Source organism: Onychostruthus taczanowskii, unplaced genomic scaffold (genome assembly GCF_017590055.1).
Source record: "Onychostruthus taczanowskii isolate IOZ18803 unplaced genomic scaffold, ASM1759005v1 scaffold110, whole genome shotgun sequence".
In the NCBI taxonomy this organism is placed as follows: domain Eukaryota; kingdom Metazoa; phylum Chordata; class Aves; order Passeriformes; family Passeridae; genus Onychostruthus; species Onychostruthus taczanowskii.
This window is the reverse complement of record NW_024497630.1, coordinates 1656568-1799684: the sequence shown is the minus strand read 5'-3', so window position 1 is coordinate 1799684 and position 143117 is coordinate 1656568. Positions and strand designations below refer to the sequence as shown.

The following is a 143117-nucleotide window of genomic DNA, read 5'->3' as shown; positions in this document are numbered from 1 at the left end:
GAGAAGGTAATTTTGGTGAGTCCCAATGGAAGATCCCTCATCTGCTTCACAACCACCATCAAGGATGGAGATTTAAGCCCCCCACCAAGGACTGAGACTGAGACCCTTAAAATTCTAACAGAGGGGTGCTGGCCTGACTGGAGGGGGATATCTGCCAAGTGTTGCCTGCAGATGTGTTCAATGGACCAAGACTAGTTTCCCATGGGAACCAGTCCTGAAACAATGGGTCCTGCTCACTGCTGGGACTGGTTTGTCCTGTTCGAAACTGGACTGTCTGTACTTGTTCTCAACGGACTTATTCTCCACTGCCCTGTACCTGTTCCCTGGATGTACCATCCTGTTCCCACCTCCCGGCAGAAGACCATAAAAGACCTCTGAGTTAACCAAAGACTTTGCGATTCTCCCCGGCACAAGACGGATCTATTGGCCGGAGGATGAGGATTTCGTTTCTCTGTTGGTAGCTATTTCCCCCCCCCCGCCTCCTTTTTTTCTCTCTATCTTTCTATCACATTTGCTGTGGGCACTCAATAAAAAGTGCATTTGATTTGATAAAAACTGAAAGTCCCATGCTGTGTGTCTTTTGCACTCTGAGATCAGTAAAACGAACCATCACAACCCCCGCTTTACTAGCAGATTGTGACAGTGGCAAACTGACCAAAAACCCCTACACCCTGTCTCCCTCTGCTGTTGGTGGGAAGGAGGGAGGGGCTGGGGGGGGGGGAAGGGGTTTTAATGGCTTATTTTACTTCTCATTATCCTCCTCTGAGTCTGCTAATGATAAATTTTTACCTTTAAATCTGAACTTGTTTTTCCCTTAAAGTGTTTTTTTCCTCTAAGTCCTTATCTCAAATCATGAGCCTGTTCATTTTTTTCCCTCTCCTTTGCCCAGCTGTAGCTGGAGAGGGAAAGCGAATGACTCTTGCGGGTGCCTGGCATTTGGCCAGTGTCAAACCATGACATATGGCAACTTAACTTTCAATACTACCAGCATGTGCAATGTTATCTGCACTCAGTTGTTGGACATAACATGTGCTATGTATATCATGCTTTGCAGATCCTGTCATATGTGTCGATAGCATTGCACAATTCTGTGGAGACAGCAACATTATTACATATGTACACATATAGCACACCAGGGCTCAGCACTGCTCAGACCAAATATACACAATACCACACCATGTATGGTGTTTGCCCCCTCCATACCCACATATTCCCCTCCTCTTTAGTACTGGAGGGACATCAGCCAGTAGGAGACACTGCTGCAGAGGAACAATGCACAAGCACTCACCGCCCAGGGAGATGCTAAGGGCACAAAGCACCTCAGCCTGGGCAGAAGGCTTCAGGGATTTACAGTCCACCAGGATTGTGTGGGGCTTCAGCCAGGCTCTTTTTTTCTGGTAGCGGCAGGAGGAGACACCATGGATCACAGTGGAGAGGAGATACCCAGAAATGCCCCTCCAGCCTACTGCTGGCCTAGCAGCAGCTCCATCTGAAATGGTCACTAGAAGACACTCACAGCCCATACTGCATTTGTTAAACATGCCCAAGAGAAATCCATTCATTGCATCTGACATTCAAGCAGCTTCAACATGGACCTGACTACAGCCTTACATTACTCTCTTGCAGAAGAGGATAAGGAGCCACCAACTGTTGGAATGTTGGGGGACACAAGACAGATGATGCACTTTGGACCTGGTTAGCATAAGAGATTTGATAGACAAAATGCCTTGGCAAAAGCAAACAGAACTTTGAAAATTAGATCTAGCTAGCGAGAAGACTTAATCAGACAGGTTTACCAGAAAAAGAAAATCCTATTAAACTCTGCAAGCAAGAAAGGTTGTTATATGCATAGGTTTGTATATGTGATTTTAACCTAATCATTGTGTAGTACACATTTCTAGTCTCCCTGAAATAGTATATGAGTGTTTGTATTCCACAATAAAATCGGATTCTGATCACCGAGTCAGCCTCCCCGTCTCTCTCCATCGCCGACAGCCACCAACTGCTGTGGAGCCAGTGTTTGTACCTCCAGACCCCACTGGAGAACATACTCTGCACTTGCTTTTTGCAGTGACACCACTGCTTCAGCAGTGGGAAAACAGATGTGAGCCAGGCAATATATAAAACAGAAAAAACAGGGGCAAGCCAGTCTTACTTATCAGCATGTGTCTGCTGTCTTTCTGTTACTAAATGCCCCAACATTGTCAGGATAAATAAAACCCTCTAACACTTGTCTTTTCAGTGTTAACAAGTAAGGTATTACTTGATCCTTGGTCCAGAGGTGTGTGTATGGCTAACAAAATCCCAGCCTCCATACAGACATCGATGCAAAACTTTTTCACTTCTTTATACATTGTTAGCAAACAAAGAAATTAATGATAATTGGTTCTAAATTGCATAACTCTCATAATTAGTATTCTATCTTCTATTTGCTGTTGAATTCTTGCTTCTTATGCTAATTAGTCCTTATTTTTAGTCTTTTTTGTATCTTTTTCCTCCCATAGGGACTTTCCAATGCATATACTGAGTCTTTGTTAGCCCTTTATCTTCTGGTTTCTGAGAAAAGGTCCTTATAGTCCATAACTTCTGCATTCTAGATGTCAAGCTTCAACAATATATCTCCCTCTCCCCAGTCTTGTTCATTGAAGTATATATGAGTTAGTTTAGCAAAATGCAAAGTTTCAGTAATTTTCCAAAGCTGTGTTCCCATAAAAGGAGCATATGGCATCTTTACTAGATGCTGGCTAAAAGTGATTTAAGACTAACACACTACCTGTAACTTACACACTGGTTATGATTAATTTTTAAAAATAATTAGAAGATAATTAAAACCATTAATTTAAAAATTAGAGAAGTTATATAATTTCCAACATTTGGGTCGAGGAAAGTGAGCAGCAAAAGCACACAGGTGTATCTGACTGTAAAAATGAAAAGTAAAAAGAAGGAAAAAAGGCTGGGGAATAGAGGTTCTAGTTAAAATGACACCTTCTGTCTCAATCCTCAAAGACCCTGTCCATGTTTTCTTTGTTTGGACAAGGGAGAATAAAGAAAGAAATAAGAGAATTTAAAAAAAAAAAAAAAAAAAAAACTAAAAAGAAAATTAAAAGAGGGCAAGAATATTATTAAGAACAACATATTCTGAGCATAGGTAACTTGTGTTGTAGGCAGACAGAGATGCCATTGCAATTACTGTTGTAAATGTAGGTATCATTTCAGACTCCATTTCTTCTGCAGATACCATTATAGATTAAGATTCCATGGCAGAGGGAAATGCATCTGCAGATGAGTATCACAATGCAGTTACCATCACACATACCATTCATAACTTGCATCTAAGCTCTGTCTTCCAGCAACCAGGCATGTTGTCTGACCACCTGCACAGGTTGAAGACATTCCTCCTACCTAACTCCCAAAGCAGAATGGTGGACACTCCTTTGAGAGCAAAGGCTACAACTCCAACAGAGAGGTCTGCACCATCTACCCTGGCTGCTGCCAGCTCCTCCATCCAGATAGAGCTGACAAATGGAGAGGCTGCAATGCAGATCTCTCATTGCAGGAAGTGAATAGATCTTTCTCTAAGGCAGGAACAGGCAGCAAACCTAGCTGCAAAAGGTGTGTCCAGGTGGAGGACCACCTGTTAAGAAAGGCAAGAGGCAGTGACAGGGCTGTATAGTATCAGGAAGGCTGAGAAGGAGTTCTTTCCCAGGAAGGAGAGAGTCTGCTGATTCCAAGCACAGTTTGCAGTAGACCCACAGCCCAAAGCCTAACAGCAAGGGACTCCCCCAGAGACACACATAGAAGGGAAGAGGACCAAGAGAACACACAGAAGGGAAGAGGGCTGGTATGGAAGAATGGAAACTTAGAAAAGCAAGGACCTGCAGTAAGAACAGTCTTCCCCCAAACCAACAGGTGCTCTTGTAGAACCTTTCCAGAAGACAGAGGTGCCCTTGCAGAACCTTTCACTGATTTATAGAAAAGACTCAGCAGGAGAGGCACTGAAGATGAGTAAGACAGCCTCATCTACTCCCCATGTAACAACCAGTAAGGCAGCATAATTTGTTCCCCATATAACAATAAGCACAGAAGAAGAGGGTAACAGTAGGAAGAGATTATCTTCTGAGAAGCACAAAGGCACTATTTACTGGCCTGCTGCACTCTCCAGATTATGCTGCCTACCATGGACTCGTAAGAGAGATGTCACTGAGAGACTAGTATGCCTCTCACAGTCCACCATTATCTACTGCAGCTGTTTCATGTGGGTGCCAGTGAGCAGCGCCAAGAAGGATTACAGATCCCTGGGAGTAGCAGTAGCTGCTGATTCTGGAGCACAGGTAGTTTTTTCATCAACTTTCCCAGTCAAAGCAAAGGTGTTTGAAACAGCCAGTCTAATCTGGGGAATCAACAAATGGTTACAGGACTGGTGCCACAGCCAGAGGTTTGGCTGCTTAGACCACCAGACTTGCTTTGAACAATCTGGTCTACTGAGGGCAGATGCAGTCCATCTGTCAGAAAAGGCAAAGAACATCTTCACTCACAGCCTTGCCAGGGTGGAGAAGAGGGCTTTAAACTACAGCTACTGAGGGAGGAGAGCTTCAGTCCATCCCACTACTATCACAGACAGCAAGAAATGTCCTGAGCCTCAAGGCATCCTGGTCCAGATGGGCCTGCCTGCATCCAGATGCAAGGGCTCCTCCAGCATCATAGGCATGGAGTAATTTGTTATCACCTCAGCCCCTTCTCAGAAGGGGCCAATGTTGCTGCCCTTTCCTCTCCAGAAGCCAATGGAATTATTTTCTGCAAGCACTCCTGCAAATCATAAGGGAAAAACTGGCTTGAGCAGCAGAACAAGCATGATCCAGTGCAGACTGCAGTGGGCCACGACCCTTTGCTGCTGGGGCAATGCCTGCTGATCCTCGACATTTTACAAAGAGAAATGGTGATGTGGCAGTGCAGCCAAAGTAAGGGCTGTGTGAAAGGACAGGAGATGGGTTTGGCTGCTCAGGAAACCACAGCTCCCTTCCCACAACTGCGGGTGCTGATAGAGGGCTGGGCAGCTCCCCACTAGCACTGTCCCAGAGCACTGCCTGGTCTGTGGGCAGGAGGAAGCAGAGCAGCAGCAGAGCAAACACTGGAAGATCTGCAGGTGAGTCAGAGTGTTCACAGGGGCCTGGTTGCTCATGGAAGACACATCTGTACACAGGAAGCTCCTTTCTCCTGTTTCATGCTCCTACCCTCCAAATCTAACAGAGGGCTTAGCTAGTGTTGGGTAAGAGCATATTCAAGGAGATTCTTCCAGCACATGATTTGTCTGGGTTGAGCTGGGTGTGGGTGTGCTGGGACACAAACACTGCAGAGGCATGGCTTTTACAGTGGTGAGGGCAGCAATGCTGCCCCAGTGGAGAAGGCATTGCTGTGAAGAGGCCCATCAGTCAGATTCTCCCCACTATGGAAGAGAATGGAGAGACCAAAAGGGCCAAAATGTCATCTGCTGGCCTCCGAGCACAAGATGGTAGTAGGTGTGGGGTTCATTTCTCCCTTCCACCATCCCAGGGAGGAGCTGCAGAGCTCAGAGGGTGATGGAGAGTCTGGCAGGGGATACTAGTTTTGCTGCAAATGGTGCTTGTGTGGGAAGAAAAGCAATGTGCAGATGCATGCCTGCTTGCACCCACATCCCTTGGTTCTCCCCCTCCAGGTCATGGAGGTCCTTGCCCTGACCCTGGTTACTCTTCTGGCTCTGCTGCCCCCAGCCGAGCCCTGCTCCTCAGAGATGAACAAAGTCAAGGACCTCCTGGAGGTGAACTGCACGGGGCAGGCTCTCATCGCAGTGCCCCCAGACCTCCCTGCAGACACAGGCATCCTGCTGTTGAGTGACAATCGCCTGGAGTCCCTCTCCACCACTGCCTTTCTGTCCCTCACCCAGCTTCAGGACATTGACCTGACCAACAATGGGCTGGTGGCTCTGCACACGGGGGCCCTGCTGCTGTCCCTGAAGGAGCTGACCCTCTCCCACAATGCATTGGCAGCCCTACCTGTCCTGGAGGGCCTGCCTGCACTCACCCACCTGGCTGTGGCTCACAACAGCCTGGAGACATTGGCCCCAGGGGCTTTCCGCACAGTGCCACAGCTGCAGAACCTGGACTTGCGAGGGAACAAGATGCAGCAGCTGCCCCAGGAGGCCTTTGCAGGGCTGAGGGCACTCAAGGAATTGGACCTCTCAGACAACCTCCTGAAGGAGCTACCCAAGGAGTTGCTGCAGGACCTGCAGAAGTTGGAGACCCTCTGGCTCTCAGGGAACAAGCTGCAGACCCTGCCAACTGACTTTTTCCCAAAGGGGCGCCTCTTCATGTATGTTTTCCTCACTGAGAACCCCTGGCATTGCAACTGTGACCTGCACTACCTCCAGACCTGGATCCAGAAGAATGCTGACATTGTTTATCAGCCAGAGCGGGGTCTGGAGGAAACAAAGGTGGAGGTCGCACCTGAGAAGGTACTGTGCCACAGCCCTGCTGAGCATAGGCAGAAGCCCATCATTCACTTCAAGCTTAACTGCAGCATTGTGGAGGATGAGGATGAGGAAGGAGGGGATGAATATAATTATGGGGAAGAAACAATAGAGAAAGCTACCATGACCACCTTCCCCCTACATCCATTCATCTCCAAAGAGCACACTACCATGCCCTGTGCTATTACCTCATCTTGCCTTTCTACCCTTCCTACCACAAGATCTCCCCTCACCAGACCTTCCCTCAGCACCCCTTGTACCACCACCTTTTCCCCAAACACTTTGCTTGTGGTGCTGACAAGCATCAGAGCTCCCAGCACCACCATTCCTGTACCAGCCAGTCTCACCGTGACACCCACACAGACCCCCAGCACTGCCACCATTCTTACGGCTGCTACCACCATCACCCTGCACAGACCTGCCACCTTTGACAATGTCACCTCACTGCCAACAACTATGAGCAGCAGCCCTTCTAGCACCAGTGGCCATCCCCCAACCACCCTTGCTACCAGCAGTATCTATGGCAGCCTCATGGGGTCCACTGGCACATTTCCCACCACTTCCACAGCAATGCCTTCCACTGCCATGCTAGAGGCCTCTTCCATTGTCAGATCTCCATGTTCTCCTCTGATGTCAGCCAACACCATGCTTTTCACTCATGCACCAACACTACCACCTCTCCTGGACACCACACACTTCACGCAACCTGCATGTTCCCCCCTACCTGCTCCTCCTCCCCTCTGCCCATGCTCCATCCCAGGACGGGCTGTACCTGTGCTGCATTTGCAGGCAGGCGGGGAGGCTCTGCAGTGGGGGCAGTGGGTTCTGAGGCACTGCTGCCTGTTGCACTGGGTGCTCTACCTGGCTTCCTTGGCTCTGCTAGTCCTGACTATGCTGGCTCTAGCAGGTTGGCTGGCATGGATGTGTCTGGTGGGACAACCCTCCTGGCACCAGGCCCTGCAGACCCTAGAGGTGCGGTATCCACTGCTGGAATGGAGGGACTCAACAGGAAACCCTATGATGCATCTCAGCAGCTTCAAAATCCCCCTCCAGAAACCTACATTCTGTACAATCAAGGAAGTGGACTTGTGCCCTGAGGTTACCTACTGCACAATTAAGGATCTGGGGATACAGTGCAGTCCTCCTGCAAGTTACTCCTTCTGCAGCACAAAGGAGTTGTGGGTTCACCACAGTCCTCTGCATACATCAGTCAAGCCTTTCTCCAGCAAGATGATGGTCACAGACCTTAGCTTCCTGAGGACCCCATCTGCTTACAGCCTAGATAGGGGTGTTGAGGCCATCGGTGATGTCAGAGTGAGATATGCAGGTAACACCATGTAAATGTGTCACACACACGTGTACACTCAGAGAAAGAGATTGAGAGTCATGGCTCTGCTTTATATGCTTTGTTTTAAAAAGGAAAGTTCTACTTGCCTAGGAGGAAGCCATCCAGCTCCTTCCTCTAGTATTCTCAAACAGCCTGAGGTTTACAGAGCTCAGGTATTTGGCAGAGGAAGATAATGTCCTAAACTGGTCAGTGATAGTCTGGGGCTGCCGCTGCCTGGTTTTGGGGTGAGTGAGGGCAAGCAGAACATATGTTGTGCTCTGTCGCAACTGCTTCTACTCAAATTATGCACACAAAAATGCAATACACTTTCCACTCAGTGCCAGGTTCTTAATCACATAATAAATATTCTGTGCTTGAATTTAAAAGGGGTGCTGGTTTGATTTCATTGGACCTGCCACAAGTCCTGGTAGGACAGTGAATGAGAAATTTGTCTTCAGTATTTGGAATAATGAAGGCAGGGAAGAAAAGTCCAAGGAATCCCAGAATCCTAGAATATCTTGAGTTGGCAGGGGACCCCTGAGGATCAAGTCCAATTCCTGGCCCTGCACAGACACAACAATCCCACTCTGTGCCTGAGAGCATTGTCTAAATGCTTCTGGAGCTCTGGCAGCCTTGGAGCTGTGACCATTCCCTGGGGAGACTGTTCAGTGCCTGACCACCCTCTGGGGGAAGGACTTTTTCCTAATACTGATCCATCCATTAGGATGCCTCCATGAGGGGGGCACATGAGGGTCCTGCCCCAGGTCCTAGAGAGCAGAGATCAAAGCTGGCCTCTGCCTCCCCTCAGGGGAGGTCTCCACGATGAGGTCTCCCCTCGATGTCCTCCAGACTGAGTATGTCAAGTGCCCTCAACTGCTATTCATACTCTTCCCCTCTAGACCCTTCCCTGTTTCTGTGGCCTCCTTTGGATACCCTTTAACAGCTTAAGATGCTTTGTGTATTCTGGCATTCAAAACTGCACACTTAGACTCTTGCCTTTGGCCCCAAACGTGTGATTCTCCCTGTGGTACTGAATCACAGAGGAAAAAGCATTGCACTGACAGGAAATAAGGAAAGTGCAAGTGTTGATGCTTCTGCATGACCCCTTATGGGATGGCCAGATGTGGAGGAGTAGGGTGGGAGGCTTTGAAGGGGAACAAATATGACGTGTAAGGGATTATACTAGGACAAAGCACTCCAGAGCTGGCCAAACTTTGTGACCACCTGTCTAGATGTCACTCAAATATTTTGGGAGGTGTGAGAACGAGGCAATAGTCACCATTGGTGGGGGTCGAATGGCTTGCTCCGGAAGTCATGCATAAATGCAGCAGCTGGATCCTATGAATCATTTTTCCAGCTTGAAATGCAGTTCCAGTTCTAATTGTCCAAATGTATTGCCAAACTGCTGTGAGTCAGTGTGGCCTTCTGCTGGATTAACTACTGGAGTGTCCACAGGTGGGAACATTGGCCAGCATGAGTATGTCTGCTGGTGAAGGTCTGGTGTGCAAGTGTATCCGTGGACATACACATACTACATTTGTAAGGAGGCACTTGTCTAACTGTTGGTGCTGTCCTCTAACCACACCATCCTCTCTATCCCTGTTTCCTGAGAAAACAATGAGGTGAGCAGCTCCAGTGCTGGCACAGTCTGAAGGCCCCAACAGTGGGGCACAGACATCTGGGGAGCAGAGCTGTGGAAAAATATCTGTGTATCTTGGTGGACAGAAAGGTGAACAAGGTGAACAGGTGCACCTGGCAGCAAAGGGAGGGCAACAAAACTTGAACTAGGTTAACAGAGACAGGGCCAGCAGGCCAAGGGAAGTGATTATCCCCTTCTCCTCAGAACTCTTTAGACTACAATTTTTTGTCTTTTACACATCTGAAGCCACCCAGTTCTCTCCCCACAGGCACTACTGGTAACCCAGTATTTCTCAGAATCCCATTACCTTTGCCTCTCCTTGCAACTCCTCCCTGGAATTCTTCCACCTCCTTACACAACAAGCATTCCAGGTCACTCCAGGAATCCAAGACCTCTCAAAACTACCTAGGAACCCCAAAGCCTCCAGGACCCCTATTCTACCCCACCATCGACCCCCACAAATCCTGACACCCCCAGGACTTTATTCCCTCAGGATCCCCTATACACCCCAAGACCCCTCTCAGTCCTGAGACACACACATATGCACCCTCGTGTCCAGTGAACACAGGCACACAGAGTCCCAGTGGCCAGAATCACCCACCCAGGACACTCAGGTCACTGGTCTCCTGCTCTCCTCCTGTTCCTTGTGAGAAGCACCTGGATGTCTGGGTTCCCCACCAGAAACAAGACCCAGACAGACAGTTCAGTAAGCACTTTTATTCAACCCAAGTGTGGGGGGAAATTGGGGGATTCCTAGCTCCCAGTGAAGGGCTCAGACAAGGGGATTGAGTATTCCTGGAGGCAGAGGGCTACATGTGGGGAAGCTTTATATTCCACAGGTTCACAACAGTTTAGGTCATGTACCCTGAGGGTGAAGGGTTGCTGGAAACCACAGAAGGAACCCACCCACTCTGGGAGAGAGATCTGGACACTTTTGTCCCTTAGAGGTACCCATGGATGTTACCTGCATATCCCATGGGATGCAGAGAGTACATCCTAAGCACTATTGGGAGTTTCAGTTGATCTCAAGGGGTCCTTAAGGCAGCTGGGGGCACGCAAGGCAGGGGGTACAGTGAGAACACAGGCTTGTAGGTCAGTATAGGCATGGGGCAAAGTGCCTCGGGTGACCCAGCGCCGGTTACCTGGCTGGTAGGCGTGGATCAAGTGTGTGTCCTGGTAGGTCTCATGACTGTATCCTCCCAGTACAAGCAGCTCCCCTCCCAGCACAGCTGCACCCCCAACTACATGTGCACGGGGAAGAGGGCTAAGGAGGACCCAGATGTTCTGCTTGGGGCTGTAGACCTCAAAGGTCAGCTGGTCCCTGTAGCCAGTCTGCCCAGCCCGCTGACACAGGCCCCCGGCCACATAGAGCTGCCCACCTGCCTCCTCCATGACATGGCCAGCTCGGTGGCCATTCATGGGGGCCAGGAGTGTGACAGGTGCACCGGGGACATAGCGGAGCAAGGATGCCTGACACTGGTATGCTTCATCACACCCACCCGACACGTAGAGCTCACCATCCAGGGCACACGCCGCATGCCCACACAGAGCCATTGGCAGGGGCTGGCACCTCCTGGGCAGGGAGAGAGGGAGAGGTGAAGGACAGGTTAAGCAGGGCTGTCCTGCAGTGACTGATTACCTAGGGGTTCCCTGGTGAGCCATGGCTTCATTGACCACTCAGCAGGCAACACTTGCGAACACCCAATGAACCCCAGTGGACAACATCAGCTAACACAGAATGGATGCCCCACAGATGGAGCCATCACTGTTTAACACTGTAGTCGCCACACCATTGGTCAACCACAGTGGGCTCCATTAATGGACAACATTGGCCATCAGACCATGAACATTATGCCTATGAGAGGAATCAAATTACTTTTCTCATTGGTAGACGGCCAACAAGACCTGCAATGAACACACTGCTGGCCAAAAACTCATTTGCCACCCACTAGGCAACACTGGCCAACACCCGGTCCCCAAGGGACATGGTTGTTCAACACCCAGAAGACCTCTCTCAAATACCACTGCAGGTCCATTCTCCACTGGAGGCTTAGTGACTCAGTGGGCACCATGGCCAAGACAGGGGGCTCTGAGAGAAAAGGAAAACTAGGCGTCAGCTGGAGCAGCCTCACCTCCAGGTGTCATTGGCCAGGTCGTAGCACTCCACAGTATCTGTGCAGTAGAGTTCCCCTGAGCTGCCCCCCAGGGCATAGATGAAATTACCAAGTGCCACAGCAGCAAAGTAGCTCCGTCCACACGTCATACTGGCCAGACGCTCCCAGGAATCATCCATAGGCTGGTACCTGGGTTTGAAAGGCAAAGGGGCAAGAGACTACCCATTACCTACAACGCCATGAGCTGATGTTGGCACCGCTGAGGGCAACAACCCACCTACAACGTGCCAGTCCCATAATGCCTTGGGGTCACATGGTCACCTTGCATGGAAATATCCCCTCCTTCTGGAGAATATCAAACCCATAATGTCCTGGGGCATCGCCAGATAGAAGCCTCCCACTCCTACTCTCAAAAAGCGTGTAACACCCCAGAGTATGAGGGCAACTCTGAGTCCTACACCCAACCCTTCCCAGAATGTCTTGGGGCCACTTGACCAGCTGAAATGCCACAATTGGATCTTGAGGCATCTCTAGCTCTAGCAATACCTCCCACAATGTCCAAGTGCCACGTGCCAACTCCAGTCCTCTGTAGCTCTCACCTGTAGACACTGGCTAAGGTGTCATGGACCCCATAGTAGTGCTTTCCACCCAGGACGTAGAGGTTGTTGCCCACCACAGTTACAGCATGACGGAAGCGTGGGCCATCAGGAAAGTGTCCCAGTGCCCGCCACTCAACCTGCTTCACCAGCCCCACAGCACTGAGATAGCGGTCTGCAAACCAGAGGTGTCTGCTGGGCTCCCGGGCAGCCAGGTTGTCCTTTACTTTGTCTCCACCACAAACCACCAACACCTCTTGCAAGGAACGTATCCGGCACGGCAGCTGGGCCATGGGAGTGAAACTTGCTACCATGAGCTCACGAAGGACCTTTGGGTCAGCTATCCCTGCAGTCACAGATGGGACCTTCTTCAGCTCCAGGCTGGACATGAGGGCAAAGCGAACAGATGACAGGATCTCTTTGGCTAGATCCTCCTGGCCATCTCCATTGGCCATAAGCCACCGAGATGCTGCTTCCAAGGCTTCCAGTTCATGGAGGACATTGAGACCATCAGAGCGGAGGAGGCGGATGAGAAGGTGTGCAGGAAGATCCAGGAAGGCCGGTGTAACCACCACACAGGGAAAGGTGGCCAAGATGTAGTTCTCTGCTACATGGACCACCTCATCCAACCCATAGGCCACAGCAAAGGCCAGCACATCAGGGACAGTTTCTGGGGTCAGGCCATGGGTGAAAACATCCAGGCAGAGAGTGAGGAGCCCCCAGGCCTGGTAGCGCAGGGAGGTCTCAGCTGCCTCCAAGACCATGGGCCATGGCCCTGCTACAGCTCCAGTGTAGGCAAAGGAGAGGAGGAGATGCAGCTCAGCTGGCGACAGCCCCGTGACCAGAGGGTCGGCAGGGTCATGGGTGGCTTCTCGCATGGGGCAGGTGAAAAGGGCCCGGAAGAAGTCACAGGAGCAGCTCAGGGCCAGTCGCTGAACTAGGAGGAAGGAGGAATAATGGTGGGAAGCAGCAGGGGACCCTCTGCAGTGTGCACCCCCTGGAACTCAGGTGTCCTGGTCCCATGCCCATTAAAGTCCCAGCTCTGCCAAAGGGAGCAGCCCGGCAGGCACCTCTAGAGCCCAATCCCCACCTGGACCTGCAGTCTTATCATCCCCACCAGAGGACTTGGCTGTCTCAGAGCACCCTCTCCTACTCCTCAACCCCTCATAGGGACCCCCGCCTCCTGCCCACCTGGGATGACCTCGTTCCCTGCCTGGAGCTGGAGGTCACAGCCCACACCATTGGCATGGAGCTGCTCCATAGCTCTTAGTGTCTCCCACTGCTCCTCCAGGGGCTTAGGACCTTCTTCCTGGTGGTCAATCTCCAGACGCAGGGCACAGGCAGCCACCAGCCGGGGGGCACCCAGGGCCCGGGCAGCCTCCTCCACCTCTTTCACCTGGCCATGGGGTACAATTCCCCCATAGGCAAAGGTGAGCACAGCCCGCCAGCCCCACAGTGTGGCCCCAGGTGGCAGGGGAACATGGGGTAGAGAATCTTGGCAGAGTTGTCTGGTCCTGCCCTCCAGGAAGTGCTGGAAGAAGGAGCTGACGGAGGCCAGGACCACAGCATGGGCCATGTCACCCTCTGGGCCCACAGCCACATCCACCAGCTGTCCTGTAGTGCGGAGATGGTCAGCCACAGCCAGGAAGTGTCCCGCATGAGCCCCATCCTGCAGGCTCCACTGCTCTGGGGCCGGCCCCTCTGCAACCCACATCTTGCCTGTGGAAATACATGGAGCAGGGTATCAGGGAGCTGTCTCCACAGCTGGAGCCTCTGGCCCATGGCAGGAGTACTGGCTGGGGACATAGGGTCTTGCTACTGGCACTGCCACATAGCAAAGCCACTGGATCCATCACCAAAGCCTCTACCCCACAGCCAGGGCCATCATGCTCTGCTACTGCTCCATTACTGAATTTGATGCTTCTTGACAAAACTGCAGCTCCATAGGTGAGAACAACAGCCCATTTCACTGCCCCATAGCTGAGCCTGATCTCACCTGCCTCATCTCTGAACCCTTGGCATGAAGCTACTGACCCACAGCCAACACTACTGCCCCACATAGCTCAGGCCACTGTCACCACTCAGACCTTCAGTCCTATAGCACACACAACCACACCCTCCTCAGCCATTGCCCCATAGCTGAAGCTACTGATGGTCCCACAAGCAACCAAGCCAGTGGCCCCCAGTGAAGCGCCTGCCACACCTGCTCGGTGCATGGCAATGCCTGCTGTGCACTGCCTGTCGTGTGTCACACTGCCTGTCACACATTGTAACGCGTTATCCTGCTAGCTGTCTGCAATGTTACATGTCATGCTTCCCTGCACTGCATACTGTCAAGGTGTGCTATCATATTACTGCCACCCCTTGCCCCCACCGTGTTGTTTGTCCTTGCTCAGGCCATGCACTGCAGCCCAGTGAAGCGCTTGATGTATGCTGTGCCCCTGCATTACTGTGTGGCCTGTTATGCTGTGCCGTGCACTTGCCCCCCTTACCGCCTGCTGCTGCTCTGCAGAACTTCTGTGACCCCCTAGGAATGTGCCCGGGTAATTATAGACTAGACAGAACACGTGGCCCCAGCCAGGAGCTGGGAGAGGCTCAGGCAGAGGGAGGTCCAAGGCCCCAGAGTCCCCAGGCTGGGACAGTGGTCACTGAATTCTCTGAGGATAGGCAGCACAGCCAGCTGAAGCTGACAGGAACTCTGTAAGCCCCATGCTACCCTGGGCAGGTACTGCTGGGGGTCCCTGGCCCCTCAGGCTCCTCTCTAAACCTTGATCTTCTCCAGAGCACAGGGTGAAGCAGAGCTCCCCCCATCCCAAGCCCTCGGGTAGGAAACAGACAATTGCCTACCCCCCCACCCCCATTATGGGGCAGATAGGTCCACCACCACCTGCTGTGCTCCTGAGAGCTATGCTGTGCTACTGACTCCCAAAGAGCTGAGGGTCTCAGGTCCAGGAGGATACCAGCCCCTTGGCTCAGCCTCAAGTGCCCCCAGGAGCACCCCACTAACACCCAGGACCCTAGCAGCACACACAGAGCACATACCAGAGAAACACAGCCTGCCATGGCTGTGACTGTGTCCCGATATCACCGTCCCTCCCTCTGCTGTCCTCTGGTGTCCCAACCTCATCTTGTCCCCTCCCCTTGGACCCCATGTTCCCCTCTCCCATGCACCTGCATCCCCCATGCCCACATTCCCTGTCTCTAACTAATGCACCCATCCCCTAATGTCCCATCTCTGTACGACACGGTTCCCACATGTCCAGTTGAATTATGTGTCCCCAAAAGTGTTCTCACATCCTCTACAAGTCCATTTTTCAGTACTTACCTATCCTGCTTGTGAAATTTTTTTCTATCTAGTTAAAATTTCCCTATCTTGTTATTTCCCATCCTTCACTGCACACCTGAGCCTCCACTTTCTGTAGCCACCAAGTAGTGAAAAAGTGCTATCACATCAAATCTTGACCTTTTCTCCAGGCAAAATGACCCAGTTCTCACCTCTTTGTGCATCCTCTGCCTCCACGCTCTCCATCTCTGTAGTGGGTTTGCAGGACACACTTGTTTGTTCAAAGTCTTGAACAAAAAGTTTGCTATAACTTGTTGTTATAGCAAAGTCAACCAGACACAGCTATAAGCAACCTGCTCCAGTACTCAGCTGGCATTCAGGGGTCCTTTCCAGCCTCAGATATTCCTCACTTTCAACCCTGAAGCACTCAGCTCTAGACCGCCTGAAATGCTTTTCAGAGAAAGACCCCAGGCTCCCAAATACGTTGTGAGCAAACCACAACTTCTTCCCTACCCCACCTTTCCTATCTTCAGCTCAGAGCCAAGCACTTCTTCAGAAGCTTTGGCTCCAGCCCCTCACTGATAGGCTCAGTGCAGTGTAATCCCACACACTGTCAAGAAGCCCCACAGGGCCCACTCAACTACAAGAACCCCACTGAAGCTACAGTGTAGTGCTCACACTTGAGCACACAATACTGAGACATGGAGGCAAAGTAACTTGTGCACAGAAATCGCAGCCAGACCAGAACATGCTGCTTCCTCTTCAGCAGCTCCAGCTTTCTGCACCTCAGCACACATGCCAGGAAACAGCCACATGACACCACCATGTTGTGACAACTGCTGATTGGACCAAATCTTTATTATGTGACGTCCTAAGTACATACAGCATTTGGAAGCCAGCTCACAGAGCGAAAGGTGACATTTACAGCTTGGGAGGTCCAGTCAGCCTCCAGCCCTCCTTGTTACCGATCTTCATGAGAGCTGCAGTGATTCCGAACCCCAGACATGCTGTGGTGCCAGTGAGGTAACTGTGAGCTGAAGAAAACACATCAAACCAGAAAAGATCCATTAAGGCGCAAGTCCTTTGCAATAGATCTTGATAGACTGGCATTTTTCATAAGTCCTTTGACCATCAGCAACATTGTCTGGCCAGAGGAATTGGAAAAGTGACCTTTTTATAAAATTGAATTCTCATGCTTATGGCTTGCAATTTGAAATATCAATTTCAGTAATCCACTGCCCCATCCCCTTAGGTGGGTAATCTTAAATGGCTCATTTGAGTGACAAAAATAACAACCGGTGCTTTGAAATCTCATCAGCTCAGCAACTAGGACAAGTAAAGATAAATTATATTTCACCACAATTACAATTTTTAAAAAAATCCCTCACTTCTTTACGTTCGAGGATGAATGTCTACAGAAAACAGATTGTGTCAGTATCTGCAGGAGCTGCTTAAGCCTTACAAAGGGCTATAGGAGCAACAGCAGCAAGACACAGCTTGTCCCTCAGACTGTGCAATGAATTCACAAGGCAGATACCTAGATTGTACTTGCTGTCTAAAATAAATCACACTTGTTGCCAAGAAAACATGGATTTCCACAACTATATTTTTCCTATCCTGCAATTTTAAGGTATAATTGGTAGCTCTGAGTGAGCTCTTTTTTCATTCTGTATATCACTTCATGTCCCATTTGGTATCCTCCCCTCCTGCAGCCGTATTAATTTTAGCAGGCCCACACAATGCAAATGAAACTTGCATGAATAGAGGCTGAGAGGAATCATTACCAAAGAAGCCTAACATCAACATTCTTTAACATTTTTCTCCAATTGAAAAGTTTCTAAAACCAGCAAGGGCACATTTCAATGCAGGCATTGTCCACAGTTACCTCTCACTCCCAAGACAGCTCCTGCTGCACAGCCGCCTATGAAATAGTTCAAAGGATCCTCTGGTTCCTCCCGGACTTGGGCACTGAGACAGGTACTTAAGCCAAACACAGCTCCCAGTGTAGCTGTAAAGAAAACCAAAATCCTCAAAGACCAGAGAATTCACACTGAGCACAACTTCAATATTCACAGTGACTACAATGGCAAATGAAGATCTGTTTCCCATTTCTTAGGGACATCCTATCCCAGCTGCTACAGCGAGACTCAGCATTCACTCAGTCCCACCCAGCTTCCCTGGGTTTCTCCCCCTGCACCGCTGTGAGCTGGAGCCTCAGAGCACCCCACAGCCACTGCCACCAAACAGCACCGCATGCTGACAGGGTACCACCTAACAGCCCTTCCTGACAAGGCATGGGGCACCCCTGACAGCTGGGGGTACTGGAGGGGAGCAGTGCTGTCTGTGCAGCCACCTCCCCAGCTTTGCCTGGATTCTGCACTGTAACTCAGCCCTCAAGTCCCTGTGAAGCCACCTCACAGCACCAGGCAGAGCAACCCCAAGGGCTCTGCTCTCCCTATACACTGCTAGTCCTGGCACTTTCCTCCTCTACCTGCCCAGGGCTCACAATGATTACTGGATAGTAGGAAAATGAATTGAGTTTGTAAACTGTTCTTGTTTGTAAACTGACTTTGAAATTAAAAATTTTGAACTGAACTAAGAAACTGCAAAGTAGAAGCACCCTGTTCACTGAATTACACACTTCGCCCCATCAGACCCCACACTGATATAATTGCAAGCTTTGGCAAAAAGCTGTGTCAAGAAAAGCTGGCTTTGTATCTAATACAAACACTTGATCATGAAACGTGAACCTGTCTACCAGGCAGCATCTGCAGATTTCAATTCATCTTCCCTGGGAACAACAAGAATGTCCAGGTTAAAAATTTTCAATCCCTATATAAAACCAGCAGCTCCTATTACAACCTATGCAGAAAATTAATTAAGCTGATGCCAAAATCAACTGAAAAGAGCACTGCAGAAACAAAACCCCCAGACCTAGGACTGCATTTCAACTTTCCTGCTCTCCCTGCTTTGGACCAAGGCATCTGTAGACAAAATGCATAGCTTGAGGCCATGAGGTGTGGGCCCTGAATGACAGACAGGACAAACCCTTCCTCAGGTATGAAACTGGTAAGAGGACCCAATATGCCTGTTTAGGATTAAGGGATTTATTGAAATCACAGTAGATTACATGATCCAGTGCCTTCGTAATGACCTCAGCTCTTTAGAGGAGATGCCAGATCCTGGTTTAGAGTCAAACTACTCACAAACGCAAACCTGGACTGACTGCCCCATCTCAGACCACCAGCACTTGGGGAGAGGCAGAGGTGGCACAAATCATTGAAAAGCAAAAGACTGCTAAGAGAAAAACTGCACTTGACAAGCGACAGAGTGAGCTTCAACCATGCAGCCCCTTCAGCTCCCTGGTGAGCTCTTCAGCATCCACTTTCAAAGACAATTCAAGACAACTGCATAGTTTCTCCTTGTCTAGGGGAAAACCCTGTGTTAATTTTTCTTTTGCCACCAAAAATACTGCATTGTACTTCAGCAAATGCACTTTATTAAATACAATGCCTAAATATATTAAGCAAAAACCTAAATTTGCTTATACTGTGTTGTTGCCCACAAACTTAGTGTTCTAGAAATACAAAAAACCACAATGTACCTTTTACTCTATATTGCAAAAAATGTATTACCTCACCTGCAAATCAAGGATATGTCTTTCCATTTCACGGTTCTGTCTCTCGCCTAAACAACGACCCAAGACCGGTGGAAGAGAGAACCACCGAAACCGTGCGGGGGCAGAGGCAAGGGCAAAAGTGAGGGCGCAGCCACACCGGGCACAGGCGAGGCTGGCGTCCCTGCGGAGCTCCATCCTACAGTTACACTGCCGAGGGGTCCGGCCCTTACCCATCGTGACACTGTCCGCCGCCGCCGTCTGCAGTGCGGCCAGAGCCGAGCCGGGCCGCAGCAGGATGATGCGATACGCCGCCCCGACCAGGCCTGCAACACAGCACTAGGCGTCACGGCCCGGGCCCGGGCCCGGGCCCCGCTCGGCCGCCCCCCGTGTGCCTCCCTCCCCCCCGGTGCCCACCCGCGGCCGCGCCCACGCGCGTGGCGAGCCAGGTGCGCTGCGGGCACTGCTCGCCCTCGGGCCCGTCCCAATAGCCCGCCATGGCGACAAGGGCACGACCGAGGTATCGCGAGAGGACGGCGCGGCCCCGCCCCGCAAGGGGGCGAGGCCAGGGATCGTCCCGCGGGCACGCGCGTGGCGAGCGCGGCCCCGCCGCCCGGGCCGGGAGCGAGCGCTGCGCGCCCCACGCTGCCCGAGCACCGGCCTGAGCGATTTGTGCCTCGCGTTCCCAGGTGTCCCACCCGCGCCTCCCAGGCTGTTTGCCTAACCCCGGGGCTGTGACCCTACCGCTTGTCTTTGCTGGCTGCTTGCGGGATGGGGAGATCAGTGTGGTTTTGTTTTGTTTTGTTGTGGGTGTTCTGCATTTTTGTGGGACAAGGGTTGGGGTTTTTTTGTGGTTCGTTTTTGGTTTTGTTTTTGGTAGGGTCTACAACTCTTACTTCTTGGCGCTTGAAATATTTTTAATGAATTTTCAAAGATTCTGATTTAATTCTCTGTGTCTATACTGCTGTATGGTTCCTATTTCCTTCTGAAATAATAAAGATGCTTTGACAGGTTATAGAGATGCTGTATACATTGATTTTTCTAGTTGTTCATAGTACACCAATAACAAGACAACTCTCTACTGTGCCTTCTTGGTGATGTATGGAAAATCACGCAATGAAAAGCCAATGTCTATAAAGGAGACTGAGGAATCCTGCAGTTTTATTTGAATAAAGGGAGAGAGTCCACTGGGACACGTTTTTTCTCTCGAGGTTTCGGGGGACACAGCTTCTTTTTATCCCAAATTCCCGGCCGCACGTTCCCCTCTTCCTTTTCCCATTGGCTGCGGTACTAGGAAGGTAGAGCCTTCCCAAACTGCCTTACCACATATTCCCCCTTGAACCTGTCATTTTACCCCAAAGTTCAGAAGTTCAGGCTTGTTCCCCACTTGTCTGTTTCAGGAGCTGGGCTGCCTGGGCTCAGTAACAAGCCTACTTGAAGTCAGTAGAGACTTTTAAGACCCATTTCAAAGATGTTAACACCCATACTCTCACCCATCGAATGGGTTTGTAAAGACATTAGCATGCATCTCCCCTATCAGTGACATCCCTTCAAGCAAAGCTGTTCCAGTTGTTTTCCCGACTCTTGAAATAACTCCAAGATTTGAGTAAAGTCTACAACCGTATCCTTGTTAGCTCAAGCTTTCTCACCTCTCTGCCTCTTTTCCGTGTATGTGAAAAGCACATTAAATACTTGATTTCTGCATTTTCCAGTATGCTGAGTCCGCCACAGTATCTCTTTCTGATAGGAGCTCAGAACAGCTGGAGTTGGATGCTACTGCTCCATTATCCAAAGGAATTTTCTGTAGAGCTGTATCCTGCCAGCAGTAAAGCTGGAGCTGCATGAGCCCGGCAGGAGGAAAGGAGAAGGGGCATGGCCAGGGTTCAGTAGCTGCGCTGTGCTGTATCACACCGGAGATGTGCTGGGGCCGCTCACAATGCGGCAGGCAAACCACCTCCGTTCCGGAGCTGTCTCAGTGCCAGGAGGAGCGGGTGTGCAGTGCATTCACAACACAGCGCCTTCCGCTGACCTTCGGCTTGGGCACTGCTTCCTCTGCGTGCCGGAGAGCTGGCTGTGCTTACACACAGAACCAATGCCATTATTACTATTAAACTTTTAAAATTTTAAAACAAGTGATTGGCGTTTTTCACGCTATGGTAGTACCTGACCTCCAGTCAAGATGTAATAAATTTATCTCCCCCACTGGACAGTGAAGGAGGAGTCAATTGACAAAATGCTGGGAGCAGCTAAAGGGTTAAATGATGGAACATCCATTGTGTGGATGAGCAGATGGTGATAGAAACCTTTGCTCCTGGCACGCTGTATTATTTTCTTTATTAAATCTTCTGCTGTATTTTTTAATAAGGTTTTAATAAACCTCCTAAATTTTTTGAAAGTGAGTATCACTTCTCACAAATGGGGACTGGTCTGGGATATACGCCTTGCGCCAGTGGCCCTAGGACTTTTGAAAAGAGGCATACCCTCCCACAAGTTTGGCAGATTCTATCAGACTTTCCCAGGACTACTGGTGGTTGCAGGTTGGAACCCTGAAGACACCAGGAGACTGAATAAAGAAAAAAGGGGAAGGGGAGGTGAGTACCATCCTCATAACTATTTTTGCCCAGATTGTAATTCTGTAATTCTGATGTATAAAAGTCAGCTTCAAACAAGTAATACACAGGACCTCTCCTGGTCTGTTGAACCTTCAGGATATTGGACAGTCAGAAGGAAAAAACAGTGGTCCACGTGGGGGAAGAAAAAAACAGCAGGACACTGGGGGAAGCCCATGGAGAAGGACCCTGAGGCTGGTGGGACACATGAGATTGAAGGATTTTGGAGACTTGGGAGCGGCAGGGGTTGCCCATCAGGGAAGACTGTGCTCATGTCGGGACGGGGCTGCAGCTGAGCGGGGCCACACGGGGCAGGGCTGCAGCCAAAGTCGGATCAGGCCGGGGCTGGGGCTGCAGCCGAGCCGAGCCCGAACAGGGAGCAGAGTGCGACTGTGGGACCAGAGCATCGAACCGAGCAGGAGAGGAACGGCAGGGACCAATCTGGTGATACAGAAGTCCCTGGATCGTAGGTGTTTATTTTACTTTTTGGAAGAGAAGTTAAGCTTTTTCTCTCTCTTCCCTTTCCTTCTCTTTCCTCCTTTCCTTGTTTCCTTTTTTTTTTTTTCCTCCTCCTTTCCTTTTCCTTTCTTAGGAAGGTGAGCCTTGCTGGGAGGGCCTGTGGTTACCTGTTGAGATGGGACTGGGAACAAGCAGGGAATTCCCCAAGGAGGAAGGAAGAAGTGAGGGAGTACCAATAGGAACACTCCCAGATAGCCCACTGGGAAGGAAACTAGCCCGGTGGAAATATGACCCAAATACCAGAGATAAGGACAAGGTCAAAATGATTCAGTACTGCATGGTAGAATGGACTGAAAGGGAAATTAGGAGCAGTCATGCACACTGGCCAAGGTATGGATCAGATGAAGGAAGGATATTGTTGTAGTGTGTTTTTTATTAGTATGCTTACTGTTTGATTTGTAAATCTGTAATTTCCTTATGCTGTCTTTTTGTCTCTGCCCTTTCCCCAGAACTTTAGTTACTCTTCCTTTCATTAAATGCCAGTTTGTCCCCGAACCTGCCTTCCCTCGAGAAACTTCCCTGTCCGTTTTGTATTTCTCCAAACTCTATTAGTTCACTGAAACTGTTCTTCTCCCTTGAAATTCTTTATTGGTTTATACATTATATTCCCTGCCTTGTTTTTCACTCCCAATTCTCCTGATTTGTTAAAGATTGTATCTTCCCCTGAGACCTGCCCCCATATATAAGTCACTGTCTGCCCCCAGTTCGGGGTCCTGGGACACTGAAGAGGGGAAGTTTTACCATCGAATAAAGTTACCCCAGGACCCGTGGTGCTGCTCTTTGTCTCCATGCTGTGCTGTCACTGGTAGCTGGGATTCAGCAGGGCTCAGAGGGGGGATCTGTCACCCTCCCTGTCACCATCCAGCCAGGACAAACGACAGGATATGTCAGGCATAAAACATCTATGTAAGAGCTAAGAAACCATTCAGTCAGGAAGAGAGTGACTACGCTGCCTGCTGGGAGGGGGAGACTTCAACCTCAAAGGTGAGCGTGTTTAAGGTATCAGAAAATAAAGAATGGGACCCTTTAGAAAACTTGCCCTCTCCACCTCCAGTACCCTCAACTACACTCCCTTGCCCCCTGATGGGTCTAGCCAAAACACTAGGAACCAAGTGGCACAATGAGAGGAAAGCAGATCAGGGGATGGGAACCAAACAGAAGTATTATATCCTTTGAGAAAAGTACCACTGGGTGGGGTGCAGGGAGGAATTGGATTTGTAACCGTACCTCTCAATTTCTCTGACGTGAGAATGTTCAAGAAATAATTAAAAGGATTACTAGAGGACCCCACTGGATTAGTGGAACAGTTAGGCCAGTTTCTGGGGCCCAATATTTATACATGGGAAGAGATGCTATCAATAATAACCATGTTATTCACACCAGAGGAAAGACAGATGATCCAGGCAGCTGGGATACTGATATGGGAAAGGGAGCATGTGCAAGGACCTCCTGGGGACCTTAAAATGCCTGTAGTGTGCCCCAACTGGGACCACAGCAGCACTGGGGGAATACAGAACATTAATTATAAGAGGTATGAAAGAAGTAGCTCCATGAAATCAAAATGCTTGTAAAGCTTTTGATGAGCAGCAAAAGAGGGAAGAAACCCCAACAGAGTAGCTAGAAAGATTGAGGAAAAATATGAGGCAATATTCAGCAGTTGACCTGTGGGAATCCTTAAAATCAGAGGGTTTTGGGAAAGCTGCAAAAGGCAGGCCTCAGAGATAACAGAACTGCAATTAGAGCTAAGCAGTAGCCATAAGATTTGTCAGCAGAAAAATTATGTAAGAAGTAGAAAAGTAAGGACAAATAGAACAATGGTCTGTGTATTAACGCTTGGCTAGAATAACTCCCTAAGCTACAGAAAAGTATAATCTAGTGAGATATTAGGAAGTTCTGAGCTTAATAATGGAGCTCTGTGCATTGTGTTTGAAGGCTTACAAGCAGGCATTGTATTTGAAATAAGCAAGAACTGTTTTAACAAAAGGTACGCGTGCTTATAGTGTCAATATGCTTTATGCATTGTGTGATTGGCCAAAAAACTTTTGAAGTAAGTTGTAACATTAAGTGCTTTGTCTGCTGCCAGGGATGTGAGCTGCTGGCATCTTCCCATTGTCATAATCATGTAATGAGAGTGATGCTAGAAAATAAACAACTTGAGACATGTTCCTCAGCAGTTCCATCCTGTTCATCATTTGTACACAGACCCCTGGCCAGCAATATGACCCTGATACAATGGCCAGACAGATCTTACTGAAGATAAATTTTGTCACTCACACTTGGCCAGATATACAGAGGAAGTTAGGAAAGTTAGATGGTTGGCAAGAAAGGAGATTAGATGATCTTTTAAGAGGGACACGGAAGGTGTATGTAAAGAGAGACGAAGAGAAGGCCAAGACGAAAACCAAGGTAATGGTAACCACCATTAGGGAAGGACACCAGCATGTAAAGAACAACCCAGGTAAGGGAGGTGGACCCCAAATGTGAGAAGACAGATGGAGGGAGATGTAGCTTCTTGGGACTGGACACAAAAAAGTTTGGGAGATGGGGGAACCTAGGACCAGTTTGCTTTTACTGTAAAGAGAATGGGCGTATCAGAAAGAATTGCCCCCAAAGGGAAAAGGACCTGAGGGTCTATGAGACTGAGCAAAAAGAAGAAGCAGAAGACTAGGGGTGTCAGGGGCTCTACCTCCTGGGGACAGGATACCATCAGCAGCCCTTGATAACTTTAAAAATAGGTCCCCAGGAGGAAGAATTGGAATTCTTAGTAGACACAGGGGCTGAAAGAACTTGAGTTTGTAGAATTCCAAAGGGGTGCAAAAAGGGTCAAGATACCATGCAAGTAGTAGGTGCAAAAGGGGAAGGGTTCAAAGTCTCATTTATAAAGCAAGTAAAGTTTGAAGGGACAAATAAAATAGGGATTGGGAATGTCCTATTACTTCCAGAAGCTGGGTGCAATTTATTAGGACAGGATTTACAGGTGCAATTGGGCATTGGAGTACTTCCAGAGGAAGCAAAAATGGTAGTTAAGCTTGTCCAATTAAGGGAAGAAGATAAGAAAAAAATTCATAAAATGGTATGGGCAAAACTGAAAAATCGAGGTAAATTAAACATTAAACCTATGGTAATAAAAATAGTTAATGAAAACCATCCAGTTCAGGTATGACAATATCCACTCTCCCTGACAGGGAGACGAGGACTAAGGCCGGTGATTCGGGGCCTACTTGAGGAGGGTACCTTAGAACTATGTATGTCCCCCCATAATACACCCATATTACCAGTAAAGAAGTCAGATGGGACTTACAGGCTTGTCCAAGATTTAAGAGAAGTGAATAAAAGAGCAGTGAATCGATACCCAGTAGTGTCTAATCCCTATACACTACTGATATCACACCAGTGGTTTAGTGTGCTGGACCTAACAGATGCTTATTGGGCTTGCCCACTGGCAGGATAAAGTAGAGACATATTTGCCTTTGAATGGAAGGACCCTGATTCAGGGAGGAAGCAACAGCTTTGGTGGACTAGGTTACCCCAAGGGTTTTCCAAATCCTCAAACCTATTCAGTGGTCAAGCACTAGGAGAAGTACTACAACATTTCTCCATCAAACCTAAGATAAAACTGATCCAATATGTAGACTATTTGTTTCTCTCAGGACAGGAAGAAAAAGAAGTTTGGGCATCCACCATGGCATTAAATTTTCTGGGGGACCAAGGACTTCTGGTATCAAAAGGGAAACTCCAATTTGTAGAATGTGAAGTAAAATACCTAGGACATGTGATTTGTCAAGGGAGCCAGCAAATGAACGCTGAGAGAATTATGGGCATAGTCTCACTCCCACAGCCAAAAACTAAGACGGAAGTTAGAAGGTTTCTAGGCTTGTTGGGATATTGTAGGCTATGGATTGAAAGATACTCGCAGGCCGTCAAGTTCTTGTATGAAAAGTTAATAAAAGAAATGTTGCAGTGTGATGTCATTACTTGCCTCAGTTTCCCTCGGTTTCTCCCTGAAGTTTCCTTCCCAGGGGGGGTGTCAATCACCTCTCCTTTTCCCCACCCTTGACCCCTGCTGGGCAATGTCTATCAACCCAGAAATTGCAAGGGGAGCACAAGGCATTAAAAAGGAGAAAGATCTCCTGCCCTATTTATTTCAGCAAGCACCCACACAGTTGGGGTTCTGTTGGAGAGTTTGGTTGGAGAGTTCACTGGAGTTGTTTCAAGATTCAGTGGCTGTGCCACCAAAATAAAAACTCTGGATTAAAACTCTCCATCAGGACCCACTCCTTTCTTCACCTCATCTTAAAGGTTTCTCCAGCTCAGGAAGGCCAGAGTGACACCCTCAAAACAAGATCCAGCCCGCAAGCACTGGAGCTCGGGGCATGCCTGGACTTGGCCCCACGTGCTCAGCTGCAAGCACAGGCACTGAACAGTATCTCTGGGGAGGAAGGACACAGGTTCCGCTGTTCGGTCAGCAACCAAGGCCAGACAGACCAAGGCAGTCCCGTCAGTAATATGTGTACACTCCAATAAAGAAGAGATTAGGTGGGAAAAAGAAGATGAGCAAAAGTTTGAAGCTTTAATGCAAAACTTAGTGCACCAGCACTGAGTCTTCCTGCCTTAGACAAACCCTTCTATCTGTATATATAGAGAAAAGGTAGCTCATGAAGTACTAGCCCAAGACTGGGGAGGATCCAGGAGACCAGAGGCCTATTTATCAAAATTACTAGACCCTGTCAGCTGGGGGTGGCCAACCGCCATTCAGGCAGCAGCGACTGCCCTACTTGTAGAAGAAAGCAAAAAATTAACCTTTGGGAGAAAATTGAAGACATATACCCCACACTGAGTTAGGAGTATCCTGAGCCAAAAGGCTGAGAAATGGCTCACCGACTCCCAAGTGTTAAAGTATGAAGCCATCTTAATAGATAATGATTTAGAGCTAATCGTCAGTAACCAAATCAACCCTGCCCACTTTTTGTATGGAGAACCAGGTGAGGAACTAATACATAATTGCCTAGAAGTTATAAACTATCAAACTAAAGTAAGAGAGGACCTAACACATCAACCACTCCAAGGAGGGAAATGATTGTACATCAATGGATCTTCAAGGGTAATCCAGGGACACCGGGTATTGGGGAACGCTATAGTAGATGAAGGGTTGGTAGCCATAGAAAAGGGAAAGTTACGTTCCAACTAGTCAGCCCAAGCATGTGAGTTATATGTCCTAAAATGAGCTCTGGAAATATTAAGACAGAAAAGAGGAACATATACAGACTCAAAATACGCTTTTGGTGTAGTGCATCCGTTTGGAAAAGTTTGGGAAGAGAGTGGGCTATTAAATTCAAAGGGAAAGGGACTGATTCACAAGAAACTCATTTAAGAAGCATTAGAAACCTTACAATTACCAGAGGAAGTGGCAGTAGTATATGTTAAAAGACATCAAAAAGGGGTGGCTCGAGGTGCAAGGGAACAATTTAGCAGATTTAGAAGCTAAAAATACAGCCAAATCAGGGACAGGAAAACTAATGATGGTATTAGCCCCCATGAGAGAAATGCAAGAAGTCCCCGTATTCAGTGAGACATAAGAGGAGGAACCCCTTAAATTAGGAGCCAAGAAAGTTAATGAAGAGAAGTGGAGATTAGGAGATGGGAGGCAAATGTTGAATAAACCCCTGGCCAAGAAAATGCTAGAAGGCATGCATGGTACAACACACTGGGGTACTCAAGTGCTAAGTGATCAATTTCTCAGGGACTGGGGCTGCATGGGAATTTTGTGAATAGCTAAGCAAGTAACTGAACAGTCTGTGATATGTCAACAAGTGAATAAGAAAGTCATGAGGAAAACACCCAGAGGGCAAGAACTAGCCTTATGGCCCTTTCAAAACATCCAAGTAGACTTTATTGAGCTTCCCCAGGTACACTGGTGGAAGTTTTTGCTAGTGATAGTAGGTTACTTAAGTCATTGGGTACAGATGGTACCGACTGTTAAAGCCAATACCAGTGTTGTGAGTAAAACACTTCTAGAATCAATCATCCCCTGATATGGGATGCTAAACAGGGTTGATTCAGACCAAGGAACTCATTTCACATCTAAAATATTGCAGAAAGTTGCTCAAACCCTGGGAGTAAAATAGGAATTACACACTCCATGGCATCCAAGGATGTGTTGAGAGGATGAATCAAACCCTTAAAAGAACTCTAGTTAAGCTGATGATTGAAACACAGATGCCATGGATAAAATGTCTCCCTTTAGTCTTGTTAAGAATTAGAACCCAGCCCTGATCAGATCTGGGGGGTCTCAGCTGATGAAATAATGTGTGGGTTACCCTTTTTGACATTGCCCCACAAGGTTGCCACCTATGAGGAAGGGGAAGCCAATGAAGAGATATGTCTATAGCACAAATGTTAGAAGGGCTAAGACATAAAGGGGCAATTCCTCAAATACCACCCTGGATTTCAGAATCCTTAATATTAATCCTGGAGATTGGGTAATGACCAGTCATGGAGAGATCAGCGCCTAACTCCCCAGTGTATCGGCCGTGCAAATTGTGGAGCGGGGATGGATTCATGCCAACAGAGTTAAAGGCCCAGTAGAAGAACCCAAAGAATGGACTATAACATCCAGACTGGGTGAAGTGAGATTGACTCTCAAGCAGAGACCGAGAGATAACCAGAAAAACAACAAGATGCCCAAAAAGTAGAGTCAAGTTTCCACCAGCCAGCTTGAGAACTGTTTTCCTGTTTTAATGGGTGAGAATTACAAGCATCTGTTGAGGGGAAGTACACAAGGGACCGTAAGAGGTAATGGGGCAGCTTCCTTAAGAACCACAAGTAAAGTAAGACCAGGAATGGAGGGCAAGACCAGGCTGGTCCCTTTGTTCACTACCAAAAAGATTCCATAGCCCTGCTGCCCCCTTTTTTGCCCTTACCATAGGCATGGTAAGGTAAGGGCAAAAAAGGCCATACTGGACCTCTATTATTCCTCAATTGTCTTTTCATTCAAAAGGGATTAGAGGGCAAGACTGAGGAAGGGCTAAGACATAAAGGGGCAATTCCTCAAATACCACCCTGGATTTCAGAATCCTTAATATTAATCCTGGAGATTGGGTAATGACCAGTCATGGAGAGATCAGCGCCTAACTCCCCAGTGTATCGGCCGTGCAAATTGTGGAGCGGGGATGGATTCATGCCAACAGAGTTAAAGGCCCAGTAGAAGAACCCAAAGAATGGACTATAACATCCAGACTGGGTGAAGTGAGATTGACTCTCAAGCAGAGACCGAGAGATAACCAGAAAAACAACAAGATGCCCAAAAAGTAGAGTCAAGTTTCCACCAGCCAGCTTGAGAACTGTTTTCCTGTTTTAATGGGTGAGAATTACAAGCATCTGTTGAGGGGAAGTACACAAGGGACCGTAAGAGGTAATGGGGCAGCTTCCTTAAGAACCACAAGTAAAGTAAGACCAGGAATGGAGGGCAAGACCAGGCTGGTCCCTTTGTTCACTACCAAAAAGATTCCATAGCCCTGCTGCAGGTAGCAACCCCATAGGCATGGTAAGGTAAGGGCAAAAAAGGCCATACTGGACCTCTATTATTCCTCAATTGTCTTTTCATTCAAAAGGGATTAGAGGGCAAGACTGAGTTAGGCTCTGTAGTCACCACTAAGATTCACCCACTATGGGTAGTAACTCCATAGGCAAGGTAGACAGGACTCAAAGCCATACCAGACCTCCGTGATCTCCTTTTGTCCCTTCCAAATAAGCGTGTCTAGCGAAAACCTGAGATTTTTTTGTCCGGTTCCCACTGTCCTTGCCCAGATCAACAGATGTTAGTATGACTCATTCAAGAGACAAAGATTTTTTTTTAGTTAATTGTTCGAGCCAAATGACTTATAAAAAGGAAAAGACGGGGTTATTATAGATGAGTAATGCAATGGTTGACTCTCACAATTAAAGAGCGAATATTAAGTATATGTTAAGAGAAGTTTTGTAGATGTATAGTTATGTTTCTCTCCCCTTGCATCATTATCACAGGATGGCCTGGGTAGTCTGGACACTTGGGAGGATTGGCTTGCTACTATGGCAACACCTGACCTCCAGTCAAGATGTAAGAAAATTATCTCCACCACTGGACAGTGAAGGAGGAGTCAACTGACAAAACGTTGGGTGTGGCTAAAGGGTTAAAAGACAGAACATCCATTGTGTGGATGAGCAGATGGTGATAGAATCCTTTGCTCCTGGCGTGCTGTATTGTTTTCTCTATTCCATCTTCTGTTGTACTTTTTGATAGGGTTTTAATAAACCTTCTAAATTTTTAAGTGAGTGTCATTCCTCACAATTGGGGTTCCTTCCGTCTCAAACACCTTTTCAAAAATGGCAGAACCATCCATCAGCAAACTGCGTTCAAAACATTACCCCATCCTTCCCTCTCAGCTTTTTGTAGGGCCTTGTCCAATAGATCTTCTGGCTGCAGCAGAATTTGTGCTCTGAATTCTCCGGAACAGGAATTTATCTTGTCTGCTAAATGGACTACAGAGAGAAAGCTGCTTTTCAGAGAACAGTTTACAGTCAGCACACGGATGCTCAGTTACCAGCAGCAGGCACCCTGCAGTGGGGGCCTCAATGATACTTCCTGGTCTCCAGAACAGGAGAAGGAAATCAAACATAACATCACCACTTGGCTTTTCCAGTTCCATTAGAAGCTGGAGGTAAGCTACCAGAATTTGATCAGGAGTGGTTCATTTAAAATAACCCCACATTTAATTCACCGATAACCCTGGAAAAAAGACATTCACTGCGCACCCATGCAACAAAATTACCAGTGTTCTCAGTGACAAATTCAGCTTTTGTATGTTTACAAAAGGAAAGTTTTGGAAAGGAGTTGTTGAAAGGAGGTAACCAAAAGGGAGCTCTGAATACTACCTTCAAGACTTTTATTTACAGAAATTATCTGCAAGCATTTCTTAATGAGATACCGTACTTTCACCTAGCAGAAAAGAATCAAGGCTGTCTGATTTAGCAATTCTCTCTTGCACCTGTGTTGGTCTGTGATGATTTCACATGAGGGATAAAAAAGAAACTCTTTAAAAAGAATTAAACCATCTTTGTAACATCCTGTCTGAAAACCTGCTACCCACAGAATGGACTAGCCGGTCAGTGGACAGAAAGACCAAGTAACACCGGGAGAAAAAGCACACAGTGAAAAGTCAGTTTAATAAAATCTTATATGACAAATTATAGCAATTATAACTGGAATTCCTAAAACTAGAGAAGATTATGGGAAACATGGTAAATTTTGAAATAGGTAACATGTTTCTAGAAAGTAAATTAACCATTTTCTACACTCACTGGTAGAGCAGGATACCAGCTGAACTGTAGAATGGGATGTGTTAGGAGCAGTCATTTAATGGCAGTAACACCCAAGCAATGGCATCAATTGATACTTCAGGGAACAGAGAGGACCCACTACAAAGTTGGACGGTTTTTATTCCTGCAGGCTTCTAACAACAATCTGGTCACCTCCCACCTAGTTCTAGTGCGGGATGGCTGAGGACTCATTTATTTAGATCATTTCCTGCCCTGTCTTTTCTAAAGCAATGAACCAGGAACTGGACTACAGAAAGACGTTGTAATGACAACATTCTCTTACCTTAATGTTTGTGTTTCCTGTGGATGTCTTTTTTTTTTTTTTTCATTTTTTGCCATTTTATGGATAAGAGGCTTAGTTCTGGTTTCAGTGACATCACCATTCTAACATTTTCATGGAATCATAGAGCATGATGAGTTGGAAGGGACCTATCAGGATCATCAAATTCAGCTCCTGGCCCTGCACAGGGCACCACCCCACCCTATGACAGAGAGCACTGTCCAAATGCTTCTTGAATTCAGGCTTGGTGCTGTGACCACTGTCCTGAGGAGCCCATTCCAGTTCTAAAATCATCCTCTGGGTGAAAAACTTCCTGATATCCAAGCTAAACCTCCCCTGACTCAGCTCCATGCTGTTTCCTCATGCTCTCTCACTGGTCATCAGTGTACAGACTGGTACCTTCCCCATACCTCCCATCATAAGGAGGCTGAAGACTGCATTGAGGTCTCCCCTTAGTCTCCCCTTCTCCAGGCTGAACAAACAAAGTGCCTTCAGCAGCTCCTCAAACAGCTTCCCCTCTAGACCCTTCCCCATCCTTGTGGCCCTTCTTTGGACACTTCTCTATTAGCTTAATGTCTTTTATACTGAGGTGCCCAAAACTGCCCCCAGAACTCAAGGTGAGGCTGCTTCAGTGCAGAGCAGAGAGACACAATCCCTTCCCTCACCCAGCTGGCCTGATGCCCCTAAGGACATGGTTGGCCCTCCTGGTTGCCAGAGTACACTGCTCAGTCATCAGCAAGCATGTTCAACTTTACTACACTCGTCAGTATTTTTTTTCCCCCTTGGAAACCTGAAAGGCTGTACCTGTGTGGGTCAGCAGCCAACAGGCTATACAGGAATTGTCAACACCACACAAAAGTTAACAAGAGGCCTAAGGGGAAAGATGGAGCACAAGCACAATCAAGGGGAAGATTGCTATACAGCAACAGAGCTGGTCACCATTACCCTCCCCTCAAACAGCCGCTGCTTGGTACAGGAAACACAATGCAGGGCTCAGGGTGTTTTGTTTGCTTGCTTGCTGACACAGGTTTTAATGCAATTCCCATGTACATTTTGATATGACAGTCTTACATAGATCTTTTGAGACACATGGGCATTATCCAGTTTTGCCTGTCACTGGCTTACTAAGGCTTAAAGCAGAGAGCTAAGTCAGGGTTTTGCTTTGGCTAACTGTATCTTGCTGGGCAGGGCCTGAACTCAACCCACTGCCAATTCTGTTGGGATTCACAGCAACACAATTTTGTCAGGATGCACAGCAACATTTCTGCCTTCACTATAAACATTTATGCAAAGCTTCTAGCTAAAAATAAAATCTGCATCAGTAAATAGTTGCCAAAATTTTTGGAAAGCTGTAGGTGATTGTGTACCATCAAACCCCAAAGCAAGCATGCTTATTCAATACTTCTGAATCTTCATGCACCATCAATTGCATTTTAGGTAAAACACTTCAAAGTGAGACCTAGCATGGACGCCATAGAGCCTGGGACCAGGAAATAATGCCTGCTTTCACAGAAGTAGGCCGTGCAGGCCAAGACACCTTATTAATTTTCCTTATGAACAAGCTGCTGACAAGAAACAGCTTTACAGTGCAAGGGTTTTTGAAAAGAGTAGTTTAAATCTGAGTATCTCAACAATGTAACAAGATCCCAGATCCAAAATGCAGATCACTTACTCTAAAGTCCCCAGACCTTGTGATGCAGAAACAATTGTGTGGTGGGCACTAAGGAATCTGCCATGTTCCTGTTGAAGCATGCCAAGAGTAGGGGATGCAGCAACAGGTCTGTTCATTGGTAAAAACCCCCATTAACCCTAAGGAGGAAAAAAGAAAACCAAAATGCAAGAAGGCATGAGCAGACAATCCAGAGAGATCAAGACACAGTGGCACAGCTTATCATTAGCCCTTTTCAATTGCCAGAAAAGTAATCACAGATGTTCCTTCAACTGGCTATCAGGAAAAGAGAAAGCACCCTCTGCCCCAACAGCATCAGTCTTCAGTGATGATTAACAACAGAAAACAGGAGAAGACTTGTTCTTGACTGCCAGTGGAAAGTGTGTTTCATTAAAATAGAGGCAATATGGACTGTTTTGCTATTTGAATACTAAATTCTGAAGTTGATTTTGTGCTATAACCTGGGTTTCTGTTTTCAATTCATGATACATCAAATGCTTCTTCCCTTTTCATTTGCTTTTAGGTGATGCATTTTAGATCATTAACCTACAAAAGAGTAAGTATACAAGTCAGAAATTATCTATCAGCAAACTATTAATAAAGGAAATAGAACAATTTGGGGAATTAGAAGTGAAAGTGACCTGGTGACTACCAAATTCCAACCTTGCTGGACAAGAACATACCATATGTTTCAATAAGAAAATAAAACTCAACTTTCACGCAAAAGGCTCAAAACCTCAAAAAACACCCAAAGGAGAAAAGAAAAAAAAAAAAAAAAAAAAAAAGAGGGTTATGGTTATAGTAGGAGTACTTCAGAATTGCACACAGAAAACCACATTTTTGCTTTTATTTGTGGTGGAACAGAATACAATAACCTTCAGCCCAAACTACTCAAGGCTGGCAGTATTACCTTTTTCTTCATGCTGCAAGACTTCAGGAAATGGAACAGGGACAGGAAGGGTTTAGAAGTTAAATTTTCTATTTAAGGCCATTAATTAATTCAGCAAGATTTTTAAAAATGTCCTCAACTTTAAGCATGAAGAGTTGCATTGACTTCAGTAAGATTATTCACATACAGTTAAGTCAGGCAAGTGCTTAAATGGCTTGTTGAATCAAGCCATTAAATGAGAGCTGCTTTATTATACAGATTTATTTTAATGGCTGGCAGAGCTCACTACATGAGCCTATTTTATTCTTCCAAGGGCTAACAGCTGTTTTATCATTAACTGTTCTGAAGGTGTAACCTGTATGCCTCCTGCACTTTACTGTAGCCACAGAAACAAAATTTTCTAAGAAAAATTGTATGCAACATCTATTATATATAGTGGCTTAGCTCTCCCTTAAATAGTAACAGAAAAGAACAGTACAAAACAATAGTTTCACTTTTTCAACACACAAGAGCATCTTATTGAAAAACTAAAATAAAAAAGTCTCACCACAATATAAATCCCCAAAAAATAATAATGAAATGGGAAGAAAAAAGGAGTTAGCAAAACGTCCTGCAGACTTTAAAGTCTCTTATCGCATTTAAAAATTCTTTTCTGGTGAGCCATAATGTTTTGTTTCTTTCTGTTTACAAACCCACTAGACAGCAAACAATGGTGTCCACATCCACAACCTATGTTGGGATTAAAAGGTAAAAACATAACCTGCCCCATCTACAGTCCAAAAAAAATAAAGGAACCCAAAAGGGCAGCCAGTGAGCATAGGAGCTAGTGAGGACCGGGTTTCCCTGCGTAAAGGGAAGTAGGGGTTATAAAAGCAGAATTCGAGTTGGAACCGTGTCGAAAAGTTCTATCTTGGAGACCTGCAAGACATGAACTATTGAAGAAACAGCCAAAAGGTCCCAATGAAAAGCTGTGACAAGCTGTAATGTGCCATTTTAATTACAAGGAAGAGGGGAAATGGTTAGGGGTGGTTGCATTTTGTGTTTTTTGTTGTTTTGGGGTTGGATTTTTTGTTTTTCTGCTCATCAATATGATGAGCTTTCAACGTCCCAAACCACATTCAGGTAGTTTCCAAGTCTGCTATTTTTTGTGTGGAATCTACTGATCCAGACCAAAAACCCAAACAAACAGAACAGAGATGCACAGTTCTTAAGTCCTGGAGCTTTCAAAACTGCCTGAAATAATCGCTGGCCTGGGGTATCCAGAGATGCCTGCAAGATGGTGTTCATAGCAGCCTTGCAAGCAGATTGGCTCACATCTGCTATGTGCTGCCAATGTTCTGCCCATCAGCTTCATCATTAGGACCTGAAAAAATAAAAACAGTTCTTGGTCATAAGAAATATCTTTTGTTTCTTGCCTTGCAGTAAGAGACCCATCCCAAGTAGCCTACATAAGTCTCAGATTCAGGTGTTCAATGAGAGATGAGACCTGTAGAATTCTACCTCCCCCACCATGTATACGGCCTTCTCCAGATTAAGATCTGTCTACTGTAGAATTTTATGTTCGTGACTAATCTAGTTCAGGAATCCCAAAAGCATCCCAAAACCTAAAAGCTCAGTTTCCAAGCTCCTCAGTCTTCCCATTGCTTTTGTTCCTATTCATTCCTCTTTTTATCCCCTTCTGAATCAGGATGAAGGATTGTCAAAGGCTCTGTTCTCAGCCACAAGAAAGCAAAGCAGAGATGACTTCCAAGTTGAGAGTACAAAAGGAAGCCTTCCTCAAACTGAAGACTAGTATTTTTCTTAAATTATGGTCTCCTCATATGCAGTAAAAAACATGACACTCCTTCCATGCCCCTTTATAAACCTTCTGCTTCCCAAACAGCTCCCTACCGAAAGGTCAGTCTGGATGCTATCTACTGATCCTGAGTCATCTCAGGTTTTATGTGCAACTCCTGACCATGATGAAGGCAAAAATGAAACTGAGAACCACCCTCAGAAATCCTGTAAATGATAAAAAGCACAGAAAACCTCTGCTAAACTGTGGCATGGCTGACAGGCAGCACAGGTGCCTTTCACCAGTTTGAAGAAGAAGCAAGGAGTAGTTGCACTCAAAAAGGAAAGCCATGCAATAGTCCTACTCCATAGACATACACAAAGAGCACAGACTACTTTAAGAAATTACACAGGAAAACGCATGGAAAACAGGAAATATCATTGTTTCTTACTTACCACTTCCAACTGATCCTGAAGGTGCAATGACATCATCATCATCACTGTCTTCCTCATTTGACTGCGTTACCTCTGGCTCAGGTGCTACATTCTTGACTTCTTGCTCTTGTTCCACTCTACTGCGCAAGGCCAAGATCCGATGGTGCAATGCAGCATACAACTGCCCTGTGTCTTTAGAGCTTGCCTGCATTTTTTCATATTCAGAAATAAGAAAAAAGGTGCACGGAATTATAACACAATAAAGCACTGCTGGCATAATACACACCAGTCATGCCAAATTTCATAATATACTTTTTAGTTTTCTCATAAAGTATTTTTCAAACCAGTCAGAACGGGCTGTGGTACACACAGGAGGACATTAGATATACAGAACTCTGGTGGTGAGAGTATATTCCTCTGCATAGTTCCAACTTTCTCTGGCTAACACACCCAGTATTTGCTGATCTCATATAGCCTTCACACAGAAATCACATAGCTTTCCTGATACCTCCCAGAAATTCATATTAAAAAGACCTTCAATTAAAATCTTGCAGATTTTTGCTGGCCTGTCAATAATTCAGCTTCACACATTAGTTAATCATAATCAAGCCAATTGTTTCATGAAGCACTGGCATAAAATTCAATATGAGATATAATGAGAAAACTCAATGGACAGGCAATTGTTTAAAATTTTTTTGAACAGTCTCCCTTTCAGAGGGAATAATTTTTGACAACCTGTCAAATTCTTTCATAAGAAATAGTTTCCCCAAATTCTTTCATGAAAAATAGTTTCCATCCACCCCATCTGACACTTGAATGTGTCAATTCTGTATCTGCAAAATTCCCCTGCAATAAACTGAAATGAAAAAGTAATTCCAAAGAAGATACTTTTTATCAATATTAAAATCAAGAGTGAATAACCTGACGACAGATTAACTCAAAACTTTCAGAACTACAAAAATATGGAGGAAAACTTATCCAATAATTTCACTTATTTTTCTTTATCAATGCATATTTGGTATTATTAAGTTCAATTCTGGGACTCCAGATCCCAGCCCTACAAACCTAATGCCACAGGGGAAAGCTGACCATTTGCTGATGCTCTCTATTTCTGATCCCTAGGAACACTAATTCTTTTGCAAGACACTTGTTCTTTTGCATCTTGTGTAAAATCAGTCTAAATCAAAAGAATGTTCTCAGACCTCTCCAATCTGTTAGTGCTTTAGCAGGCAGTAGGGAGTGACCTTTCTCCCTTGCTGACTGTATGATCAGATCCCAAGTGTTTTAGTAATTCTGACTGCAATTGCCGTTCCCCATTTAGTAAGCACAGAAATCACTTTCACTATCCTGTTACTGCTTTAACACTCTGCATTAAAGGAAAATCAAAGTTAAAATGTGTAAACCTTAAGTACTAATACGATGTTCTTGACAGTTTTAGTGTTTCCTTTTCAGTGGGCACCTATTCATCCTCCAGCACTGCAGACAATGACAGTTTTCCTGTGCTGAAAGTTCCACTAGATCTAATTTTGGTTAAGCTACTGCATAAAATTTATTAAATAATGCCAATTTTCTTTTTTTTTTTTTTTTAGATCAGAAAAGAATCTGCAGGAAACACTATACTTAAGAGTCTCAGCATGTGTGGAACAGATCCCATGACTCCATGGGCAATGCTTTGAACAACATGGCTTCCTAGGGCAGCCTTTGATGTGACATTTGTTCACAACTAGCTAGACTTTTTAGACAAGCAAATCTGCCAAGTGTCTTGTCTTTGGGGCACGGGTGATGTTAAGACAGTGTAGGGTGCAAATAAATACGGAATGCTACCTCAGCTACAGTTTAAGTAAGCACCAATTTTAGTAGGATGGTTAAGACATAAACAGTACTCACTGATATAAGAAAAACTTTAACTCCTTGGTCCTCTGTATCCATGGCTGTGATCCGGATACTCTTCTCACTGGCTTTATCAATCTGCATCTGAGCCCAGAGCTTCGTATTTAAGATTAACCTGAGACTCCCCTGAGTCCTCATCACTAAAGCCAAGTTACAAGATCAGTTAGGTGGAAAAAGACACATCAGGAAGCTCAAAACAGTCAAGACACTTGTTACTGTACAAAGGTTTCAGTCTTTTTACAAATAAGCCCTCTTAGGCTTTTGTCACAACTTTAAATGGGGAGAATGGAGGCTTGTGCAGCTTTTGGCTGGGGTAGAGTTAACTTTCTTCCCAGTCACTGGTATGGAGCTGTATTTTGGGTTTGTGCTGAACATACCGTTGATAATATAAGAGATGTTTTTGTTATTGCTGAGCAGTGCTTGCACAGAGCTAAGGTCTTTTCTGCTTTTCATACTACTACACTGATGAGGAGGATGGGAGTATGTAATAAATTATGGTCATAGGCTGGAGACAGGTACGAGAGAAATTACCGATGATCTCGTGACAAACAGCTCGGGTTATTGTTTGCTGTCCCGTTTTACAGGGGGTTCCTGTGCTTGGACATCTGATTGGTCAGGGCCTCTGCACTGCCTCGCTCCCTGACCATTGATATGTCTGCATTCAGGATGGAATGGAATTGGCTGGGGTTCTTTGAGTTCAAATCTATCATTGCTCACCTAGGGACTTTACACCTTTTCTCTAACAAAGTAGTCAAGCCAAACTGGATCTCTGTTTATGGCCAGATTTATCTGTCCAGCTATATACCAGCTGTGCTGTGACAAGTATGTGGGAGGTTAGGGGCAGACACAGCTGGAACAGGTGACCCAAACTAACTAAAGGGATATTCCAGTCCACAAAACACCATGCTCAGGATATAAAGCAGGGGGAAGAGAAGGAAGGGAGGATATTTGGAGTGATGGTGTTTCTCCCTCCCAAGTCACCATTACGCATGATGTGGTCCTGCTGTCCTGGAGATGGATGAACACCTGCTTGCCCACAGGAGGCAGTGAATTAATTTGTTTGGCTTTGTTTGCAATTTGCATGCACCGCTTTTGCTTTCTTTATTGAACTGCTTTTATCTCAACCCAGGAGTTTTCTAACTTTTATACACTTCCAATTCTCTCCCTGATCCTGCTGGAGGGAGAGTGAGCAAGTGGCTGCAAGGGGCTTAGCTGCTGGTTGGGCTTAAACTACAACAAGGCTATTAAAGATTATGAGTCATATCTAAAGCTATTTAGTCTGAAGCCTTAGATGTTAATACATTAAAGTTCAGCAATGGTATCTGAGCAGATAATCTCAGGCTAATGCACATTCCTGCCAGCCTGAACAATCGTGCACTATTCAAACAGACTTCCCTCATCACAAGCAACCCATCCAAAACAGCCAGATCTGAATGATATTACCATAAATTTCTAGGCAAATATTCTGGTTACTAAACATGGCTTGCTTTTATAGGGGGAAAAAGTAACTGGAACATCTGCTGCAATAGAAGGGTATGAAGATACTCTCTTTGGAGGCAGTATTCACTAACTGAAGCAAAAGAAAAGGTCCAAACTGCTTCTGAGTTGCTGGAGCTAATACAAACTTAAGTGAATGTTGCTGTGTGTCAAGGAAGAACCTTATGAAAATAGCATGACTGTCATCCAGTATCTCATTTCCCCTGGTTCCTCTTACCCAGTCGAGACTGTAATGTTCCATCATCTGTTGAGGCCATATCATTGAGTCTCAGGAGCCCTCGACCTCTTTCCACCCAAGACTGAGAGCTTTTATCAAATACAAACAGCTTGCACTGTATCTGTAACAGAAAATATCTTTATGGCATAGTGGTTGATTGATATTTCTTAGTCACCTATAGTTGATTAAAAAAATATTCAGATTTCATACTGAAATTTTTAATTTTTTATAGCTGTGGAAATCAAAACAGTCAACCTCTCTTTTGCAATAAATTTCTCAAAATACGCTGTTTTCATCAAGTTTTTTAAAAGAAGCTAGATATTCTTAAAGAGTAAGAAGGTTCAAGATCAAAACAGTACGTAATTTCCAGGCAAGATATAAATTTTCACAGAGGAAACTTAACATCATGAAAGAATGCCTTATATCAGTGAATTCTTTTAAAAGCCTTAGGTACACATTGCACCACTGAATGTTATTTGTTACTGGGAAGACCCAGCAAATATAATGAAAGCAAAGCAAAATTCTTCCTGTAAGGAAGCAAAGGATGAACAAACATGCTGGCTCATTATCAATTAATTATCAAAGCCTGAACAACACAAAGTCATTAATAACTGAGATTATTAACTGAGGGTTCAGAGGTTATAAAATTCAAAAGGTGTATGTATTTTTTTCCAACAGTAGGAATACTGAAGGATCTTGACCTACAAGCTCCCTTTTTCTTCCATGCCAAACATCTCTATACCACCCTCTCTGATCCAACTTCACTGTTACTGCTGAGGCTTTATACCTCAAACCATCACCCCTCAAGTTCCCCACAGATGAGCATGCACTAAGTGGAAAAGATACTTCCATTTTCATTCCCTCCATTTCTCATCTTCTTCACGCCAAAACATCTAGCTCTGTATGTTTCTGCAACATTAACAGAGTTCTGTCTGTACAGGACCCATTTGGAATTTTAATACATTACATTTCACAAGAAAAAAAATTAAAGTTAGGCAAGAGGTCTGTTAAATTACAACATATTCGTGCAAGTCAGTCCTCTATTAAGTATATAAAACTGCCAAAAGTTGTGGTTTTCTTAAGTGAAACGGGATTCTTATCTCTTAAGTGTCTTGTTCAATTATGTGAAGCACCCAGACATTTCTGAATTACATAGAAACAGAGACATACCAGAAGAACTATTTAAAGACCATTTATGTCTGGTAAAAAGAAGTCCAAGAAGACAAACATCATAGAGTATAATTTTGTAAGGTAATACAAGTGTAACTGATAGGCATTAGATACTGATAGTGCAACTGTTTGGTGTCAGAAGAATAGCGCATAGTGTCTGTAAGAATAAAAAAGGTATCCTTGAAAATAACACAATTCAAATGCTGAGAAACAAAATAACTCAAGGAAAAAAACAAACTACAATTGGAGTATAAAGAGAGATGGAAAAAAATACATATACCACTTCATTTTATATGAAAACCCTGCATGTTTTTCTTAAGGATACACTGGAGTTAGCAAGTATATTTAAGTTAATTAATAACTACAATGTTAAATATATCACTACTAAAATCAGCAGTCCAAGTCATGACCAAATATCCTTCTACAACATCACTAATTCAATTAAGTATCTCAAACTAAATTCCTGAGTGTTTGTGATACAGTTTCTGTTTTGCAAGAAACTAGACTGCTGGCATAAATGCCCATTCCAAATTTTAGAAAGTCTTCAGTAGTACAACAATTAAAGAAATTAAAAATATTTAATTAATTTAAATTTTCTTCAAATAATTGTCTCACAGAAAATAGAAGCTTCTATGTGATGGATTCAGGAAAGTATGCTTAAGATACACCTGGATGGCTTATACACTAAAATTTATTCAGAAAGAGGAAATTAAAAAACAATGGATAACAAGTTAATAAATAAGGATCTGACATAAATATCTAAAATTTGCATTTTATCACAAGAAAATATATTAGAGATATAGAGAAAGGCTGAATTGTAGGGAATCAGATGGTGTGCATTCACTGGCATCTGTTAGGTGGGGTCAGAGACAGGGAGGACACAAACTCTCAGAGATCCAGGCAAAACAGCAATGGTTTATTATGGAGGCCTGCTTATACAGGGGGTTTGAAACTTCCTGGTTTAAACAGCTGATTGGTTGGGATCTCTCTCTGCCCAGATCTCTGGCCAGTGGTGTGCTTGCATCTAAGCTTGAACAGGGCTGGCTGAGGATACCCTGTATAGATTTAAATCCAACCTATCTGTGGACGTTTTACTGTGACAGACATCCATATGAATCCCCACAAACTCAAAGCTCCTCCATCCGTTTCTTACCTGCAACACGTTACTTTCAGCTTCCTCCCCAGTAATCACTTCTACCTTCGCTAATAAACACTTCCTTGCTGTTGCTTTAGTATAGGCTGCTGCAGACTCTGCCAGTGATTCTGAAATATTATTAGCTGAACAACATTTTGAGAGTCTGAGAATGATTAGCATAAAAATTTTTAAGATTTATAAAAGTCTCACACAAGTACACCAGAATTTTGAGACCTTTTGAAATGTACAGAAAACAAACTTTAATAGAACACATAAAAAGAGAATGAAATTTAAAGCAGAAGTTAAAGCTTGTCTTTTAATACTTGTTTTACAAGCATAAGGAACAAAATAGATAAAATTCTCAAGAAGTTTTGTCCATACACGCAATAATTCAAAACCTTTGCATGGACACGTGCTTATCTGTAGATGCTCCAGCAGTACTGATACTCTTGCCAGCCATACAGCTGTGCCTACACATGGACAGTGCATTTAATTTTCTACTTCCATTTGGGCTTGCAAGCAGTTTACTGAAGAAAACCCATGGTTCCCAGAATTTCTGTAATATCTTGACAACTTGAAGTCATAGAATCCAGCAACCAGTTCTGAGTTCAAGCAACATGTGGGGCACCCACTCAATGCAATACACATTTGACTCAGAAATTCAGTCACTTGAAACAAAATAGAATTGTTAAAAAAAAGTTTGCCACATTTCTCCTACGTTCTCTACCAAGTCCCACTACCAGTTTGGTTAATTCCCTCTAATTTAATTCCACTGAAGATACTCCCACAACCATAGACTGACAATCAAAAAGAAAGTGCAGCCCGCACATGTTTACTATTAGAGGATCTACAACACCCAGCAACTTCCACACCCAGCCTGTATCTTTGGTTACAGGAGACAGTAAAGGCAACATAAAAATCTTATGTTTTTGAAAAGTAACAGGATATTGAAAAATACAGTTATTTTAAAAAAGGATTTACTACCATTCCTAATATAATATTTTGTTTTTCACCTTTTTCTGGCGTGGCCTCCTGAGAAGACGATTCAGACCCAGACTCTGTAGCAGCATTCTCCTTATTACTCTCTGTACTACCTTCATTTGATTTTGGTGGACTCTATCACAGAAATAAGAGAAGGTAAACAAAAGGAAGAAGACATACACTAATTCTATTAAACAGGACTAGTGACCAAGTACTGAGGGTAGCTCCAGTATTTATAAATCATATGGCAGAAGAAGAATCTCATGGACAACATGCTTTCACAGTTAAAACTATCCTACTACCTTAGCCAAGGAACTGAATGGAGTGTGACCTAAAGAACAGTTCAAATTATTTTCCCTTGAACGGATACCAAATTTTAATCCTTATTTTGAAGCTTTCTGACTTGCTTTGTTCAACACAGCAAGTCAATTTCAGCTGCAACTACTCATATCATAATTGAATGAATGAACTGCTTAGTAGCTAGACAGGTCTGAACACTCAACATTAGACATTTCCATTTTGTTTCAGCACAGGAATAAAAACAACAGCAGGAAACAGTGAGGTACTAGAAGTTATTCCTTAGGTTGGTACATCATAAACAGCATTTCCAGAATCATACCTCAAGTCCTGAGAAAGCTGCTTTACTGCTGGGCTTGAAATCCCATCTGGGGGGAGTCACGTTACTGAACTGCTCTCAATATCGAGGACAAACATAAAATACCCTCTAATACCTATACTATAATAATATATAAATATATATATAAATATATAAATGTTGCCATTTAAAGCAACAAGCCATGCCATAGAATGCTTGGGCACAAGAACCACATGCACTACAGAGAGGGCACTGAATCTCCTTACACTGAGAGTTTGAAAGGGAAATCCTGGAAAGTATTGCTGGGCAGACAATAGCTCATAATGAACTTCCCGTGTTGCACTCAAAATAAGTTACCTTCAAGGGAAACCACTGAAAAAAACCCATACTCAAGTGAGAAGTATAATTAAAGGCTCTCAAAATTCCTGAGTGAGAATCCGAAACAAACTGCTGGCAAAATTACAACATATACATAGTGGATACTCACTAGGACTCGCTCACTCATGTTCTGTCCAAAAACAAACTTGTTGCTAGACGCATCTGCACTGTTCGTAGAGTTCTCTACACTGAAAAAAACCCAATAAATAAGCCAGGTTTTACAAGACAGAAAATAACACGTCTTTTATATTCTACTCATAAAATTTCTCAGAAAGTGAGTGACTGTCACTGGCTTTAAGAAAATAAGTACTGGTTGACAAAAACCTAGGTAAAAATTAATCCAACTTAACATGAGAACATATTCCAGTTTTACAGAACAAGAATTCTCTCAGAATGACCACAAAATATTTTTTCTCTGTAAAAATCTTCCCCTTCAGATAACTATTAACATACAAAGCAATGCGGAATGCTAAGTGAGGGCTTATTGTCTAATCATATAACAGACTTTTTTTTTTTAAATAGTATTCCACGTGTACAGACTTGAACTACTACACATCTTTAGGTCAATTCTCTCAGAAATGGAAAGAACAGAAACAAAAGCACTTGCAAGATTGTAACTGAAGCAAAGGTAGCAGGGATAAATAATGCCTTTTATCAGACTAACTGCAATTCCACAGACTCTCCAAGAAGATAGCTGATTTCACAATCAAGTATCATCCTTTACTTCTTCCTTACAGAATAAACACCTTCCTCCCATTAGTATTTTTATTAACAGATTTTTAATCCTATTTAGGAAGGACAAGAGTTTTATTATTTTACAGACTCAAAAGACTTAACAAGTCATTGTTCCTATCCCTTCCCATGAGGCATACCTTTCTAAGACACCAGCTTGCTCACAAAGTGAACATACAAAAGCAGACCATTCTGAATCAAGCCTATGTGCATTTCACCAGGTTTGGAAAATGGGGACTCACATCTACACGATTCAAGTGAAACCAAACAAACTTTTAAACTGTACATGCAGAGTCGCTACTTCTGATTAAGGAGATTCCTAGAACAAAGGAGATCCTCAGTGGAAGATAACTTTACCTCCTAAGGGAATTAAATACCACAGTTCTGAGCTCCAAATGTTGACAGGGAACTCAATGTGGCCTACCAATATCTGCCACGCCACCTAGCATATTTACAGTTTTTAAAGAATTGACAGTGTTACACAAAGGGAGGAGTTTCCTTTTACAAGCTGATTACCATAATGCTTTGCTGTCTCAGCAGAAAACCAGAGCCAACTCCCCTTAGAGACACTATTATTTTTAAGACAAGTTCAAACCTAGGTTTCTTGCAACTGACTCACCATGAATAAATCTTCCCAAAGTAAAGACTCAAATAAAATGACAGTAGGTGTCATATGACTTGAAAAGTATGAAAAAATATTCCAGTATTTGAAGGCTGCATATTAGCAGCTATTCTCTGCCAAATCTGATTGAAGAAGTCTGACTGTGTCTATTGGAAAGACACTGATCTGGCATCAAGAGGGCAAAGGTGTTCTCTACCTCTCCAGTGCAACATCTGAAAAGTTTGACATCAAAAGTTCATTGACTGCAAAACTGCCTACTGCCTCCTTCATGGTGAACAACAGGATCTTAAAAATGCCAAATATAAAGACAAAGAAAGCATGCATTGGTGCTTTTCCTACAATTATTTCCTTGCCTCAATCTCAATTTCAGCTTATGCCAGGAGCAGAGATGTCGCTCTGCTTCATCCCTCTTGGTGGGATTTCCCCCCACATTTTTCCATGAATTCACAGCTCTGTATCTTCTGTTTTCTTATTCTTTACACTACTTAATTTTTTTGACCACTACTAAGCTAGCATTTTCACAGAGATACAGATTTCATGTATCACTACCTTAGCCTCAAGTGAAGGCTGTCAGCTCAGAGCTCATTACTCCATAAGACAGGATTAGCATAAGACTGGCTGCCTGCTTTACCGATACATCACATTTCTTCTGATGTTACTGATGTTGTTATGCTTTAGAAGTTCTCTCAAAGGCCCTCCCACAGTTGGGCTCCTACTTATTCATACAGGCCACTCTGAAAAGCTTACGATCATTAAAAAAATTTAACTATTCTTCCTTTTATCTGTATCATGTATGAAACTTACTGAACAACACAAATACAGTGCAGATCTCCACAAGATTCTACTGGCAGCTCAAATTTAGTCCACCACTGTTTCTGATCATTCATGAGAAGAATGTCATGCTTTTTAGTTTCATGCTTCTCATGTCATGCTTTTTGGTTTTTTGAAGAGGCTTTGGTGAGGATCTGGTCAAATAAATAGTATCAAATGCATCTCCCTGAAGAGATGATTGAGGATTCCCCCAGATGTGAAGATTGCCATCTCATTCTTCAGAAGTCTGGGTCCCCAATGACCCAGTCTAAGCCCTGCATCCAATAAAGAGCAGAATCATAAAGAATTTTCAATAAAGAAAATAAAGAGTAAGGAGAACTGTTATATTGGTTTCCCTGTAGTCTCACCTAGAACTGATGTACTGTAGAAAATAGTTTGTTGCAGAAGGTGTATCTGATGTCAGAAGGCCAGCATTCTGCACATCAGCAGTTTCATTGCTTTCATCTCCTAGCTAGAAAAAGAACAAGTATATATCAATAATTTTAATTACAAAATTTTCAACTCATTCTACCTTAAGACAAAGTTTCATCCACAAATGCTTTCTACAATAAAACAAGATATGTCCCAATATTACACTTTCTTTTATCATGCTAGGAAACCTGAGCAAATCTGTCTTCAACAGGAGGTACTAACAATCCAACTCAGTTATTCTATGCACAAGTTTAAGCCCAGGCTCAGCCTATTTTTCCATTTTTTCTGTGAAGTCTTGATAGCATGGGAGCAGCTTAAGAGCCACATTTCAACTTCATTCTAACCCAAAAAGTAAGAGAAAACACTACATTCTACTGAGCTTTAGCTGCTACTCATGATTGCAGTAGATGCATGTTTTTTTGAAAAAGCTTCTTATGTTACGTAACAGAATTCATTTCTTAAATGTTTAGAAGACTAGTTCTATTAAGACAACTCTGCTGTGTTCATAGCTTTTAATTTTACATATATTTATAAACTCCTAGTCAAGAGAACAAACATATGTTTACCTTAACTCTATCTCGTAAATTTTGCCCAAATACAAACGCTTGCTGTGCATTTAGTTCAGCCTTCTCAGAGCTGTCATCATCTGAAGTATTGTTGGACTCCTTTTTCTGACATTCTGCTGCCTAAAGAAATGGAAAAATGTAACGAAAGAAGTTGAGTTTCTGTAAATAAAAACACCTTATGACGAGGTGAGTCACACATTCATTTACAATGACAAGCCAATAACACTCAGATCTACAAGGCATGTTTTGCATTTAAATAGCATCTCTGTTGTTAAGTGTTTTTCTTAGCTAGTCATAGAATACTTAAGATTCAAAGAAATTTCTGACAATTACTTGGTCCAAACTCTGTTCAAAGCAGCACCAACTTCAAACTTATATTAGACTGCCCAAGATCTCATATCAAGTTTCAAAAAAATACACATGACAGTTTTACATTTTGTTAGTCTGATTCTGAATCATGATTTTAAAGGGTTAAGATTTTAGCTGAGGGTTAGAGCCAATTCATATTGAAACTAGATACACCAATGATAGGTTTATGATTATTAGATGCTTAAGCTAAAGCTATTAAGCTTTAGCTTATATATATATATATAAAGCTTAAGCTAAAGCTGTTACAAACAAGCTCATTTGTAGAATGAAGTGGAGCAAGTGAACCATTATAGGAACATATTGGAACCAGTAAAACAATACCAGCACTTGGACTCTATGTCAATCCATCATTAAGCAGGAGGCCTTGGATCGTGCCAGAGGGTCACAGAGACCTGACGAAGACTTTCCTGACTTCATCCCTGGGACCACTGACCCAATTTGAGACCACCAACCCAATTCAAGAGAAGAATTGCTCACGCGTGAAGGACTAATAACCTCATTTTAATACGAAGCAGGGATGGGAGGTGCTGGGGTTATGCATATGTACTATTTTGGGAAATAAACAGAAGGCAAAAATCACTGTGTGGTGCGGTCATGCATTTCGGGGACACCCCCCGTGCCACCTGCCGGCATAATAAACGTACTACTTTCTAACTTTAATTACTTAGAGAATCTTTGTCCGCGATTTTTGGTTTTAACGATTCAGTTCAATGTTCAACTACACTAAGTATGACAGTTATGTCCTAAAACCCATCTGAAATCCCCTTCACACCACACCTGCAGCTTCTCACCTGTCTGAGAGACACGTCCTAATTTTAGTCTCATCTTGCCACTGCCTATCCCTTGAGAGCTGAGAGCTCTCTCCAATTCCCCTGTCCTAGTCCAAGCAGAACATGCTCAGCTTTTTCATTCTCTCATCACTCTTCCTGTGCTCCAGCCACTAGTCACCTTGGTGATTTTTAAGTGTCTTTCATGCACTGTCAAGCCCCAAACTATATATGGTATTCCTGATGCCATCCAACAGTGGCATAAAAAGAGAAAAGATCACTTTCCTAAACTTAATGCCTGCAGTTTTGGTAAAGTAGGCCATAAGTCCTCTTAATCAATAAAAAGATACACTACTTATTCATGTACAATCTATTGTTCATCACTGCTCCACAGCACCTGAAGGTTCTTGAGCTTTTTGTTCTCCTAAGGACTTTCTATTCTGCACCTCTGCCACCTGCTTTCCACAAGTGGCTTTGTGACTTCTCTCTGCACACGCCATGGAAGCATATTTCCTGATTATTCCCATACTACAGTTCTTGTTCCACTATACTCGGAGCCTTGCACTTAAAAAACCCTAAAGTACTGTTGGAAAGCAATTGCAACCTGCATGGGAATCACTCCCTCCTGCTTCTGTCCTAACTTCCTACTCCATAGCTTTTAACACTGATGGGAAGACGCAACACTATGCACGCACAAAGCCTCAGAAGTGACCCACATACAGCAGCTGCCTCTCAGCAAAGCACACTTCCATCAGCATCAACAGCACCCTAAGCAGAAAAAAACCCAAAACCATAGGAAGTCTAAGCATTATGAAGAAAACTATATAGTTGCTATGGGAACTTAGTTATGAGGGGGTACCACCTGCTCCACTGTAGAGGACACTCAGGGGGAAGATGCCTGTTTAGGGAACCAATTACTAGTCTTTATGGCTGGCCAATATGAAGTTTTCCCTTTTCTTTCCCTTTTTGATCTCCCTTCCTCCAAAACAAAGTAACTGCCACCCTTAGAAGTGATACTATCAGCTATAGATCTGCTAATAAATTCTGTAGGTGAGAACTTGTCTCTACATTTTTCACGCAGTATCAAGACCTTCAAGACTTGCCTGCACAGCTCCTTTCTAGCCAGTCCCTCTTCAGTCCTTGTGACACATGGGTTCTTTCACCCCAGATACAGAACTTTGCACTTGCTAACCATCACCTAGTTTTTCTCAGCTTGTTTTTCCAACCTGCTGAGATCCGAATGAACATCCCCTGCCTTCCAAAATACTGACCATTTCCCCTTCCCACAGTATACTAGCATCCACAAACTTAACAATATTCCAGCTTGCCAAGTTGTTTGTGTATATGTTGAACAGTCCTAAGGAATGCCTCTAGTGATTGACACTTGTCAGACTTCCAATCACTGGCTGCTACCCTCAAAGCTCACTGCTTCAGCCAATTTATCACCCACTTTAAATTCCACCCAACCAGTACACCTCTCTCCATTTTGGCTATGACAATGATACTTCAGACCATACAAAGATCTTGCCTAAAGTCAAAATCAACAAGCAGGGCTCTCTGGAAAGAAAATAATCTCAGAGGATAAAAAACCCATCAGGTTGGTCTCTTTTTTATCTATGCTGGCTGCTCTCAATCCCTTTAAGGTGACTCATATCCTAGGACTCCTTCACCACAAAGGGAGAGAAAGGAGCTGAGCCATTTCTACTTTCCTGGAACCTCTTTCCTGCCATTTGTGGAAACGTGTGCCATGCTCTCTTCTTTTCCAGGAACTGGGACCCACCACAGCACCACAATTCTCTCAGGACAGGTAGTGGTCTCACACGAACACCCCCCAGCTCCCTGTCCTGAGTTCATTTTCTTCCCAGTATAACACTGTCACAACACTGTATTTTGGATCCAGGATGAGAATAATCTTGATCACACACTGACTGATATTTTGGTTGTGGTTCAGTTGTGCTCACCCCAAGTCAAGGACTTCACAGAATCTCATGCCCTGCGAGCGAGGAGTTGCACAAGAAGCTGGCAGGGGGAACACAGCCAGGACAGCTGAGCCAAACTGGCCAGAGATATTCCACAAGATAAAACATCCTGCCCAGTGTGTAAACTGGGGGAGCTGCTGGTGAGGGGCTGATGGCTGCTGGGAGACAGGCTGGGCACAGATCAGCAGGTGCTGAGCACCTATAGGGGCATCACTTCTTTTTTTCATGTTTTATCTGTCTCTCTCCCCTTTTCATTACAATTATTATTATTACACTTTACTCTTTTTCAACACTTAAATAACTGCTCTTATCTCAATTCACTAGTTTTACGTTTTTCCTGATTCTTCTCCCTATCCAAACTGAGTGGAGGGAGTGAACAAGTGGCTCCATGGTACTTAGCTGCCAGCTGGAGTTAAACCATGACTCTCCCTCTACACCCATGGATATATTCTGTCTGGTCCTAAGGGCCTGTGTACCTCAAACTGTCTAGAAGCGTTCTTAATCAAATTTGTTGTAATAATTTGCTCTCTCAAGCTTCCCCTAAAAAAAGGATTTGGTGGACCTGACAGCAGACCTCTTCAGTAGAAAACAAGACAAAGGCATTGAGTACCTCAGATTTTTTCTTTTTTTTCACCACTAGGTTCCCTTTAACATTTTGCAGAAGGCCTACGATTTTCCTTCATTTTAACTTTGCTGCCAGTACCAGTGGAAGCTTTGCTGGCAGCTTTTCATTCCCTGTAATTTCCAACTCCAGCCAAATTTACGGTTTCCCAGTTCTGCCACACATCCAGGCAATCCTTCTGTATACTTCTCAGGTGGTCTTGACTGCTTTCACGAGATATATGCACGTTCTCTTTCTGGATTAAAGGAGTTCCAAGCCCATACACACTGGCCTCCTCCCAAATTTGCACAGTTTCATGCGCTTTGGGATAAATTATTCATTCTCTGAGGTGTTTGTCCAGGGAGATAATGAGGTCTCATGAGCTCTGCTGTCCTTGAGAATCCTATCAACCGGCTCAATGAATAACCTGAAGTCTTCTCTCCTGAAGTCTGGATCTTTATTCTGCTACTTATTAGCTCCCTCAGGATCTCAGACTCAACCTCACTGATGTTGCAAAGACAGCTATTCTCAACCTTTGCATTTCTAGCCAGTTATTTGCTGTGAATACCAGGTACAGCTAAATACCTCCCATGTCAACTTACCCAGTATATGCAAATATGCTCATCAACTTATTTCTAAAATCTCCAGGAGTATTCTGGAGGATTTCTACCAGGACATGTTTGCATTTTATCAGGTGTTCAAGTACTAAAGTTCTCCTTCAGAACCAAGGCCTGTAATTGTGAAGCTTCTAGTTCTTCAAGGGTGTTAGTTATTTCCTCTACTTTATCAGTCCAAGTCTGGTGAAGGGTCACTTTCATCTCCCTCTTGTTGGCTTTCCCTCTGATCTTAATCTAGAAAGCCTTGACCAATTCAGTGCCTTCCCAAAACAAAGCCTCTGCTTTCATACAGCTTCTTTAAGCATAGCGGAACCCATCCCTGTCTGTCTTTCCAGCTTTGTTTCCTAACATATTTACGTCTGTCACCTTGAGTCGTCTTCTCCAACTTACCTTGTCTTCAGAGTCTGAACTTTTCAATGTTGCATCACTTGGTGATTCTGATGTGGCTGCAGAATCTGGAGGGATATTTACACCATTGGTGCCACTGCTGAGAACTGCAACATAGAAACAAAAACAATAGGTGAACTTGCTAGATATTTAGAGTGTCATAAAAGTTTTCTTATGCAAATTGCATGCAGTTTTCTTGTTTAAGTCCATTAAATGTTGCAATGTAAACTAAAAATTTCCCATAATATTTTGCAAGAGACATAAGGACCACAATTCAGCAATTCTTAGCAGAATCAAAATTCCAAATGCAGAAAACCAAGTCAGCAAATTAAATGTACAACTTCAAGCAACCATCCTTCTCCAATCCAATACTGTTCATACCCAGCAGGGTTTGTCTTCAGATTGATCTACCTGCTCACATACTGAACTCTCACTGAAAATTTTACCCCAATACTAAGTCCTCTGTAGAGTCCAATCTGTGTCAGGAGGCATGTCAAGAAATCAAGCTAGAAATATTTGGTTCTATGCCAGATTCTGCATTAACTGAAGTTACTCCTGTTGCTGTTCAACTAAACCTCCATATAACAAATGGCATTGTGCTGGGGAAACATGGAGTTTAGGAGACAGGGACTTTAAACAGTTTTTTGCATTAACTTCCACATTTTTATCCTGTCTATTTCCATCAGCTACATCAAATTCCATAATTTCATAATACAATAAACATTATATGAATGACTAAACTTAAAAATTAAAATTCTATGTTCAAAATTAAATTTTTATTCAAAGCCCCAACTGCAAAATGGTCCCCAAGCCCAGAGGCACCTCTCACTGATTTAGATACTTTATTGTTGATCAATTACCAGTAATAGCTTATTACTCCATGGTCAATGCTGTCATTTGAGACTGATTGCTACACCACACTCTTAAAAGTCTTTTTTATTTCAAAACTCAAGTATGGATCACACCAAAGTTAGAGGCCTGGCAATATCAGACAGTCACCCTACACACGATCTGAAGGTTTCACTAGGTCATCTTTCATATAGTACAGATGCACTTACTACTTAAGATGTTTCTTTTCTGAAAGGAGAAAACTAGAAAAACCAAGGTGGGTGTTGAGTAAAAGCAAACCACCACACTAAACAAATTCAATGTTTTTGTTCTCTCTCCACTGTATTTAGAAAGCAAAAGCATTATTTACCCATCTGTGAGAAAGCTTTTGGCTGCGGTGCCTGTAGTACTGCTGGACGGAGCACGCTTCGCTGCTGTTCCTTTGGTTTCTGGCTAGGGAGTCCTACAAGTGCAAAGTTTTTTCAAGAAGTTTTAAAGTTTGAAAATGCAGCTTCATCTAATCTTCTCTAACTGCTTCCAACAGAACACACAATTAAACAACAGACACTAGAATGGAAAAGCTTCCACTCACTTATTTTCCATCCCTTCCTACTCAGCCTCAAAAGAGAGCTAGTCCCAAATAGGGAAGACTATTTTCTAGCCTTAAAAGACACTTTAAAGTATACTGTCTACCTTATACAGGAAAGCACAGAAAGAAAGTGATCCAGAAATAAGAGAAATAAAAGCCAATATGTAACAGAAATGAACAGTACACCAGTAATCCTATTTATGCACTGACATTTTATTCAATACATATTACAAGTCTTCTTTTCTCCTTTTTTTACTTTTCTGGAAAAGTAATTTCCAAATAGTAGTAAAATATTTTATCCATGCAATCAAACATATTGATACTTTAATAGTTATGTTGTGTCATTTAACAACCTTTTGGATTTTTCAATTAACCTGGCCTCTTTGGTTGTTACAGTAAGATGCACAGCACTACAACTCTAATTCTGCTATGATTCAAAAAGCTAATTGACCTTAAACAAGCTAATAAAAAAAACCCAAACACTGTAACATCAACTCTAGGTTATGGCAAGCCCAGAAAATTCAGTTTTCTTCACTGAAAAAGGTCAAGATGAACCCTTGATCCAATAAAATACTACAACAGAACTCACTCATAGCAATTAGTTCCATTTCAGGTCACCCATTTTAAAAGGGCATGACATCAGATTATAAAGCTATCCAAAGTTCAAACACTCATAAGCTCAAAACATCTTGTTCCTTTCTTAAATTTACCACTCTTCCTTCAAGTGAAATTAAGTTTCCATATAGTTAGGCAATAATAGCTTCATTACCTATATAGTTTTGGGTTTGCTTTTTTCCCCCTCAAATTCCTAAGGAGCTGTAATACTAATATCTTTCTGATAGTGGCTGGGTCCACATCAGTAAACAGGAAACTTGGTCATAGCCAACCTGTAGTGCAGAACAGGCATGATCAAGGACCTGCCACTTACAATTGCCACCAAAAGCCAGGGAGAGCAGAAGTGGGCACTCTCTTGACACTTCCAGCTGCCCTGGCCTGGTCACAGACTAAACACTCAGCAATGGCTGGAACTTGCTCAAGGCACTCACTGAACACCCTTTTTCCTATGGTTTGCTACCAAAGGAATCAAATTCACTCTCTGTAGGATAACTCCAAGCACAAACAGAAGCTTGCTAAGCAGCAACAGCCGGGAGATGCACTTCAGACATGCACAGCTGATCCAATGCAAAACAAGAATGCATCCATACGCATTACACAGTGAATATGGGCACAACCACCCCAGAGAAGACAAGATTTTTTTCTGCAGACACATAGGTATTGTTACCTTCTATTTACCACCTTCTATAGCTGATTGATGAAACTACTAACTAAATAAAATGCTTGAGCTGGTTTCTTTGTACTGTCGCAGTAAACAGTGAACTCACCTGCACTAGGTGCCTGACCATGGATAAGTATTGGTGGCTTCAGCCGGAATCCACTGCTCTTTTCCTCTGGAAGTGAAATACAAAATTACAAGGACAAAGCTGTAACATATTAGAAATAGCCATTCAGTCATGAAATTACTCAGGTTTTCCCCACTGTAACAACCCACAAGTTCTATAAATATACAAAGCTATTAGGAGCTTTCCACAGAACAAATTCTCTTCTGAAAGAAACCTGAATTTCCAGTAATCATCACAGCAAATATAAATCTCAGACAAACACATGGTATCACAAGCAAGAAGTTCAACATTTTTTTCAGAAGAAACAGGAAAAAGACTGTTTTCACCAGAGAAATGGGGCTCCTTCTGTGAAGGACTTAATATAGATAATAAAGGTTTTAAGTGAGAATCAAACTAAAGAAAGAACAATCAAAGTTATGACTGAACGTGACAGCTGCTAACAAGTATCTAACTGCTAGTGATCATCAACTAAGTTAAACTTAATTGCTTAATGTTAGTTTATTATAATACTAAGTTTTTACTCATGCTTTTATAGTATGAAGATCAACTCCTTTGCTCACACTCACTACAGTTATGGTTTTTAAATTAAAGACCAAAATCTCAAAAAAAAAATTATAAATCTACAGTTCTTAAAAACTGAATTCCTTACAACTAACGAAGAATAATTATACTTCTTTTCCTTTAAGGGGCTTAATATCCGTACTCAGAATAAGACAACTCAGCATCTTACAGTCTCACTGTGCTTGGTTAGAAGCATATGATATTGATGTGCACTACAGTGATACCAACACAACCAAACCAGAACGATGGAGACTAACAAAATCAGCAGTTCTGTCAACACAGGGTTCACAGGTCACAGCTGAACACAATCATGACCATACCTTAAGGTTGTTTTGCTTTCCAATATATAAGAATGTTGTTCTGAAGTTGATATATGAGACTTTCCCAAAGGCTTTATTGTGAGGCTAGCAGGAAAGGGTCATACTGCAGTATTCTACCATCACTCCCAAAGCATTAAACAACTTCGATATTATTTTAATTACCTCCAGCAATGGTGATGTTGAACAATGAAGTGAGCAAGAGAACAGCTCTAAGATCAGAACCATCATCACTTCCGTTCTCACAGATCTTACCTCTGAAGTATCAGAGTACTTTAGATCACGATAAATTAACAGAAACATTTTTTCAAGAAAAATGCAGAAAAATGAGGAAGCTCACCTGGTTCTGAGTCAGAATTGCCCGTAGAGGGTTCACAAAAGCTTGATGGCATAAAGACATTGTTCTTTGTTACTGCAGTCAAGGAAAAAGAAAAAAAAAGGCAAGCTGTGAAGCTGTGCATGTTGTTCTTTATTATAAACCTGTTCCCATACCTCAAACTGAAGTATTTTTTCTAGTAACTTGTCTTATTTTGGTTTTATTACTTTTAAATTAAAACAGCATTACAGCCGAAGTAGCAAAGCAAACAAGCCGTTGCCCATAAAATCCTCTCAGCGTCTCCTTAAACAGAGAAAGAACAAATTTCTTTTTTTCTGAATCCTGTATAAATACAGGATTCCCAATCTGAATTGTATCTGAATTAGGAATCAGAAGTGGTGTTAGTATATATAACAGCACTGCAAAATGTATAATACCATTTCAAAAGGCCCCTGCAGAGAGAGAGCAGAAAGGTGTGTAATGCCTGCTAGAGAATAGGAGTGAACATCTGGGCTCTGATGGACTGCATTGTTTTCACCAAGAGGCAACTTAGGTTTGAACTACCCTACAAAGACAAAACTACAGAAACAGAGGAGAGCACATCAGAGTACTGTCAGATGTCACCTCAGCAGCATAAGTCAACCAAAGGGAAAAAATGTTTGAAAAAACAGGTAAAAGTGCTTCTTTTCCACCCTTTGCTGGGTCCTAAAGAAGCAAACAATAGGGAGTTTGGTTGACACCCTATGCAGCAGTTCTAGTACTTTTGGTGTTATACAAAAATCACAATCCTGTTTATAAAATAGGGCAGTCAGAAGGAGACAGATTTCTCCAACAGATAATTTTGCATGAAGAAAAGCTTAACAGTATTTACTGGCTCTTTTAATTTTTATGAGGCTGTAGAAAAAGTTCAAGTATGTTGAAAAGAGAAACAAAGCTCATCTGTGAATACCATTGTACTAAAAAATGTGGCATTTGCCTTTTATAATTAAGTCTGAAAATTTTTTTCTTATTTCCTTTAATTTCACCTTCTCTCTTTTTATTATTGTCTGCTTAAGCTTAAACATGACACAGTTTTCATGTAAGTATAATTTCCCTATTCTTGAGAGAAACATAACCCCAACAAAAAAAAAAAAAAAAAAGGGGGGGGGGGGAAAGTAAAAGATTTTCTGGAAACCAAAGCCATTGAATAACATCAACAATACTCAAAGAGGCCTTCATGAAACTTGCAATTCAAATCAAAGTTGTCTTGAGAACAACACACATCAGAAGAGAAGAAAGGCGTCAAGGAATAAATCACCACATCCTCTCAAAATTCATTAGCTAAGCAGAGGCTTTAGAAAGGATACTGTACTCCTGGAATATCCAGTATTTAACCAAGGAAGAGCTGAGTAAATTGCTTTCCTCCACTTCTTAGCAGATGTTAGCATACGGATTCTAATCTTATACGGCAAAGACATTGTGGAATGCAAGTGTTAAGAGATTATGGGGAACCTGGGTATACACATACTGTTATTCTAACAGAAAATCTACAAAACCCAATATTCATTATTTTTGTGCATTCCTTTACTAAGAGTGGTTGGCAAACAGACTGCAGTAACACTGATCACTCAATTCATAGGACGATATCTGGAGACCCAATGAGCTGCACACCAGAAAACCGGGATCTGAAAGACAAGAGCTTCATCCCCTGATTAGCACTGGTGAATGAATTTAAAATGCTAAGCCCATAAAGTATCAGCAACTACATTTTGAATTTCACAGTAATTTGTTTTTTCAAATTAAAATCAAAACCAGGCTTTCACGTTTTAGTCACATCTCCAGAATGTGCTGCATAGGATAGGAACATTTTTTTTACTTCTTTCTTTCAAGGTTTTTCATCTTCCTTGTTTTAACTTAAGACAGTAGAAATAAAGTAGCAGTCTCAAAATCTGCCTCAAACACTGACATATCTTAACTAAACTAACCGCTGACCAAAGCTAAAACCTTCATATGATCTGTGAGGAGAGACAGCACAAATCAAGACTGTTCCTGCGAGCGAACAAATACCAAACATGACCATTCCCATGCAAGTGAACTGCATGAATTTACCCCAGTGAATTTACTGCCCTGACTGTGTACACACATAGGCTGCAGTCATTCTTTCTTGCATATGTCAGGTGTTTAAGAAATGCACTGAATCCTCCCCATTTTAAAAGTAACAGGAGGAGAGAAAAGAGGACTAAAGCACGAGCTGAGACTTGAAACAACTTCCCTGGCAGCAGAGTAACTAAGAAACAGGTAGCACTTATATAAATTTGGAAAGAAGCAACCTGATCACAACAAATCAAGAAGATTTCTGGTTAATTCTGCAATTTAACAGCACAAGAGTAAAAGGTGAAACTACAAATACACATAAACTTACACATAGAAAATATTTTTAAAAACTACCTATCAGCTCCTTTGGGCTTCACCAAATTTGCTAACATGAGTACATGGCCGCTGTGGTCTTAACCTAAAGTACAACAGACAGTAATAAGACTGCTTACATAACTGGAAAAAGAATGTCTAGGTAGGAAAACCATCCCTCATATATAATACTGCAGCAACATTTACCTGATTGAGAAGGAGGGAACTGAGTCAAAGATGAAGTTCTCTCTCGTTTTACAGGTGGACAGTAGCTTCCATCCTCTCGATCAGATTCTGTAGAAAAAAAAATATTAGAGAAAACGCAAAACATCCCAGCAAGACACACACTCACGGCTTTTAATTTTACAATAAAATCTCTTACCGTCTCCATCTTCTGGACTTGATCCATCTGCAGATCTCTGAAATCAGATTACACTGATCAAAGAAAGATCACATACTGAACATTTCAGTCTCTTCAGCTTGATCCAAGTGTTTTAAACATCACTTAGGAGAATTTTTCTTTAATGTCAATGATACACACTCAATGCAGTAATCTTCCATGACTTATATGTGGGCACAGCCTCACACAGATACTATCAAATGCAATTAATTTACAATATTTCATGTACAAGTAAGATTCCTGAAGATTCCCAAGCACTAATATCTTTAGGGACTGTGTAACAATTACTACAGTTACGTTTTCTATATACTAAAAATTTGAAAATTACAGTTTTCAAAATTGGTTTCATTTTTAAAATATGAGGTTTCAAGCTCAACATAAATATACCCATTATTTGGGAGTTCATTCCAAAGCACTTTACCTAATTACTAAGTGACATTAGTTCCTTCAACACAATTATAGAATTAGAGGAATGTCTTTCAAAGCATGCTCTATAAACCAGTACGACAGTATTTTTATTGGAATTAGCCATGGATAGTCCCCTAAGATCTTCCACAGTACCAAAACAAAAAAAGAAGCACCACAGGCCACCAACTATCATAGATATTAAAAACGTCTTTGAACAAAGGTTTTATGTATTTTCTGAGGATTTCTGTGGCTCCTTCCTCCTATCTCTCTGCCAGTTCCTCAACTAATAGAATCTCCTTTGCTCCCCCAAAAAATAACCCCATGGCAGATTCCTTTCACTGTGGAAGGTGATCACAGCTGCATCAGCATCTTCATCTTACTGCAAAACATCTTAGAATAATTGAATTGCTTAGGTAAGCAAGAACCTTTAAGATCATCAAGTCTAAGAGATCCATCAGAACTGCCCAATGCTAAAACATGTCCGCAAGCGCCACATCCACACATCTCACAAATCCCTGCAGGGAAGATGGCTCCACCGCTGCCATGGGCAGCCTGTTCCATGCCTGCAGAAACCTTTTGTGGAACATGCTTTTCCTAATATCCAATCTCAATGCTCAACTACAATCCTCTTGTCCTGTAACTTGTTACCTGGAGGAACAGACCAACCCCCACCTTGGCTACACCATCCTTTCAGACAGCTCTGACACACTGGACCATCTACCTAGCGCAATGGCACCCTTTCATCCTACTCCTGCCCCAGGACACGCATGCAGATGGACACACCCCCTTCACGCAGTCTTACTTCAGAGATTGGCTGATAAATGGAAGAATGGCAGCTCATGGGTAGAGCCCACTGATGCCCCAAAACTCCTCCTCCACCATGATTCAGCCCATTTGGGCACTGAGAGCAGGCAGACACACAGAAAGCCTGCACAAGTCTGCACAGGACTGACATCTGATGCATACCTTGGGTGTAAGAATACCAGAAAGTAAAAAACTTTCTATTTAGCATTGCATACATTTAGAACCCAGATAATACTGTGCTATCAGTACTCCACTAAATGCTAGTAAAAAACATTTACATTGCACTTTGCCTATTTAATAACCTTTAAGGCCTTTTCTGTTTTGTTTTACGTTCATAGAAAAAAATAGCTGCCTCACTAGCACCCTAGTTGAGTACTTTTGAAACCTTTAGCATCAGGAATAAGAAGCTACTGACAGTTCTGGAATGCAACTCCCTGCATTCACACACACCTATCAGCCTAGCCATGTTAATACTGCACTTGATGATCCATGGCTCTTTCCACATCATTAGTCAAGTAGTCCATGGTACTACCAGAGGGTGGTCTTATTAGTCACTGACCTTACCAACACACAATACTTTCCCAAAAGATGAGGCTAAAATGGAAAACCATGATATCACGTATTTCAGCAACCAGCATCTGAACTCAAAATTATTCCATTTTGCACACAAAGTGTTGTCACATATAAAAGCAATTTGTTTCCACTTTTATCAAAAATCCTGAAAGCAAAAACACTTGGTAAAAAATTTGCATGAGTGGAACTGCAGACCTCTATATGCAAAAAATCCTTAAAAATAAACAAATTATTTCCACCTGAATGTCAAAAACTTAACATATGCTTAATTCTCAATGCTCAAGTAACACATCCAAAAGTCAAACCTATATGATTTGAGGCACAAGCCTCAAATCATCTTATCATGGTAATTTTGTAACTGACAAGCACAACTAACATACCATCACCGTGTTTAGCAGGTAACAGGCATCACTATCCAAAACCAACTCTGTGCTCTACTGAGGGCAAAGCAGAACAGAGAATCTGCTCCAAGTTATTTCCATGCTTCCTAGCCCAAGTTTTGGGACATTAAAGCTGTGTACCTGTGGACAAATAGATGCCAGGTGGACTCCGTGGGGGTACGCAGACCTACTGTATTAGCATAAGCTTCACTTTTCTATGAAGCTTCACTTTTCTCTGAAGCCACAGATAATTCTGCAGCCACAACTGCATACCAGTGCTGCTTCAGAGGAAGCTGGGTACACTATACAAAAAGCAGGGGTATATATGCATGACAAACCTGACAGACTGGAAAAGCAGCAAATTACATTTAGTGACAATGAACAGCAGTCCAGCCTCTCCATTTTACACTTCTCAACCTACTCAGTCTGTACTTTACAGCAACACCTGCTTTACATAAGTACCCCACAAAATGGAAACAAAAGCAAGGACCAGCTCATCCTGTAAGAAACAACCAAGGTAATTAAATTTATTTCCATTCAGTTCTTTGGACTTAGATGCTGATGAGGCACAAACTGGTAACAGCAAAATCCAACCTAGAATTTTCTCATTTAAGAGCAGAAGACACTTTTCACTTATTCCCTCTGTCCCTGGCTTCCAGAAATCCAGCTAGAGAAAGGTTACATATATGCCTCTATTTATAGAGGCTCCTACAATTAAGACACATTTCTAGTTAAGGAAATTAGCTTCTTAAAGGCTACCAACTGCTTCTTAAAAGCATAAGTCACAGTAGTTAACTAAATACAAACATTAATTCGTCACACAATTGTTACATCAAGCTAAGAGAAGAACTTCAAAACTTAAACTAAATTGTCAGGTTTTGCTTATTTACACTAGTGAGCAGAAACAGGGAGAATTTGGGTAAAGCAGAAAAGGTCAACACAATTCAGGGAAAGCTCTAAGAGTACACTTCTAGTGCTTATCTTTGAAAATGCATTTTAAGCTACAAAAAGTCATATAAAAAGGACTTCAGAGCACAGTAATGCAAGTCTTCAGTCCAGACACTCTGTACATACACAGGCATTATTGAACTGCCATGATTTTCTTAAAAGCTGTTCCAGAACCTCTTAATCAGCAGTCTTGCTGGGATGGCCACGTGCTGCGGGAGGTTGGTGTGGGTTAGCAAAGAGTAAAGACACAACCATCAGCTCTGCAAGGGGCTGTACCTATGGCCACACTAAATTCATGCCATACCAGAAATATCTGCGAGTGTGTGTACAAACAAGCAAGCAAGAAATAAGCAGTGTCTCTTCTTCTGTCTTAACTCATCCGTCTTCCCAGGCCCTGGGAAGACTGCATGAAGACTGACGCGCCAATGAACCAGTACAAGCACTCTTAAGATGCCTCAGCCTTCTCTAGATTTCAAGGGAAGGGATGGTTTTACTGCAAGACACTGGGATAAACTGAAGAGTACTCGCCAGTGCATGCCAATTACATGCCCATACTGGGCACCGTACAATTCAGTACATTTAACTGAATAGAATCAAGAATGCTGAAGCAGATGTTCTGTACAGCCACTAATTTCTGCATATGATCCTCAACAGCATTTGTGGGTTTTAAATGTCTTTCAGAACACACTTAACTGGGGTAAGATTTTCTGCTCTCTAAGAACAAGATGAAGATGCTGCGTTCCTGAAAGTCTGGTTAACACCATTCTCTTGGACTAGTTCTAGTAACGCTGCAATTTCAAATGACAGAAAACTGAGATGAAAGTCTGTGATTATGTTTGACAGGAAAGACGTGTGATAATATCTTTACAAAGAATTCCATGGGTGAGGGTATGGGTGTTAACGTCTTTGAAATTGGTCTTACTCTGCCCTAACTTCAAGAAGCAGGTTTGTTATGGAGTCCAGACAGCCCAGCTCCTGAAACAGACAAGTGAGGGACTCAGCACAAGCCTGAACTTATGAACTTTGGGGTAAAATGACACTTTGAAGGGGGAATATGTGATAGGCAGTTCGGGAAGGCTCTACCTTCCTAGTGCTTCAGACAATGGGGAAAGGAAGAGGGCAACATGGGTTGGGATAAAAGAGAAGGCTGCACCCTCCAGAACCTCAAGAAAGAAAACCTGGTGGGGACTTATGGCCCAGTGGACCCTCTCCTTTTTTATTCAAATAAAGTTGCAGGACTCCTCTGTCTCCTTTATGGACACTGGCTTTTCAGAGTGTGATTTTCAGCACATGTTTACCAGCTATATTTTAAAATATTACCCCTTAAAAATTTTAACCTTCAGAAAAGAAACTGAATGAGTTCTGCAACAGTTAATCAAGCAACAATCTGAACACTGAGAGGCGCTTAACCTACAGCTATTAGCACCTTATCATGACAACCCATTCAGTACTGGGTTTACTTGAAATGGCCAATTCTTGGACAAAAAAAACCCCAAACCAACCAGTGCAAAAAAAAGTCCAGGTATTGGATGAAGCAGCTTTAACAAAGCTTGAGCACATGCTTAGGGTGTGATGCCAGAATGAACAGTGACACCCATCTGCACCAAGAAAACATGGTTCACCAACCAGAAAGATTAGGAACACTTAAAGTTGCTCTGAAAGACTGTATGGTAAGAGTCATTTAGTCACCAAATCTTTCAGAAAAGATTTTGCCACATCACCAGAAGAAAAATCAAATTATGAGCACTGACAGTTTTTCCACAAGATACTGATTTCCTACCCACTCCAAACACCCAAATCCAAAACTCTGCTATGATGCTTTGTGCTTTTAATCTGTTAAATGCCTTATGGGTTGGCATGACATATCCAGTGGAAGCAGTATTACCTGCTCACTTTGTCAAGCTGCAGCATTATGGCCCATAGAGGGAACAAAGAGTCCTCCTCTAACTGCTTGAAGCAAATCCACCAAATATCGACCCACTTTCTCATTTATTTAGAAGTGCTCTTGCCCTTAGCAAACACACAGTTTACACTTTAAATTTTAAAATACTTGAGGTGTCTTCTACAGTTGCACTACTAGGGAGACTCACAAATTTCATTTCTTCTAATTGGAACGAGGGTTTAGAGAAGACTAATACTTGAGATCAAAGAACCAGACAGACTGCGATTTGCACTACCTAGTGAACAGTAACAGATTCCACCTAACGGAAGGGACTTTTTTCTCTAATCCCCTCAGCAGCAGAAGTACTTGGTAGATTGACACTTACCCCTGCCAGTTCTTGTTGAATAGGAGCAAGCTGGGCTTCAGAAGCAGGACTCAGGGTAGCACTGACTGAGGCCACAGCAGGAGCAGGGTGCTCAGAGTCGCACTCACCAGCTGGTTCTGTGTGACCCAGACCATGGCAGGGGGGCTCAACCTCTCCCTGGGGGTCCTCGCCTGAATCCGACAAAGCTTTTTGCTCTGCAGGGGACTGTGAGCAGAAAAGACAACGTCCCTTCAATGCAAGGCTGCAACATGAGATTGGTCGTCCTAGTGAGAGGATCCATTTGTTTAATTTTCACTGTTTTCACAGCAGGGCAGAAGGAGCTGCTTGTTCCTGAGACACCAATTAAAATACATAGAAACTCTGTAACAGAATGTGCTGACAGAATTAGTTCCCATTCTTGAGAAAAGCCTTAGTTGGAGCAAATGCATTCTTCTGAAAGTTACCAAAACCACCTGTGTCCCCAGCAAAGAGGATTTTGCCAGCTACAGGCTTGTTGGGGTTTAACCCCTCCCCTCTCTCAAGGACAGTTGATACTTTTTACCTTCAGATTCAGATATAAAAATCACACAATTACTCTAAATAAGTGTCCTTCACTGCCTGTTCAGCCAACTTTTGAGGGAGGTGAGGCTGTTTATAAAATTCTCACAGAAACTAATTATTTTAACATTCATACAAGACACATGATCCTTTCATATTTACATGATGGTGAATTATCTGAAAAGCAACACCAATGTTTTTTTCATAAATTAGCAACTTTCAATCTATTTCAAGGAGGCAGGTGACCGGATAACTAGTGCACCCTAATGGGATTAGTATTTACTGAACTTCTGCCACAGACTTTTAATGAAAAGTCACATCATTTAATGCTGCACATCCCTGCCTGATAAAAAAAAAAAGCGTTATCATATTCCATACACATCTGAAGAACGAAAAAGTTATAAAAAGGCTTTGAGCACAAACAACTGTATTGTGACTAAGGACTGAATTATAGTCCACTGATTACATGCAGGCCAAGGATGTGCACTTGTAATCTGCGGGCTGAGCTTCCCCGCATCTTATGGTGAAGTATCTAAAGAATTAAGCAGTAAGGAAAAGATGGCACTCAAAAGGACACAACCTCAGCTTGCCGCCAGAAAATATGTGGTAGAACGAAGTGACTAAAAATGCTCATCATGGCCCAGGTCTGTGCAAGAAAGTAAGCAAAAGCCTGAAAAATAAACAGCAGCACTCAAGAGCCAAGTTCTTCAAGTAACACTTGCCCTGTCATGGCAACAAAAGCCAGCAATACATTTTATTAATTTTATTATGCAAGAAATTACTATAAGGCTCAAAATAGTAAAAATGTATTTATGGGGATATTACTATGGATGCCAGGTAAAAGTTCAGGGTGCTGAGTTTTTGTACTGTCAAAGCTATGTAACATTTTAATATTTAGTTGTTAATAACAGACCCAAACACTAACTTAAAACCCCACAGAATGAGAAAAGTTAAAGAAACATTTTGTCACCAAACATTTAATAAAATCTAGCAGTCTAGTCACCTCTCCTTACCTTTTTGTCTGGGGAGAACAGCAGGAAAAGGCTACCTGGAACTGGCCATAGCACTTACAATATATGTTAAAAAAAGAGCCTTACCAGAAATTTAGACTTCTCAGTACAGTTTAGAAAATTGCTCGTAATGAAGAAGAGGCAAGAACATGCAATGCACACTTGTGCTAAGCACTTAAAATTGGAAATGACAAAATATTTTGCAAGTAATTGATATCACCACCGTTTAGAATATCCTAAGGAAGGCTAAGTAAATATCCAACAGATTTTAATAACTCCTTAATACTTGAAATATTTGCAGTCAAGCATTTTAAAAAGTGGAAATAAGTATAAATCTGACTTCTATCCTAAGCAAGATTGGAATATCTGCTTCAAGACCCACAAAAGAAACAAACAAAAATAGCTATTGCAAATCACCACTTCTGTGAAGAAAAATCTGAATCCAAGACAAGAATTTCATGGCCAATACATAAATACATTTTTAAAAAATCAAATTATATTAGAAAAAGTATATTAATCAAAAACTACTGTAAGTTTCAGAATTTTGTGAATGGTATACGGTTTAAGCCATGGAAGACAAGACCAACAAAGGACTCAAGGATTCATTTATCAAACCAGAACTGCTCAAGGCAGATGTTTGTACAGCTGCTTTTTTTCCTCTCAAAAAAGCATATCCAAAGGAAACTGCAAACTCTTAAAATTAATTTTAATCCTCAGTCATGCATTCTATTGAAAGTGTTTCCTAGTCTCTTAGCTTCATGAATTCTGATTTAAGCTCTCTCTGGAAGTTCTTCAGAGCTGGTGAACAGTTCACTCTCTTCCATTTTGCTGGAATATTTTGTTTGAGAAATGTGTCCCTCCTTGAGCCTCCTCTCTCCAGAGAAAACATTCCTTATAAAATACAATTCTAGGGAGAACTTGACAGAATCCTCTTCCTGCCTCCTAAATACTACGAGAAAGATCAAGGGAGAGCTGAATAATATTAGGAAGCCACCTACACAAATTCACCTTGCTCAGCCAGATCAAACAACATATTTGTTTAAAAATAACACACCCAGACTAAATACATCTATTAGGAGATTTGGCTTCCTCTGTATTGCAGAAAATAAGGAGAGACATGAAGGAATAATTAAAAGCTAAGACTCACATGATGCTACAGTCACCAAATACAGGCAAAGAAAAAATACTTTTCAATAAAGACTGGAATAAGCACTCTTGGACCAGCTTTTCCTCCCAATTCTAAGTTGAGTTATTTGCAACACCCTTCCTCATTTTCCTCACTCTAGCACCTCTATCCAATGGCCTAAAAGTATATACTACTCTCAGTATATATTTTCACATTTTTTACCTGCTTAGAGCCAAGGACAACTCTTGCCTGCATGCCTAACAGCCTTTATGAGCCTCTCTAGATTCCTCCAAGCTTTTTCTGCACAACTGTCTCTCCAAATAACTTCATGACTGTTCTTTTAAGTACAGCAATATATTCACAATTATGACCTCTCAGGCAAAAATTTTAACTCCTTAAGTATACTATGGACTTACAATTCAGTTCCACTGGGTATCCATGCTAGCAATGCTGAAACAGACTGGGAAAGGGAATGCTCTTCCTCTCCATACACAAATTACTTCATTCACAGTTCTCTCTCTGCCACTGTCCTAAACCTGCAAGTCATGGCCACAGCATGAAGAATCTTTTATAGTCATCCGCCTCCCCAATCCACCAAAACCCAAGTATTTCCAAATAACACTGCATCAAAGCAGGACTTCAACTATTAAAAAAAAAAAATTAACTCATGTTTTGCTCTCCAGGCTACCTGGGAATGCCATCTTCCAATCACCTACATCGTTTTTACAACGCTATACCTAGTTTTAAAACTCCATAGTTGGGAGCATGATGACAGCTAGAACAATTTAACAACACAACCCCTTATTCACTCCAGAAGCTTTGCATTTAGGACCCCCAGTTACCCGTTAAACTATTTGTACCACTTCGGTATGGAACATGACCCAACTATCACATAACTTACCTTCTTTCAGAGCTAATCTTAAAAGGCCACCATTATAAATTTACATATGGAAAGCAGTACACTGATCAGAACTAGTTATACAGCAAACTAGAAATGAAGCGCTGTTTTCTATATTCTACCAACACCCCAACACAGGCTGATGGAGGGAGGAGGACAAGATGCAGGCAACATCATAAACAATGGTGTTTTCAAGTGCAAATATTTTTTAAATCCGAGTGGAGAATCTATCTTTTCCTATACTTGTGACTAGGGAGGTCATAATGATCCTATGTGATGATAATCAGTAATGTCCAGCTTACCAACAGTTCATACTAGCAGAACAAATGACACTACTTTAAAAACATTTTTGGACAGTGTTTCTTTACTACTGATTAAATTTGTCTGAGCTAATATACTTGCTTAAAAATGTGCCAATCCAAAAATGACAGAATACTTTCACCTCAGAAATGCATGTTAAAAGCTAACTTCAGAAAATTACTTCAAGTAACCTATGGCCAGAAACTTGTCATGAAATGGTTTTATGGCAGAAACTAAAATCAGTTTCAGAGCAGAAACACCACAGTGTCTAATACTGAACACAGATATAAGTTGTATCCACCAATTTAAATACTGAATTCAGAAAGTGCTATGAAAAGCACAGCTTACCTCATAAGGAAGTTATTTGAGTAACAGAAATATTCCATGCCTAACATAGTGAGGTTCAGACTTTGTATTGCTTTCAGATCTCAGCAGTTTGAGCCTTAAGCTGATGCAATTTTCCAACTGGTGTCAGCCCTAGGAACTCTGCTTGTCAGAAACACGAATAGCAGTGCTACTATTCAGATATTTGCAAGATTATATTCCACACTTTGTAAAAATAGTTCTCAAATAGTTAAGGAGACACAAAAATTATGAAAATAAAGACTCACTCATATTTAGTAACTACAAACTTGACATCCACCATTAATTGACATCTAAATCAAAAACCAGGACAGACTAATCCTATCTTTTCACAGAATTCACAGAATCACTAGGTTGCAAAGAGACATTCAAGATCATCAAGTCCAGCCCATGCCCTAACACCTCAACTAAATCATGGCACAAAGTGTCATATCCAGTCTTTTTTTAAACATATCCAGGGATGGCAACTCCACCACCTCCACAGGCAGACCATTCCACAATTTTATCACTCTTTCTGTAAAGAACTTTTTCCTAATATCTAACAAATTTCCTTTGGTGCAGCTTGAGACTGTGTCCTCTGGTTCTGCCAGTTGCTGCCTGGAGAGAGAGACCAACCCCCACCTGACTACAACCACCTTTCAGGAAGTTGTAGAGAGTGATAAGGTCACCTCTGAGTCTCCTTTTCTCCAGGCTAAACAACCCCAGCTCCCTCAGTCATTCCTCATAGGGCTTGTGCTCCAAGCCCCTCACTGGCCTCGCTGCCCTTCTCTGGACGTGCTGCAGCATCTTTAACTGCAAAAGAAAATTCAAACCTCCTTATGTAAAGTAACATTAAGGGGCAGCATTATGAACACTATGCATTTTTTGTCCCCTCTAAATAAACGTGTCAAATTGCAAGGTCTGATGTTTTATTCAAGTGTATACATCCTAAGCTGGAAGATGTAGTTAAAAAATTTGTTTCCAGACTAGTATGAATTTTGTCCTAGAACATCCTGAATATTTCCCAATTTCTAGTGGAGAAAAAGATCGTAAAACCATAGAATTGTTCAGGTTGTAAAACTGCTCCAAGATCAGAGTCGAGCCATTCCCTCAGCACTACCAAGCCTACCAGTAGCCCACAACCCCAAGTGCCACATCCACACAGCTTTTAATTCCCTGCAGGGATGGGCAGCTGTGACAGGGCTAAACAGTGAAGAAATTCCCAATATCCAGCCTAAAACACCCCAGTGCAACTTGAGGTAATTTGCTGTCATCCTGTCCCTTGTTCCCTGCTAGCGGAGCTCGACCCCCACCTGGCTCCACCCTCCTGTCAGGGAGTTGTAGAGAGCAAGAAGGTCTCCTGTAAGCCTCCCTTTCTCCAGGCTGAGCTCCACAGCTATTCCTTATCAGCCTTGTGCTCCAGACCCTTCCCCAGCTCTGTTCCCTTCTCTGGACATGCTCCAGCCCTTCAGTGACTTTCTTGTCATGAGGGGCCTAAAACTGACCCCAGGATTTGAAATGCCTCGGCAGTGCTCAGTCACTGCCCTGGTCATGCAGGCCACAGTGTGGCTGGTACAGGCCAGGTGCCACTGGCCTTCTTGGCCGCCCGGGCACACCTGGGCTCATGTTCAGCCGCTACTGACCAGGACCACCACCAGGTCCTTCTCCACCAGGCAGCTTTCCAGCCACTCTGCTCCAAGTCTCAAGTGTTCCATGGCGTTGGTATGACCCAAATGTCAGACACCTTCCAAGCACAAACTTATACCAGGATTTCTAGAAAAAGAACATTGTTTAACTTAAGAGTAGACACTACTGTTAGTTCCAGAACCACTGAATTATATCAACCCAGATGTAATATTGAGAGGATCTGTAGACACTGCAATGAAATAATTCTGCTCAGGACATCCAGGTTCATGTGCAAAAGTAGACAAACATATAAACAACCACCACAGGCTGAATACACAATGCAGTGCTTTTTCTTCCCCTCAGCTTATTGTCAGACTGCTGTGTCAGCACAAAAAGGCCTCCACTAACACTTCTGCTTACAGAAAAAAGTGACTTGACTAGACAGACATTTTGCTAAATTAAAATTATAATTTACATTAAGAAATTACATATTCAAGTAGTGTGTTGTTTGACAACTATTCTGAAGTTACTTTTGCATTTTCTTCAAAACGGTGCTCAAGGAAAAACTCCTCTGTTTACAGGATTTCCGTGACAACTTCAAGGAGAATAGTCTTTTGTGGTAGGCAATGCACTTAACCAAGCACCTTTTACAGAAACAGTAATGGAGCTTACCCTTCTTGGGAACACTTAGCTATTAAGTCTTTCTGAAAATACAGTGAAAGATCTCAACCAGTATGTAACCTGATGCATTTTTCCTTAATTAAGTTGATTAAAACTGCCTGAATGCTAGGTTCTGATATATACAGCATAGTATGCATGCTGTTACCTTGGGGTCACAGCATCATGTTCTGACTATACTACTACTGTACCTATACTACAAAAAACAATTACTGGCACAAGCAACAAGCTCTCAATTCAATCAAATTGCAAGAAGCACAGCACTGATGCTTCTGTAAGTCCTTCTCTGCAGTGTCAAATACACCACAATAAAAGCTAGTAAAATTATTAACCACTCCCCCTTCCCCTTTAAAAATCCTACATCTCCACACAACACACAGTTTAGCACAGGCATTTATTTTTGTTACTACTCTGAAAATTGGCAACTAACTGACAGATGCTACCACTAGACTGATCTGTTTCAAGGAACAGGCCCTATTCCCCACCCAAACCAGACTTATTCCATGCCCAAAGCCACAGTGGCTAGCCCCAGTGACAGCACCACCACCACCTGGCATTTAAATAAATGTATAACTTATCTCTAACTCCTGTGCCTTCAAGATGCTCAGGAACCCACAGACTCTCTACCCAACAAAGCCAGACCTTCGGCCTGTGCCGAGGCGGTCCTGAAAACAGCTATCAGCACCACCTCAGCATCCTCAGAGGCAGCTGGGTAGATTAAAATCACAGATGTCCCTCCCTAGATCATCTCTGTGAGCCCCAAAACACGTTATCCCTTTAGTTAATATATTTTTACAAATATTTTATTGAGACCTATCAGAGTGCAACAGAACTGTGTCACAGCCCAATGCAGGAGTTTGCACAATGCTGACGGCATGCAATGCGGAGGCTGCTGAAGGGGTGCAGCAGCAAAGGTGCATCATCAAGGAACTTGACAGTACAAGAACTGCTGTCTTGGCATGTAAGGAGCAGGCCAAGCAAAAAGGACACAGGACCATGTCACTCTGCCTGGATTGCACACTGCTATAATCACCATATATAATTACCACTAGGGTAAAGGACACCTGCAGAGAACACTCGCCATGATGCAACTCGTAAGGGACTTCAGTCTAAGCAACAGTGGGTGACTGGGAGCTGTTTCCTAAAAGGAAACATGATCAAAATTGGTAGTGCCAACACTACCACTCCCTTCATTCCACAGTATATGTAAACACTCAGTGTAAAAAATGTAATTAAAAGAATGTCTTGAAAGTACTTACTCTCTAGCAGATTTAATTTGATTAGCTAATATTAGGAGGACAGCAGACAAATCCTTTCCAAGCTGAGAAACTATTTCAAGCTTCTGCTGAGGAATATGCTACTGAACCTGTGAGAAAGCTTGAGTCTGGTACTTGTTCTAAACTAAAGAAAAGCTATCAACTGAAAAATGACTAGGTATTTCAATTTAAACATTTCTGACTTCACAGACAACAAACCAATCCAGTGATCCAACAGAAACTGTATCACATACTTCTCTTGGTTCCCACCATCTTCAAGGGAAACAAGAGTAACCTTGATTTTTTCCCCCACATAAATCTTACTAGCCTTTACTATTAACCAGACAAAATTAAACACTATATTGAGATGAGGGAACAGAATTACCACTTCCCAAGGTAACCAGACACTTCACAGCATACAAACCAAAGATATGAGAGACATTTAAGTACACTGAGGTGAAAAGCAATAATCTGGACCAGTTTTCTTTGCATTATCTTAACCCTATTATCAGAAAAACATTTTGTAGCTTTGTCATGCTGAGTGTGTCAGCACTCCTCTGACACATGTTCAAGATACACCTTCACCATACTTTTTCTCCCACATTGATCCATCTTCTGTCTGAAAAGCTACCAGTATTGTGAAACCACCATACATCTTCCCACTTTTAGCCCTTCAGTACCTGCTTGCCCTATACCCATTAATGATGTTAATACTCTATTGGCCACCCTCAGCTTCACAACAATACAAAAGACTGATCACCATGGAAAGGAGGAGTCAGGGCTAAGAACAAAACCAAAAAAAAGTATCAGTATCTCCTTACCTTCTGTGCTTTATCCTTCTGAAATACAAAGACAGGTGGGGCAATGGCAGGTTTTTCTGTAAAAAGAGAAAGCATTGGAGTTTTTTCCAACCACATTCATATTGACTATTATGAAAATATGTGACTATATGAAAATTATGTTCTATGATGCTTTTAGCAACAATGAATCCCTAAGCCAGTTAAATCTCAGTTACACATATTGTTTCTATCAGTTCCTGGTAATAGATGTTTATAAGGACTTGATCTTCAAAAGCAAAAAGGAGTGTTTTAAGGCAAACAACACAACTGATGTCTAACAGCTATTTGTGTTTCCCCTCCATATCACTTAGAAGCTAGTACTTGCACCATACTTCAGTACATCAGAAGGAAAAGACCCTTTGCTGCAGCAGCTCAGTAGCTGAACAGATTCTTTTCTTTCCCCATTAACAAGCATTAATGAAAAGGGAGTTTGTTGTACACCCCCACATACCCCTTTCTTAAAGGTCCCCTAATACTGACATTTGATTACACCTGTATTTGATTATCACTGAAAACTTTAGAAAGATCCTAAATCAATATTTGCAGGTCTAAAATTCAAACCAGATATATTACATACTACAGAGGAACCAGTCTTTTCTGCATAATTTAAAAGCACATATGCTTTCATCTTAAAGCTCTGAATCAAATATTAGCAGGATGCCATTTTCTAAATAAGCACATCAGCACCTAGTCTACAAGAGTAGAACTAATGTATAGAATGAGTGTGTATTTCCATTGTCCTTTGAGATTTCACAACTACTTCAGAGTCCTGAATAATAAAATATACATACACGGGGGAGTGTGTGTGATAAAGCAGAGGTGAGAATTCCTGAGAGTCCAACAAACTGGTGCATCTTGTCTGTGAGTTATATTTGAAGAGAAGCTGCACACACACTATGCAGTCAGCAGCCCTCCTGTATGTTTGTATATAAAGATGAGTACAATATTTCAGTCTGTCTTTCAGACTGGAAAAGGGGTTTATGGAGAACTAGAAATTTGCAAAGAAATTAAACAAAAAAGTTCCACCTTTGCAATTATCCAGTCTTACAAACAAGTCTAGACATCTAAGAAAATTAAAAAAACCTTTCAGAGTTTGAAAGGCTAGCATAAAAGAAAAAGGAAATATAAAGCTATCAAGAACTCCCTTGCACCAAAAAAAAGAACAATATCCCAAAATCTTGTAGGACAAGTAAAGTACTTGGATCACCATATAATGAAAAAGGGATGAAACTGTCAATTTGGGAACTGCTATATTAGATCAGTTTGGCTGAAAAAGTGAAACTTTAGTTGACTTACACAAAATTATGAAAATTATTACCAGAACTGTGAATTTAATTGTGAGGGTAGAAGAGCCTTTTTCTATTTTTTCTATGGATCTAACTCAAAGGGATAACCCAGCAAAACCAAAAAACACTGCAAGACTGATTTAGCAAGACTGGCATAATTTGTTCTACAAAAGGTGAAATTAATCAAGAAATTAAGCTACTTATGGCATCATTTTGCCTGATCTCTTTTTCCCCTCTATTTTTTAAGTTCATCTATCCATCAAATACTACTGAATCTTAAAAATGCTTATTAATAAGAGCAATGTGCAGACAAAACATTTCAGAAGTGAAAACAATACAGACCCTTATATGTAATACCTGTCTCAAAACCCAGAGTCTTTTGAAACAAGCCAGTGATCCATTTTCATTCCCTGGGCCTCAGTATAACCTGCCTGTGGGAGTCTTCACTCAGGCAATGGCCAAGCTTTTAAACCTCGACTTTAAAGTGACAATTATTTCTTAATACCATGTGTTATACTTGTCTTAGGGATAGAATACACACCCCCATTTCCAACCTATCTGTTAGAAGTGGAACAGTTATCTTCTGTTAATTGGGCAGTTTTCTTTATCTTTTCCACAACTAATCCTCCCTCCAGGGAGATATCCTCTCTTAATGGGCCACTGAGTCTCACTGCATGACTGATAAAAACTCCATCATCCCATTGTGAGGTGTGCCGCCCAGAGAGGAGACAAGCATTCCTACCTGGAGAGACTTGGAAGACCACGGTCAGCCTTTTCCACTGGGTTCCCAGAGGAAGACCAGGCCCATCTACACCATCACTGGATCTTCAAAGGAAAACTACACCCTTCTACAGGATCACTGCTTCAACAGAAGCACACCTGTCACAGGAGGACTGCAGCCACCATTTAATGGGACTGCTACCAACACCCTGACCCACAGGGTTTCAGGTCGTATCCTCACTTTCTCAGTGTTGTTTCCTAATAAAGAACTGTTATTCCTGCTCCCATATCTTTGCCTGAGAGCCCCTTAATTTCAAAATTATAACAACACGGAGGGAGGAGGTTTACAGTTTCCATTTCAGGGGCGGCTTCTCCCTTCCTTAGCAGACACCCGTCTTTTCAGACCAAGACAATACTTCAGTGCTCATTAATGCTACTGCTACAGCAGCATGTCCTCTGCCAAAGGAATCAATAGGGAAATCTACCAGGATGTGGGACTTGATTGTCATGCACACCTTACAAGAGACTTCTGCACCAAATTCCACAAATACCAGGGAGAAGTGAACAAAATCTACTTGTCTCTCTAGTGCATAACAAAGGATTGAGTAATGAGAGAGAGGAAAGCAAAGAAAAACAGATTCAACAACAATGCAGAATGCAGAGAAAAGCATGGGACTGCTGGCAATTTCCCATTCAAATGCCCAGCTCCAGATTTTGGTTCCTATTTCTAGTTATGTTTCCAAATGCATTTACATAGAGCTTTCTAGCATTTAACGTTTTTCGTACAAAAGCACTTACACATACCATGTTTCCATCAACTGAAGAACCCCCGTACCAGGTTTTATTTTTGCAGATCAGAAATGCAGATGTTAGGTAGTTCTTTGGTTTTTCCAGTCAAGTTCTGGTTCAAAACAAGAATTCCACTGTTATTTGTACTAGCCAACATCTGGGCCAGACGGTCATGTTCTCAAGCTTTTGTTATACCAGGGTGTCTGAAGCATGACCTATGATAAAATAGAACTGCCAAATCCACTAAACTGTCAGCAACTTAAAAAGAAAATAAAGGAAGGAAATATATATGAAGGAAAAACCCTCTACGTTCAAACTTCAGGTAGAATGCATGTAAGAGAACATGAGATCTCCTTCACCAAGACACGAGCAGTCAGAGCACACAGTTCTTAAAAACTGAGGATTATACTTGTTTCTTTTCTTCAGAGAAGCAAACAGAAACATGGCAAAACAAAGATCTGGAGAAATGTCAATTTTCTAACCAAGTCACTCTTGATAAAGGTATTCAGATGAAGTCCAAGCATGTAAGAAGGAAAGCAAAACTTCAGTAATTAGCATCAGAGATAGTACCTCTCCAATCTCAAGATCGGGAACCTGAATGGTTTTAGGCTGTCAAATCAAATTGAATCCACAGAATTCATTCCTGCAGTTTATTCACTTAGCAGATATTTCAACCTGCATGAACAACTACAAAAACCTTAAGAGCTGGATTTCACAGGCTAAATTTCTTTAACATATTTTACCATCAAGTCATTAATTATCAATAAATGCCCTATGTGCTGTAAGAAAAACATGTACTATTAGATCTGCTGAGCTTCCTTCACAAGCTGTGGAAATCAAAATTCAGAAACGGAAAATACTACCTCCATAGCTCATGCAGAGATATCATCTTCAAGTCATATATACTATTTACTATGAGATTTTTAACCTAGATGCATGACCACTAGTAGCTGTAGCAAACTCTCCCTTGTCAACCATATTTCCCACAGCTAAACAAAACATTCACTCACATGATGCACCTCTAGCAGCCACAAGGTGTCAGACCTTTATTGCAGCATGAAATTACTCATTGAAAAAAATCCAAGGGGTCAAGGACAACAAGAAAAGCTTCTGTAGGTACACTGGTGATAAGATAAAGGCTGGGGAAAATGTGGGCCCTATCCAGCAGGAAACAGGAGACCTGATTTCCATGGACAGGGAGAGCTGAGGTACTCAATGATGCTTTTGACTCCATCTTCACCAAGAAGGGCTCCAAACCAAATTATAAAAGGGGAAAGCAGCAGGGACTGGCAGAAGGACCATCTGCTACAGGAAAACAGCCTTAGACCATCTAAGGAAGGTGAAGGTGCACAAGTCCATGGGACTGATGAAATGCATTCCTGAGTCCTAAGAGTCAGAGGAAGTGGCTAAGCCACTCTCCTTTCATTGCGAAGTTGTGGCCATCTGAGGAAGTTCCCAGTGACTGGAAAAGGGGAAACATAACCCTCATTTACAAAAAGGAAGAAAAGGCAGACTTAGGGCACTAAAGGCTGGCAAGCCTCACTTCTGGCCCTGGCAAGATCATGGAGCAGACCCTCCGTGACCCTCCACCCTGGGAACTCCACTAAGGCACGTGGAAAATAAGGCAGTGATTGGTGAGAGCCAACATGGCTTCACTTAGAGCAAACCATGTCTGACAAATTTGGTTCTATGACTGTCTTACAGTGTTAGTGGACAAGGGAAGAACAACTGACAGTCTACCTAGACTTATGCAAAACATAAGTCTGACACTGTCCCGAAGGAGATCCCTTGTCTCTAAATTGGACAGATGGACCTCTCCCTGGATAAGGAATTTGCTGGTGGCTGCACTCAGAGTTGCAGTCAACAGCTCAGTGTCCAAGTGGAGACCAAGTCTGGGACCAACACTGCTTAATATCTATTTTGGTAGAGTGAACAGTGGGAGTGAGGGCACCCACAGGAAGTCTGCCAATGACACCAAGCTGTGTGGTGCAGCTGACATGCTGAAGGGAAGGGATGCCACCTGGACAGGCCGGAGAGGTGGGACTATGCAAACCGTATGAACTTCTACAAGGCCAAGTGCAAATCCTGCACATGTGTCAGGGCAATCCCAAGAATGAACATAGGCTGAGGAGAGAAAGGATTGAGAAAAGGCCTGGGGAGAAGGACTTGTACGTGCAGGTGGATAAGAAGCCCAACATGCCCCGGCCACTGGCACACCCACCCTGTGCTGGGTTCATTGCCTAGCATGGGCAAGAGGGGATTCTGCCCTCTGCCCCACTCAGGTGATATCCCACCCGAAGAGCTGCGTCCAGCCCTGGGGAACCACAGGAGGATGTGGAGCTGCTGAAGCAAGTCCAGAGGAGGCCACAAGATGCTCCAAGGGCTGGAGCCCCTCTGCTCTGGGGACAGGCTGGGAGAGCTGGGGGTGCTCACCTGGAGAAGAGAAGGCTCTGGAGAGACCTTAGATCCTGTTCCAGTACCTAAAGGGGCTCCACAGGAGAGGGACTTTGGACAAGGAGGAATGGCTTCAAATTGACAGAAGATAAATTTAGATGAGATATTAGGAAGAAATTCTTCCCCGCAATGGTGGTGAGGCCCTGGCACAGGTTACTTCATGGACCTGCGGATTGCATCCCTGTCAACATTCAAGGCCAGACTGGATGAGGTTCGGAGCAACCTGGTGTAGTGGAAGGTGTCCCTGAACAATGGGGATGGGGGGGCAGGGGGAGGGGTAGATGTCTTCAAAGGTCTCTTCCAACCCAAACTATGGATTCTTATGAAAATAGAAATAAACACCTGCAGGAGTGTGTGTATCTGTAGAGTTCTGAGGCTCACACAGCATATCTCATGGCACAGCAGTGACAAGGGCCAAAAAAGCAGTCACCTTCTTCACTGCTAAGCCCATTTTGCCTCTACCATAAGGATACAACATAAATCAGGTTGGAGGTCTCTAGTCCAATCTCCTGCTTCAAGTAGGTCAATTATGATGTCATGCCAGGTTAATCAGGTTATTCAGTCTGTCTTAACATCCAAGGACAGAGGCTGAGCAGCCTCCCAGGGTAATCTCTTCTCTACTGCTTGACTGTACTTATGGTGAAAAAAACCTACTACCACCACAAAAACACCACCTTTCCCCTATTTCCAGTCAGAACATCTTATTCCACCTCTCACCTTTCGTCTTTGTCCTTCAACATACACCACTCTGATGGGCCTGGGTCTGTCTCTAACAACTTCCTCACAGACCCTGATAAGCTCCTGATGTGTCTCGCTGAAGACTTCTTTCCTCTAGGCTGAACACACCCAGTCTCCTCCTCCTGGATATGCAACCCAGATCACCAAATATCTTGGCAATTCAGGTTAATCTTTAAATTCTAGAAGGAACCATGGCATGAAAACAACTTTCAAGACCTCACCAGATCTGCTGTAGCCACATTATTAAGATGAGAATTTATTATTAAAGCTAAGAATTACAATGTTTCAAACACTTTTCCTTTTTAAATTTACTCCAAATTACATTTAGAAATTGAATAGTGCCTGATGACATGGCAAACTGCATGAGGCAGGGGGAAAAAAATCCCTACAGTGCAAATTCTTGGCAAGCAAGTCCTGGCTTCAATTTCAAGAAGCACTCTCTGACACCAGAAGCATACAAGTTGGAAATAGCTACTCCAACTGTAACTCTTTGTAATACATCACCTGAGAGAAAAAGTGTACCTGTGAATCATGAATGAGTGTTAAAAAGAACAGCCATTAGGCTGTTAACTGACTTAAAACACTCAGAGTGGTAATTTGTCACTTGTGAAACACTTATCTAAGAGTCAAGAAAATAAAAGTTTAAAGTTAGGTTTAATTATCCTTATTGGAACATGGCAGGCCACAGAAAATTATCTTGGGGATTTTTTCCACCATTTACATTACAAAAAGCAGAATAATCATGTTAAATGTATATATGAAGAGATATAGACGATTTGCAGCATTATAAAATTCAAAAGGCGTTGATAACACAAGATTGTCTTCCAATAGCTAACAACAGACTCAAAGCAAAGAACAAGCTGCCACTAAGAGCTTTTCTGCAGAAAGACCTCCACAAGCAAAATCCAGCCACACCTCATGTCAGAAACAACAAGAAACACGACTGGGTAATTTATGGCCAATCTTCACAAGAGATGTCATGATGAATAGAACTGACATGGTGAAAAGAGGTACTTCTGCAAATGTTAGGAGTCAGAAAAGAAAAAAGTAGCTTATTTTCATATCAGAGAGAAAAGCCATGAGGCAGGGCAACTACTTGGTAATGTAGATAAAATATATATAAAGAATTCAAAAAAGTGTTCACAAGAAGTATTAAAGCATTTAGACAGCCCTGTCTTGTCAATTAAATAGCTCTTTATGGTGTTTGGGTGTAAATTATTTGGACATGTCACTCAGCCTAACTTTGCACCCACTAATCCATCTGAGGTCACCATAGGGAAAAAAAAAAAATCTTCTTTCTAGAGTCTGCAGACAGTCAGTGGTGAATGACATATTTTCTCTCAAAGTAACAGCAGACCTTCCTCTGTCCAAAAGCTACCATGAGACAAGTAGAATAAACAATCAGGGCAACCCCCAACCCCTCACCCGTGCCACCAAAACAGCACAGAAGCAATGTCAGCATCCTACAAGTCTGGTAAAGAAATGATACTGATTAGTCTAAAAGGAACTACTTCAGTTTGCTTACCTTCTGTGTATTTCATAAAATCACAAAATATGCTGAGTTGCAAGGGACACATTAGGAACACTGAGTCCAACTCCTGGCCCTGCACAGGTGTCCTGGGGTGACTGAACACTGGAAAAAGGGTAAGGCTCCAGAAGAGCTGCAGTACATCAATGACATCATTGTGTGCGGGCACACGGCAGCAGAAATGCTCTAGAAAGGAGAGAAAATCATCCAGATTCTCCTAAAAGCTGGTTTTGCCATCAAGAAGAGCAAAGTCAAGGGACCTGCTCGAGAGATCCAGTTCCTGGGGGTAAAGTAGCAAGATGGATGGTATCAAAATCCCACTGAGGTCATCAACAAGACCACTGTGATGTCTCCAACAAGCAGCAAGAAGGAAACACAAGCTTTCCCAGGTGCCATAGGTTTTTGGAGAATGCACATTCCCGAGTACAGCCAGATTGTGACCCTCTCCACTTGGTCAACCACTAGAACAGTTTCCAGTGGGGCCCTGAGCAGCAACAAGCCTTTGCTCAGATCAAACAGAAGATCGCTCATGCAATAGCCCTTGGCTCAGTCAGGACAGGACCAGATATGAAGAACATGCTCTACTCTGCAGCCGGGAGCCATGGTCTGTCCTGGAGCCTTTGGCAGAAGGTGCCTGGTGAGACTCGAGGTCAACCACTAGGATATTGGAGTCGAAGCTACAGAGGGTCTGAAGCCAACACAGAAAGAAATTTTAGCAGCCTATGAAGGAGTCCAAGCTGCCTCAGAGGTGACTGGCACTGCAGCACAACTCGTCCTGGCATCCTGACTACCAGTGCTGGGTTGGACGTTCATTGTAAAGGTTCCCTCTACCCACCATGCCACATGGAGCAAGTGAATTGCTCTCATCACACAGCACACCCATCCTGGAAGACTGAATCGCCCTGGGATTTTGGAGAGAATTACAAATTGGCCAGAAGGTGAAAACTTTGGTGTCACTGACAAAGAACAAGAGACACGTGCTGAAGAAGCTCTACCATACAACCAACTGCCAGCAGAAGAAACACGTTACATTCTTTTTACTGATGGTTCTTTTCGCATTGTAGGGATGAAACAAAAGTGGAAAGCAGCCAGATGGAGCCCAACACAAGAGGCTGCAGAAGCTACTGAAGAAGGTGGATCAAGTCAGCTTGCTGAACTCAAAGCCATTCTACTGGCCCTAGACATTGCTGAAAGTGAGAAGTGGCCAAAGCTCTACCTCTGCACTGCATGGTAACCAATGCTCTGTGGGGTTGGCTGGAAAGATTAATTGGCAGTGCAGGCAAAAACCAATTTGGGCTGCTGAAGAGTGGAAAGACATTGCTACCAGGGCAGAGAAACTGTGAAAATCAGTCATATATCTATATGCCCATATCCCCAAGAGTCAAGCTAATGAGGAGCAGCAAAACAATCAGCAGGTACACCAGACTGCAAAGACAGAGGTATTAAAGACAGACTTAGATTGGCAGCAGAAGGGGGAGTAGTTCTAGCTCAATGGGGTCATGATGCCTCAGGCCATCAGGGCAGAGATGCCACCTATAAGTGGGCACGAGACAGAGGGGTGGATTTAACCATGGACAGTATATCTCAGGTTATCCATGACTGTGAGACGTGTGCTGCCATCAAACAGGCCAAGAGGGTGAAGCCCCTATGGTATGGTGGGCGGTGGTCCAAGTACAAGTATGAGGAGGCCTGGCAGATTGACTACATCACACTGCCCCCGGCATGCCAAGGCAAGCACTACGTGCTCACAATGGTAGAAGCCACCACAAGATGGTTGTGGTGCAAACCTACCCTGTGCCTCATGCTACAGCCCATAACACCATCCTGGGCCTTGAAAAGCAGGTCCTGTGGAGACATGGTACCCCTGAGAGGATTGAGTCAGACAACGGGACTCATTTCAAGAATAGCCTTATAAGCACCTGGGCTAGGGAACATGGCATTGAGTGGGTGTACTATATCCCCTACCCTGCACCAGCTGCAGGCAAAGTGGAGAGGTACAATGGACTTTTAAAAACCACCTTGAAAGCATTGGGTGTGGGATCTTTCAAAAGCTGGGAGCAGCATCTAGCAAAGGCCACCTGGTTAGTTAACACCCGAGGCTTCATTAACCAAGCAGGTCCTGCCTAATCTTAACCCCTCCCCCTGCATACAGCAGACAGTGGTGCATGTCAGAGGTTTGTTAGGAAAGACAGTTTGGATCAATTCTGCCTTGAGTACAGACAAACCCCTTTGTGGGATTGTCTTCGCTCAGGGACCAGGTTACACATGGTAGATAATGCATAAAGATGGAACAATACAACACGTACCTCAGGGAGATCTGACTGTTGGATGAGAACTATGCACTGTCTGCTGAATATCACTGTCATTGTATATAGCTGTATACTGTGTATATGTGTATATAAATGTATGTGTGTGTTGAGTTAGAATATATACTAGCTTTGGTAGTAAGCAGACGATATGGGGATAAGGGGTGAAACGTCCTGAGGTGACTTTATGATGCCTGTATTCCTATTAGTCTGTTTAGCCCAGAAATAAATTCTGCACCATGAAGATTGGTTCCAAGAGCGAAGGGGTGGGGGAGAAGAAACACAGTGCTTGTTATCAGAAATTGCACTTGCTCCCCCACATCCTTCTCCTGGACTGTGCTGTCTGCAGCACGGACAGAGCTTTCCTTTGCTTTTAGTTAGTTTTTAGCTCACTGAGGCAGACAAGCTCCCTGAACTCTGGTTTTTCTTTTTCCTGGAACTGTTTAAACCTGCTCTCACCTGAACACCAGAAGAGCACCAGCAGCTCACACCTGTGGCCCACCAGGCCGGGCCTGGGCCACAGCATTTCCAGCACCGGAGGGACTGATAGGAGACTGAGTGAGCCAAGCTACAGCCCACGATGGGGACTTTCTGAGTTTGTCATCTCTTCAGAGCAGCAAGAGGTTTTATTGTTTAATATTGTTCAATTTTTGTGCTGGTGAATGCTTTGCCTGTTAAATAAACAGGTCTACTTTTCTCCAAGGAAATATTTTCATGAAGCAGTTGGGGAGGGGCTGCTTGAATCTGCTTTCTAGAGGAACCTCTTAGGAGGTTTTCTCCCAAATTTGCCCTTAACTGGGACAACAGGGAACCCCAAAAAGGCCATCATGTGACAGAGCATTGTCCAAACACTTCTTGAACTCAGGCGTGGTGCTGTGACCACTGCCCTGAGAAACTCTGTGTGCTCAACCTCCCTCTGGGTGGAAAACCTTTTCCTGGTATCCATCCTAAACCTACCCTGACTCAGCTCCATGCTGTTTCCTCATGCTCTCTCACTGGTCATGAGAGTGTGGTGCAGACTGGTACCTGCCTCTCATAAGGAGGCTGAAGACTGCATTGAGGTCTCCCCTCAAGTCTCCTCCAGGCTGAACAAACCAAGTACCCTCAGCAGCTCCTCACACAGCTTCCCCTCTAGACCCTTCCCCATCCTTGTGGCCCTTCTTTGGACACTTCTCTATTAGCTTAATGTCTTTTATACTGAGGTGCCCAAAACTGCCCCCAGAACTCAAGGTGAGGCTGCTTCAGTGCAGAGCAGAGAGACACAATCCCCTCCCTCACCCAGTTGGCCTGATGCCCCCAAGGACATGGTTGGCCCTCCTGACTCCAGGGCACTGCTGACTCAGATCCAACTTGCCATCAACCAGAACCCCCCAGGTCCCTTCCTGCACCACCACTCTCTAGCCTCTAATTAATTTAAGGCAGTTACATACAGTAAACATGTTATGATTGTGAACTGTATGCTCAGCAATTTCATAAAGCCAAGTAGATTGCAGACACCTCCTGAAAGGAAAATGTGAACACAACCATCAAATTTTAGCCCTGAGAAAAATTTGTATCACCTTTCAGCCATTGAAAAGATTACGTAATTCATTCCCCACACAAGGGGAGCCTGTTGTCTTAAAAATGCAGCTTCAGCAGTAAGTTACAGACAAGCAAATTACTAGTTGTGTTTTAGCCACAAGTTAATGAAAAAAGCATTCCAGTTCCCATAAATATATAGGACCAACAGGAAGGTGCTAGCCCTCCTCGGTATTCTAGCTGGATTATCTTAAAAGTGACACTTCACACATCTGGCAGTGAAGTACCAAAGAAAGTTTCTAAGAACATTTAGTAACTACTTTATACATTAGTACCAATAACAATTGTCCTTACCAGTCTAAACCCCTGGTTTTCAATAATCACCCTCACAATGAAGTCCCCTTTATTACAGTGTCACTAAATCTTTGCAGCAAAGTCGATCAAACTTCACACACCTAGGGAGAAGCTACTCTCCCCTCCTCTTCATTAGCGCCACACTTATCAACTTATCTCCCACTATGACAGGCAATGCCAAGACCAGGATCTGTTCCTAGGAAACTTCACAGTACAAACTTCTTCAGAAAGTGGCACTAGGACTATGTCATCTTTTAGCCCCCTTCTATGCAGCAGAGGACCCCCTTAAACCAACAACCTTCCCTTGTCAAGATACAGCTGGTCATCACTCCAATATGAAGAGGTAGGGGAGCAGTTTCACTGACTCACTAGAAACAAAGACAAGTGGATGAAAAATATTTGAGGAACAATAAGAATGGAAAAAAATGAAGTAATTATTAGAGGGAATGCTTGTAGCTTTGAAGAAATGCATCAGAAAGATCATCCATTAAAATAGTTCAAAATTGCAAAGGACATTGGTAGAATGGTTATCAGGAGGCAGTAGACATTCAGTAGTTCAAGAGAGACATCAGAACCTAGAAGGTAAAGATAACTAATATACTGTTGGAAACAGAAGCACCAATCAATGAATTTAAAGATGGGCGTCATGGTAAAAGTTACAGTTTAAAAGAGCTTTATATTGGTAAGATGAGAGGACACAAGCCACACAAATCTCAGCACTTTTCAAGGCCAGGAAAAGGTTTGTTGCAGTAATCAAACAGGTAAAAATCTTGAGTTTCATCTCCATGAACAGACAATAAAAGCTGTCTATCCACTGGACTGTTTAAACAAACCAAACTAAAACAGTCTGCAAGAATGACTGAAACCTCATTCTAGGTACTTGTGTCGACTATGTGCCAAAGAATAATCAGCTTCACACCTAAGAACAAAGTATGATTGAGACAGCACTGTTGTACAGATCAATCAAGATTCAGGAACGTTAAGAACTTCGCTGTAATCACACTTTTTTGTGAACATGAACATTGAGCTATCAAATGCTATAAACAATAGAAGATCAATATGAAGCAGAAGGTCAAAGAATTATCGGCACCAAAATAGTTACTTCACATATTTAGATGAAAATACCTGAGCACAAGGAAGTAAAGCATTCACCTAAATAATGGAAAAATAAAACTAACTGATGTGTTTAAGAATGAGAATAAAACAGAGAATAAAACCTGACAAGATCCTTGCCATGATAGAGACTGCAAATAAGCCAAGTAGAAAGACTACAGAATTCTCTGAGTTTCAGCAGAAATAAGCGAATTCCAGGAAGTGCATGTATTTCCACTGTTATACAAAGAACATACACCTCAAAAATGGCACTGAAAGGAACAGTCAATGATATTAGAATGAGGAGACAACAGTTCCAAAGCAAGCTTATCTTACTTCATCTGAGGAAAGCTTGTATCACATTCTTATTGCAAGAAGAAACAGAACAGCAACAGATGAAGGTGACAACTCTGGAAAGATAGGTGGGTATAAACTAAAGAGGTTTACAGGTGAGGTAAGTCTCTGGAGCCAGGAATGGATCATAAGGATGGGATCACACTCCCCCTTGCCATTCCAGACAGCCTACAAGACCCTGCAGAAAAAGAGAAGTAGAGCTAGTAACACACGACAAGTCATCATCAAAAGATGTAATAAATATTGGTAAACTGTTGAGCTTAATGTTCCCCAGCAGAAAGAGGAGGTAAAGTGAGGGGCTTGCATGACTTAAGATAGCTATTGCCAAGCTTCTGGTTCTAAGAGAACAAAAGAACCCATTAAAATTTATTATAAGGTCATTATAAAGGCATTATATAAATTAAGTACAGATGTTAAGTTTCTCACAAATAGTCATTACAGATTTGGCTACTACTATTCTTGAGACCACTTATCATGCCTCCTCAGGCACTGACAACTCACCTTTAGTCTAGAAGCCAAAGCCCAAGACATGCCACATCACAGGATTTTTAAACTTAAGTGTAACTGTATTTTTAGCTGTTTATAGGCTTCATCTTCAAAGGCTGCACCTACAATATTTATTTGCTTCCTGTTGTTTAACGTTAATATCAGAACAGTAACTGCCATTGACACAAAGTTCCAAAGTAAGAAACAGTCCTGAAAGAAGGGGCCTCACACACACTTTCATTCACCTCCCTCTGGGCATTTCTTTTCCTTTTCCATTAGCTGACAGGAATGATGAGAGACAACAGAGACAGCTGGGCAAACTGGCTTTTGCCAAAACACTGAGAGACATATGTCATTTCCAAAGGCAAAATATAGATACCCACTGCCACTTAAACACCACTGTACACACCTTGGGGCAGAATACCCAAACACTGCAGTATTGCAGTCCAGGTTCTTCTAATGCTCTTCGGAAAAAAAATGAAGCCACTTTACTAGCCCACCTCTGATGCTTTCAGCTCAAAAAAATATAATGCACCTACTACGATACCCTGCCTTGTTTTACAAAGCCCTTAAATCAATCCTTGAACTAAAGAAAGGATTAACACGAGTGTAAGCAAAGGAAAGATTTACAGTGGTACGAAAGCTGTGGACAATAACTTCAAAAAGCAACTGGACAAGGCGGGGCACAAAGCGGCTCAGAGCCGGAGCCAAGACACAGCGCTCGTTACCGCGCTCCAGGGGCCGTGCCCAGCGCCGGGCCCGCTGCCCGCGTTCAGGGAGCACCAGCCCCGGGCCACCGGCCCCGGCAGTCGCCGCAGCGCGAGCCCGGAGCCACCAACCCGAGGGAGGCACCTAAGGCCGAAGGCCCCAGCCTGGCTTCGTCCGCCCGCGCCTCGCGGACAGCGCGGTGGCCCGGCCAAGGCGCTCCCTTTGTCCGGCCGCTCGCCCCACTGGGACCGGGACGGCCGCGGGGAGGTGGCGCTCCCGGAGCGGCCCCTGAACGCGGATCGCAGGGCCAGGCCGAGCCGGGCTAGACTAGGCTCACGGCAGCGCAGGGCCGCTATGGGCCACAGTAGCGACGCCTGCAACTCCCGCCTACCTTCGTTCGCCAGGTCCGCCATTTTACTTCCTCAGCCGCGCCCACAATGCATCGCGCGGCCGGACGACGCCGCTCACCGCGGGCCCCGCGCGGCGCGCACGCCCCGATTTACGGCCGCTCCGGGACGGCGCCGCGCGTGCGCGGAGGGCGGGGCCGTGCCTCCGGGTCGGGGGCGGTGCGCGGTGCCATGTTGGTTCCCAGTCGGTTCCGCCGCACCGGGCGGGCGGTCTGGGCAGCGTCCCCGTGGGCCGACTCGTTACGGGGCCCCCGTTGGCCCATCGCTCCCTGTGGCCCGCGCACCGTGTGTACCGCGGCGGTCGGAGCGGGGCCAGCTGCCCGCGCGTCTCCGTCCCGTGCGCGGCCTTGCCCTCTGCTCCTCTTCCCGTGGCTGCGGAGCCCGGGCGGGCAGGCCGTGAGCTGCTCTTGGTGCCGCGTCCTGCGCTCAACAGCGCTGGCACAGGGGGTAGAAACTGAGCAATTAATGATTCTCATCTTACCCCTAGTGATTGCTTCAAGGTTCATTTAACAACGGCATGCGCAGTGCCTTTCATTTGGCTACATCCCTCACAAGCTATCACGCTAGCATAAGGCAGAATCCGAGGGCCAGGCTCCTGATTCCTTTTGTAAGTACCATGCATTGAAACCATCTGGTTTGCCTGCTAGGAGAATTGTCCATCAGGAATATAACAGGAAAACTGACAAAACTTGTTAGGAATAAATGAATGGCACTAATAAAAAAAAAAAAAAAAAAAAAAATTGGTTTGGGTTCTAAGGAACCTTAAAGCCTATCTCATTCCCCTCACTTCCACAGACAGGGACACTGTTCTCTAGACGAGTTAGCTCCATGCCACATCCAACCTGACCTTGAACACCCAGGGATGGGTCAACCACATCTCTGGGTAAGCTGTGCCAGAGCTTCGCTGGTCTACCAGCCAAGAATTTCTTGGCAATATCCCACCTAACCCTGCCCTCTTGCAGTGGGAAGCCATTCCCCCTTGTCCTGTCATTCTAGACTCCTGTCCAAAGTCTCTCCAGCTTTCTTGAAGGCCCTTTAGGTACTGGAACAGGATCTAAGGTCTCTCCAGAGCCTTCTCCTCTCCAGGTGAGCACCCCCAGCTCTCCCAGCCTGTCCCCAGAGCAGAGGGGCTCCAGCCCTTGGAGCATCTTGTGGCCTCCTCTGGACTTGCTTCAGCAGCTCCACATCCTCCTGTGGTTCCCCAGGGCTGGACGCAGCTCTTCGGGTGGGATATCACCTGAGTGGGGCAGAGGGCAGAATCCCCTCTTGCCCATGCTAGGCAATGAACCCAGCACAGGGTGGGTGTGCCAGTGGCCGGGGCATGTTGGGCTTCTTATCCACCTGCACGCACAAGTCCTTCTCCCCAGGCCTTTTCTCAATCCTTTCTCTCCTCAGCCTGTGTTTATTCTTGGGATTGCCCTGACACATGTGCAGGATTTGCACTTGGCCTTGTAGAAGTTCATAAGTTCCACCTCTCCAGCCTGTCCAGGTCTTTCTGCATGGTATCCCTTCCTTCCAGCATGTTGACCACACCACACAGGATACCTATTTTTAAATACAAAATACCTATCTGTAAGTAAATGTCGATCTTCAGCGTATTATGGAATATTTCCATAGATCAGGCAATACTCTTTGGAGTTTTGTGATTGCTAGTGCAAGATGCAGTATCAGTTTAATTTGCAAGACAGTGGGCACAGGAAATCCACGTGTTTTCTAAAGCATGTTAGGGACAAACTCTTACCTCACTTGCTAGACAAGCCATCTAGTTCAAGTGGACACCCAGCTGTATCTGGTATTCATGACCAAGAGAGGTTTGTTAAGGACTTCCTCCAAGCACAAGAACAGTCTGTCCCAGGAATCAGAGGAGTAAGGAAATGTGTTGGGAGACAAACTTGGTAAACATAGAACTTGTGAATGAACACAAAAAAAATTATACATGGGATTGAAGCAAGGACAGATTACTGAAGTGGAATATAGGAATATTTCTTCAGCATGCAGAGATGGTATGAGGAAATCCAAAGGTCAACTAGTGTTGACACTGCCAAGGGACTTCAAAAGCTTTCCTGGTCATACTTTCCACCAAGTCAGTTTCACCAAGCTCAGGTCTCTGAGCTTTGAGACAGGATTCAGAGACAAGATCTAGTCAAAAATCTCTTGAGAAGTCTCAGCCCACCTGAGTCCATGGGATCCAGAGGGCTGTGTGGGAGGGGGCTGAAAGCTGGCTGATGTTACTGAACAGACACTTTCCATCAGCTTTAAAAGATCCTGGAGACCAGTGAAGACCAGTCTGCATTCCAGGGGGCACTTTAAGCAGCAGGAGGCTCTGTTTAACCTCTCACTCTCCAGCTACCAAGGCAGAAGAAAAATACCATTAAGAGTCTTGCTTTTCACCTGAGTTGGGTCCTGTCATGCTTCCCTGTTTTAAATGAACTTACCACTAGTCAATAAGCTACGTGGTCCTCAACAAGTCATCCCTGTTTTCCCTGAGGGTAGAGGTCCAGCCATGGATTCCACAGATATCTGGGGCTGCAGCATTTTTCATTTGATCCCAGATGACTTAAAGCTGACTTTAGCATATCCTGTCATGACCTGAGACTTTGAATAGCTTTGCAAGATTTTTTTTATTTTATGCATGTCTACTGGGAGCTTACAGGGCTGGACATTAGTGCTGGAAGCTGCATGATGTCCACATGGCAGCCTGAGTCTGTGTGTGGTTCTAGACCTTGTCTGTGCCTTTTCCCTGGAGAACATTTGTTGCAGATAATTTGCAGAGAATTTAGCCAAAAGAATTAGCATGTTTCTATTCACACAAGAACTGTAATTTTCAGGAATATACAGCATGGCTGACTTAGCTCCAGTCTTCATGGAATTAAGTCCCTTTCCCAAAGCAGACATGTCCTACAAACTGAGCCAAACACTAGTCTTGAAAAGTGAGAGTCAGAGTAATTACTTATTATGTGTCTAAAAAACAACAATTACTTAAGTACTTATTCTGATACAGATATCCATTACAGAAAATTTCATTTTAGAACATTAACACCTATTAAACCGATAAGAAACTGTGAACATGCTTTTATAATGAAAATGTTGGGCAACTTTAATTATAGGAATTGCTGTCCTGTGCTTCTCTAATGAATATGTGGTACCAGCATAGTGAGTGATGTGACCTGTTTAAGGGGAGTGTTTTAGAAATAATGTACCTCAGAAAGCTGCAAACACTGAAGAACCAGCAGGTCACAGTGTATTCTCTATTAATGTTCTAATTAGAGCCCATACTTCTCAGAATCATTAACATAAGAGAGGAAAATTAACAGTTTTATCCTAACAGTATTGGGAGGTTTCTGATTGTGATTTAATTTACCTTCAAGTAAATCTGTAGTAATACCAGGATTAATGTGATTCTGCAATTTATTATTTCAATAAAAAGTAAACTCCACCTACACCAACTTCACAGTTCTTGTGACTTTTAGAAATTAATTACAAGAGTTATCTCTACCCTATGAGCTTGTCAACTTGCTGATATAACTAGAATCTATTTTGGGTGCATGCCATTAAGATACTATAAATGCCATACTTTCTGATTAGTACTATTGTTAGGTCAGTATTTCTAAGGGGACATGGCCTAAAAGTCACTATGACTTTGACAAATTAAATATTTTTCCACAGCTGAGCTCTCAAAAAAAAAAAAAAAAAAAAAAAAAAAAAAAAAAAAAAAAAAGGCAAAAAGCCACCACCTCACAAAGAAAACCCCAGCCAAAACCAACCCACTGTGTTTGAAGACTTTCTGCTTCTGAGAGCATCATTTGGATGGACTCAGACTCTGGAGCATTCACAGTTGTTCCATAGCATGACAGTGGCATTTTGATCAATTGTCATAAGCATTCATCAGCAAAAAAAAGAAACAGATGCTCTAGAGTGAAGACAGCACCACAGGTCATCGCTGTCTCATTTCTAGCTTTACTGCTCTATCAGTGTCCTGGACAAGAAGGCAGTTTCTAGATGCTCACACCATGTAGGTCAGTTAATATACTGTGTTATCTGCTTCTGGTAGCAGACCTGGATCAAGCACAAAGTTGTACCTGAGGCCTCCAGAGGTCCGTTCTACCCACATCTCTATGATTTTCAGCAGTACAGTTATTAATTGGGAAATATATCCAGGACTTGGTGTAAGTTAGGTTCTGCTGGAGTTGATTCAGTTGAAACCTATTTTTTAACTTGTTTCTGAACTGATGAAGTTATTTCTCAGATAACTCATTCCTTACAGCATGGGGGAGCTGGCAAGGACAAGCAACCTTAAGAGGAATAAGGCTTCCTTTTTCAACAGCAGCATGGATTTATGTCACACTCAACTAACCAATGTCACATGCTTTCCCAGCTGCCAGACCATTTCTGTGGGTCTTACAGATCCACTTCCGAATATTTTGTTAAGGTCCTGCTCTCTCTTGTGGCAGCTCACACCTCCTGTGACATCATGACCCTGAGCCAGAAACTGCTATATTAATGCTACTGGGGTGACTCACTGGGTGAGTGCTTGAAAACACTGGCCAAGCCACATATTTTCAAACACTTGTTTGCTGGAAATTACAACAATAAAGAAAATACATCTGTTAAGCTGCTTTCAAGCAACATGCAATGTGAAGCCAGTAGTTCATCCCTGGAAACTAATAGCTGCATGTCATCCTAACCAAAATTAATCTGTGTGGGGTCAGCCACGCACCCCACATCTGAGGGTCTTTAACAACATGACAGTGATGTTGGTTACTACCATTAATGTTTTCAGAGGTTTTAACTCAGCAGGGGATTTCTTAGGAAGCATTTGTTTCCTCCTTTGTGAGGACTGAATCATAATTTTTTCCCTGAGGAAAGAGAGCCATCAATCTTCCTCCAACTGTAACGAAAGACATCATCTCATGACAGTTTTGAGGAACCAACCAGCTACACAGCCTAGACCTTGTCTTTGGCATCTAGTGCAGTTTCAGAGGATTTTCAGGTTGTTATTAAATTCAGTTCATTCTAGTATCCTCATCGGCAAGGATTTACAATAATTTCAGTGTGAAAATTCACAGGGTAAAATACTTGCTAAAGTGGAATGATCAATATGTCCTGTGAGTGAATTGATTCATGAGTGAAGCTACTCACATGCTCGACACACTCTAGAACTCAATCTGGCTTTATAAAAATAAGGGGATATTTGGGGGCTTACTCAGTTGAAATTGTATGCAATTTCAACTGCAGATCTTATAACAGCATGGGCCAAGGCACCAGTGACAAAAGGGAAGGTTTTTTTTCTATTAAACCCTTTGCATGTAACCAAAAGCCCAGCTGAGTAAAACTTCAAAATTTCAGTGGTGTCCCGCTGGCACACAGCTCTGCTCATCCAGGCATCACTTAAGGGCTGCTGAAAAAAGCAGCCTGGTGTCCTTAGGCCATGGCATAGTCCTCCTCCCTGGCTGTGGTGGGATCTCCAGCACCCACTAGATGGTGATCTGGGATAACAAGAAGGAAGCTTACGAGGCCCTGAGAGCAAAGGATTGTTCGACTTGAGGGACTGAAGGGATTTGTCAAAACACAAGACCTAGGGGCAAAGGGCTAAAAACACTACAAAGAGGGTCATTAAAGCGACCTTCCTGATGTTTTTTCTCAGAGGAAGCAAGCTGGGTTTTTACAAGTTGTGGCTTGCTTCTAGCAAAGTGCACCTGTGCAAGGGCAACTAAGTCCACTCACAAATACAAAGAAATGCCTTAGAAGCATTCACAGTCTAAGGTTCACTTCTCTAATTAACTTGCAATGTCAGTGCTGCTCCTGAGCTGTGACTCTCCAGGCACACTGGCCCAGGACTCTAGAGCCTGAAAGCATGAGCAAGGCTGTCAGTAATTAGGGCTATTCAGGGCCTGAACTAAAAAGCTGAGAAATCTCTCTCACCACTCTCCCACTGCATTGCTGGGAAACCCTGGCAGTTTGAGCCTGTTCTTGGCACAACCTAAGACCTGAAATGCAAACAGCATCTTCCTCTGCAGATACCACAGTGTGCAACAAAAAGGGGACCTGCACTCCCATTCCCTGGCAGGACTTGGGAGCATTTTTTTGCTAGGACTTGGTTTCTTCAAGTGATTTCCCAAGCTGGTGGAACAGTACTGGTATATGGACTGAGGTGGTATTCTCACTGAGGTGATCAATCTCCATCCTTGGAGAGTTTCAAATTTAACTGTATCAAGTTTGATTGAATAACCTGATCTAACTTTGCAGACAGCTTTGTTTCAAGCAGGAACTTAAAGTACAAAATGTCTTGGCCTACCTATACCTTTCTGTGTTTTTGTGATATATTTGATTTCTTTCACTTTCTTTGAAAAGAGCAGTGCAAGTAGAAGGGGAAGAGGAGATGGACAGTTATAACTGCAACTCTTCGTCCATCTAAATAGGATCAATGTGCAAAAACACGTGAGAGCACATTTGTGGTGTCTGATCTCCGTGCATGCACATAGCCCCAGCTTCCAGAGACTGGTGGCTTATATTTACTGGAACATTCTTCCTTCTGAATATAACCACTAGATGGGGAAGCAAGCACTTGATTTTTCCCAATTTCTTACTGAAAAATTTTACTTCCATGGCTGTAGCTATGCTTATACAATTCACTGTGTTCTCACCTCTCTGTTTAGCATCTCTGACTGGGTACCTGATTGAGTACCTTTTGTTGTAGCACCTGACCTCAGGATTTCAGCCTATCAACATTTAAAGAAGGCTCTACACAAGACCACAGAAGAAACACCCTAAATCTGGAAGTGTATAGTCATAGAATCACAGACAGGTTAGAGTGAGTAGGGACCTTAAAGCCCATCTCATTCCATCCCATGCCATAGGCAGAGTTTCCATTAGACCAGATTTCTCCAAGCCCTGTCCCACCTGGACTTGAATACTTCCAGAGATGAGGTAGGCACAGATTCTCTGGGCAAACTGTGCCAGGGCCTCATCACTCTCACGTGAAAGAACTTCCTCCCAATGACTCAGCATTATCTAAATATCTCCTCTTTTAGTTTAAAACCATTCTCCCTTGTCCTATCACTATCTGCCTGTGTCTTACAAGCTCCCTTTAAGCACTGAAAGGCTGCAGTTGAGGTCACCCCAGGGTCTTCTTTTCTCAGAAGTCTATGAGGCAGCCAGTTTATTTCAGCTTGAGCTGGTGCGTCCAAAGAGGGACCCTGAACAGCGCAACTCCTGGGCTTTTATCTGCTCACAGTCTGTGCACCTGACCTTCACATGCTCTTCACATGCTCTGTACATGCCTCTTGGTCCAATGGCAATTTATAATCTGGGGTCTTCTAACACCTCATTGGATTCTTTCTTCACGTCCACGTGGGCAGACCATTAACTGCTCTCTCTTCCAGCTTGGGGTAACCTTGGGGCCCTCCAGGGCCTCAGCTCTTATCTGAAGATCTCCAGATCTCTGTTTCCTCCCCTGCTCAGCTGTTTATGTTCATGGAGTTCATTTACAGCTCACCTCAAAGTCAAGCTTTGAGCAGGGCCCACTCATGCTAAACTGTAATCAAGTTACAATTAAACTTCAACCTACACAATTAATTTCTAATATCCTATAAGTAAACTTTACTTCTCAACAGACCACATACCTCTGGCTGTGGACTCCAGCCAATTTCTTAGCCACCTATCCTGGTTTCAGATAGCACTGGGTTAATTTTTTGCAGTAGCCAAGAGAGGGTGTGGCTAAGGTCCAGATGTTATTTGACACAAAAGGGACACTCTCTCTGTCTTGTCCAGGGAAAAGGGGTTCCTTCCAGCCAAGAAAATATGGTGACAGAATGGTCTGGTATGGGTTTTTTTGGGGGGCTTGCCATGTGAATAATTTATTTTTCTTGTACCTTTTGTTATTAATATTGTTGTTGTTGTTAATGCTCTTATCTCACTGCTGTTTCCAGTAAATTGTTCTTATGTCAACCCATGATCTTTGTCTTTTGAGCCTCCAGTTGGAGGGGGGTGGAGGGGAAGCAGTGCATAGTGTCAGCAGGAATACTAAACTGAAGAATACCATTCTTACAGCACAACACCACCAAACAGTCCACTCTTCAAATCCATGTCTCCCCACTTTGGAGATAAGGATGCCATGTGGGACCATGTCACAAGCTTTACAGAAGTCTAGGTGGATAAAATTGGTCATCTTCCCTTGTCAGTTGTTGCAGTAGCTCCATCATAGAAGACCACCAAAGTGGTCAGACATGACTTGCCCTTGGTGAAGCTGTGCTGGCTGTCTTGGGTCAGCTCTTTGTCTTGTATGTGCCTTAATATTGCTTCCATGAAGATCTGCTCCAGTCCCTTCTGTATGAGGGACTGAAGATGTGTCTAAGCCTGCCATATTTGGTCTGCTGTTGTGTACATTGACAAGATAACGTAGAAGACATGACTACCAGGTCAGTAAGTTAGTTAGTAAGACTTTAACCTTCAGAAATGAAACTATGTATCAGTCACCTGGTAAGGGATTCAACCTGCAAAAGGGGAGTAGTATACAATAAAGCCATTGTTGGCATGGAGGTGTTATGGGCTGTTGTAACCTCATCTCACACACTAGCCCTGTGTGAGATGATGTTGAAACTGGCCGCACCTGAGGAAGAGGTATAAGTATGGTCCTGGGGTGGAGGGGAGAGGAAGACATGATGCAAAATGGTTTAATCCAGGGAATACTCTGCAGGTGTGCTGCCTCCCTACCCCTCCCATTCAGGAGCCATGCTCCATCTCCTTCTCTGTTTCAGCAGCTTCTCTAGAATCCAGGGGCCGGCATGTATTAATTGCTAGTGCGACTAATAAAATTAATTTGCTTTGCAATTCTGAGTGCTTCTTGAGTTTTTGTGCATGAGCATCCTCCCAAACTTGTAACACCTTCTCAGGGATAGAGGTGACAATCACTGGTACAGAGTTCCATGGGTCAGAACAAAGTTAATGTTCTTGCAGTGGCTATGAGGGGGCAGAGCCTGGAGCTGTGTGGGGGTGCCCGGGTTGTTATTCTGTACCATCCACTTCACATCAGGGGAGGTGGGGTGAAGTAGGGGATGCTAATTTCTGAGAAAGAAGGAGCCAAAAGGTGGTAGGCCCAGGGGCCGTTTTCTTCATTGTCTCAGAACCATGCAGCACCTGCTGGATTGGTTGGTTGGTCAATCAGCACTTTTTAAAATGTAAATCACCCTCTTTTTGTATACTTCTTTTATTAAAATTGTTGCTGTTACTGTTCATTTTCTCATCACATTACTGTTTCCAGTAAATTACTGTCTCTGACTTTTGTTTCTCTCTTATGGGAAGGGGTGAAGGAGTGTGTAAGGCTGTATAAGGCTGAATTTCCAGCTGGGCTTAAAAGCGTGACACCTTTTTAAAAATAGGATTGATGTTTTCCTTTTTCACTGGGACTTCACCTGACCACCATTTTCAAATAGGGTGGAGAATGGCTTGGCAACTACATCAACCCTCAGGGCCTTGGGATGCATCTAATCAGGCTCCATAGATTTGTGCCTATTTAGTTCCATCAGGTGGTCTCAGACCTGCTCTTTGCTGATGGTGGGAGGGACGCTGTCCCCCAACCTTCACCCAGAGGTTCAGCAACTTGGGAGAGGCAGGAAGTCCAATGGCCAATGGAGTCTGAGGTAAGGCTGTGCATGGCTTCAGGTCTCTGCAGGTTGTACAGCAGGAGAACAACATACAGGGAAATTATTAAACAGACAGGCTTGCTGATAACACCTGCAAACAATAGATACCTTGGGTCTCTTCAATCTTTACCTTCATTAGGTAAGATCCTTCAGCAGCCTGGAACATAACAAAAGCAGTTGAGGCCTGTCTTAGCTTCAATCTAGTACTTGAAAAATACCATCAACTACAATTTGGAAAATTGGAATTACAGACTCTGGACATTTAAAATTGTGATGCATATTAAGGAGGAAATAAAAGTTTCGGGGGTTGGTTGTCATGTGCCTCATGACCACTGTCTGTCCCAAAGGCTGTTTCTAGTTTGGGTTATCCAGTGTGACTTTTGCTACAAGTTTGTGATTAGGCAGTTAGAATATTTTCTTGGGAAATCACTGAGTATTGAATTCCATCTTTTATTCTAAATGGCATCTTTTCAGACTTGAGATGTTAGAGAAACATCTGAAGCAAGCAGAGTATGAGGTACACAGATGAAGCCATCTGACTAAGAATGGGGATCTGCATGTTCAGCTATGGCTCCGTCTCAAGAACAGTATTTCTTCCTCTGGCCATGCTGGGCAGGGCACTCACTACACCTTTGCCAACAAGGGCACTAGACCGATGTTAGCCGTGAACTGGAGTGACCCTGACCCCTCTCAGGACCCTCCCTGATCAGCTGCAATTCAGCACAGGCTTCCCATGTGTTTGTACTTTTCCAGTATTCAAACACGCTTCCTTGGTTAACACCATGGCAGGCTTAGCCTCTGGGGGCATTAGGCATGGACACAGCAGCTTTCTGCTCAGCCAAAGTGGACAGGCTATGCATATGCTCTCACACCGGGAAGCACGAAGGGTCAGGGTGCTGGAAATGCTGAGGTCAGGGTGTGGGGGAAGATCCCAAGGTACCACGATGGCAGCATGCCCGCTCTAATTTCTCAAATCAATTTTCTTTATGGCTGCTGGAGAAGGCAAGTGCAGAGAGCCCAGATAACTTTTCAGAAATCTACCTTGACACTGCTCTTGCCACCACTTACACCAGCACATCTTATCTTCAGGAAGATTACACAGTAGGCACTGTGCAAGAGATGTCATGCTGGAGATGCAATGGGGGAATATCAGCATGTCAGAGGTGTACAGGAAAGGAATATGGTCAGTAATGAAAATCCTGCAGTGACACAGACAAGCAACAACATCAGCTTCACTGACAAATTGGGACTAGCTCCTGCTCCCTGCCTCTAAAACTTTATTCTGGGGCCAAGCAGAGGCATAGCAGCAACATACCACCTGGAATAATGCAGGCACCTTGCACCACTCAGAGTAGATGGCACCAAATATTCCCGGCCAGTTTATATCCTGTGCTCCTATACTGGAAACAAGAAACCAGCAATGCTGCATTTGCCACCTCTGCCAGAAAACAGCACCTTACAGGGAGCTGAACTGGCCAGTCCTCTGCAACTTGCCCTTACATTGGCAGACAAGAGGGGTCTGCCAATGTAAGCAGAGGGGTCATTGCATGGAATCCCCTCAGCACCAAAAAGCCCCTTAGCTCCACTGAAGCTTCCAAAAGGCTCTAAAATATGGAATAGGCTTCCCTAGGGGAGGAGCTGCAGGGTTAGACAGCACAGCTTTTTGCACTCCTGTCTGGGACTAAGAGTGGGGGAGTTTTTGTAACCATAATGACTGATTCTCCAGCAAAAATACCTTGATCTCTGCAGTTCAGTAAATACCACAAATACTCACATTGTTACATGCTTTGCATATCCGTGCCCATAGCAGTCACACTCCTTGCTCCCATTGCCTCACATGGACGGGGTGTCACTTCCCATGCTGGATGTGAACGATGGTCTGTTTCCTTCTGCATTATGTTTGCTGGGTGTCATCTCAGATTAAAGGAAGGTGAGTTACCCTTTTTCCAAGCTATGTGCTCATGTGTAAACTAGAAATGAGAAAGTGCTAGGGGGGACAACAGAAATTTTCAGATGTGAGATTTATGCAGAGGAGGCAACTGTCTCTGTACAACAAAAAGGTTCCTGAAATACGAAAACATGAATTTTGATGTAAACAAGACCCAAAGGGAACACTTTTGCTGCTCATTTTTAATTAAAAAAAAAAAAAAAAAAAAAAAAAAAAAAAAAAAGCTTTCAGGACTTTTAAAGTTTTATGTAAACACACTCAAAATGTACTATCAGCCTCCTTCCTCAGCTTTGCCAAACAACCTTACACAGACTTTCACAGCAATATTGTACAAATCTAGTATCAGTATCCAGCAGTCAAACTTTTCATGTTTCAAAGCAGAATAAGTGAGCATTTTCTACAAAGATTATTCTGATTATTGTTGCCATTCTACTGATGAGATCCATCAGCTTCCAGCAGATCAGAGCCACAAGTGTGTTTATGACAGCTGGCCCATGCTCTTGATACTTGTTTATTTCTAGAGCCAGAAAGGAAATGTTTCAAGTGGAAAATTAGGCATCTAAGATGCAGGGCAGTGGTGGACCTTCCTCAGGTATCGTTCTTCTCTGCAAAGTGTCATTATTGACTGCCTTGTACCTCACTGGCCTAAAATAATTAGAAACACAAAACTGCTGAATGATTGAGCCATTCCTTCCTTGCTAATAGTGTGATCCTGATGGAGGTAGGAAGGCTGCAAATGATATGGCCGTAATAGTGAAGGCAGGCTATGAAAAGTGCAGAGTAGCGTGGCAGATTGCTTCATTGGCTTTCACCCACAGTCAGGTCTGTGGAAACTGATTCCTCCAAACTGGCAGAGAAGCAATTGTGTGTAAAATCTCACTATGAGAAGCCAGTGTCCACAAAGGAGACAGAGGAGTCCTGCAACTTTATTCAAATAAAAAAAGGAGAGAGTCCACTGGGACATATCCTCGTGGGGTCTCTCTCAAAATTTTGGAGGCCTTAGCCTCTCTTTTTTATCCCAAACTCCCGGCCGCATGTTGCCCTCTTCCTTTCCCCATTGTCTGAAGCACTAGGAAGGTAGAGCCTTCCCGAACTGCCTATCACATATTCCCCCTTCAAAGTGTCATTTTACCCCAAAGTTCATAAGTTCAGGCTTGTGCTGAGTCCCTCACTTGTCTGTTTCAGGAGCTGGGCTGTCTGGACTCCATAACAAACCTGCTTCTTGAAGTTAGGGGATAATTAAGACCCATTTCAAATACTTCAACCCATGGAATTGTTTAAAAAGACATTAGCACACATTTTCCGTATCAAGGCCTCCTGACTCGTGTTTGCGCCCTGCCGCTGCAGCCCGGCAGAAGCCAGACGCTACGGCCCGGCATTTCCCCGAGCCCTACGCGTGCCGGCTGCAGCCGTGCCGCTCTCCGCAGGGCCCGCGGTCCGCAGCCGGCCCGACCCCCGTCCGCCCGGCCTGCGCTGCGGCCCCGCGCCGGGCTGCAACGGGGCCGCGCTCGCCGGGGCCAGAGGAAGTCACGGGCACAAAGAAGGAATAAGGAACGAGCTGTGGATGTGCTGCTTGTGGCTAACCCCTCCTCTCCAAAGGCTTTCTTTCCATCTTCAAAAGCTCGGTGCCCGGCGTTACCCTGCAGTTGGAAGTGGGCAGAGCCTGTCATTCGACCTGAGCAGGCAGAGCTTGGTTCCTGAAAGAGTCTGAACAACCCCCTCCCCCCGAGCCCTCCACAAGCTTTACTCCAGGTCTACAATTTGAAGATATGGTGAGCACCCTGTAAAGGTAATACTCTGCTAAATTTTGCATTAAGACTTTGTTAATCATACAGGAGATCCCAAATGTGGACAGGGTTCCTGATCCGGGGAATCATTAAAGATGTTAGGGGACTTGAAAGGATCAAAAATTCTCTTTTTTGTTTCTGGTTTTCAGAGATTTAGTGCATTTCCCACCATCACAGGAAGAGGGAAAGAGGTATCACTAATATAATTTGTCCTTACAGATTTTACATGAATCCAGGTTTTGTGAACAGATGTTCATACACTTCTGACCTTCAAGAAGTAGCTTTGCTCTTAGGCTGTAAAGGAGCTGAACTGCCTAAATCAATATATTGGCTGCGTCACTGCTTTCTATCACTATTTTACATATTCTCTGACAGCTATGCAAAATATATATTTTAACCAGAACTCAGTATGCAATTTTTTTGTGCTCAATGCCTGCTTGGTTAGACTGAGCAAGGACAACTTCTTTAAATTTCATTCTCTTTTCTGACATCACATTTTAAATTATTTGATTTGGAAAGTGTTAACAGACCTCCCCATCAAGTGGTTTTTGAGACAATGTTTTAAACACGTGGATGAAACATATACGCATATAAAACCTCATCCAAGGGAAGCACATAATGGAATTGACACCTTACTGAATAACCTTGTTACTGCGTACCTAAATAAGATCCCTCAGAGAACACGTCTTTCCTGAGGCTCGTTCCCTTTCTTGGCAGTGCCTAAGCATGTTTCAGCTACAAGGTGGACGACTGGCCTCCCCCGACCCCCGCCGGGATCGGGATCGTTTGTGGAGGCACTTGCTCTGCATTTCCTCTGCCCTGCTGTGATCAGAGGCAGTGGGTGCCCTGTGGCCATTAGCAAGTGAGGTGCTCCATGGTACGGGAGTGTTAGAGGGAACAATCTAAATAATGTTATATGTTAATAATGAATACTTTATTTGCTGCTTTTGTATCATTTCATCGCATAGCGTTGCAAGGGAACCAGCAATAGTACATTCACAGTGTGTAGCACAGATGCCAGGATTTCCAGCTGTGTAATTCCCGTGGGGTTCATTCCCACTGGTTAGCACTGGCTGTACACTGGTGACCTGAGTGACATTGTAGCACAAGGCTTTTCTGCCCAGGCACTCGCACGCTCTTCTCGCCTCTTCACAGGGAACTAAACCAACCTGCCGTGAGCACAGCTGCAGATTAGAGAGGTAAGAGTGTGTTTGTGTGTGGAAAAGCACCGGAAAGAGGGGCAAATAAATCAAAGGGAGAGCACACAAAGGTTTTCAGACCATCAGCCAGGATTCCTTCATTCTTGAAAGGCTGGCGTTCATTAGTCACTTTATCATTCATGTCTTTAAGTAAGAAGAGTCTGTAAGTTTGACCAATTTTACGAGAGGTAACAGGGTTTGAGTTAACCGGGGATGAGATGTCCAGAGCTGATCACTTAGCAGAGGTGCAAGGAGTGCAAGCATCAGGGAACAGGTTTCTTGTGCTCAGCATGGCCAGAGCTGAAGGAGAGGTCTGTTCTGTCGGTCCCCATGCTGGAGCCTCACCCTTCATGTTGCACTGCATTGTCTGTCAGCAGTGCTAAAAAAATATTTCAAAGCAGAGCAAAGTGTGCAAGATACTGTCCCAGAGGCACTTCTTATCACAGTGCTAAAAGAGGGCTGAGCAGATAGTGTAGGTATCCTGGCAAATGTACACAATTCATGGGACCAAAGCAGAGCAGCAGCCTAGTAAGCAGATAAAGGCACTGCTGGTTTGCTTCCCAAGTTCTTCAGCATGGTGTGCTGTAATGAAGAAGAGTGGAATTTTCCATCTGGTTAATCAGACTTTGCGTGCCATCCTGCCGTCTCCCCACCATCGATGCTTGCAGATGCCCATTTAGCTGCAGGCTATGAACGGTGAGATTTCTCAGGGGCTTCTCCTAGGTCAGGAACAATCACTGGAAAAGTAGATCAGGGAGCTCACAGAGGAGGTGGCCTGATAAGCTGGGAACGTGCCTTCCCTTTGGCTCAGTTTCTGTAATGAGCTGTGAGATAGCTTGTGTTGCCTCTGTTGACAGCTTGCAGCCAGCACAGCACCACTCCAAGCTTTTCTGAGCAAGGACTTGAGACCCACATGCCTGCCTGAGCTCAGCCTAACACCTACAGGCATCTGGGGCCACCTCATGACCCATATGCTTTATAACCCATGAGAAGGGATGGGAAGAAATCTCCCTGTGTGGGAATTTGGAAAGGATGCTTGCTTGGAGGCAGGAGTGTTCCCATATACTGTGGCTACCTATACATGACTGTGCTGTGTGCTGGCACAGGACAGCCAGCTTGGAGCACCCTTCCCATCTATGGAGACCTTCCGAATCACAGCCCAGTACTGTCTATGCATACTGCATGCATGGGCCAGGCAGATCCAGGCACCAGATCTGTGCAATCTCAGTGGGTGAAGTGTGCTCAACAAATCCTCCTGTAGCACCAAAGGGGGCAAACCAATCCCTGAGACACCAGTCCTGGAGAACTGCTTGAAGAGATGGCCATGCTTCCCCCTGTAATACTTCAAAGACGTAGCAGAAAGGGCAAAGCTTATGAAGCTGAACCTGTTCAACTGTTAATTGGAAAGCTGGTTTATTGACTTCAGACTGCATTGATATGTTAATATATTATTATATAAAAGTGATTTATCAGAAATCTTGTTGACAGGACAAGATGCAAAGACAGGCAGATAGCTACATATGCCTTTGGTATAAGATACTATTTGATGACAAAGGCAGTTTGGCAAGGAGATGCACGTAGAGACACCTGCAGTCTGAAAGAGGAGGTCCTGTATCTTTCTGATACAGCTTGCAGGAGATACAGCCTTCCACAATGGGAAAGATTTGGAGATTCCTGCTGGATCTGGGAACCTTTGAATTCTCCACTTGGGGTCTTAAGGCAAGGCTCTACCCCAAGGTGAACACATGTTTTGTCAAAATTAGGAGGCTAAGAAACATGACAGAACAGTGTCATTAATGGAGTGAAATAAAGTCTCTGAAGAAGAGGAAGTTAGAATGTGGTTTTTCTAGACAAAACTCATTGTCATTTCATTCTCTTGAGAGAATGAAATACAAAGTCCATGAGGAATGGTTGAAAGCAGATGGTGTTAGGGGATTCTGCAATTCAATGAAGGAAAGCAAGTGGGGTAGATTTCCTCTAGAGCTGTCTGCATTTTCTGAAGTCTTGTGGATTTTAATTCTTCTCCTTCCAGAAAGCCATTCAATAACAGGGTGGACTCCCTGTTATTGAATAGAAACCAAATTGCAAAATCAAACCCCAGAAGTCAACATAACGCTTCAGTCTGTAGTTTAAGATCTCACTTGGAAGGAGAGGAAGAGGAACGATGTGAATCCATGCTGAGGGAGGTGGTGATTTGAGGGAGCATCTGGAAAAAACTTGGAGGTGCTGCTGTCCCAGTGACAGCTGCAGGATCATCCACCTTGATTAAGACTTTTATACCATATACCTCATTTGCATTGTGTCTAAGACTGCCTGCAGGTGCTGCATGAGTGTTTGTTTGCCTGTCCGTGGTGATTAAGCTGCAGCCTCTTGGTGTGTCAATGTCAGCATTACCATTAGCATTAGGAGCTTCAGTTCAGCTCCTCTACAGCAGCAGCTGACTGCCTCTTCGTAGTGATTATGCATCATTTCCAGGGTCAGGTAGACCCAGGCTTATATAATTTGCCTGAAACTGTGGTGAATTCATGACCACCAGAAGACAGTAATGCAGGTTCTAAAATTTCTTTAAAATAGTATATTCTACTTAAAAGAAAATTAATTAACACAGGGCTATTCCTGTCCTGAAAAACGAGGTCAGATTACATGATTACACTTGGTCCCTTTTGTCCTTGTAATACATATACAAATACACAGCATTGGGTACTGTTGGAGAAGAGCACAATGCCAATGGTAATATGATATGGAGAATGGCAAAGAAAATGGGCCAAGTTAAATCTGGACAAATATATCATCAGAGCAGCAAAAGTGAAGCCTTTCCATCCTGTTTTCCCAGCTCAGAGAAGGCAGACACCCCATAGCAGTACCAGACCAAGCTACTTGAAGCAACAGAAAGGCTTTGTGACATCCTCTGGTTTGTACACCTTATTAATAGAGGATGCCCAAAGGAACGTCACATGCTGTTGTTGCAAAATCATGCAAGTTATTCCCCTGAAATAATTAACTGCTAGTTCAGACATTTCAGTCTATTGGCATGGAACAGGTGTATATGAAGGTGCTCTACTGCAGAGTCTTAGCCACAGAAACAAACCATGCTCAGAACAAATAATAATTGTGTCCACTACTGTTCAGAAGCAGCAGTGTTGCTGCTACTGCCAGTGATTGTTTGTTTGCTTTTTTAATTGCTTGTCTACATAAAAAATGCCTTCAAACAATATAGTGTAACCTAAACATAGCTCCTCTCAACACAGCTGCTTTTCCAGTTTTGGCCTTCCTACTGCCACAGTTGTCCTATGGCATAACATCACTCTGTACTGAAGATTCTTGGGTTACCAGGGATCATCTAACATCACTGAAGCCAGAAACTGTTCCAGAGTGATTGCTTCCAACACAATAACCTTTGCTTCTTAAGAACCCAACTCTTACTCTTGGCTGGGATTCCCTTCTCTCTAACCATTCTTTGTTGCCTCATCATCACCTACCTGTGGTGGCAGGGAGTTAGGGAAGAGCACCAGGAAAGTGCTGCTGAGGAGGGAACAGAGCAATGAAAAGAAAAAAAATAGAGAAAAAGTACAAAGGTGAATAACCCAAGCTCAGTAGAGATAAGTCTGGGGGCACCGTGCTGATGTTAGAGAGATGGTGTGCTAGTGAGGTCCTTCAGACTGTAATCTCCCTGCTTGGGGAAGGGATGGAGATTGAGGTGGCAGCAAAGAAGCAAGGGTTATTGATGGGTTAGAAACCATGAAATCATCTGAGAATGGTCACGTAGGAATTAGGGCTTCTCCCTCCAAAAAATGGTGGGATCAATAGGCCAACTGATGTGCACCTACACTGGTACCCACTGCATAGACAGCAAACAGGAGGAGCTGGAAGCTATGGTGCAGCTGAAAAACTATGGCATAGTTGCCATCACAGAGGCATGGTGGGATAACTCACATGACTGGCGTGCTACAATGGGTGGCTGTAGACTTCTCAGAAGTGACAGGCAAGAAAGGGGGAACTGTTGTGGTAAACCTGTGTGTGAGGCAGTGATTTGACTGCCTCAAGCTTACTGATGGCAATTGATGCCACAATACATTTTATATATATATATTTATATATATATATATATAAAAAATATATGTATATATTTTTATATATATTTCATATACCCATAGCTTTGTACACTATTGTTGTATTGTATAGTTATATAGTTTCTTAGTTTACTTCAGTACTTTTCCAGTACTCTGTTAAAACAGACACATTCCTGGAATCCTATTCTAATCATACTTCTTCAGTGAACCAAGGCCATTCTTCTGCTTTCCTATGTATGTAGCCATAAACAATGTAGGCCTAGAACCAAGAGGGGAGGCTTCAGTAGGAGGCTAAACCAAGGGAGAAATTACTTCATTAACTGCACTTTTAATTAGGGATTCTTGTCAACTATGCTAATATGCTAAACTTATAAAAGTGTCATAGCCCTATATCATGTGTGCATTTTGGTGTACATTCTGCTGTTCATTTTGGGCTGATAAAAGCATCTCAATGATAAGGTTGAATGCTTAGGTTTATGGTTAAGGGGGAATGTCAATGACTGTCATAGACTGACCAACCAGGAAGAAGAGGCAGACAAAACATTCTATAAGCAGATGGGAAAATCCCCACAATCACTGGTCCTTGTTCTTGTGTGGGACTTCAACTTACCAGATGTCTGCTGGAAATACAACACAGTGGAGAGAAAAGAGTCTATGAGGTTCCTGGAGTGATTGGAAGAGAACTGCCTGACACAGCTGGAAAGTGAGACAGCCAGGGAAGCTGTCCTGCTGGACTTGCTGTTTGTGAGCAGAGATGGACTGGTAGGGGTCGTGACCGCTGAGGCCATCTGGACACAGCGATGATGAAGTGACAGCTTTTGATACTGGAGAAGTAAGGAAAGAGGACAGCAGAACTGCCACCCTGGGCTTCTGGAGGGCAGACTTGGGTCTGTTTAGGAGACTGATTGAGAATCCCTTGGGAAGCAGCCCTGAGAGGCGAAGGGGTCCAGGAAGGCTGAACATTCTTCAAGAAGGAAATCGTCAAGGCACAAGAACAGGCTGTCCCCATGTGCTGAAAGACAAGCTGGTGAGGAAGAGACTGGCCTAGATGAACAGAGAAATTTGGCTGGAACTCAGGGAGGAAAAGAGCATTTATCACCTCTGCAAAAAGGGGCAGGGAACTCAGGAGGACTATGAGGATGTTGGGAGGTTAGGCAGGGAGAAAGTTAGAAGGGCCAAAGCCCAGCCAGAAATTAATCTGTCATATGCTGTAAAAGATAACAAAAAGTGTTTCTATAGATCCATCAGCAACAGGAAGGCCAAGGAGAATCTCCATCCCTTATTGGATGTGGTGAGAAGCATTGCCACAAAGGATGAGGAAGAGGCTGAAGTACTTAATGCCTTCTCTGCCTCAGTCTTTAATACATAGAACAGTTGTCCTCAGGGTAGCCTGAACTAGAAGACAGAGATGGGGAGCAGAATCAAGACCCTATAATCTAAGAGTGAATGGCCTGTAATCTGCTATGCTGCTTAGACCAGCACAAGTCCAAGGGTACAGCAGGAGGTGGCGAAAGAGCTCACCAAGCCACATGTTTTACCAGCAATTCCTGGTCAGCCAGAGAGGTCCTAGGTCACAGGAAGTCAGCAAATGTGATGCGCACGTATAAGAAGGATTGGAAGGAGGATCCAGTGAACTACAGGCCAGTGAGTGCCAGAGAAGGTGATGAAGCAGATCATCTTAAGCTGTCACCTGGCCTGTGTAGGACAACCAGGGGATCAGGCTCAGCCAGTGTGGGTTTATGAAAGGCAGGTCCTGCTTGACCTCTTTCTATGACAAGGTGACCTGTTTAGTGGATGGGGGAAAAGCTGTGCATGTTGTACACCTCAACCTTAATAAAACTTTTGACGCTGTTTCCCACTGTATTCTGGAGAAACTGTCTGCTCATGGTTTGGACAGGTGTGCTCTTTACGGATAAAAGCTGTCTGGACGTCTGAACCAAGAGAGTGGTGGTGAATGGAGTCACATCCAGCTGGGACCAGTGGTGTTCCCCAGGGCTTAGTTTTAGGCTCAATCCTGTTTAAGATTTTCATTGATGATCTGAATGAGGGGATCAAGGACACCCTCAGCCACTTCACAGATGACACCAAGCTGGGTGGGTGGGATGTTGATTTGCTGGAGGGCAGGAATGCTCTGCAGAGGCAATTTGACAGGCTGGATCAATGGGCCAAGGCCAACAAGGCAAAGGGCCAGGCCTTGCCCTTGGGTCACAAGAACCCCATGGGACAATCCAGGTTTGGGGTAGAGTGGCTGGAAAGCTGCCAGTGGTGAAGGGCCTGGGGGTGCTGTCAATAGCGGCTGAACATGAGCCCAGGTGTGCCCGGGCGGCCAAGAAGGCCAATGGCACCTGGCCTGTACCAGCCACACTGTGGCCTGCAGGACCAGGGCAGTGACTGTCCCTCTGTGTTAGGCACTGGTGAGGCCCCACCTCGAGTCCTGGGGTCAGTTTTTGGCCTCTCATGACAAGAAAGTCACTTAAGGGCTGGAGCATGTCCAGAGAAGGGAACAGAGCTGGGGAAGGGTCTGGAGCACAAGGCTGATAAGGAGCAGCTGAGGGAGCTGGGGGGGCTCAGCCTGGAGAAAAGGAGGCTCAGGGTGATGTTACCACTCTCTGCATCACCCTCACAGGAAAGTGGTTGGGCTCTCTTCCCAGGGAACAAGGAACAGGACAGTAGCAAATGGCCTCAAGCTGCATCAGGTGAGGTTTAGACTGGAAAAATTTCTTCACTGAAAAGGCTGTCCAGCCCTAGCATAGCTACCCACGACAGTGGTAGAGTCTCCATCCCTGCAAGGATTTAAAGGCCATGTGGATGTGGCACTTGGGAGCATGGGCTAGTAGTGGGCTTGGCAATGCTGGGGGAATGGCTGAACTTAATGATCTCAGAGGGCTTTTTCAAACTGAACGATATTGTGGAGACCATGGGGGAAAAAACACCTAGGGTTTGATCCTTACTATTTGAAAGCATGACTCAGAAGGAATGGAGTGAGACCAGACAAGGCAGGAGATGAAGGGATAAAGTCAGATGGCATTCATGTCACTCTGTTGTGGGTATTCAGATAACATGCTGGTCTGAAATGCCTCTTCCTGGGCAGATAGCAGTTTTCAGAAATAATGGTCTAGAGAAAGGGACAGTCTTTGTATGTACACTGCTTTCTTCTGCCTCTATGGCAAGGCACATCGAACTTGTGCTGTATTGAAGTCTATTCTTCTCCATAGCAGGAAATTCTCTTATTGGAAGATTTTGCCTGAGTTTCAAGAAGAAATAATATATCTGTAAGGCAATCCATGGGAGTAGTGCCACCTGTCATTCTGGCAGAATGTATTTCATAGTGCTTCAAAGGGTGTACAAAGATGGGCCCTGAGAAATGTTTCTACCCACTATGAATTCGTTTGTGAGGTTGCATTGCATGTCTCTCTTTAGAACAGCCTGAGCAATTGGGCACATGTAGAATTCAGCTGTCCAAACTTATAAGTGAGTGCAAGAAAACTTAATAGAGTAATAAAGAATCTCATATAGGTATAAAGAGTTACGTAATAGTTAAAATGCCAAAAACACATAGAGAAGGCACCTCTGGTATGTTGCTGAAACAGACAGTGATTTTCCAGCCACTGTGACAAAGAACATAAATCTTGTGCTGATATTCAGCCAGGCAGCTGATGACTGTTGGCATCTTCACTGAAACTCCATTCTGCACAGAAACTGCAACAGTGCAGTGGAGAGAGCTGCCAAACCTGGGAGTCGGAGAACCAGGGAGGCCTATTGTGTACTAGAGTGCACAGCCAACCACAGGCTGCAAGAGCAGAGGTGGGAAGGAAGGAGACATGGGGCCTGATCATGGAAAGGAAGAAAGGAAAACACAGTACCACATTGGCATTGGAATTGTCTCTGTGCAGCATAAGCAGTGGAAGAAATTGCATTCCCAAGTCATGGGTAAAACACAAAATACGGTAGAATAAATGTACAAATACAATAAAGCAAGTGATAATAAAAAGGTTTTAAGAAATAACTTGTTTGTGACATCAAACCTGAATGAATTCTCAAGTAGCTCAGGGAGAACAACTGCTAGTTTATAGTGCAGCAGACAAACATGGGGCAGAGGTGGATTAAGGCAGGGAAGAAAATCAAAATGACTCCTCACCCCTCTTGTCATGCTATGGGAATCAGGTGAGTTTCCACCAGGGAACCTCTCAGGATGGGAACAGGGGGTTTATTTTACAGTGGCATGGCAGTGCAGTTTCTCAAACTGTTTGAAGAAAAGGGTGTTTTTGAAAAGTCAGGCATCAGAGTAACCACTGTAAGAATCTCCAGTTTGCACTGGCTGTGCCTGTATAGTGATTTACAGGGATTGCTAAAAAAAATTTAAAAAATTTTTTTAAAAAAGTACATAACAAGTGACACAAACTCCCAATGCAGAACTCCTAGGAGTGTGCAGCACAAGTTACCAGTTTCCCAGTGTACCTGGAAGAAGCAGGGAGCATGAGTTGGTTCAAAATAGCTAAAATGCCTCAGTCACACATATTCTCAGCAGAGCCAAGAAGAAAATGAGGGCACTTTAAAATGACAGAAACTTCAGAAATTCACAAAACTTTGTCTCACTCATCAGTTGAAACTACCTGGACAAAATTTGGAGGTAATAATTTTTGTCACTGGATATACAATTTTTTGGCTTCACAATCTTTGTTTTGTTGTCCCATCAGAAATTCTAACCAAATATCTTGGCAGGTGCTGTCAGTGAGAACAACATCACATGCTCTTTCTCTTTTAGCTCTCAGCCCTGTTCTCCTTGGCCCTTGTTCCTCCCTCCAGGAAAATGCACCATAGCAGCTTGGCTACATGGGGACACTGCAGAGCACCATGACACCTTGAAGTATATAAAAAAATGAGGTAAAAAAATTATGAGAGGCACTCACATGAAGAAAAACTACAGCTCAGGTAGGAGTAGATTTATATCAATCTGATCCAAACCAAAATATTTCTTTACATTTATGAATTTTCATATGATTCATGTGTAGTAAGAGTTGAAATTTTCACTTTTTGTTAAAAAATAGGGCAAAAATAGATGTTGAGAGATTGGCATTTCCCATAGGAAGGAAATTCCATTATTTGAGTAGCTCTGTGAAGCATGAAGGAAGTTCATTTGCAGAAAGTCTGCTAACTTGTAATGAAGGTCACAGCTGCATAATTGGACTCCGTTCCCAGGGCCAGCGAGCAATGCAGGAGAAAGAATTAATACCAACCCCCAAATTAAGGTTACTGTAACAAGGAGAACAAGACTATAGAAATGCAAAATCCAAGGAGGGAAGGGCTGAAGGATTGCTTAACACAAAAAGAAATCACATCTTTCCCCATGACAATTAGCAGCAGGGAATATCCCAGTGGCTTTTTACACTCCAGCAGAAAGTATCTATGTCCTAGGACAGGTCTAGGTATGGACAGTCCGTATCCATCCTCCCAGTCACCGCATGTTCAGTTCACAGGGCTGTGACAGTTACCTGCCATCATAGTCCTGAAGGGTTTTTTTTTCCTAGCAGTTCAGAAAAATCAAGTACTTTCAAAAGACTGATATGCAAAGTGCTTGCTGGAAGCCAGGAAATCCATTGGACAGTGGATGCAACCATCTACTTGCATTCTGTATCCCAGCCCCACACCCTCAACATCTTCTGCAGGCTCTGTGTCCAAAGTGGACACTCTAACTGCATTCTAACAGAGACTCACATGGTAGATTTACCTTATTACATTATGAGTCAACTCTTAGCCCATTTATAAGTGTTTTACTTTTTAAAGATCCAATAGAAATCAGTCTTTTTTAAAAAGTAGAGGTGATAAAGAAGGAGTTGTTCTGCTGGACCTGCAAACTTCTCCTTTAGAAACACAAGCCCTTTGTCAAAATTTGTCTAAAGAGTCATTTGCCCAGAACTTCACTTGTTTAGGATCTGGGTCTTTCCAATTTGGGCAGAGATACTGATGCTGTCTGGATTTATACCTATTTTTCTTTTATATATTTTCTGTATTCTTTACACATATATTTGTAGCTTTGTAGTCTATTATTGTAACTTAGTTTCAACATTTTCCTAGGCAGAAAGACAAAACAAATTCCAGGACCCTTATGCTGTCTTGGCTCTCCTTAGAAACCAAGGTTGAAACCAGCTCTTCAAGACATATTTTTATAAACAGGGCCTGGTCCTTATCTGAGGGAGGAGGATTTAGAAGGTGCTAGAGCTAGGGTTCATTACTTCATGGAGTGTACTTGTAATTGGGGGGTCTTGTCAGATATGTTAATTTGCAGAATCTATACAAATGGAACATGGGTTACGTGGGGCAAACATCTTCAGCGTTTTTCACCTGACTGTGCACCTAAGGATCCTTGTGTAAAGGTACCCCTTTTTATCATCCTGTGTCTGGCTTATATTTCTAGGACCAGAGAAAAAGGCATCAATACAGACCGAGGGCATATATAAGGATGGAAAGGGTGCAAAACTGCCCTGTCCCAATGTAACATTTTTTTGTCTACTTGTGGAATTAGCAGAAATAATTTTGAAAGGTGCTTAGTGGAGGAAATTTCCAGGGGGCTGATTTTGGAAAGCTGTTTCCCATCAAGCCCTTCCTTTATCTTCAAACAGCTGTGCAAGGATAGCATCAGAACTCCCTCTGAAGATGGCTCTATGACAAGAGGTGCAGTTGTCATGTCTTTTCTCATTGCCTCTCACAAGGTGACATCATGAGTTTCCTTTTTACCCATTGTTGAAAACTTAGAGCATCTGTGGCCTCTGATGTGGATGACCAAGTGTGCCTGGCACTCCTAGAACAAGGAGAAATTTGGCAGAGTTAGCTGACCATGGGGTTTGTACCCAAGGATTGCTCTACCCTGGAAAGACTGCCTGGGCATCAGGCAGCTCCATCCTGAGGGAGCAGAGCTCTTCACCTCCTCCATAGCTTCAGGCTGCTGCTCTGTGTCCTATTTAATAACTCAAAGTTGCCTGGAAATTGCCACAGGTACAAGTCAAAATATGGAAAAAGCTGCCAAAGGAGAATGTTTAAGGCACTTGTCACTGCAAGTTTATGGCTTAAAAATGCCTATGGGTGCTAACCAGGGGATTAAAAACCAGGGTAGGAATTAGGAGAGATTCTAGGAGCCAAGCTGGACTTCAGGCATAGGAGGTGGAAAGGACAACCATTCGCTGTTAGCTAAACACTCCATGCCTGAGGTGGAAACAAGCAATAGAACAGCATTTGAGGGGTGGCCAAGCGCACGGCTGCTCTGCCGCTCTCTGGGTAGCTCCAGAAATGCACTAGTCCCATATAGGAGTGCTCTGCTGCAGGTCACCAGCCCCCAGCAGTGCCAGCAGTGCTGTCAGGGGCCCTTCTGCAAGAGCAGCTTCTGGCCAAGCTGTGTGAGAGGCAGGGGCATGAGGAATAGGAGATGTCCTTTCTCTGGGACTGCCCCAGCAATGGCCAGTGTGAACCATCAGAAGAAGCAAAGATGAACCATGTACCAGGCTGGGCCATCACAATCAGTCTCCCGTAAGTCTGTGGCTGGACTGCCTCTCAGTCACATTTCTTCAGGGTTTTGTTGTGTGGTACAGGCAGAGCACACCTATTCCCCAAAACCAGAAACATTAATTTTGGAATAAAAATAATTTTTTGGGTAGCCCATTCCAATATGTGTTTTTCTGGAAAGATGACTGAAACCTTGCAGGGACAGTACTTGAATTTACAGTCCCCAGTATCCACTTGTGTGACCTGAGATAATGTTGAACCTTCAATAAGATTAGGGTCATTAGTACCATGTGAGCCATGGAATCGTGTGAAGACCAAGAAATTTATTGGGTTCAGAGAGTGTGTCCTTGTCTCTTAATGCAGCGATGGCTTGTGTCTGGAGCAAGTTTAAACAAGGGAGAATGACAGACACAGTCATGACTCCAAATGTTTCATTGAGCGAAGTCCCATCTAATCACCACCCTGATTTATGGTCACACTCAATAATTTTAAAGTTCTTTTCAAACCTAAACAATTATATGATCAAAATCTGAAATAGCCATTTGGTGTTGGGAGTTTGCTCTCTGTAACCTGGGCTGAAGAGGTCCAGTTCTCTTCCTACAGAGCTGATGAGGACACAGGATTTGGGGGGATTTAATTTCCAGCATCATCTATAAATAAACATGATGCTTTGCCTTTGACCTATGCCTGACTAGATGAGTTCAAACTCTGTGACAAGCTCCGTCTGCAGACACAACATATCAGCCTTGGTATGCCAAAGCCAGAGCACACAGCAGAACCCCTACACTGAGGCCACCTGAATTAAGGAGAAAGCTACTTTCATTAAACAACTACGTCCATTGTGAGTCATGTATCTGGTAGGGCTAGAAACAGAGATGTTATTGTAACTTTAATGCTGTGGCTTGATTTTTGGACATAATTTTCCCTCTGCCACATTCAGAGGCCAAAATGGGCTGTGTGGTGTTCACACCTGTAACCTGACTTGTAGTTTTGACATAGTGCATTGATCAAAATTTTTAAATGTGGGACTTTTACCTAAGAAACTGCATCAGGAATCAATATTTAAGAAACCAGTGAGCAGTGGAAGTTTTGCCTGCTTCCTTGGAAGCAGAGTCTGTTTCCCTGACACTGTACAGCTCCTGTATTTTCTTTGCATGCTCAGTGAACTGATTCCTCCATAAGATGTGCCTAATACATTGGAGAGAAGCTGCAGCAGTTTGGCTGAGGCACAGACACGTCTATCCCCTAAGGCTGATCTGGACAAGCCACAGGAGTGTCTGGACCTCAGAGGTCCTGTGCACACAGACTGGACCAATGAAGGACCTGCCTGTCCAATACTCAGCTGTTGCTGCTGGATTAACCTGTGCATGCAGCCTCCCTTGTGGAAGGAACCCTTGTAAGGGGCAGGAGTGGAACAGAGATGAGATTTGATTCTCATTTAACAGTTGCCCTGCTCTCTGTTACTGCTAGCTCTCCTTTAGGCTTGTGTGAGGAGGCAGAAGAAAGTGCAAACCCACTGGTACTGTGAAACCCACTAAGGGCTCTATGCAACCTCCTGATGACAGGTGCTTTCTGTGCTCTGATCTGGTGCAATCATCAAAGATTTTTTCTGTCTCCTCCTACATGCCACTCCCCCACCCCTTTCTGCCATGTATCCTGAGCATATACAGTCTTCCTTTCCTCTCTCAGGAGGTATTGCTCAGAGGTCTCTGCTAACGCTGTACTTTTCTAGGGAGAAAATCCTGCTTCCTGCCTTTGAAAGAATTAAAGAACGAAACAACGCAGAATAATCCCCCAAGACGAAAACTACTTGCTTCCCTCTGTGCTTGGCAACCTGCACTGGTTCCAGGTGAGTGGTTTTATCAGTGAATCTGAATGCATGAATAAGAGTGGTGCCAGTACCAGGGGCTGAAGCAGGGCAGGAGATTTCCTTGGGCATGTGCATGAGAGTGGCAGGGATAGCTCTCATTTGCTTTAGGACAGGGAGCTGCCTAGTGGGGGGGTGCTCTAAAAACAGGACTCTGTGTCTTGGGTTGAGGTTAAATGCCTGGTGGGAAGCTTGAGCCAGACAACCTTATCACAAGACCTTGGCATGAGTAGAGTGAATTGTGGAGAGTGGCACTTGTCCTTCCAGTATTGTACTTAGGCCCCAAACCCACTGCTCCGCTGGTGATCACTGTCATTGTAGAGCTCAGCTGGGCTGAAATTCCTGCCTATTGCAGATTCCTCTCCCTTTAGCTGGTGCTCTCTCACAAAGATGGGTCAGTGGCTGGACCCTGAACAGATCTGCTCTCCTCCCAGGTCCATGGTTGTGGTAGGAGTTGTCTGGGAGGTAGCTGGCTGACAGGTATCAAGAAAGAGAAACACCCTACTGAGCAGAAAGCCCTTCCAGGGACTGCTATAGCAATGCAAAGATGGCTCAGCTGAGCTTGTGAATGTAAATTTTCAACATAGGCTCTTTGGTTGCACTGCTTTCAGCTTGTATGTCCTTTCCCAAGGGCAAGCAATGGGCCAGGCTGCAAAGGATCTAATAGTATGAGAGGTGAGGATGCCTCCAGCCAAGGGGAGTCTATGAACCCTGTGAGGATAGCAATCCTGGTCCTCAGGACTGAAAAAAAAAGCCCAGGCAGTAGCACAATGGCTGGATTTAATGCTCGTGATCACAGGCACTGAGCTACTAATGGGGGGATGTCAGATGGGAGTGGAGACATCTACTCCTCCTTTGCCATCCTTGTGAAGACAATCCCCACAAAGAACCTGTTTTTACTCAGCTGGCAGTAGGGGGACTGTAGCTTCCCACCCTGGAGTGCCCATGGTCTGCCCAAAAGGGAACTTGAGAGCTGCTAACAGCAACTTTCAGACCACTGAGCAGAGTGACATGCCCCTTCCTCATAAGCACTGAGCCTCCCTTCCCACCCTGGAGTGCCCATGGTCTGCCCAAAAGCCAATGGAACTTGAGAGCTGCTAACAGCAATTTTCAGACCACTGAGCAGAGTGACATGCCCCTTCCTCATAAGCACTGAGCCTCCCTTCCCACCATGTGAGGATGAGCTATTTAACTCCTCTCCCTTGGCGACCCAGCACCAGAAGTCCACCTCAGAAAGACTGGCACAGATTTTTCAGTGACCCCTTGCCTTGCCCTTCCATATCTGCCTGACTGTGCATAACTCTTTCCAACACCTCTCCTTCTACAGAGATTTCTCCTTCTCCCACTTTGGGTGCTTCCTTGCTGCCACCTTCAGAAACTTCCCTCACTGAAAATTCTGCTGGTTTTGATGTTGAACATAAAGCAAAGTTTCCTTGGAGACAAGAGAAACAGTGGACTCCAAGTGCTGGTTATTTCATAGTCTGTCTGGCTTTCAGCAATGAAAACTAAAATGGGGTTGCATTAGCAGAGGGAAGAGGGAGCCTGGGGCAACTGTCCTTGAGGGGGATACCTGACATGCTTTTCCAGTGTCATCCTTTCAGCAGCATGGCTTGACCAAGTACCACGTGCCATGCCCGTGGCAGGATGTGATGGTACACACTGTACCAAACACTGCTGTCTTGGGATTATATTGCCTCTCTTCCACCAGCCCCTGGAGGCTGGTAAACCTAGGAGAAGGTTTGCAATGGGCATTTCTATTTTGGCTGACTTCTGCTAGTCCCAGGAGTAAAACTAGCTAATTAGATTAACCCCTTTTTGTGTTCTTCTACACAGACATTAGCAATAGTGGGACAATGTGTAATGCAGCCGCATTTTAGTCATTGTTTCCCATCCATTTTTTCTGAATACTGAGAACTGGGCCTGTCCCAGCCAAGTGCATGAACCCTCTGAAGAATGGAGCTCTCCTCTGCTCTGCTGGACATGCAGATTTTTGCCTCTCTTGGGCCAGGTTATTTGATCATCAGCTGATATCTCTTGGACACATTAGTAATCAGAAAGCTGTGTCAGGATGTCGTATAAGGGCAGGGGAAGGAGGCATGAGATGGCAGCTGTGTTCTGCCTTATGAGATAGTGGAGCACAGGGCAAGAAGGTAGACACAGTCTTCATCTGAAATTTTGTTATTTTTTCCTCCCACACACCATGGCAAGAATGCCCTGTAATGCCATGTCTTGCCAGTGGTCAGGACCTTCCCATTTCCCAGAGGAGTATCTCACAGTGGATCCACTTGGCTGATCGCTCCCCCTCCGCTGGTTCACCCCTGAGTCCTCACAATCTGTCCAGCAGCCACAAATGGCATTTGGCTGTTTCAATGAAGCAGCATTTTCTTTGTCTTTCAGTGCGGTGCAGAAGTGCTGTGCAGGGGTCAGAGGGTGAAAGAAGAGTGGAAAACCAACCATGTCCCTTTGCTAATTATAAATGTAAATCATCTCCAGGACACTGCCATGGACAGGATGTGTCAGTGCTGTCTGAAGTCCTGTAAAGCTTTGTCTCAGAGCACATCAGCAGAATGAAGGTCACAGCATTGCTGAGGTTGGCAGGGACCCATAAACATCACCTAGTGCAATCCCTCTGCCCAAAACAGAGTCAGCCACAGTTGGTTGCTCAGGACTGTGTACAGACAACTTTTGAATACCTCCAAGAATGGAGAACACCTCACTAGCCCCTTTGTGAAACCCGCCCCAGTGTTCAGTCTGTCTTGCAGTGACAAAGACTCTCTTTATCCTTAAGAAGAATTTCCTGGTAGTTCAATTAATGTCTGTCACTTCTCATGGTCGCTGTGCAACACTGAGAATGGTCTAGCACTGAATTCTTCATATCCTCCTGCAGGTGTACATTGATAAGACCTACCCCAAGCCCTCTCTCCTCCAGGCTGAGCAGTCCCAGATCTCCCAGTCTTTCCTCATAGGAGATGCCCCAGTCCCACCATCATCTCTGCAGTCCTTCAGTGGACTCTCTTCCCTGTATCCATACTGGGAAACCCAGATCTGGACACAGCACGGCAGCTGTGGCCTCACCAGTGCTGAGTCAGAGGGGAGGGATCACCTCTCTCAACCTGCTGGCACAAGCACAGCAGAGTTTTTGGACTCTAATGCTGGTCCCACCTGGGATGTTCTGGGAGTTCTGAGGTCCCTGGGGTGATGTACCGGATGCAGGCCTTAAGAAACTGTTATTAGGGGTCTGATGTTGAGTTTTGTCTGGACCATTTAAAGTAGTCAGATATTTTTCTTCGTCTACCACAGCCTTGCTCTGATCATTACCTGGACAAAGCTAGGTCAGAGATCTCTGCAGCCCACTCCCATGCTCAGAACACTTGCTTCTTTGTGACCTCTGAGCTGTTGCATGTCTCTGGAATGAGAGCAGAGCTGCATACAGGCATGAAGTAGATTTATTTCCCTACATGTAGTTTCTCCTCTTGTCATGAAGTGGTGTTAAGGCATGAGAAGCTCATGTGAAACAGAGAATAGTCCCCCTTGGTTCCAAACAGTCAAACAGCTTCTCTGCAGGCAGCAGAACTGTCTATTCTGCAGACACTCAATGTATCACTGCTCCACAGAGCTGACCTCCTCTGGCAAGTACCACTGCCCTGACCTCTTAAGAGATGTTTTCCATGTGGAACTGTGCCCTCTGCAGATCTACATGCTGCCTAGATCTGCATATGCAGGTGCAGCCTGTCTCCTCCAGCTCTGCCCAGATCTTGCCTCCAGATGCAGCCCTAGTGCCACAGCATGGGCTCTGCCCAGTGCCGATACTGCCCAGTGACAGGCACCACACCGTGGGGCTGTGCAGGGCTCCCCAGCACCGTGGAACACGTAGACTGAGAGTCTACCTGCCTGCCCAGTGGACAGACTGGATTCATGACCAGTGCATTTCTGAGGAAAGTCTGCCCGTCACCTCTGCTGATAGTCTGAAACATGCACGGCTCAGGAGGAGCTTGCTTGTGAGCTCCCATGGATGCAAACTGTCTTAATACAGACAGTGCAAAACTTTGCAGCACATGAAGAAAAATTGATAAATACTTACAGCCTGCCTCTTGATGTTTGAATAACTGAATGTAGGAACATTTCAGTGATGACAGCTTTATAACAGTCAAACTTGGCTGGATTTTTTCTGAAGCTGAGCCTGCACAACAAAGAAAGTAAGTAATTGAAGACTTTCACAGCAGCTTTCCTAGAATCTGAGTTAAATGCAAAATTTCTTCAGCAAGCAACTTGAAATTTGTCCGAATAATTTCATTTTTTAAATGTTGTTGTGATGTAGCAATATTTAAGATGTGTATATGGGTTTCTAAATACAAGTTTCAAGTATTTAATGTTGTGATGTGAAAGCTGTATCATTCCCACAAGTGAGAGTAATGTCTTGGCATTTTCCTTTTATCACAAGACAAAGTCTGAGATTACTCTCACTCTAAATTTCAAACACAGCACTGTACCAACTATTAGGAGGAAAATTAACTCCATCCCATCTACCACTCATCCTCTCAGAGATGGAATGTTTTCTTCTTTCTCCCCTAATGTCTCCCAAATAATTCTTAGTACTTTCTTCTGTCAGTCTGTGCTTTTCTGTGGTCTTTCCAGTTTCTTTGTGAGTCAACTCACAAAGAAACTGGAATTCAGAGTTTTTCTTTCTGTGTTTACTGCTTTTTATTTATTCATAGAGCAGATCATTCTTCCTGTCACTTGTGAGCAGATGAACAGCTCAGCCCTCTGCACACTTTCTTTTTGGACCTCACAACTGAAATCTCTGTTGGCATGTTGGCATCCTGTCACCAAAAGTGATGATGAAAAGGGGATCTCCCCTTTCCTTCCCTTTCATATCCATTGCTTTAAAAACCTTTCATGCATGAGCCTTTACAAAAGTATTTTAAAAGCCTGACTGATCTGACACTGAAGCCATATCCTTACTGATGTGGGTTTTCCTTCAACTAGATGCATTTGAACATTGCTTTTTACTTCTGCTCTCCCTAGTTCCTCATTTAAACAAGCTGGCCTTTTCTCTGGGAGAGGGGCATGGCCAAAATGTGGGAGGCTATGTGTCTTTACAGAGCCTGTGGTCAAAGATTACATTCAAGATATTATTTCAAGAAGTTTCTCTGCTTTGTACAATATTTTACTCTCAGCTTTTGAGTGTGGAACTTTGTGGGACCAAAATTATAGAATTTGTGAGAAGGGGATGCAAATCTGTCCTGATGCTTCCACATTTGGCTCTCCAGAGCTGTCAGTGTGCCATGGCTATCTCCAGTCTCCCTTCAACCAGAATTTTAATATCTTCTATCTTACAACATGTTCACAGGAAGATGCTGCACACTGGATGCTTTCTTGATGTCAGCTTTTCTGATGTTGGCTGCTTTAACAGAGATGTTCTTCAATGTTCAGTACAAGTTGGAACACATGCATCTAGTTGATTCAGAGCTTCCCTTTTTCTAGCTCTTTGTAAATGCTTAAGCTCTACTGCACTCCTCCTCCCTTGTTGAAAATCTCCTTGGGTAGATGGGGAGATAAACACAGAAAAATCTGCAAAGAGCAGGACAAAATGTAGTGCAGAAGCCTTCCTTCCCATTTTTCACTTTCACCAACATCTGACTTATACCTCTAAAATAGCCAAAATTCCTCTGATTATGTGAAACCTCACTGCCAGGAACTAGGTATTAGTTTTACAACACTGATCTTTCTTGCAAAATATCTTGTGCTCCCTGCTCAAACCTTGAAGTTACCTCCAAAAATGCTCTGTCAAATATCTCGGTGTTTCTGGCAGAGTGGAGACTGGTGAAGCAGTCACAGATAGAAAAACCTTCACCGAGAGAGCAAAGCCACCTTCTTCCTCACAAGAAGGGAAATCCAAGCCATTGACAAGAGATTTTTCGTGGCTTTACTGCAACAGTCTGAGAACTTCCTGCTCATGCAAATTGCAAAATTCCAGACCAGCTTTGCAGAGAATCTCCTTGGGTAGATCGGGAGATAAACACAGAAAAAACTGCAAAGAGCAGGACAAAATGTAGTGCAGAAGCCTTCCTTCCCATTTTTCACTTTCACCAACATCTGACTTATACCTCTAAAATAGCCAAAATTCCTCTGATTATGTGAAACCTCACTGCCAGGAACTAGGTATTAGTTTTACAACACTGATCTTTCTTGCAAAATATCTTGTGCTCCCTGCTCAAACCTTGAAGTTACCTCCAAAAATGCTCTGTCAAATATCTCGGTGTTTCTGGCGGAGTAGAGACTGTTGAAGCAGTCACAGATAGAAAAACCTTCACCGAGAGAGCAAAGCCACCTTCTTCCTCACAAGAAGGGAAATCCAAGCCATTGACAAGAGATTTTTCGTGGCTTTACTGCAACAGTCTGAGAACTTCCTGCTCATGCAAATTACAAAATTCCAGACCAGCGTTGCAGAGAGAATGTGCTGTGGAGGGGGCTGCTCTGTTGCAAAATATGCAGATAGAGAAAGAGAGCAAGTCAGAAAGAGGGTGGGGACATTAAAGGAGCAAGATCTGCTGCTGAGTTCCTTCTGTGCAATAACTTTTACTCTAAGAAGGCAGCTGAACACATGGTGCAACATGGGATCTAATGATTAATCCTGTACTTTCTCGTATCAAAATAGAAATTTCATTTTGTTTGGACAAAAATACATTTTCCAGATGGGGAGACATCTGGAGAAAAAATTGGGTGAGTCCTTTTATATTTGTGGGTTCTGCTCCCACCTTCCCTCTACAGGAAATTGTGCCACTGCTGTGGTACGGTCCAACTCTAAGAAAGGCACGGTTTGCAGGAGGGGGAGACCACTTTTCCTTACTCAACATGGGTCTCCTCTGAGGTCACCACAGCAAATGAAAAGTTTGGTTTGTGTATAGAAAGTCTGTGGTGGGTGATTTTAGAGTAATCAATGTGACTTTTGACTTCACTAAACGAGCTTTCCACGTCAAAGTAAGGCAGTACTTCACATTACCAATGTGTGCTGGGTCATTTGATGAAGAGTGAGTGGTTTGGGAATAAGAAGAAGAGTGTCTGGGGCTTGAAAGTTTCTCTGGTGGTTCTTCTTTTGGAAGTGATTGCCTCGGGTAGCTCTACTGTAGGAAGCCACACAGCAACCCTGCTGACTGGGAAGTAAGTCAATGTTATTCTAATCCACCAGAAAGGTGTAAGGGAAGACACAAAGACCTACACAAAAACCGATGGAGTCTAACCTCAGTTTCTAGAAAAATTATGGAGAAGGTTCTACTGAATACAACTGAAAAGCATTTGAAGAGTAATGCAATCTTCAGCATGGGTTTACAGAGAAAAAGTCCTCTCTAACCAGTTTGATTTCTTTTTAGGAAGAGGTCACACTCCAAGTTGATAAAGGGAAGGTGGTGCACGCAGTTTTCCTGGCTTTTAGTGCAGCTTTTGATACTGTCCCTCACAACATCCTTCTGGACAGTTGTCCAGCTGTGGGAGAGGCAAGTTGATGGTGTGCAGTGTGAAGAGCCGGCTGGACAGCAGGGCTTGCATTGTTGTAGTGAATAGGGCTGTGTCTTGCTGGTGAGTGGTCACTGGTGGTGTCCTTGCAGCTTAACACTGAGGCCAGTACTATTCAGCATTTTATCCATGATTCAGATGCAGGAATTGAATATCCCATTAGCAAGCCTATTGACAAAATCAAACTGGGAGGTGCCATTGACTTTCTTGAGGAACAAGAGGCCTCAAAGGAGAATTTTGATGAATTGGAGCATTAGGCTATCTCAGGCATGAAATGGAAGTAGTCCAAGTGCTATTTTCTGCAGCTGGGAGGGAGTAATACTGAGTACAAGTCTAAACTGGGAGAGGAGTGGCTGAAGAGCAGAGAGGGACCTGGGGGTGCAGATTGGCCACAGGCTCAAGAGGAGTGAGCAGTGTGCCCAGGCAGCTGAGAGGGCAAATTGCATGCTGGAGAGACAACACACATAGAATGACCAGCAGGTCCAGAGAGGGGATTATCCCATAGTAGTCAGCATTGCTGCAGCCTCACATGGAGCACTGTGAGCATATTGAAGAAGGATATGAAGGTCCTCAAACATGTCCAGAGGAGGGGAATGGAGGGTGAACTTTCTGGTGAAGAGCTGGAAGGCATGTCCTACAAAGAGCAGCTGAGTGGGCTTGTCTCCTTCAGAGAAATGGAGTCTGGGATGCATTGCTTTCTGCAGCTTCCTCAGGAGGGAATGTGGAGAGGGAGGTGCTGGACTGTTCTCTCTGAGATCCAGGGACAGCACAACTGGGAATGACCCAAAGTCATGCCAGGAGATTATCAGACTGGATGTTAGGAAGTCCTAATGCCCAAGCAACAGGACAAGGAGTAAAGGCCTTAAACAAAACTGCAAAAAGTTCCACCTCAGCATGAGGTAGCACTTCCTCACATTGAAGGCGGCAGAGGACTGGAACAGCTGCCCAGGCAGGTCATGGAATCTCCCTCTGGAGACATTCAAACCCACCTAGGTATGTGTTCCAGTGTCAACTGTTCTGGGTCATTTGTTCAACTCTATATCTGGAAGGCTATAAATGATACAAGTTTATTGTGGGACACAAGGGGATTGAATTCGCAGTTTCTAAACCTACTGTCAGGTTCAGATGGCACAATCTCAATGAACTAAAAGGATCTTGCAGTTTCTTTTTCTCAGGTGTAGCTGTGAAAAGCAGGACTGGCAGTGAAAGGAAGACAGGCAAACTTTTCACACAGTCTGGTGTGTATTGTCTCCATCAACAGATAAAAGTGGGGTAATAGTAAGGTAATGGTAATAGTAAGGAATGGAATGCTTGGTCAAGCTGGAATGAGTGGACCAAAATCCATGGAATGCTGTTTGCTGACCTAAAAGCTGGGGTGACCACAGCAGCACTGCTAGGTTCCTACAGCAAATACACATAATCTTTGCCAGTGGCTTTTGTGCAGCTTAGCCTTGGGAGACCTTAGAGTGACCTGGCTGGGCCACCTCAGATGTGTCTGCTGTTCTGAACCTCATGAAGGCATTAGCATCTATGCAAACAAAGCTTGTCTCAGAATGGAGGTTGATCTCCACCTTCTGTGCACAACCTTGCAATCTTGTACCACAAACATGTTTCTCTTTAAGGCAATGTCTTCAGTTCATTATAGGCATTTATCTGGGTCCAAGTGGAAGATACTAGGTATGTAATTTATAGAGAACGTAATCTCATTTGTGAGGGTTTCTTTGATTTAAATTTAGCATTACAAATGGACTAGCTCTTATTTGACTTGCAACACCAAAGAAGGTTTTCCAGCACTTGCTGATGTGCTAAGGTGACTTTGTTCTTCTTTGATTTCATTTAGGTTTGTATTACCTTTGCAAATTCCTGGGAATAAGAATAATTTTCAGACTTTCCATCTGTCAAGGCACAGTGACAGAAGGAAAATGGCACCTGCATAGTCAGGCAATAATCTTCTTCTATGTGAACTGTTGGGTGGCTGGTGCCTTCTAGCACTCTAGAGGGGACTCATGTGCCTATGTAGCCTCCTTGTTCTTCTCTTCTGAGGAATATGGAAATAACAGTAAAAACTAAACAGATAAAGTACAGTAGACTGTCCAGGCCTTTCAGCCAATTGGTAATGGAGCAGAATTGGTTCTTTACTTATCTCTTTGGAGTAGGTTTGATTTCAGTCTTAGTATTTATGAAGATAGAACATCAGGTTAATCCCGTCAGTGCAGTTTGACAAGAGATACTACTTGAAAGTCCTGTTGTGTTTCAAAGGTAAGTCAGTAAATAAAGTCTTATCCTCAGGCTCCATGTAAGGCAAGGGGATATTGTTCCTTTCTACAGAAACAGCCAGCACCAATTGCTGTCGTGCGGAAAGTTGTTGTGGTAGGGAACCTGTCCACCTTGGAGGTGCATCAGGAATGTTGTTTGCTGCTTGGTTTTGTTTGGAAGAGTGGTGTATAGGAAGGGGGTTTGTTGCCAGGTGATAAAAATTAATTCCATTCCAAAGTGGTCAAACTTTAACAAGTGTGGGTGGCTGTGGAGCCTGTTCTGGCTGCCCGGGCCAACATAAAACACTCCTCAGTGCAGGTTGGGTGCTGTAGGGGCCAGAGCTTCTCTAGAGGCACCAAAGCAGTAGTGACAAGACCCTGGCAGCTCTTTACATATCCTTCCCCAAGGGCTGCTCCTTGCAGATGGTCAGAGAAGGTCATTAATCAACTTTAAATAAACCTTCATAAGCAGACCCCAGGGAAATGACCTAAAGGCGAAGACAAGATGTGCCACAGCTTATGCTCTCCTGCCTGTATTTCTCCCTGCCCAGCCTAGGCAGAGCTGTGCCTGGAGGACTAAGCAGCTGTGCTGACCATGAGCGAGCAGAGCCACGTCAACAGCCTGTTCCTCAACGAGGATGCAGCCAAGCGGCTTCACGCCGACAGCCGGGTGCAGCGGTTCCGGCAGGCTGTGCACAAGCGGGCGGCGCGGGCCAAGAAGCGGATGCACAGCATCACGGCTGAGAGCGCTAAAAGCTTCTTCAGGAGAAATGCCTTCGTCCTCTTCACCATTGCTGCGGTCCTACTAGGTATGGAGCTGGTGGCAACACCAGGCACCATTTATAAATATGGGGAAATGTTGTTTATTTTACAAAAGTTTTTATTTTATCATAGCAATTTGACTGAGGAGTTGAAGCTGATGAGCTGGCAGCTCAAAGTGCTGCCTACATCATGAGTACTTTTGTGTGCAAGATCAAGGGACCCAACAGAGAGTATGTATGTGGGAGGGAGTCCTTGTTGATCCTTTCTAGCGCAGTATAGAAACAGTCTATGATATAAAGAGTTTGATGGTCCCACTCAACCAATCCTTGTACAAATCATCCAGGTTTCTTCAGAGGCATCTTGTGAGTGCAGCTGTAGGCACAAGGGCTTTTCAGATTCGTCCCACAGCTTTAGCCTGACAGGACAAGAAATGCTGCAAATGGCCATGATACAATGCAAACCAAATGTGCTTAGCAAATAGCAGGCTGTCCCTAGCTTTTGATCCAGGTTACATGACTCTAACTGGCTGAATTCAGATTTAAGAGGTGGGTAGACAAAGAATCTGAACTGTGTAGTCACACTTATTTTTGTCTGTGAGATCATATCTCTCATCACAGCATTTTGTATTCATGAGCTTCCTGGGAACAGACTCCAGAAGAACAATAGACAGGGAACAAGGAGACCTGTGGTTTTGCTCAAGACTCCTCTGCACATAAATACGTCAGAGGGAGAGAGAGCATACCATAAAAACTGGATCATAGCCTTCTAGAAAATGAGCATTTGTTCCTTTGGAAAGAAGAGGAACTGAGAGTAAATGAGAAGAGAAAAACCACGTTGTAGGACTGAGGGACAGACCACTGGATCACACTGTCCCACTTCCATTCTCATCCCTTGCTGATCCACAGGGATTATCCTGGCCTTCTCCCTCCGGCCCTACCAACTGACCTATCGCCAGATCAAGTATTTCTCCTTCCCTGGTGAGCTGCTGATGCGTATGCTCCAGATGCTGGTTCTTCCTCTCATTGTCTCTAGCTTGATTACAGGTGAGAAGTACTTTCTGCTGCTTTCAGCCAAGACAATGGTCAGCAAAGCTGGTGTTCGGGTACCTCTTGGTGCCCCAGCTGGAGGTGCTTGGATTAGCTTGGCTAGTAGCGACAAGCCTGAATCTACACCATAGGGAACATGATCCACACTGAGACCCCTGCCAGCTCAGTAGTAGTGCAGAGAAGCAGAAGACCTTGTGCTTTCTCAGAAGACTGGGGAAAACACAATGCAGTGGTTCCAATGCCCAGCACTAACAAGGATTTAATCCTACATAACTTCAAATGTCTCCAAGTTTCTTGCCCAAGTAAATTTCAGGTTTTCTCCAGCCTAGAGAAGGTTAATTTTTGTTAGTTCAAAAGGATTGATCACCAGCTGGAGGGCTTGTTTTACCCACATCATCAAGTAAGACATGACAGACAGACAAGTTTTCAGACAGCAGTAGGGACTGCAAGGTGTTCCACCTGCTGAAACATCCCACCATTAGGGACTGAAAGGCCCAGTGTACTAGGAGGGGATTATTTCCCTTCTGAGAGCTTTAAAAGAAAATTGCTACATTCCCAAATGCAGTATAAGATCCACCAGTGCTATGCTTCTTCATGACCACATTCTTCCATATCAACATCACCCTGGAACTGCAAATTCTGTTCCTTGTAGGCTGTGCTTCCTAGAGACCCTAGCTCCCTGTCCAAATCATGCATGAGCCTTGCACCCTTTGAATCTTCCTCAAGCTTTCCCTTTCTCTCTAAGACGATAGGCACCCTCACATTGTCTCTCTGTGTGACACCCCAGGAATGGCCTCACTGGACAGCAGAGTCTCAGGGAAGATGGGGATGCGGGCTATCATCTACTACATGGTGACCACAATCATAGCTGTCTTCATTGGCATCTTCATGGTGATCATCATACATCCAGGAAAAGGATCTAAGGACAAACTTCACAGAGAAGGCAGAATTGAGCAGGTGCAGACCACAGATGCCTTCATGGACTTGGTGAGGTAGGTAAACAAGATGGTCTCATGTTGAGACCATATCAGTGAGATTACATTCCTCCATGGAACATCCTTTTGAAGTATCACAGCTTTAGGCATAGGAAAGAGGTTAAAGGCTGAGTGGGCTGAGTCTTGGCAAACCTAGTACTTCTAGCTTAGTCTAGCTAACTGGCTTTGCCACTCTGAGACTGAGTGTCTGGCCTGGAGTCCAGCCCTTCTCCAGAGGTGTTAATGTAAGAGGTCACAGTGTGCTCAACAAAACAAGTAATGAAAACCATCAGTGGGCTACCAGCTTTCAGAAATTCACCCGGAAAAGGCTACTGCAAATATCTGTCTTCAATGACAAAAGAAAATCAAGGAAGTGGTTCCCAAGACATTGCCTTTTCTTCCCTTGCTGTGACCTTACTCAGTGAATTGCAAAGCTGTACCATCTCAAGCAGTATAAAGCCGTGGTTTTGAGGTACAGGATAACAGAGAGCTCACCACAGCTGCAGAGGAGAGGCTGAGAGCAAGGCAGTGTATTAATTATTGTAGTATGGTATTGTTTCAAGGTTCAGTTTGGTTTGATGATGATTTTACAATGTACCTATATCCCAGGGCAGTATGTGTGTCATCTCCTTCCACATACCTGAATAACCTTATGGAGTCTGAAAACATGTAGTGGAAGTCTGACTAGTTGCAAGAGATGCTGGGTCCAGATCAGCATATTCCTTTCTTCTGTCAGTCAGACCAAAAGGGCTTAAGTGGACATTGTGAAAGTTGTGACCTCAGACATTGCTTCAGGATGAAGAAGTTGGCCAGGAAGCCCATGTTTTCTTCCTAGTTGAACAGGACAATAATTCTTACCTTGTTTTATCTACTGCAGGAATATGTTCCCACCCAACCTGGTAGAAGCCTGCTTCAAACAGGTATGAAATCTCATCTTTGCACCTTGTACCCTGGACCATGGTCCTATCTACTTCTCTGAGGGATGGACTAGCACTTTATTCCCCAGGTCTGACTGCTGCAGGAGGCACTGCAAATGTTAGTCTGTATTATAGCATCCCCCATGCAAGCTTTTCAAACTGTCTGTACATGGGGTCTTCAACCTCCCTCCCACCCCAAAGAGGCAGGAAGGGTTGCATGATCTCGGGTTGCAGGCTTGGACTGGCAGTGATATGGAATAGATTCTCCAAGAATCTGTCTCTTCTGCAGTGCTAGTGCCCATAGAAGGAGCACAAAGGGTTATCAGAGAAGCCAGCATATCTCAGTCCTAGCGACATGAGATGCTCTAATGGTCTCTTTTGACCTTCTGTTCTATGAACTTTCTGACCTTTCTGGTGAAAGCACTAAACTGGGGACCTTGAGAGCAGGCAAAGCATATCAGAGCCTAGCATGTGTCCTGATCATCTGAACTGGAGCCTGTGAGTGCATTTGATAATCTCTGTCTTTTCAGTACAAGACTCAGTACAGCACCAGGGTCTTCACCAGAACCATCCTCCACAGCAGCAATGCCACAGCAGGTGTGGCAACCACTCAGATCCCTGTGGCTGAGAATTTCACCAGCATCATGGAGAATGTCACTCATGCCCTGGGAACCATCTCTGAGGTGCTGACCTTTGAAGAAGTCATTCCCATCCCAGGCTCAGCCAATGGGGTGAACGCGCTGGGGCTGGTAGTGTTCTCCATGTGCTTCGGTTTGATGATCGGCAGCATGAAGCAGAAGGGACGGCCCCTGCGGGAGTTCTTTAACTGCCTCAACGAAGCCATCATGAGGCTGGTGGCCATTATCATCTGGTGAGGAGCACGGCCGGTTGGAGCAGGAGGTCTGCAGGTGCAGTTTCCATTGACATGATGAGAAGTGGGGTAGCTTTAAGGATTTCATGCACAAGACAGGAAAAGCAGATGGGCACAGCTCTACTTTGGCTCCATCAAGCTGGAGGGAAAAGTCTGGATGGGATATTTGTTCAGATTTCATTTCCTGTTCTTTTGTTTTTACCTTAGAAGTATCAGGTACACCAGGACTTGCTTTTCTTGAGGCTTCTGGAAACATCCTTGGAAGACCAGAAAGCTGGAGTGGATGATCTCTTAGCCTTACCAACAGGAATAGGGTGTGGGGCTTTCTCAGCAAAAGCTTTCCATCCAGCTGTGTTCCAGGAGTCTGACTTAGCTATGAATCACAGTAACCCTTTGCCCCTTTCCTGCTTTCAGGGTGGCAGCTGTATGCAGTAATGCAGTAGCTCTGAGAGCTGAGCTGGGTTGAGAGGATCAGCTCAAAGTTACTGCCTTTTACATCCTTCCCAGATCATGACTTCTCTGGAGCTCAGCTGCTCATTGCTTTCTGTGTAAGGTTGCCTATGACACATGGTGCAGACAAACAAGCCATTGCTGAGACAAGCCTACTCTAGAAGGCACCATTTTACCAAATATGGTTATTTTAAGCTTTTTACTCAGTTAGGGCTCAAACTTTTTTCAGGTACTGCAAAATAGGACAGATGCAGCTTTGGCAGAATACATGCAAATGTCTGACATCTGTCAGCCTGACACCCTCTCCCATTTTAGATCATTCCAGCTTCCTTTCCTTGGTCTTATAAGTCACAGTGTTGTATCTGAAAGCAAAGTCCCAAGCACAGAAGAACAGGCCTTACAGAAAAAGGCACAAAGGGGAAGAATATCCCTGAACTCACCGGAGATGTTGGGAAGCCCCACACCCCCCTTTTACTCCATGGATCTTTTACTCCATGTCTGAGCCAGAATTTGGGGCTTTTCTTTCCTAAGAACAGGTAAGACTTGCCTGGAGGCACAGAAGCGAGAGCATGAGCACCGTGGAACAAGTAGACATGCACACTACTCCAGAGACCTTCAACACCCCTCCTTAAACGTCCCTTTAGATGAAGGAAGGCAGGGTGTTTATGTATAGAACATTGGTTACACCTGGGACACTGTCTGTGCATGCCTCCTGGTAGCCACAATCTGCAAACCATCTCCCAGAAGCTTGTTTTTCCTGGGGAGATCTGATCACTGGTTGCAGCCAAGGATGTGTTCTAACAGGAATGTCAGAGGAAATGAAATATTTATTAAATCCTTTCCTGAAACTTTTCCAAACCTCCCAGGCTAAGCTGGAGTTTGGCATGTGGAACTCTGAGCCTTGTGCATGAGGTGCATGTGAGCTCTTGAGCTGCAGAGTCCCAGCCCTGAGAGATGTGGCCATGGAGCTGAAATTTTCTTTGGTCTGATTATTATATTAGTGCCCATTATTCTCTCCATATCTTACTTATATCTTCATTTCTGTGGATCCTCAGTGCTGCTTGTCAGCTGCATTGTCATGGATGGGGGGACAAAGACATGAGGAATGGAAAAGATAGTGGGATACCTCAAAATGGGGTTTTATATGAGCCATGGCTGCTTTCACAGGTGTTGGTGGGTCCAGGCCTTGTTGGACCAGATCTGGAATCCCTAGATGTTCATAATCCCTAAATGTGAGCATCTGAAGATAGCAAGGCTGATATCCCAGAGCCTATAGGATACTCTTGCTTTTACTCCCTGATTCCCTGTTTCTCCTGTACTTTCCTGTGCCTCTCAGGAGAAAAAAAATACTGTCAGCCCAAGCTCTGTTAGGAAAGGAAGGGACTCTGAAGGTTTCTCTATATAACCTTCCTCATCAATTCTAGAGTGTTGTAGAAATGTAGAAAACCCAAAAAGAGGAGGAAACGGCCCATGCTGTGTGTAAAGCAGAGTGCTGAGGTCTCCAGGCATGCACCAAGAGCTGATTTTTGACCATGGGATGAACAAGTCCCAGCTCTCTCCAGGTTTCTAGAAATCAGCAGTGTAATCCAGTGATTAGGCTCAGTGAGTACTTATGGTATGCTGGTTTATTGGGGATTTATCCAGACAGCATGTGTTAAAGCTGAGGTGAAAGTATGGGAGCCAGTCCTGACCATCAGCTTTGTGTTTCTGTCACAGGTATGCTCCAGTTGGGATCATGTTTTTGATTGCGGGCAAAATCCTGGAGATGGATGACCTAGCAGTGATGGGAGGCCAGCTGGGGATGTACACGCTCACCGTCATTGTCGGACTCCTCATTCACGCCCTTTGCATCCTGCCTCTGCTCTACTTCATTGTCACGCACCGAAACCCCTGGGTGTTCATTGCAGGGCTCCTGCAGGCTCTCATCACAGCCCTGGGCACCTCCTCCAGGTATGATGGCTGTGCAGGAGGGGGGTCTGGGCTGATACTATGTAGATAATACATCTCAGCACTCTATTGCTCTCAATGCAGCACTGTGGTCTCACAGTTTCTAGCACTAACAGCTTTTTGCAGTGAACCAGCCAAACTCATTTGGGAGTGGGAAGGTTCCCACTGCCCTGCTCAGGAGCCGTATACTCACAGGACCAGCTCTGACCATCAGTGAATGGCCCACATTCCTCCTGACCAAACATGAGGGTGACTTTGCTTACCACTGAAATGCTGAGCTCAGGACAAATATCCTGCTGAATCACAGCATTATTTCACATGCACATACTTCTCACATGTACTTGCACACATTTCACATCCCAGGCACACAGACTGTATGCAGCTGTCATTAAACTTCCCAGAGACCTGGGCAAAGCATCAACACCAGTATGTTCAATGACTCACACTGCCATGTTGCACAGCCAAAGCAAGGGATGGTAGGTAACTGTTGTTTCACTAAGCGCTGTTTCTTTTTACATTGGTGTCCTGGCAAGCACATAGCAGGCTCTTCTACATACATTCTCATACCAAAACACACAGCATTTTTCCTGCTTATGTTCTCTTTCAGAAACAGTTCTTTGCTTTCTCTGCAAGATATATTCTCAAACATGTATCATTCTTGTCTAATGGGCTGAGAGGGAAGAGAAAGGGCTCAAGTTTTTTTTAATAGCAGAAAAGGAGTTCTGTTCTTGAGACTCTGCCCTATGTACCCTGAATCCTCCTTCTTTTGGTGTTATACCAGCATCATCAGCTTCAGGGTTAAACAGCCCCTGTCCCAGCCCCCTGAGAAAAGCCATGTCAGAATGTGTAACTGCAGCATGCATCATATCTGAGGAAGCCTTGCTTAGACTGTCCTTTCTTCTAGCAGTTTCTGGCCTCTGGCTCACATGGCAGGGTGAAAAAGCAGGCAGGTAAGGTCATAAACCAGGCAGAGGCTTAATCCTTCTTCCAAAGTCGGCATACATGCAATTCATGTGGATTTGTAAATTCCTTACAGCTCAGCGACTCTACCCATAACCTTCAGGTGCCTGGAAGAAAACAATGGTGTGGACAGGCGCATCACAAGGTTTGTGCTGCCTGTGGGAGCCACAATTAACATGGACGGCACTGCTCTGTACGAGGCCCTTGCAGCCATCTTCATTGCACAAGTCAACAACTATGAACTTGACTTTGGGCAAATCATCACAATAAGGTGACTTTTGAAAGAGTTTTGGGACTACAGAAAGGGCTTCCATTTTGTTGGCTTATCTGAGGTGTGATCAGGTTCCTCTTTTGCTCGGAAGAGACAATAAGGGGGAAAAATGTATGGGAAAAGAAGGGTTGTACTATAAATCTAGGTGTCAAAGCACATGTGGACACCATGTCTTTGAGGCTCTGCTTGAGCCTTCTTGCATGTCCAGGTCTTAGGAAAAGCTGTGGTGTGCAGTCTTTTATGAGTGTCTGGCAGGGGCAGCCTTGGCATTGTTTTGATGTCCCATGTGTCACTGTCTTTCTTGGTGACCAGGGCAGAAAGGCTGCCAAGACAATGATGAGTTTGAGCTACTTCCTGACATTTCTGCAAATGCAACCAGCTCTTTTCTTCCCTTTGCTGATTGCTCTGCTTTCCCATTCTCTCTAGCATCACTGCCACGGCAGCCAGCATCGGAGCCGCCGGTATTCCCCAGGCAGGACTGGTGACAATGGTTATAGTGCTGACTTCCGTGGGGCTGCCTACTGAAGACATTACACTGATCATCGCTGTGGACTGGTTTCTGTAAGTCCCTTGCCCAGCGGGCATGCACTTCTGCGCATTCCTGCCCGTGTTTACAGACCTCATCTGTACTCCTGATGTCTCTGCTAAAAGCACACTCACTAACCTGTACTATTAAGCTTAAAACACACCTGTATGCCCTGAGACCTTTGCACAGTAGCCCTCTCTGTCCACGCTGGAGTTTTTGCCATGTGCTTCAGTGACTCAAGGCATCAGAGGTCACTTGCTGATCAGCCTAGTGACCAAACAGAATGTCCTCCATTTGCTTTATTTAAAATGCATCCAGAAATTATTTGCAGAGTCATAGGGAAAAGCTGTGCCAATAATAAGCAAATCCACACTACAGAAGGATAGTTCTGGGCTACCAAACACTGAAAGAGGGATGAGACTGGGCTGCACAAAGTTGAAGAGTGTTTACATGTGTGCAGCTAGTCAGCCACACTGCTACATTTCAGTTTTCTTTCCCTTTTAAATAAAATCACTTGAGACGAGTGATTTTATAGGGGTACTCTTAGGAACCATATTGAAGAATGGGACTGTGCACAGTCCCACCTCTTTGTCTTCTCAAACACCAAAATCCTGACAGATGGATACACTGTCAGTGTTCTCCTCTGCTCTTCTGTATCTTGTATTGTTGGTTTGTAGCCAAAGCAGCCAAACTCTGCTCCCAGCCATGGCTGACCAGTTGGAAACAGTTTTGTGGAAAACCTTCACTTCTGTGGATTGTACATAAGAACACACTTGGCTGGGTAGAGCCCTACCTCCTAATAAGCCAGGTTACTTCTTGTGCTTACTCAGAGTAGATTATTTCAGTCAGGCTCTGCTGTTACTACTGAAGGATCTGATGGGATGCTGGACTGGTGACAGCTTCAGCAGCTCTGACATACTGTTGTGGTTGTGGAGAATGTCTCGTTGCAAAGGGTCTTTTAGATGTGCTATTTTGCACCAAAAATCTGGTGCCTTGTCTTACCGCATGCTGTCCATGCAGAGGAAATCTGCATCCACAGCAGTGCTGTCACAGGATTGCACCAGAATTTCAGCACTTTTTTTAAAACCAAATGCAACTTAAATGAAACAGATGTGTTGAGGCCATCTGAATCGACAGCAAGGCTTTTGGAAAAGACAGTGTCCGTGTATAAACACAACCTCTGTCTTAATTTGTGTCAAATCCAAAATTTTTCAGTAATAAATTGGGAATGCAGTAAAACAGGAATGAATGTAAAGCTTGAGCTCAAGGATGTCAATCAAGGAAGTATCTCTGGGAGTAATTTTCCTGTCAGTGTTGAAGTATCCATTATTAGAATGACTTAGAAAGTAGAAGAAATTTCACTGATGATGTTTCTTGAAATAATCTTCATCCCGTTAGTTGCTACTATGAAACTCTATTTTGTTTTTCTCTCTGATTTTTCAGGGACCGCCTTAGAACAACTACAAACGTCCTGGGGGATTCTCTGGGGGCTGGCATTGTGGAGCATCTCTCCCGGCACGAGCTGGATGCGCAAGACTGCGAACTTGGTAATTCTGGGATACAGGACAAAGAACAGCTCTCCCACCTGGTGTGCCCACAGAATGACACCCACAGGCACTCCAGGAGGGAGACAGCACTGTGAAATCGGGCAGCAGAGTGCAGATTAATGCTGTAAAAAGCGAAACAGAAGTCCAGAGTGGAGGACAGAGAAAGATCCATTGTGCAAGATGCTCACTTTTCTATCACCTCTGCCACATGCAGTCTTCCCTAATCCTGTTGCTCCCTTATTTCTCTCTGACTGTCATTAAAGAGGAGAAAATTAAAGTGCAAAGAAAGCCTGATTTAGTCATTCTTATGAGGCCCAATAGTTAGACCTGAATAAGGAAGACCTAGTAAAGGAGCTGGACTCGGAGCTCCTTTATTTCTGAACTAAGTAGCCAGGTGAGTTGGGAACACCACAATCTGTGGACCGGCACCAAAATGTTGCTGTAATTCTGTCCTGCAAGATACACTGCAAAGTCTTCACTTGGTTAGTACATTCACCCAAACAAGCTTTTAGCATTTACCTCCTTGCTCACAATCCTGGTGTTTGCACAGATATGCACTTGATGCTTCCCGAGAACTCCACTGGCAACCTGTTTTGTTGCAGATACTAGAGTCACCCACTTCCTGAAGGAATGTGGGATCATACAGCAGGACAGCTGGCTGGTAGCACCAATAGGGATCAATAGGCTTCTCATTAGTGGAAGATCCTAAAGGATTGTGAAAGAAGCAAACAGTTAAAAAAATCATTATATCCATTATTCAGTCTTGAAATAGCTCTCCCCTCTACCAAGCTCTGCCAAAACCCAGTTAACTTAATTTCTCTTTAGCAGGCTCTTCTCATCCTGCTGAAACCAGGAGGGGAAACACAAAGTTTAAGAACAATTTGCCCATCTGAGCAGCTGGTGGTACATCCATGCCAGGAATGACTCCCTTACATGCAAGATTTGCTCAGAAAACAGTTTCACTCTGCATCACAGGATTCCTAAGGAAATTATTCCTGTGCTCATCTCTGCCTATTTTCAGAAGTGACTTCCCCTCAGTCATGTTGCTCTAGAATGTGCTTTCAAACACCTCTGTCTTTTTACAGATCCTTATCTTTTATAGGCAGAGACAAATCACTTCTTAGAGCTTGCACAGGTTGCCCAAATCCCAGACTTAAAAATTCAGGATATATTTTTCGATTCCTACCAAATGGAATTCAGCTTCTGTTTAACACACTTGGGCATAAGCCCAAATTACATCCATAACATCTCAGAGTCTAAAGATAGAAGTAGGGACCTGCTTCATCCATGCTCTCTCCACCTTCCCTGGCATGGCCAGGAATACAGCCGGCATCTCTCACACTAGGACTTGTTCCATAACATCCAGGTCCATGAACATCCAGAAAAAGGAATGTCTATAACTTAACCAGGAAGATGTTAAGGATCCACAGTGCTGGGGCTGCTGTATTGTAGCTGTCCTGCTTTTAACAATGGCTAAGAGCAGGAATAGCAGTGAGCAGCCTCCTGACCCATCAAGGTACTGTCTAAACTGGCCAGTTTCACTTGAGATCTGCTCATTATTCCCAACCCACTATGTCATTTACACCCCTCTACCCTGGCTTTACACATTGATGCTTTTTATATCCCTAGCCATAACCATACACTCAGAGGTGCACATCATGGAAGGAACACCTCAGAGGCATTGCTGGAGTCAACTTTGCCAATCACAACTGCACACCTCTCCATGCTGCCATCACCAGCACTAACAAAGTTTCCTCAAACACATTTCTTGAAATGTTGAAGGCCAGATCATGAGGCTCTTTTTAGTCGTTCAGAAACTGCAGGGTTATACATTGGTGCTGCTACATTCCACATCCTGAAGTCAGAGTGTTCTATTTTTATGGGCTGGACAATTATTTGGAACCTGAGATTAATGCACAAATGCATCTCTTTCATGTAAGACTAGTAGCAGAACAGGGTAACTAGAAGTGTGTGGTAGTTCTGTTTAACAGTGGCTAGCTCCAGACTGTAAGGCAGCAAGTTGTTTGCTGACTGTGGAAGGCAGGTTGCTTATTTTGACAAGAGATCTACTCCAGCAGGAGACAAGTGAGCTGGACAAAAAATTATTATCCTTCTCTTTGTAGCACTTTTTTAATCTTGTTTGAATACTTTTATAATGTCTGCTCTTCTCCTTTCTAGACTAAACAGATCCCGTATATATCACAGGTAATAATAATTCATGTTCCTCTCCTCTGGACATTCTCCTTGCTGTTCCACATCTTTCTTGAAGTGGAATGACTAAAATTTGACACAACAATCCAACTAAAGATCTATTATTACTGAGCGCTGAGGAAATAATATTTCCTGTACATTAAGATTTAGACCTTGGACTTATGTTACCATGGTTGTTAGCAGGCTATGCATCAGCTGATCAGGATAACTTCCCCTGATGCATACATACAGCAAACTCAAGTCTGTTCATCTTATCCTAACCCCTAGCAAGGTTAGACTCTTACTTTGATGAGATGGCTCTATCTGAGGACTGGATCTTAATCAAAGAGTTTTCAGATACACTGCATCAGCTTGTATCTATAGTGAGCTAAGACAGCACTAGCTTATCAATAACACTGCTCAGCTGATGAGTCTAAACCTTCATAAAGAACAGACCTGCTTATAAAACCCAATGAAGTGCTTTATTTTTTAACAACAGCATGATAGCATTGACCCTAGTCCAGAGGTAATACATGATAATTCTCACATCATATTAAACAGGACTGCTGCCTATCAAGCAATTTCCCAGCTTGTGTTTGTGCAGTTGATTATTACTACTGAAGTACAGTAATTTTAAGATGTCCATATTGAACTGCTTCTTGGTTTTCTTTTTTTTTTTTTTTTTCAGACTACTTGTCCAACTTTTCAAGAAAACATTGAATTCTAATCCTGAAGTGACTTCCTGTATAAAAAGGGCAAACTGAAGGATGAATCAGAAGATTATTGGATTGGATTCTAGCTCAAATGGGAATGATTTCTGGGAAGTCCTATGGCTTGGGTTACACAGACTAGACAGTCACAAGGGTCCCTTCTGGCTTTATAATATATGCACGTGCTTTCTGGCTTAGAGATATCGCAAAGGGTCTTTCCAACCCAATCATTTCTAAAAGCTATCTGAAAGGATTCTAATGGTACTTTAATAAAACTCAGCAGGAGTCCAATCTGTTTTCAGTTCCTGTTAGCAGACATGTACACATATCACAAAAGGGACTCTCCATACCACATTGCATCCACATGTTCACATGTTCCCACAAAGCAGTATGCACCAAGCCTTGCCATTTGTGATTTTCTGCTTTCCACACAAGATTAACAGAGCACAAACAAGTAGATGCCTCATTTTCCAACAAAGCAAACCAGTATTCCTTTGGGAATTTCAGAATTCAGTTTATAGCTTTTAGCTCTGGTGTTTACCCATGTTGTTAACCAGATTATGATTGGGATTATCTGTTTACAATACCTGAACATCAAAATATTGTCAGAAATTTGCATATGCTTACATATATATCCATACATATATATGACAGAGGTGCATATGTGGAAGCATATGTATACATAGAGTCAATTTTTTTGTTACTAATCCAAGAAGGAAAGCAAATATTACAGTCTCACTATGTGTAAAGCTTTTTATTTTATTTTGGTGTCCACCTTGATTTACTCATTTAACCCGGTACTTAAAAAAAAACAAACCCGAGGCTGTTCTACTTCATTCCAGAAATGAGTCTTTCAAAGCCAGATTTCGCAGAAAGGAGCTCAATGCATGCCAATTTAGACTTATACCTTCTGGTGATGAAATGAGAACTTCTCAATGTATAGAAAAAACTCTCCACTGTGTCCTTGTCTGTACACATCCCAAAGATCCCCATCCACACTGCATCAGTCTTGGCAAAGGCCAAGATTTCAGAGTTCAGTCAATAACACTAAAGTACTTGTACTTCTTCCAAATCCAATGCTGACCTTGTACTAACTCAGCCTTCAAAACTGGATAATTGAAAGGGTTTTTATAATTTTATCCACTGTCTTTTAAAATTACCAGATATTTGTAAGCTTATGCAGTCTTTACTGCAGTCCTGCTGCTTCTACTTGCAGAAACTTTCTAAGTTGCTCCTATCTGCAAACAGATCTCTTCCTAATGGTTACAGATGGGATGAAACAGAGAGCTATGTCAATGTTAAATACACAAGTAGCTCTTGGATAAGGACATACCTCTTCAATACTAATTTGAAGAGAGAAAATCCAGGAAGAATATGGATTTTCAGTTAGGCCACATGTCACTGTATGTATGTTGCACATTGTTCCAGGCATCAGAGCTGCCCATGAAAGCTGACCTGAAATTGTATGTTTTTCTGCTCTGCCCAAAGAAGAACTGGAAATCAGTACTGTACAGTGTGTTCATGGCATTTGTGCAATTTAACTGTTAATTCCTGAGGGCTTTTTCTTCATGCTATTATTTTCAGTCAATACAGATAGTTTCCATATTTGAAAAATAAAGGGATTTTTTTCCAAAATACTTCTCCATGATTTTTTTTTTCTATTATTTTTCCTCAGTACTTTGGAATTGACCTTCCAAAGGTCAGAGACATGACTTTTCGCATGATGTATTATACTTTCTTATCTCCTGTGGCGGTGGAGGCTTTGAATTTTATTTGTTTAAGAAATTGTTTAAAATGTAATGTTTTTTTCCTATTCACCCCCTGTTCAGCTTTCCTAATAGTCTCTCCCTAAAGTTGTTTACCATCTGTCTTCCCGCCTTTCCCAGTTCTGGATCCTTCCCCGTCCATCCTCCAAACCCTGCCCCTGCAGCTTGTCTGTCATTATTTGCTTCACCCATTTATCTAGAAGCTTCATTGTCAATTATTTCCCTCATTGTTATGCACTCTTCCTTTCCTATTTCCTATTGGTTTTATGTTTACGTTTATCCCCCCCATACCCCTCCTGTCTAGCCCTTGATTTGTTGTTAGGCTGTCTCCTCCCAGAAGACAGCTCCCCCTCCTTAAAAGCTGCCGTTATTCTCTGTTTCGTGCCCTTTTGCCTCTGCCTCCCCTTCAAACTGCGACACTGCAGCACGTGTGCCACTCCCATCATGGGGAAGAATAAAGCCAGTTTGGAAACACAACCAAGGGGTCCTTCCTTCTTACTTTACCTTGATCCTTTGATGTGGGTCCACACTTCTGTCGGTAGGGGACCTCAGCTTGTGGCCAAACTGCTACCCTCTGCCTGCCGGTGGCTGAGGCGGGGAGCGGCCGCTCCTGACGCGTGCCGAGGGGAAAGGGGGTCGGAGCTCGCTGGCGACCGGCGCTACCCCTCCTCCCGATGCCGAAGGGAAAGGGGATCGGAGCTCGCTGGTGACCAGCGCTACCCCCTCCTCCCACAACCGGGGCACGGCGTCAGTCTCCATGTGCCTACCTCATGGGTCAAATACCAATCTCAGATTTTGACAAGGCCTTTCCCTAAAGCTTCTTCTTTGATGCCATCTTTGCCATATGTCCATAAACTGACAAAGATACATGAGGTTTGCTTCATCTGCACCAGACAGCACATAGGCACATACTTCCATCTGGAAAATCCACCCCCAAAAAAGGTTATGTGGAAGAGGTCTCAGAAGATTAAACAATAATGGGTTTACATTACTTGCTAAGATGTTGCATTGTTGCATGTGTCCTGGTTTGACCAGGAAGTGAGTTCTCTGGGAAATTATGGACAAACCAATCAGTGGCCAGATTTGGAAATTGTCACCTGGTGTGGCCACTGGGGACCTGGATACGCCTCTGAGAACACACAGGCGTTAAAAGCAGAGCATTCCTAGAGGGACTCTCTCTTTTGAGTCTGGCGGTGAGTTGCTCTGACCTCTCCCCTGCCCAGCTGCATCTGGGTGCAGGAAGGGAGGCAGTGTGGCCTGAGGGAAGGGAGGCAAGGAAGATGGTCACCACAGCAGATTCTCTTTGAGCGGTGCCACGTGTGACACAAAAGCACAGCAGGTTCCACTGTGTTTCCTGGGGAGGCCCATGGTGCAAGAGGGAGACTCCTCTCTCCTGATGAACTGGGGGGAGCTGGTGTGAAGGATGGTATTGGACTGAGAATTGAGTGTTAGAGGGGTGGGGGAGGAGGAGTGTTTTGGAAGTTTCCATTGTGGATTGTTATGTGTGGGCTTTTTTCATTTTTTTTTCCTTGTCTTTATGTTGTAGATTAATAAAGTGTTGGTTTTTTTCCCCTCCATTCCCAAGTTGGAGCCTGCTTTGTTCTGTTTCCAGGTCACATCTCACAGCAACCATTTTGGAAATATACCTTTCATGGGGGCACTGGCACTGTGCCAGGGTCAATCCACGACAGCATGGCATCTGCCGGAAGTGAAAGCTGTTTGTGCTCCTCTTGACATCCCTTTTTCTTGTCTTCTGTTTCCTAAGGGACAGAAATCAAGCTGAATAACAGGGATGCTGGGGAAAGGGCATCCCCAGTCCCACAGCACCCAAGAAAGGCAACAGCACAGACTCAGAAGTCAGACCATAAGACAACAGCAAGTTATGAGCAGGTCCGAGGTGTGGGTCCCAAGGGAGGTTGCCCAGGGCTATTAAGGCGTCCACTTGGGGTACATGTGCAATCCAGGCCACCGGTCTGCCTCTCCAGCCTCCAGACTCCTGTGTGGTAGCAGCAGCTTGGCTGAGGGGTCTCTGAAGATCCCCAGTCAAACACCTCTGCTCAGAGCAGAAGCAATTTGTGCAGGCTGCTCAAGACTTTGTCTGATTGGATTTTTAACATCTCCAAGGATGCACATTCCACACATTGTTCTAGCACTCAATCACCCCCATTGTAAAAATGCTTCTTTGTTTAAATAGAATTTTGTCTTTCAATGTGTGCCCATTGCCTATTGTATTTTCACCAAATATCACTGCAACAAGTCTCAAGGTTCTTTTGAATCTTTAAATTTAATTTAATCTTTCGACAGGATGGAAATATGGGCTGAAAGGAACATCATGAAATTCAGTGAAAAAAAATGCAATGTCCCACACCTGGGGAGGAATAACTTCATGCACCAGGACACACAAGGGGTCAAAGTGCTGAAGAGCAGCTCTGCAGAGAAGGACCTGAGGGCTCTGCCGGTCCCTGAGTTGAACCCAAGCCACTGTTATGCCCCTGCCTGACCAGGCCTGGCGAGGTTCAGGGGCGG

General features: G+C 44.0%; 5 protein-coding genes across 14 annotated transcripts; 2 read left to right on the top strand and 3 right to left on the bottom strand.

Moving 5' to 3' along the window:
- The first annotated feature begins 5090 nt into the window (after nt 1-5090).
- On the top strand, nt 5091-7621 carry LOC121345657 (platelet glycoprotein Ib alpha chain-like). Its single transcript, XM_041422779.1, has 3 exons — nt 5091-5143; nt 5693-6487; nt 7410-7621. Exons 2-3 carry the CDS (start codon nt 5696-5698, stop codon nt 7470-7472), a joined length of 855 nt encoding a protein of 284 aa, XP_041278713.1. The 5' UTR covers nt 5091-5143; nt 5693-5695; the 3' UTR covers nt 7473-7621.
- A 2549-nt stretch (nt 7622-10170) lies between these two features.
- KLHL33 (kelch like family member 33) lies at nt 10171-14704 on the bottom strand. Its single transcript, XM_041423543.1, has 5 exons — nt 14671-14704; nt 13370-13897; nt 12182-13115; nt 11601-11771; nt 10171-11041 (listed from the first exon to the last, which is right to left on the bottom strand). Exons 2-5 carry the CDS (start codon nt 13890-13892, stop codon nt 10465-10467), a joined length of 2205 nt encoding a protein of 734 aa, XP_041279477.1. The 5' UTR covers nt 13893-13897; nt 14671-14704; the 3' UTR covers nt 10171-10464.
- A 1584-nt stretch (nt 14705-16288) lies between these two features.
- On the bottom strand, nt 16289-19624 carry NDUFA11 (NADH:ubiquinone oxidoreductase subunit A11). The gene is made up of 4 exons (XM_041423660.1): nt 19495-19624; nt 19311-19403; nt 17347-17469; nt 16289-16495 (listed from the first exon to the last, which is right to left on the bottom strand). Exons 1-4 carry the CDS (start codon nt 19574-19576, stop codon nt 16383-16385), a joined length of 411 nt encoding a protein of 136 aa, XP_041279594.1. The 5' UTR covers nt 19577-19624; the 3' UTR covers nt 16289-16382.
- An 11763-nt stretch (nt 19625-31387) lies between these two features.
- RANBP3 (RAN binding protein 3) lies at nt 31388-87975 on the bottom strand. Of its 4 annotated transcripts, none has more exons than XM_041422327.1 (18): nt 87863-87975; nt 73121-73176; nt 64527-64730; nt 59129-59165; nt 58954-59040; nt 56386-56457; nt 55150-55215; nt 53549-53641; nt 52354-52457; nt 47631-47750; nt 47001-47104; nt 44578-44656; nt 43528-43630; nt 42533-42657; nt 40210-40330; nt 38493-38635; nt 36627-36810; nt 31388-35760 (listed from the first exon to the last, which is right to left on the bottom strand). In XM_041422327.1, exons 1-18 carry the CDS (start codon nt 87882-87884, stop codon nt 35717-35719), a joined length of 1764 nt encoding a protein of 587 aa, XP_041278261.1. In that variant the 5' UTR covers nt 87885-87975; the 3' UTR covers nt 31388-35716. The 4 variants fall into 4 exon arrangements, with proteins under 4 accessions (XP_041278261.1, XP_041278252.1, XP_041278281.1 ...); XM_041422318.1 differs by lacking the exon at nt 87863-87975 and adding an exon at nt 80651-80681; XM_041422347.1 differs by lacking the exon at nt 64527-64730.
- Nucleotides 87976-100974: 12999 nt separating this feature from the next.
- On the top strand, nt 100975-140411 carry LOC121345790 (excitatory amino acid transporter 4-like). Of its 7 annotated transcripts, none has more exons than XM_041423041.1 (13): nt 100975-101256; nt 102410-102453; nt 111289-111407; nt 115753-115869; nt 126206-126463; nt 127322-127459; nt 128250-128454; nt 129314-129356; nt 129884-130224; nt 132391-132624; nt 133658-133852; nt 134279-134413; nt 135822-136094. In XM_041423041.1, exons 5-13 carry the CDS (start codon nt 126250-126252, stop codon nt 136018-136020), a joined length of 1704 nt encoding a protein of 567 aa, XP_041278975.1. In that variant the 5' UTR covers nt 100975-101256; nt 102410-102453; nt 111289-111407; nt 115753-115869; nt 126206-126249; the 3' UTR covers nt 136021-136094. The 7 variants fall into 7 exon arrangements, with proteins under 7 accessions (XP_041278975.1, XP_041278966.1, XP_041278958.1 ...); XM_041423065.1 differs by lacking the exons at nt 102410-102453; nt 111289-111407 and adding exons at nt 138104-138130; nt 138804-140411 and having other exon boundaries at nt 100976-101256; nt 135822-135925; XM_041423032.1 differs by lacking the exon at nt 102410-102453.
- The last annotated feature ends 2706 nt before the right edge of the window (nt 140412-143117 follow it).

What these genes read in the sequence shown, in the direction of transcription:
- RANBP3 (XM_041422327.1), bottom strand. Translation starts at nt 87,884, where the DNA reads ATGGCGGACCTGGCGAACGAAG. An exon ending in GTTCAGACTCTGAAGACAAG is followed by an intron (nt 47,751 to 52,353) that starts GTAAGTTGGAGA and finishes CCATTTCTTTAG; the next exon opens with GCAGCAGAATGTCAGAAAAA. An exon ending in AACATTACAGTCTCGACTGG is followed by an intron (nt 38,636 to 40,209) that starts GTAAGAGGAACC and finishes ACTTGGCTTTAG; the next exon opens with TGATGAGGACTCAGGGGAGT.
- KLHL33 (XM_041423543.1), bottom strand. Translation starts at nt 13,892, where the DNA reads ATGTGGGTTGCAGAGGGGCCGGCCCCAGAGCAGTGGAGCCTGCAGGAT. An exon ending in AGGGAACGAGGTCATCCCAG is followed by an intron (nt 13,116 to 13,369) that starts GTGGGCAGGAGG and finishes CCTTCCTCCTAG; the next exon opens with TTCAGCGACTGGCCCTGAGC. An exon ending in CTGGCCAATGACACCTGGAG is followed by an intron (nt 11,042 to 11,600) that starts GTGAGGCTGCTC and finishes CTCCCTGCCCAG; the next exon opens with GAGGTGCCAGCCCCTGCCAA.
- NDUFA11 (XM_041423660.1), bottom strand. Translation starts at nt 19,576, where the DNA reads ATGGCGGGCTATTGGGACGGGCCCGAGGGCGAGCAGTGCCCGCAGCGC. An exon ending in GCGCGTGGGCGCGGCCGCGG is followed by an intron (nt 19,404 to 19,494) that starts GTGGGCACCGGG and finishes GCTGTGTTGCAG; the next exon opens with GCCTGGTCGGGGCGGCGTAT. An exon ending in GGCGGACAGTGTCACGATGG is followed by an intron (nt 17,470 to 19,310) that starts GTAAGGGCCGGA and finishes TTTTCTTTACAG; the next exon opens with CTACACTGGGAGCTGTGTTT.
- LOC121345790 (XM_041423015.1), top strand. Translation starts at nt 126,250, where the DNA reads ATGAGCGAGCAGAGCCACGTCAACAGCCTGTTCCTCAACGAGGATGCA. An exon ending in CATTGCTGCGGTCCTACTAG is followed by an intron (nt 126,464 to 127,321) that starts GTATGGAGCTGG and finishes GCTGATCCACAG; the next exon opens with GGATTATCCTGGCCTTCTCC. An exon ending in ATCGCTGTGGACTGGTTTCT is followed by an intron (nt 134,414 to 135,821) that starts GTAAGTCCCTTG and finishes CTGATTTTTCAG; the next exon opens with GGACCGCCTTAGAACAACTA.
- LOC121345657 (XM_041422779.1), top strand. Translation starts at nt 5,696, where the DNA reads ATGGAGGTCCTTGCCCTGACCCTGGTTACTCTTCTGGCTCTGCTGCCC. An exon ending in TGGAGGTCGCACCTGAGAAG is followed by an intron (nt 6,488 to 7,409) that starts GTACTGTGCCAC and finishes TGGCTCTAGCAG; the next exon opens with GTTGGCTGGCATGGATGTGT.